We start from the raw sequence: 123,196 nt of genomic DNA, 5'->3' as shown, positions 1-123,196 counted from the left end.
AAGTAAATGGCTCAGTAGAATAGAATAAATTTTTTTAGCATAAGTATAATACAGGAAGGCACAATTTAAAGTACAATATTTACACATGTATCAGGGAAGGGGGGATTGGAGGGCAAGTGCAGTATTAAATTAAATTGTGCAGTATTGGCTACCTGGCACAAAGTCACTGAATGATGGCAATCAACCGTGATTGCTGGTTACAGGGGCTCAGTGAATGTGTTCTGGAATGTGTAGAGATGGGTCAGTGTGCCAGAGAATACACTGTAGAAAGACAGAATGCCAGCTACCCAGTCCAGATACTCTTACTCTGTTGGAGCTGGGGTAGAGTTCTGGGATGTGAGCGTACTTGTTGTTGTGCCTGACAGTAACTGTTGTAAATACTAGTCAGAGACCAGGAGTTGTCATTGTTTCCAAGCACAGCATAATTTTGCCATCCCCACCGGCTGATTCCTTTATATCAAATCAAATTTTATTGGTCACATACACATATTTTGCAGATGTTATTGCGGGTATAGCGAAATGTTTGTGTTCCTAGCTCCAACAGTGCAGTAGTATCTAACAATTCACAACAATACACAAATCTAAAAGTAAAAGAAGGGAATTAAGAAATATATAAATATTAGGATGAGCAACGTCGGAGTGGCATTGACTAAAATACAGTAGAATAGAATACAGTATATACATATGGAGATGGGTAAAGCAGTATGTAAACATTATTAAAGTGGCCAGTGATTCCATGTCTATGTATATAGGGCAGCAGCCTCTAAGGTGCAGGGTTGAGTAGCCAGGTGGTAGCCGGCTAGTGATGGCTATTTAACAGTCTGATGGCCTTGAGATAGAAGCTGTTTTTCAGTCTCTCGGTCCCAGCTTTGATGCACCTGTACTGACCTCGCCTTCTGGATGATAGCGGGGTGAACAGGCCGTGGCTCGGGTGGTTGATGTCCTTGATGATATTTTTGGCCTTCCTGTAACATCGGGTGCTGTAGGTGTCCTGGAGGGCAGGAAGTGTGCCCCCCGGTGATGCTTTGGGCAGACCACACCACACTCTGGAGAGCCCTGCGGTTGTGGGCGGTGCAGTTGCCGTACTAGGCGGTGATACAGCCTGACAGGATGCTCTCAATTGTGCATCTGTAAAACTTTGAGGGTCTTAGGGGCCAAGCCACATTTCTTCAGCCTCCTGAGGTTGAAGAGGCGCTGTTGCACCTTCTTCACCACACTGTGTGTGGGTGGACCATTTCAGATTGTCAGTGATGTGTACGCCGAGGAACTTGAAGCTTTCCACCTTCTCCACTGCGGTCCCGTCGATGTGGATAGGGGCGTGCTCCCTCTGCTGTTTCCTGAAGTCCACAATCAGCTCCTTCGTTTTGTTGACGTTGAGAGGTTATTTTCCTGGTACCACTCCGACAGGGCCCTCAACTTTTCCCTGTAGGCCTACTACTGTTGTGTTGTCTGCAAACTTATGTCACTGCCACAGTACATCCTCCCTCACTCCACTCTGCCTCCCAGTAACATCGGCTCACACAGCACCTGTCTCTTGTGGGTAAACCTGTGACCATGACATGGATGTGTTCCGCTTCCCCCCCCCCATGCCACCTTGTTCCCCTCAGATAGACCGATCATAATACATTGTGTTTGGATCCAATGTGAGCTGACCGGCATCTGACGTGAGAGACAAAAAAGCCTTGCAATGATCACATTCTCTTTCAGCTGCCCTAGAAATCAGAAATAATTTCATTAACATTGAAAGCTATGAGCTTGTGTGTGTGTGTGTGTGTGCATGTCTGTGTACCTGCATCCATAAGTGTGAATATTAAATTACATTTTAGAAACTTTTGGGGGATCCTGGGCTTGTGTCTTTTCAGGAGATTTTCATTTGCTGGAGAGAGAGCGAGAGATACGGTGGTACATTACTCCCTTTCTTTTCATTCTTAACAGGTTTCTGGTCTTTATATGATTAATTATATGACCCTTCAGCAGATACCGTTATACAAAGCAATTTATATTTACCACACACAAAATCAGAATTATCTAGAATTGAACCCTTAACAACTAGTATTGCTAGCATCACGACCCTGTAGCTTACCACCAAAGCATTTATTGGTCAGGGGTGACTGTACTTCAGGTGTCAGGAAGGAAACCTCACTGGCTTTGCTAAACTAGCTTCCAAGACTTCATGTCATTGGCTACCCTAGAACCATCTGTATCGAACAAGAAAATACTCACATTTACTCAGTAGACCCTGGACTTCCTCCTCTGTGGACATAAAGACAAGTCATCACACACTAGTGTCAACACGAGAGCCACGATCAGTAGGGCAACTTAACCCTACCTTTTTTTTTTCTCTACACTGTTTTAGATATCTTCTCCAGTTATTCCTTGCAGACAACCTCCAGTTGTCTCAGCTCAGATAGAGATTTCGTTACATACTTTACACAACACACTCATAGAGCAATGTCCTGAGTTTCGTTTCCCTGGAGCTGTTGTTTTCCCGTTTTAACATATATTCATTGAATATCAATAGATTTTTGGATATCAATCAGACGTTTTTATATAATAAAATGATTTAGCGATATTTTTGTAAATCAAAAATGTAATTGTTGATATAAAAATATCATAGGCTTCAATGGAGAAACCAATTTGATATAGACAATTCAATTTTTGTATCAATAATTTGAATGTTTTATATATAAAATGTAATTATTGATATCAATAATTTGAATTATCTATATCAAAAACGGTCATATCAAAAATGTGATTTGTTTATATAGATAATTACATTTATATAAAAAATAATTGTTTATCAATTGTTGAATTCCACAGAAATTAGCATATATTTAGCATTATTAACACTTAAACCAAACAGCTACAAGTGCCTTGAATGTCAATGAAGAGGGTGGAGAGAGACCAAAACATTTATTAAATTAGACTACCTACTCCACAGTTCTAAAGTGAAAGATTTAATTTTTTAATCCTATATAATTAAGAAAAAAAAAATTGTTTGATTGCATACTACCTAGCCCCATTTATACCTGGTTCTAACATGCGTCCATTGTCCTGAAGTTGTCCACATTCTGATTGTGTCCACATTTCTCGACAGTTGTAGACAATCAAAAGTCACATTGTGATCTGATTGTGATGAGATCTTCCTGAAAACTTCCAGAGGTAGTCGAAGACGCATCGTGTATGGATATCCTTGAAATGTAAACAAATCCAAATGAGAGAAAAAGGGTTCTCCCTGTTCCCAAGTCCAATGCCAGCGCAAAATAGAATATTTGAAAACATAAACTCAGCAAAAAAAGAAACGTCCCTTTTTCAGGACCCTGTCTTTCAAAGATAATTTGTAAAAATCCAAATAACTTCACAGATCTTCATTGTAAAGGGTTTAAACACTGTTTCCCATGCTTGTTCAATGAACCATAAACAATTAATGAACATGCACCTGTGGAACGGTTGTTAAGACACTAACAGCTTACAGACGGTAGGCAATTAAGGTCACAGTTATGAAAACTTAGGACACTAAAGAGGTCTTTCTACTGACTCTGAAAAACACCAAAAGAAAGATGCCCAGGGTCCCTGCTCATCTGCATGAATGTACCTTAGGCATGCTGCAAGGAGGCATGAGGAATGCAGATGTGGCCAGGGCATTAAATTGCAATGTCCGTACTGTGAGACGCCTAAGACAGCGCTACAGGGACACAGGACAGACAGCTGATCGTCCTCGCAGTGGCAGACCACGTGTAAAACCACCTGCACAGGATCGGTACATCCAAACATCACACCTGCGGGACAGATACAGGATGGCAACAACAACTGCCCGAGTTACACCAGGAACGCACAATCCCTCCATCAGTGCTGACTGTCTGCAATAGGCTGAGAGAGGCTGGACTGAGGGCTTGTAGGCCTGTTGTAAGACAGGTCCTCACCAGACATCACCGGCAACAACGTCGCCTATGGGCACAAACCCACCGTCGCTGGACCAGACAGGACTGGCAAAAAGTGCTCTTCACTGACGAGTCGCAGTTTTATCTCACCAGGGGTGATGGTCGGATTCACGTTCATCGTCGAAGGAATGAGCATTACACCGAGTCCTGTACTCTGGAGCGGGATCGATTTGTAGGTGGAGGGTCCGTCATGGTCTGGGGCGGTGTGTCATAGCATCATCGGACTGAGCTTGTTGTCATTGCAGGCAATCTCAACGCTGTGCATTACAGGGAAGACATCCTCCTCCCTCATGTGGTACCCTTCCTGCAGGCTCATCCTGACATGACCCTCCAGCATGACAATGCCACCAGCCATACTGCTCGTTCTGTGCAAGATTTCCTGCAAGAAAGGAATGTCAGTGTTCTGCCATGGCCAGCGAAGAGCCCGGATCTCAATCCCATTGAGCATGTCTGGGACCTGTTGGATCGATGGCTAGGGCCATTCACCCCAGAAATGTCTGGGAACTTGCAGGTGCCTTGGTGGAAGAGTGGGGTAACATCTCACAGCAAGAACTGGCAAATCTGGTGCAGTCCATGAGGAGGAGATGCACTGCAGTACTTAATGCAGCTGGTGGCCACACCAGATACTGACTGTTACTTTTGATTTTGACCCCCCCTTTGTTCAGGGACACATTATTCAATTTCTGTTAGTCACATGTCTGTGGAACTTTTTCAGTTTAGGTCTGTTGTTGAATCGTATGTTCATACAAATATTTACACATGTTAAGTTTGCTGAAAATAAACGCAATTGACAGTGAGAGGACGTTTCTTTTTTTGCTGAGTTTAGTAGGCTACAGAAAGGCCATGGACTGTAATAGCAGAATTTAAACTACAAATGTATTGGCGATGCATGCAGGGAAGGACTATGATGGAGTTGCAGCAGAAGAACGCAGTGTATGGCAAGGCATAATGTGTAGGCCTAATTTTCCACCTCTAGCCAGAATGAACGGTGGTCTATTCACGGTGAATAGTCTATTTCAATTGCTATATCAGATAAGAAAATAACACATTGGTATTATAATGCAATCCTTTTCGATTTTATTCTATTATATTCTGTGAATCTTTGTGCATTTTCCAGCTATCAATAAAGTGCAGAAGATCAGTCCAAACTGGCGCATAGCTTTCTGTAAGCATGACGAAGCTACTGTCAATAAAGGCTAATGTAGGCTTCAATACAAATTACTCTTTAGGCTACTTTTAGATTGACACTTTCTTCCTTTATAAAGCCATTTGCTTTACCTGCGTGCTCCTTTGCACTAGTTTTTTTTATTTTTATCGATTGTCGCTTTTATCCATGCATTTTCATAATTTGACCACGCGTCTTGCTATAGGTTATCATATTGATTTTCTGTTAGCGAATTATCACTGATCAATGGTTTGGAGGAAACTAAACCACGGTCTTTCTCCCAGCATGTCGCCTTTTTCCCATTGGTACGGTTTAGGCCTACAGTGCAGTTGCAAAGTTTTCAGACCCCTTACTTTTTCCACTTTTTGTTATGTTACAGCCTTATTCCATAATGTTTATTCCATTAAATTATGAATCTACACACAATACCCGATAATGACAAAGCAAAAACATTTTTTTTGTGCTAATTTATTAAAAATAAAAAACTGAAATATGACATTTACATAAATATTCAGACCCTTTACACAGTACTTTGTTGAAGCACCTTTGGCAGCGATTACAGCCTTGAGTCTTCTTGCGTATGACGCTACAAGCTTGGCACACCTGTATTTGGGGAGTTTATCCCATTCTTCTCTGCAGATCCTCTCAAGCTCTGTCAGGTTGGATGGGAAGTGTCGCTGCACAGCTATTTTCAGGTCTCTCCAGAGATGTTCGATCGGGTTCAAGTCCGGGCTCTGGCTGGGCCACTCAAGGACATTCAGAGACTTGTCCCGAAGCCACTCCTGCGTTGTCTTGGCTGTGTGCTTAGGGTCATTGTCCTGTTGGAAGGTGAACCTTCCCCCCAGTCTGAGGTCCTGAGCGCTCTGGAGCAGGTTTCCATCAAGGAACTCTCTGTACTTTGCTCTGTTCATCTTTCCCTCGATCCTGACTAGTCTCCAGTCCCTGCCGATGAAAAACATCCCCAAAGCATGATGCTGCTACCACCATGCTTCACCGTAGGGATGGTGCCAGGTTTCCTCCAGACGTGACGCTTGGCATTCAGGCCAAAGAGTTCAATCTTGGTTTCATCAGACCAGAGAATCTTGTTTCTCTTGGTCTGAGTCATTTAGGTGCGTTTTGGCAAACTCCAAGCGGGCTGTCATGTGCCTTTTACTGAGTAGTGGCTTCCGTCTGGCCACTCCACCGTAAAGGCCTGATTGGTGGAGTGCTGCAGAGATGTTTGTCCTTCTGGAAGGTTCTTCCATCTCCACAGAGGAACTCTGGAGCTGTCAGAGGGACAATCGGGTTCTTGGTCACCTCCCTGACCAAGGCCCTTCTCCCCCGATTGCTCAGTTTGGCCGGGCGGCCAGCTCTAGGAGAGTCTTGGTGGTTCCAAACTTCTTCCATTTAAGACTGATGGAGGCCACTGTGTTCTTGGGGACCTTCAATGCTGCAGACATTTTTTGGTACCCTTCCCAAGATCTGTGCCTCGACACAATCCTGTCTCGGAGCTCTACGGACAATTCCTTCGACCTCATGGCTTGGTTTTTGCTCTGACATGCACTGTCAACTGTGGGACCTTACATAGACAGGTGTGTGCGTTAGCAAATCATGTCCAATCAATTGAATTTACCACAGGTGGACTCCATATCAAGTTGTTGAAACATCTAAAGGATGATCAATGGAAACAGGATGCACCTGAGCTCAATGTCAAGTCTCATAGCAAAGGATCTGAATACTCATGTAAATAAGGTATTTCTGTTTATTATTTGTAATAAATTTGCAGCTGCAGGACGCCCTTATGTAGGCCGGGGACCAATTTATTTTTTTGTTACTCAGTCGGGGTCTCAACTAACTGTTGAGAGTTAGAATAATAGAATACACGAGGTGCAATTTCGAAATGTGGTTGTGCATCAGCAGTCACTCAACTAGTCCATGTCAGCAAAAACAAATTTGATTGACAAGTTAGCTGGCCACTAGACTAACTAAACGTATAGTTAGCAGGGTCGAATTACCGACCAGGGTGGTGCCCATTGATCATCAATTATCTTATTAAAAACTGCAAACATTTGCCTCCACCCTATGGCAAAATGTGTAGAATTGCAGGAAATTAGCTGTAAAACTTAGTTTTTTTTGGCCCCCACTGATATAGAAATTAAAATATATACAGGTTAAAAGTAATGACTAAATGTTCCACCCTTAAATATAGTTGTGAAATGTTCTTGTTTTAAGTATGATTAGTACTTTCTTAGTAGTGACTAATTATTACACTCCGAAACTGTGTGAGATGTGTTAGAATCTACTACCTGGTAATGTGTGAGTGTAGGACCAGTAAAGATTATGACATTGTGTTACTATTTAGCAATGTGAGTAGGAGTTAGACCGGACGGCGAAGAAGAAGGAGAACTGTTAAACATGGTGCAGAATATTGTGAGAACGGCGATAACTGAGGAATTTAGGGAGGAGAGAGACTATGATGAGAATGTGTGTGTGTGTGTGTGTGTGTGTGTGTGTGTGTGAACTGATGGTCTGGAGAGCAGTTTTAAAGTGGAAAACTACAGCCCGCCTACAGAGGGGTGGGATTTTCGTATGACGTGTGCGTATAAAAATATTGTACGACCATTTTGTGGCAGAATTCTCAATGAATAAACATCTCTGACTATGCAGACCAGGACTCTGTCCGTTTCTTGATCCAAAAGCATTACAACCTTTTGGGAGACGAACAGAGACACTGAAATAGTTTGTTAAATAATTCTCATAACACCCACCCCCATCAAAGTTGTCCATCCCTGGTGAAGTACCATCTAAACCGCTGTGAAATATATTTTCCATAACCAAAAATATTGTATTTTCAGCTGTTTGAAGCTGGGGTACAAAACCGAAACGTAAGTACGGTAAGCATAGAAAGTGCACATAGAACAGCTCTACCACTTCTTAGATTTGCTTTCAATGAGAATCAGATCTATAACTCACAGTTCTATGTGAATTTGGTCAGGTTGAACAATAAGTTACATATTGCAGCTTTAATGTTCACAATATGTAACTTTTTGGGCGACCCAACCAAATTCACATAGAAATAGATCTGTCATTCTCATTGAAAGACAAAATTATGACACTAGCTTGCAAAAAAATATATATAGATGACATTGATTTTAGCGTTGGCAATTTGGCTTAGTCTCATAATGAGGAGCCTATAAAACGTAGCTAGCTTCACAAACATATTTTGGGGAATTCTGAAATAAATACATGGAATAAATTACCAAACTATAAAACTAGCTAGCCAGCTATGGGTAACTGTAGCTAGCTAGCTACATGACAGGAGTGCTAGCTAGCTACGTTAGCTTGCTAGGTACATTAATTGCTTTAGGTTGGTTGTTTTTAAGCTCAACTTCAAGATTTCCACCAAGGATGTTGCCGCTCCCTCTTCTTCTTCTTCAGTGGGGTTTATCGGCGGTTGGCATCCAACATTATGGTGCATTACCGCCACCTACCGTACTGGAATGTGGGCCAGAGACGGGAAGAAACTAAATCCTACCTGCCAACCCCGTTTCTCTTAAAAAATATAACAAAATATTTGAGACTATATCTAATGACGTTTTGCTCAATATACTCTTTACACTAATTTCCTGTATCCCCTTCTCCCGCATACTAAATCTCATCCTCTCTCTTTCCCTCTGATACTGCCCACACTGTAGCAATACATGCTCCACAGTCTCTATTTCCTGACAATAATCACACTTTCCTGTTGGATGCTTTCCTATCACGTTTAACGTCTTATTCAACTGGCTGTGTCCCACCCTTAATCTTGTAAAAATAGCCTCCTCTCTTCTGTCCCTCCCTGCCGTCCTCCCCTCCCCGACTTTCCTCTGTACCTGAAATAAATGCCTTCCCGTTTTATTTATATTACACTGCTCCTGCCATCTCTGCACCATCACTGTATATATCAGTCTTTTTGCCTCTGCCTTGCTCATTGACACTTCAACATCAACATCCCCACTACTAAGTGCTTGTTTAGCCTGTTCATCTACAACCTCGTTCCCCTCCACCCCCACATGGGCTGGAACCCAAGTAAATCTTATCTGAATACCCATCTGTTTAATCCTGCCATGGGTTTGTAGCACCTCATAAAGCAGGTCTTGTCTGCTACGTGAGCTAAAGGACTGGAGGCTCAATAACACTGCACTTGAGTCAGAGTAAATAACTATTCTATCTGGCTTAACTTCCTCCACCCACTGCAAGGCCAACAGTATGGCCATCAGCTCTGGCGTATATACAGCCAGATGATCTGTAATACGTTTCCTGACTTCCACCCCACATTCCTGCACTACAAATGCTGATCCAGTACGTCCTGTCCTTGGATCTTTTGAACCATCTGTGTAAATGGCCACAAATCCTGATACACAGTTTCCAGACGTCTCTTAAAGAAATCAGCTGGATCAACCCCCTCCCTATCTTTCTGTAGTCTCTCCAACACTTCTAAATCAACTACTGGAGGCGGGAGTAGCCATGGTGGATTTACAGGAATAACTACCGTTGGACTAAACTCCCTTCCATACAGTCCCATCTCCTTCGCCTGGATATTACCCACCCACCCAAAGCTCGTGTTCGGTCTTCGCTCATGTTCCCAGCATGCCTGTAAAATCCCTTTCGCAGGATGAGACACCCCATGTCCTTGTAGGTTGACCCAATAATTCATTGCCAGCTGCTGTCTCCTAATCTGCAATGGCATATCCCCCATCTCCACCTGTAATGCAGCCACTGGGGACGTCCGAAACGCCCCACTACATATTCTGAGTCCTTGCCCCTGTATGACATCTAGCCTTTCCAGTGAGGTCCGGGCTGCCAAACCATATGCTATACTTCCATAATCTATTACAGATCGGATCAATGCAACATACATGGTCTTCAATGAGGAACGCCCAGCCCCCCACTCCTTCCCCGTCAGACAGAGCATCACATTTAGCACCTTCTTACACTTTCCCACCACTCTCTCAATGTGTTCTGCCCAGGTCAGTCTAGTATCAAAGTATACCCCAAGGAACCTGAAGGCCCCCACCCTCTCCAAGTTTCTCCCATATAACCTCAAGCATACCTCATCTCCCACCTTCCTAATGGTAAAGAACACTGTTTGAGTTTTCTCTACAGAGAACCTGAATCCCCACATTAATGCCCACCGCTCTACCTCATCAATTGCTTCCTGTACCTTCCTGACTATGTATGGCACATTTCTTCCCCTCTTCCATAAGGCACCATCATCTGCAAATAACGACCTGTACCTGAGAGTAAACATCATTGATCATGATCGAGAACAACAGAGGACTAATCACGCTCCCCTGCGGTGTACCATTATCCACCAAGTAGCTGCCTGATATAGACTTCCCCACCCTCACCTGGATAGACCTTCCAAACAGGAAGTCCTTTATCCAGTTGTACATTCTTCCTCCTACCCCCATAATATCAAGCTTGATTAACAACCCCTCCTTCCACAACATATCATACGCCTTCTCCACATCAAAAAAGACAGCTACAACAGTTTCCTTGTTCACCTGAGCCTTCCTGACCTCTGCTTCTAAGCAGAGCACTGGATCCATAGTTCCCCTACCCTTCCTGAACCCACTCTGATATGCAGTTACTAGCCCTCTGCTCTCCAGGAAGTAAGTTAGCCTCTCCGTAATCATACGTTCCATAATCTTACAAACATGTGATGTTAAAGCCATTGGCCGATAGCTTGTTGGCTTCGTTGAATCCTTCCCGGGCTTCCGGATTGGTACCACTACTACCTCCTTCCAACTGCCTGGTAGTTTCCCCTCCTCCCTGCCTCTCCCTCGCTTGGGCAAGGGACACTTAAGGTACACTCGGATGTGACGATGTAAAACGTCATTCAAGGGCTGAATATTTAGGGCCGAGGGCTGTCTACTTTGAGTTTGGACTGCAGCCATGATTGATCGCACACTCCAGAACAGTAGGTGGCGCCATGCACCTTAAACGTTTGTTTGCGGACCGCCATTATATCATAGAAGAAGAAGAATAAGGAAGTAGCTATTTTTTTCAGCGGTAAGTAGCCAGCCAGTTAGTTAGTTAGCTAGCTAGCTAGAGAAACTGACAACTGTAACGTTAGGTACTAAAACATAACAACATGGCACAGGTTTCGTTATGGAAAGTCTCTCATAAAAGATCTCATCACCTGCATGTCTAACAAATGCCAATGAGATTACGTTTAGTTAGCTAAATAGCTAGCTGCCTAGTTTTGCTGACATGAATGAATAGCTAGCTTGTGAAGTTGTCTCTAGCTGTTCCAACGACAGAAAATCCAAATAAATGCTTTGTCAGCAAATAACATACATAATTATCCGTAGCTAGCAGACAAACATCTGGATGGCTAGCTAGATAACTAACGTTAGCTAATGTTTGTGTCGCCTGTCGTGTCAGTCAGGTAACACTCATCATGAGAATAAACGAAGATACCTTACTGGAGGGGAAACACGTCGTACTGGTGCCTTACAACGCAGATCATGTACCCAGGTAGGAAATAAATAGGAATTATATCAATTCACTGTCATTGATTGTCCCGCTGTAATTGCTTATTCTTATCGTGAAATCACGTATTCATTGTGTGTTTGTTTTGTTGCAGCCTATAAAAAGATTACGTTCTGTTGTTGCAGACTGTAGTAATTAGCAGTAGTTTATTGTATAGGCTTGCACTTATACAGTATTTACCTGCGTCTGTTTTTCACCATTTACCTTTTATCTACCGGTTCTCACCTGTCCCCTGTCTGTGTGGTTGCAGGTACTACCCGTGGATCAGCTCTCCTGAGCTGACCACATCTGTACCTGTCTGTATCTACCTGTCCCTTTCTCCACCCGTGACCTGTGCATGTATCTATCTACCTCTCCATGACAGGTACCACCAGTGGATGGGCTGTCCTGAGCTGCAGCAGCTGACTGCATCTGAGCCGCTGACTCTGGAGCAGGAGTATGACATGCAGAGGAGCTGGAGGGAGGATGATGACAGTGAGCCTTCGTCATACACATACACACACACACACACACACACACGGTGGTGTTTCAAGGGGCTCTTTAGGATGGTCTCTACACTTTAACACCTTCATTGTGGTCTCGCTCGCTCGCTCTCTCTCATGAATGTTTCATGTCATGTAGGGTCTTGACCCAATAAAGGGGATTTTAAAATACAATTCTTTAGTTTCTTGTCTTTCTGTTTTGATTCCCAAACTCTGTTTTTCAGAGTGCACCTTCATCATCCTGGATAAACAACGGTGGGCGGACCCTGCTGTACAGGAAGAGCAGTGCATGGTGGGAGATGTCAACATCTTCCTGACGGACCCCAGTGACTCCTCCCTCGCCGAGCTGGAGATCATGATTGCAGGTCACACACACCTAAAACACCTAGAATAAATGTGTAATAAACATGCTACACAATTCCACTCATTCCTTGTTGGTACTCAGTTGGTCAATTAATGTCATTGGTCAGACACTCCTGGTTTTCTATCAGTCACACAGCTTTTGCATGTCCTCTGTAGAGCCCAGTTACAGAGGCAAAGGCCTGGGAAAAGAGGTCACACGGATGATGATCTGCTACGGTACGTACAGAGATATTTCACTATGACAGAAATTTAGATTAATATTGAGATTTTAAAACGTTGGGAATTTAGAATCAGGGTTTTAGAACACTGTGATCGTGCTGCCATAGTAACAGCTGTGCTGTGTTTCATTGTCAGGGGTGACCAAACTGGGGATCCGGAAGTTTGAGGCGAAGATCGGTCTGGACAACAAAGTCAGCATCGCCATGTTCAAAAGGTTCCACTTCCACGAGGTAAGCAGGGTTTTATATGTGGTGTTAATCACATCCCTTACTAGGGGAAACCTTTATAAACGACTGCAATATGTTGGTCATCCTTACTTTAGTTATTTAAAGAGGGATTATTATTGCTCTGTATTTCAGTTCAGTTTCCCCAACTCAAAGGCTACGTTGAACACTGAAATTGTTCGTGTATTTATTGTATATGCAGTCAGAATACCTAATTTCACTAGGTCTTTTCCAAAGTATGATACTCTTGTAGTTGTATATTCACCCTAACCCCTAGCCCTTGACTCCTGCAGCTGTCAGTGAGCGAGGTGTTCAGGGAGGTGACCCTGGGCATGACGGTGGACCAGGCGGTGCGGACCCGGCTGCTGGGGGACATGGCCTTCATGCAGGAGAGAGAGTACAGGAAGGACCGGGACAGCCGGCAGGAAGTGACATCGTCACACGCCGCCCTGTGAAACACTGCTGCTACCGATTCGCTACCCTCCTCCTTCCCGAAGTGTGCGTTCATTCACTCCCCCCTCATGCATTTAGAAAGCATTGGATGGGTGTAATCATGGGCTAGACTAGAGGGACTTTAACACATTTCTTACGTCTGTCCATTCCTTTTAAATCCATAGGGGGTAGGGGCAGTGTATGGGTGCACACTTCGAGGAGAAGGGGGAGATACAGAATTGGGCTTTGGTAGAAGTTGCATTTAGGCACAGATCTAGGATCAGCACCCCCTCCCCCAATCTTAACCCTAACCATTAGGGAGGGAATGTAAGACTGACCCTAGATCAGCGTTTAGGGGCAACTTCCTCCTGTCAGAGCAAGGCATTCTGGGTACAGTCGAATACCTGGAACGGAGAGTTTAATTGGGCGAAGGACCCCATGGCCTGTGGCTGCTATAGGCTACCGTTGAACGGAACTCTACTGTGTTGTTTATACATGGCTGGGGAAAACTCCAGGCCTCAAATTTATTAACCCTAATAATAGTTCATGGCTACTCAGTGTGTCTACAAAGGATTCCCTGAACTCTATTGACGCTTGCTATCTAGACTCCACACAGCACAGTCGATTTTCGGATGGTGATACGCCCTGTCAGAAACATGGACTGTTCATAGAAGTACAGTTTTCACCCATATAATGGGACAAAGTTATTTGTATTTTGCTTGGATGATCTGTATTGTAGAGCTTATGTAGTCAGTCATCTACCTATTCCAATCATGTGTCAAGTGTCTTACGTCTTTTTTTTTTTTACAGAAACAGAAATGTATATTTGCCGTCAAGGTTGTTTGTCAGTGTTTTGTAACTCTACAAATGTACTATGTAGATATTAAAATTGCCAAAGTGGTAAGGTTTTTTCCCCAATTATATTTATGGGTTTTCCATTGATTCAATCAACTGAGGCATGCCATGATGCTCCATTCTCATGTACACGTCTCTATGCAAAAACTTTACAAAGACAATTCTCAAGCTTATAGCCATTTATTGTTGACAGTCCATGAGCAGAGATTACGCATTACAAAAACAAGTGTAGCCAATTTACCCCAGATGTAAAATGCACAGGATTACTCCATATTCACAGCCCCAACCAAACACAGATACATACTGTTTATAACATGATCTGATTGGCTCAAATGCTGGCCTATACCTGGCTCTGATTTGCAGTTGGACTCAAGATTTCAATGCAGCACAGACGGGGCCAGTCACTATTGCCCAATTCCAAATCAACCCCTACCTTTTACGCCCTGTGCACCTGCGTAGTTCTGAAAGGAATAGGACAGGTATAAGCCGTATATAGTAGCTTCATCTTGCCCTCTATTAGGCAAGTGAATTTCCATAATATTGAATGCCGGTACACCTATCCAGACCTTTCAGATCTACAGTGGCTGGGGGTTGACTTGGGAGTGTGCATGTGTCACAGGGCAAGTCTCCGATCACACCCTATTCCCTTTTTAATAGTGCTTTGGACTAGAGTCACATACTGTAGGGAACCAGGATGTTAGTGAATTTTGACGCAGACAGCCACTGGTTAAAAACAGAGCGCATACAAAGAGGGGAAACCAGGAGCGACGACAGGACAATTCCATAGGAATTTAAGCTGATCGTCCATCTTTCTTTCTCGTCAGTCCATCCTTCAGTTTTCTACCGTTTCCACGGGTTCCGTTGCCATAGGTACGACTCCGAGCGGCTCCAGGAGTTTCTGCAGCAGCTCTCTGGCTCTGATATCCACTTCCTGTACCAGGTCGCGGACCCTCACATCTACTTCCTGTTCCCGGACCCAGGATAGGCCGTCATCCACGGCAACGTTGATTGGCGCGCAGACTGCCTCCTCCTTTAGCCCGGTCAGTTGACACACCCCCACGACGCCAGCCAATCCCAGCAGCAGCAGCAGGAGGAGCTTGAACAGCAGGCCAATAAGAGAGCGTCTTCGGGCTTTGGGGGTGGATTCAGCTGCTGCTTTCTTATCTGGAGAGAGAAAGAGATGTGAGTCAGTGACGTGCGCTGCACGACTACATTAAAGACAACCTGGAATGCGCCCATTGCATACCTGCTGCTATCTGTCCATTCCGCTTTTTCTTCTCCTCTTTTCTCTTATTCTTCTGTTCCTGGACGGCCAAGGCAGCCATATGAGCGTTGTACTCCTTCCTCTTCCTCTCCTTCTCCTCTGCCTTGTCTCGTTTACGAGCCTCCCTCTCTTTCGCCTCCCTCTCCCTCTGCTTCGTCTCTTTCTTCTTCTCCAGTTCTAATGCGATGGAGGGACGGACGAAAGAAAACAGATTAACAGTTACAAATGTGTCATAATCAGTTTATATCCCCAACCCAAACTAATGAATTTAAAACCTCATAAGCTTTGATGTTCACTTTCTATCACGTTCGATGTACTCTGAGTGTACAAAACATTAAGAACACTTTCCTAATATTGAGTTGCACCCCTTTTTGCCCGCAGAACAGCCTCAGTTCATCGGGGCATGGACTCTACAAGGTGTCGAAAGCGTTCCACAGGGAAGCTGGCCCATGTTGACTCCAATGCTTGTGTCAAGTTGACTGGATGTCCTTTGGGTGGTGGACCATTCTTGATACACACGGGAAACTATTGAGCATGAAAAACCCAACAGCGTTGCAGTTCTTGACACACTCAAACTGGTGCGCCTGGTACCTACTACCATACCCTGGAAATGGCAGCCTATTCCCTACATAGTGCACTACTTTTGACCAGAGCCCTATGCTTTGGTCAAAAGTACTGCACTACATAAGGAATTGGGTGCCATTTTGGACGCAGAACTAGGTTGACGGGTGGAGCCCGTTGACTGACCACTGGCACCTGCATTGTAGTACCCACCTTTGTCCTTTAGGAAGCGCCGCTCCCTCTCTTTGTCCACCTCGTCCTGAAGGATCCTCATGTGCTGGAGAACCTACAATCATATTGTAATCGAAATGATATTGCACCATGCTGGAACCAAACAACCCTCTAGTCTATACCAACATTTCCTTCCTCCCCCATTCTCCCTTCATTTCTCCATCCCTACCTACCTCTTTTATTCACTCCCTCAGTCCATCTTTTCTTCCCTACCTCCCTCTGCTTCTTTTAACAATGAATAAGCTTTATTATCAACTTCCATTGTCCTCCAAGAGTTGCGGAATCTCCTCTACTTCCCTCTGCCTACCTTCCCACCCCCCCTCCCCTCCCTCCCTCCCAGTCTTACCCTGGCAGCACATTGTTTACACTGTTTCTCATCCAGACAGTCTCCTGCAGCCTTCGCCAGGTTGATTTCCAGAGGGTTGTCCTTTAGATCCAGCCACTTCAGGTTCTACACACACACACACACACACACACACACACACACAAATAAGCCTGTTGAGACTGTGTGAATTGTTTTCTGTCTTCAACCTTCGTCCATATGCCACTGTGGTCATGTTGGAGTTCACTAAGTTTACCCAGCTCAAAGATAGCTGGCTTATTCTTATTGTAGAGTTTACTGTATAGTCTTGGATATGAAAGGGATGTATGACTCACTGTTTTAAACCTGTTAGTAACGAACTAACAATATCATTTTCTGATTATTGTAAAATGTTATGGATAGGTTGATTACAGTTAGCCTTTCCTACTGTTGATGGTCAGATTCAAAGTTTATTCCCAGCTAATTCACAGGGCTTTACACATTTTTCTGATGAATATCTGTGTCTGCCAAAAAGTAATTAAGTACCTGTAAATATGACTATATATTATAGAATTAAGCATAGATTACCATACTAATGATGATGTTAATGAATAATAGTGGTGAAAATGCCAGGAGAATAATGGGACTTTAGGGACGCGGGGTGAATACGGTTTTCATACCAGCGCACCACTTGAAGCTTGTATTGCTTCTCGGAACATAGGAACACTATGCCCCTCTTGCTCGAGACATTACCACAATCAAATGGTTGCATAAGCAGGTTCTCTGGGCTGTCTGTACACTGATGTTTGGGTCTATTTTTCCTCTATTATATACATGAGAAATGTGAGTCATCACCAACTCATTTTGCCAAGTCAGCAGCATTTACACATACACAAATTATGCCCACTTAGTTGGGACTGGTAATTGCTTTGAATAAATTCTCTCTAGTTCTTAGTCCAACTTATTTCCAGCAGAATGGCATCAATGAACATGGGCCTTGTATTGTGCTGCAGTTTGCCTGCTATAATTATTGCTCTAGAAGAGCTTGGTGATGATGGGAACTAGCTACTACACCCGGGCAGATATATACACTACCGGTCAAAAGTTTTAGAACACCTACTCATTCAAGGGTTTTTCTTAATTTTTACTATTTTCTACATTGTAGAATAACTATGGAATAACACATATGGAATCATGTAGTAACCAAAAAAGTGTTAAACAAATCAATTCTTCAAATAGCCACCCTTTGCCTTGATGACAGCTTTGCACACTCTTTGCATTCTCTCAACCAGCTTCATGAGGTAGTCACCTGGAATGCATTTCAATTAACAGGTGTGCCTTCTTAAAAGTTAATTGTGGAATTTCTTTCCTTCTTAATGCATTTGAGCCAAACAGTTGTGTTGTGACAAGGTATACAGAAGATAGCCCTATTTGGTAAAAGACCAAGTCCATATTATGGCAAGAACAGCTCAAATAAGCAAAGAGAAACGACAGTCCATCATTACTTTAAGACATGAAGGTCAGTCAATACGGAAGACTTCAAGAACTTTGAAAGTTTCTTCAAGTGCAGTCGCAAAAACCATCAAGCACTATGATGAAACTGGCTCTCATGAGGACCGCCACAGGAATGGAAGACCCAGAGTTACCTCTGCTGCAGAGGAAAAGTTCATTAGAGTTACCAGCCTCAGAAATTGCAGCCCAAATAAATGCTTCACAGAGTTCAAGTAACAGACACATCTCAACATCAACTGTTCAGAGGAGACTGAGTGAATCAGGCCTTCATGGTCGAATTGCTGCAAAAGAAACCACTACTAAAAATATAAATAAAATGTATGCACTAACTGTAAGTCGCTCTGGATAAGAGCGTCTGCTAAATGACTAAAATGTAAAAAATTTAAATGTAAAGGACACCAATAACTAGAAGAGACTTGCTTGGGCCAAGAAACACAAGCAATGGACATTAGACCGGTGGAAATGTGTACTTTGGTCTGGAGTCCAAATTGGAAATGTTTGGTTCCAACAGCCGTGTCTTTGTGAGACGCGGTGTGGGTGAATGGATGATGTCCGCATGTGTAGTTCCCACCGTAAAGCATGGAGGAGGTGGTGTTATGGTGCTTTGATGGTGACACTGTCTGTGATTTATTTAGAATTCAAGGCACACTTAACCAGCATGGCTACCACAGCATTCTGCAGCGATACGCCATCCCATCTGGTTTGGGCTTGGTGGGACTACCATTTGTTTTTAAACAGGACAATGACCCAACACACCTCCAGGCTGTGTAAGGGCTATTTTACCAAGAAGGAGAGGGATGGAGTGCTGCATCAGATGACCTGACCTCCACAATCCCCCGACCTCAACCCAATTGAGATGGTTTGGGATGAGTTGGACGGCAGAGTGAAGGAAAAGCAGTCAACAAGTGCTAAGCATTTGTGGGAACTCCTTCAAGACTTTTGGAAAAGCATTCCAGGTGAAGTTGGTTGAGAGAATGCCAAGAGTGTGCAAAGCTGTCATCAAGGCAAAGGGTGGCTATTTGAAGTGTTTAAAACTTTCTTGGATACTACATGATTCCATATGTGTTCTTTCATTGTTTTAATGTCTTCACTATTATTCTACAATGTAGAAAATAGTAAAAATAAAGAAAAACCCTTGAATGAGTAGGTGTTCTAAAACTTTTCACCGGTAGTGTATGTTTCATTATCTGTGTCTTTCTGTAACATGGGTACCAATGGGGAAACATGCTTCCCCTTTTAAAACATGCTAACTTCAGCGATTAGATACGGATAAGTATCGTGAGGTCCCTGGCAATTCCCAGTCCTAATGTGTGTGTGTGTGTGTTTGTTACCCACCTTGAGCTGTGAGAAGCTGACAGGCAGAATGGTCAGCTTGTTGTTGTACAGGTCCAGGTGTTGCAGGTTGCCAAGGCGACCCAGATCGTCAGGTAGAACAGTCATCTGGTTCTTACTAAGGTCCACCTTGACCAAGTGACTCAGGCTGCAGAACTCCAGCTGGACACACACACACTGTTATGTACAGTCTGTAATAATAATCTCTCTCCACTCCTATTGCAACGTTCCACCATGGCGCCTATGATCCACAGACAGGAGACAGTGGAATGTCTGCACAAGTTCAACACTCAGAGGAAACTCAAGGTACACTACTTCTGCTAACCCCTACGCCTCTCCTGCTCTACCCATACACCTCTCCTCCTCCACTTCCTTATAGTACAACTCCTTGACAATCCGGCTGGGTAGGCTACCATACATTAGTCAGTGACATTAGCCAGTTGTCTTCAGCGGAGAGTAACAGGGTGAGCAGGCTTCAGTTCCAGCCCAGCACTAACACAACTGACTGAAGGAAGGCACAAAAAATGGTCAAAGACTCCAGTCACCCAAGTCATAGACTGTTCTCTCTGCTACCGCACAGCAAGCAGACTATTTACATTGACCCCCCCCTTTGATTTTACACTGCTGCTACTCGTTGTTTATTATCTATGCATAGTCACTTTACCCCTACCTACATGTCCAAATTACCTCCACTAACCTGTACCCCCACACATTGACTCAGTACCGGTACCCCCTGTATATAGCCTCGGTATTGTTATTTTATTTGTGTTACTTTTTATTTATTTTTTTACTTTGGTTTATTTAGCAAATATTCTCTTAACTCTATTTCTTGAACTGCATTGTTGGTTAAGGGCTTGTAAGTAAGTATTGCACGGTAAGGTCTACACCTGTTGTATTCGGCGCATGTGACAAATAAAATTAGAATTTGGAATTTGAACTGAAGGTTGTGGTGACAAGTGTTTGGCTTTGGGGCTGGGTTCATTCTTCTCTAATAAATAAGACTATCGTTTCCATCCAATTGGCGACAGATTTTCATGCAAATATTCTAAACTCTGAATAAAGAAAATATGCGAATTTTCCCAACAATGGTGTGTTTCCACCAAACTGACTTGTTGTGGATAAAAATCAGTGCGTGATGACGTAGTGCACAAAATGTACTTTTTCACTTAAGTTTTCATGTACCGAATAAAAATACAAAGTTCAATATGTTTCCATCGCATTTTCAACTCTACCGATAGTTGTCACAAAAACTGTTGCGTTAAATAGCAAATGTGCCCATTCTGTTGTTGGCTGTGCCCATAGCCAACAGCTCGCAGATACAGTACTGGTAGGCTAGCCTACATGATGAGATTATAATGGATGAGAGAGATCATTTTTTATTTGTCAAACGGCTGCCAAGGATCGATCATCGTGTCACCAGAATAAGACCCTCGATATTTATTGGAAAGGAGCAGCCTTCCAGGTCTCCTAATTGGTCATTTTGTAAATATATATTATTCTCTGAAACTACTACATGTGCCCATCTCATTGATATCAAATGATTAGAGATGCACAAACTGCTTTTGCACCCACCATGTGTCATGCGAGTACTCAGTTTGTTTGACCTGACGAAGATCTGTTTCGGATGGAAACGTTGTCAATAAGGCAGTGAATTGGAAACTTTAACAGTGTGCGGGCCTTCTTGTTCTTTACTAGTATTCTTTATTAGCCCAGCACCTATGTTTTTAAGGATTTGCATCTGACCACAAACTTTTCTAAAGGAACAACAAACTCATCAACGTGCACTTTCACCACCCTGTGAAGTTCATCATTACATATTTAATCTGTAGCCTAATAAACTGCATGCTTTCCCAAGTCGTAGTGGTAGGACCACACAAATATCTTAGAATGACTCCAAGTTTATTTCTATATGATGGTTATTATATCAATATTTGCACATTAAGGCGTTTCCACCGCCATTTCTTACATAATAAATTTTACAGACAAAAAGATCACACCTCGTCTAGCGTATTTTGTTTGGTTGACATTTGGAAAGTTTACCGACAAATTAGCTGTTTTCATCAGGCCTGTCATGACATTCTTTATCCGACATGTCCTTTACATGGATAAAAAGGTTGGATGGAAACTTGGTTGGTGATACCAATTATTGGTATACAGTCAAACAAAGCACTGCAAAAACGTAAAGTTTTCTTACAAGCCAGAATGTTGAATAAAATTACATTTGAATTTACTCTACCGGTTGTCTGTGCAGTTGGTCCTAAACTGGTCTAAATTTTTGACAAAATATCCACAGGAAAGTATTATTTACCTGACTTTGTAGAGCGCCGGTACTGCCGTTGAAATTTCTATCACCTGGCACATGTGCAAAACCATGTAAACACCTGCAAGACTTCAGTTAGTATGCATGCATCGTGTGCATGTACTTCCGTCTTGTGCATGTGCCTTGGTCATGATCAAACATATTGATTGCCACACACACAGACCAGCATTTTGAAATGGGTTTAATAATACTTTCCTGTGGATATTTTGTCTCAAATTTCAACCCGCTGAAAGACCAACCCGACGGACAATCGACACAGTAAGTTCAAATATAATTGTATTCAACATTTGTGACAGACAAGGGACGTTTACTTTTTTCTTCTATGTAAATGTGTGTGGCTATGCTATACACAACGGAATGCATCACCACATTTGGGACTAGGTTCATTCAAGGTTACTCACAGGCAGGGAGGTGATATTGTTGCAGGACATGTCCAGGACTGTGACTTTAGGGAAGGCAGCCTGAAAACACACACATAAGGGTATGACAACATGACTATTGCCTACCAGTGGCAGCTGGTGGGAGCAGCTATAGGAGGACGGGCTCATTGTAATGGCTGGAACGGAATTTATGGAACGGTCTCAAACAAATCAAACATATGGAAACCACATGTTTGACTCCGTTCCATTTATTCTATTCCAGCCATTATATAATGTGCCTGTCCTCCTATAGCTCCTCCCACCAGCCTCCACTGTTGCCTACAATACATGGCTTTATAAAGGTGATGTGTGTGTGTCGTTGTGGGCCTACCAGTTCTTTAACAGGAACTTCAGTGAGGTTACAGAGACTCAGATCCATCTCGTTGCCATCGATTTTGTCCTTCAGATTCAACACCTTGTTTTTACTCATCCTGAGTTTTGGGTGGGGAGCTGGGGGAGAATACAAGTTATTTTGAAAACAGAAACGTTCAAACATAACTAATAGAATAGCTAACTGACATGTTGACTATGGTTTGCTAGCTGCTGTAGCTTATCTAGCCAACAAGCTAGTTAACGTAAGCTACGTTGTTGCAATGTTATTATTTTACTGTCGTTGCAATCACTTCTTAGCTAAGCTGACTAGTTAGCTACAAAGTTACACTTTCTTTTCTTGCTCGCTACAGTGTCATTGACAGCGCAGCAAAGTAACCTTTTCCTGGTAACGTTAATCAAAGGACTCACCTGTTTCACTGAGAAATCACAACCGTTTTCAAGCGTCTCAGATCTTCTATTCCTACTAATAAATACTACAACAATCTCTACTTTAAAGACAGTTGGCAAAATATTCGTACAGTGCAAGTAAATCGCTGACAAATATAATTTGTGTGTGGCTTTAGCCAGGCTGCAGTTAGTTGTGACAATGAAAATCCACGTCATTGATTGAATTCGCAGTCCAGTTGGCGGTGGGGCAATTACGCGACATTTCAGAGCATTATCGCCACCTACAGCTTGGAGGAGCAACTGGCAAGTCTCTCTCTCTCTCACACACACACAGGAAGGTTATTTATTTATTGTTGTTCAGCATAGTCTACAATACAATTATTTAGTTGAAAAATGACATGAAAAGCACACAGTTTATTATAACCAGGAACAAAGTTGGGTAACATAAGTACTCTTTCTATAGTGTTTGAATATGCTAACCTCTGCACACACATTGATATTTTATTCATTTGTATTTATTTAGCCAGGATAGTCCACTCAGTAACAATTGCCACTGTTTTCCAGGAAGTCCTGGGTTCCATAGAATCAATGAAAACACACCATACACAGAAGCATATACAGCACAGAAGGTTGGTGGCACCTTCATTGGGGAGTTTCTTCAAGTGCAGTCGCAAAAACCATCAAGTGCTATGATGAAACTGGCTCTCATGAGGACCGCCACAGGAAGACCCAGAGTTATCAGCCTCCACTGATCTAGATACAGTGAGGGAACAAAGTATATGATCCCCTGATGATTTTGTACATTTGCCCACTGACAAAGACATGATCAGTCTATAATTTTAATGGTAGGTTTATTTGAACAGTGAGAGACAGAATAACAACAACAAAAATCCAGAAAAACGCATGTCAAAAGTTATAAATTGATTTGCATTTTAATGAGGGAAATAAGTATTTGACCCCTCTGCAAAACATTACTTAGTACTTGGTGGCAAAACCCTTGTTGGCAATCACAGAGGTCAGACGTTTCTTGTAGTTGGCCACAAGGTTTGCACACATCTCAGGAGGGATTTTGTTCCACTCCTCTTTGCAGATCTTCTCCAAGTCATTAAGGTTTCGAGGCTGACGTTTGGCAACTCGAACCTTCAGCTCCCTCCACAGATTTTCTATGGGATTAAGGTCTGGAGACTGGCTAGGCCACTCCAGGACCTTAATGTGCTTCTTCTTGAGCCACTCCTTTGTTGCCTTGGCCGTGTGTTTTGGGTCATTGTCATGCTAGAATACCCATCCACGACCCATTTTCGATGCCCTGGCTGAGGGAAGGAGGTTCTCAGCCAAGATTTGACGGTACATGGCCCCGTCCATCGTCCCTTTGATGTGGTGAAGTTGTCCTGTCCCCTTAGCAGAAAAACACCCCCAAAGCATAATGTTTCCACCTCCATGTTTGACGGTGGAGATGGTGTTCTTGGGGTCATAGGCAGCATTCCTCCTCCTCCAAACACGGCGAGTTGAGTTGATGCCAAAGAGCTCGATTTTGGTCTCATCTGACCACAACACTTTCACCCAGTTCTCCTCTGAATCATTCAGATGTTCATTGGCAAATTTCAGACGGGCCTGTATATGTGCTTTCTTGAGCAGGGGGACCTTGCGGGCGCTGCAGGATTTCAGTCCTTCACGGCGTAGTGTGTTACCAATTGTTTTCTTGGTGACTATGGTCCCAGCTGCCTTGAGATCATTGACAAGATCCTCCCGTGTAGTTCTGGGCTGATTCCTCACCGTTCTCATGATCATTGCATTGAGATCTTGCATGGAGCCCCAGGCCGAGGGAGATTGACAGGTCTTTTGTGTTTCTTCCATTTGCGAATAATCGCACCAACTGTTGTCACCTTCTCACCAAGCTGCTTGGCAATGGTCTTGTAGCCCATTCCAGCCTTGTGTAGGTTTACAATCTTGTCCCTGACATCCTTGGAGAGCTCTTTGGTCTTGGCCATGGTGGAGAGTTTGGAATCTGATTGATTGATTGCTTCTGTGGACAGGTGTCTTTTATACAGGTAACAAACTGAGATTAGGAGCACTCCCTTTAAGAGTGTGCTCCTAATCTCAGCTCGTTACCTGTATAAAAGACACAGAGCCAGAAATCTCTCTGATTGAGAGGGGGTCAAATACTTATTTCCCTCATTAAAATGCAAATAAATGTATAACATTTTTTACATGCTTTTTTCTGGATTATTTTGTTGTTATTCTGTCTCTCACTGCTCAAATAAACCTACCATTAAAATGATAGACTGATCATTTCTTTGTCAGTGGGCAAACGTACAAAATCAGCAGGGGATCAAATACTTTTTTCCCTCACTGTATGTGTACAGCTCTTTTGAAGGTGGACATGCTGGCTAGCTGTCATGTGGATAAGTACAGCTTGTTCCAGCGCAATGTTTCAAAGAACTGCAGGCTGCCTTGGAAGGTCATGTTTTTCGCTGATGGTTGTGTCAGTAGGTGTCGGTCCCACTGGTCAAAGGCTTTGGCTGCTGCTCATGTGTGCCCCACGGAGGATGGGTGGAGACTCCCACCTGAACAGATCTGATGTGAAGTTTTTGTGTGAATTTTTATTAGGATCCCCGTTAGCTAACGCCGTAACATTAGCTAATCTTCCTGGGGTCCAACACCAATTAATAAAACGTTACAAACAATTACAAAGTAAGACTTTACAAACATTTAACAAGTAGACAATACAGACAATTAAAATACCTGACAAGTAACACATGTAACATTCAGTTGATGCTTTCTATTTCCTGTACAGTCATATGGTCTATCGCATTAGATGTTCTTTTACTTTTTTTCTTGAAGGTGGATTTACTTTTTGCCTGAGAAATATGGATTGGTAAAGAGTTCCATTCAGCTATGGCTGTATATAAAACTGTAGATGTAAGGCGATTTGTCCTTGGCTTGGGTTGTCTGAGATGCCCTGAATTTACCTGTCTGGTTTGGTGGTTATACGTGTTGCTAGTATATACTAACTGGTCTGAAAAATACTGTGTTTAAAAAATATATATATAACATTCCTAAAGAAAATCAGAAGACTGGATAGTAATTTGTTTTCAACGTGAAGCCATGAGAGATTCTAATGCATTTGGATAATATTCATACAGATAGAGCAATGAAGAGCTAATCTGGCAGCCCTGTTTTGAGTGATTTTGAGCTTTTTTATATCTTTCTTTGCTGCAGATGACCATATAACTGGACAGTACTCTAGGTGTGATACGACCATGGATTGAATCACCTGATTCAGAGTGCTAGATCTTACATACTCTGAAAATGTTCTTGTAACAGCAAGCATATATCTTCAACCAAATACAATACATTTAGTTTTAGAAATGGTCAACACCAATTTGTTCATATCAACCCACTCAGACACCATTCTTAGTTCACTACATTCTGATGCTGCGCTTTACATTGTAGAGTCATCAGCATACATTACCACTCTTGCTTTGTTCATTACTGAAGGTAAATCATTAGTAAAGATAGAGTAGAGAAGTGGGCCTAGGCAGCTTCCTTGAGGAACACCACGGTGTTATATCTTTAGTGTTTGAAAAGCTACCTATTAAAGAACACTTTTATCAGACCATTACATAAGAAATAATCCTTGATTTGTACAGATATAATTTACTTAACACCGGCAGCAAGCTTATAGGATGACTATTAGGACTAGTGAATGCAGATTATTTTATCCTTAGGTAGCGGAATAACCTTTGACTCTTTCCAAACTTCTGGGCACACCCCTTACATCAAGCACGTATTAAAAATATGAGATTGGGGTAGATATTCAGGCAGTTTGTGCTGTGTGGCCTTGAAAACAGTCACTAGGGTGTTGTAATGGATCCTGTCCGTCAGTGGTTGGATTCCAGCTTTTTGCAGAAGAACCTCTGTTTATATGTGTTCCCTCCGTGAATGCCCGGTCTTGATACGAGCAGCCCTGTTGACGATACGCTGTAGCTGGTTAAGACCTGTCTTATTGCACTGATGTAGGGACACCATACTGTGGCACAGTCACAGGAGGTTGGTGGCACCTTAACTGTGGTGATCGGGCTCGTGGTAATGACTGGAGCGTAGTGGGCGGGATGGTTACAAATACATCAAACACATGGTTTCCAGATTTGGCCCTCGAGCCAAAATTATTTCCCACGCCTGTTCTATGTGGTGATGCAAATACCTAATGAAGGGCACTTACTAGTGAAGGGCACTTCAAGTATTTTCAGTTAGCCTTTTCATTCGTTCACCTAAAAGAGCCGGCTCCGAAAATCTCTTTGTTCAGTAGCCATGATTGTGTTAATTAGAATGGCCTCTGCCAAGGGCTTCCAAATCACTAAATCCGCCACTGCTTGTCCACTAGCGCATCATCAGGCAAATTATGTTTATGCCAAATTATACACTTAGTGGCCATCTTGTGCCGGGTTGGATCCCCCCTTTGCCTCTAGAACAGCCTGAATTCTTCAGGGCATGGAAACGTTGCTCAATTACATCACCACTACCAGCCTGTACCGTTGACACCGTCATGCTGCTTGTCCACTAGCGCATTATCAGGCAAATTATCTTTATGCCAAAATATACACTTAGTGGCCAGTTTATTAGGTACACATTTCATGGGATGTTGCAAGAACATTAATGTGTCTAGTTTTCTGAGGGTTAGGAGAATATTCCATCAACGTCACGCCAAACATACATGGAGCATGGTTGACATGTTCTCAGAATATAAGAATGTTCTAGACACATTTCATGGGAACGTTGCAAGAACATTTGTGCCCAGTGTTCTGAGAGTTAGGAGAATATTTCATCAACATCACACCAAACATACACACCCCTTGTTACTGTTGCTGAGCCCATCAAGACCCTGATTAGTGAACAACTGATCAATTCACAGCTCTTTGTCTGTTGGCAAGGTTAGGGACACCCACAAACAGTGCTTTTAACATAAAATATTTTCAATTTACATATTTGACAGACATGATTTCATTGTGTATGTTTATTTATACAGTAATTATTATTCAACATGTCTTCATCTGGGATTCAAACTCACCACCTCTTGGATCACAGCATAACAATCTTCCTGCTGTGCCACCATGTCTGTCAATTATCAGTTAATCTGACTATTCTCTCATCATTTATTTTATTTACTTATTTCAGCAATTTTAGGGTTTTCTGTATAGTTGTCTGATGTTGGTGGGGCATATTACTCCTTAATCACTATGATAAATAAAATAGTTTTCTTGAGTGTACTTATAACAGAGCTGAGATTTACTTCAAAGTGTAGCAATGCAGGTGAAATCATTCATTGACATAGACATGGTGGTGTAACAGGAAGATTGGAATGCTGTGAACCAAGAGGTTGTGAGTTCAAATCCCAGGTGAGTACATGTTGAATAATAATTACTGTATAAATGAACCAGCCCAATGTAATCATGTATGTCAAAGTGTGTCAAATAAGTTGAAAGCACTGTTTGTGGGTGTACCTAACTTTGACAACAGACAAAGGGCTGTGAATGGATCAATGGTTCACCAATCAGGACCTTGATGGGCTTGGCAACAGTAACAAAGGGTGATGTGTAATGAGAAGGGGGGCGTCTCTTGGGGACCATCACGGACAACTAACCCTAGCTCATTACCCTAACCCTTAACGTAATTCTAACCCTAACACGAATTCTAACCTTAACCCTAAACCCCCTAGAAATAGCATTTGACCTTGTGGGGACAAACAAAATGTCCACAGTTGGTAAAACATTTTTTGTTTACTATTCTTGTGGGGACTTCAGGTCCCCACAAGAATAGTTAAACACGTCCACATTAACGTAGTGTGGGAAGAAAGATGACATATATCATTAATTTGAAGTTGTACGTTTCCCATGAAACAGATAGCACCTCTGGTTCCACAAAAGAGAGTTTTGTGTGTGAAAAGAGTATTAGAACCATGAGGAGAAATGACCAGTCAACATTCTGTCGCCACCATATAAGTCTGCATTCCGGAATGTAAGCATGGCTTTTCTGTTCTGTTCTTGAACCCTGATCAAGCTCATTCACAATCTCAGTGCATGAGACATTGCTCCCTTCACAAATCAATCTCAGAGCACTATATAGGGAATAGGGTTACATTTTGGACGCATCCAACATTTTTTCTTAAGTCACAACCTCTTGCTGATCCTGTCAGACACTGACACGATGCAAGAAGTAATCTGATGTACACAAATGACACATTTACACATAGGTCAAATGTCCCAGCCTATAGCTGTGACCTCATGTCCTTATCTGCTTTTGTCTCAGTTTTCTCATTCACTGGATGTAAACAATACATGGTAAAGGACTTTGGTTTTTTTTAAACGATTGTTTTACAAAAGTGAACCATGGCCCAGTATACTGTAGGTGAGAGGGATACAGGTAGGGGTGTATGAGCTGACAGTGTGTGAACACCAGCTAACTGAGAGCTGTTGCCAGCCTGTAGTTGAGGATAAGGAAGAGGGCATCTATAGTGTGTCTTATTGACAATCTATGCATCTCAAATGGCACCATAATCCCCATATGGCTTACTACCTTTACTTAAAGGGGAATAGGGCTCTGGTCAAATGTAGTGCACTATATGGGGAATAGGGCTCTGGTCAAATGTAGTGCACTATATGGGGAATAGGGCTCTGGTCAAATGTAGTGCACAATATGGGGAATAGGGCTCTGGTCAAATGTAGTGCACAATATGGGGAATAGGGCTCTGGTCAAATGTAGTGCACTATATGGGGAATAGGGCTCTGGTCAAATGTAGTGCACTATATGGGGAATAGGGCTCTGGTCAAATGTAGTGCACTATATGGGGAATAGGGCTCTGGTCAAATGTAGTGCACTAAATGGGGAATAGGGCTCTGGTCAAATGTAGTGCACTATATGGGGGAATAGGGCTCTGGTCAAATGTAGTGCACTATATGGGGAATAGGGCTCTGGTCAAATGTAGTGCACTATATGGGGAATAGGGCTCTGGTCAAATGTAGTGCACTATATGGGGAATAGGGCTCTGGTCAAATGTAGTGCACTATATGGGGAATAGGGCTCTGGTCAAATGTAGTGCACAATATGGGGAATAGGGCTCTGGTCAAATGTAGTGCACAATATGGGGAATAGGGTGTCATTTGGAGACAACGGGAAGATCTCAATTGCATACTCCTCGCTTCCTCTCTCCTCGTTTCCTCCTCAAAACCCATTGGATGAGAAAGCCAGAGGTCCCTCCACTCTGACTTTCTCCTCCAAGAGGTTTTTGAGAAGGAGACAAGGCGAGAGGAGAGAGGACACAAGGAGTATGCAATTGAGATCGTCCCATAATGACAATACAGAAAGGTCAGAGGTGTGTACCACTGTGGGTACTCTACAGGGGTGTTGAGCCTGACCTAGACTTTCATGTTTTACTCTACAATCGCCTCATGCACCGCAAAGTGTGTTGCCTAGGTAACAGCTAGAAGTGCATTTAGTGTTGTGTCATCATCCCTTTTTTCTCAAAACCATTATTCATTTAATATATAATCATCCACATAATAAACAACACATTTTTGTTTAAACAAATAAAACACCAAACGTGACGAATTTACCAGGAGAGCTTTACACCAAAAACAATATCAATTAAACAAAATAAAGGTTTTCACTAAATGAGGAGAAGGTTCAGGTTTGTCTATCGAACAGCACATGTGTTTTTGTAGGGTGGTGTGTGTGTTGGGAAAGGTGTGCAAGGAGTACAGGGGGTAGTTCAAAGTTCAGAGGTCATTCTTCTATAGTTAATAACCCCAAAACAAATCATTACATTACATTCCCCTCTCAGAGTTACACATACTGCATCAGCATCGTACATTCTCCCCTCTGTCTCCTTTACAGTTCAGTATCTACCACCATTTTGGAGCAAATCAAGTCCTCCATTTTGGGGGCAAATCTGACATTTTGGATCAAATCCTCCATTCACCACCACATACAGCAAGTCCAGTTTCTTAGCTAACAAGGATAGTCCCATTCAGACAAGGTAGTTGTGAGAGGACAGACTGTTGAGTACAGTAGGGCTGATTGGAGACATCAGAGCGCTGCATGCAAAACCACGGCCAGAGATTACTGGTTCATGGAACGGAGTACACTGACCCCTGACTGGTTGGTTGTTAGAGGCAAGGGGAGGCATCCCAAAGGACAAATCAATGACACAAAACACAAGAAAGCCATTATGACACGTTGAGGGGGGGAGTGGTCTAACTCTAGAAGTCTCCTTCTGGACTGTGGATTGGTTAAATCCTCTTCTTCAAGACTTCCCTGTTAGATTTAGCAACTGCGATAAAAGCTCCTCCTCTTTAGTCCAGAGTGAAGAGAAGTGTAGGATGGTTGAGTGAGGACACTGCCTCAGGATGGATGAAGGACATGGGCGTTGGTTAATCAGGTGAGTAGATGCAGCAGGGAAGGTCTACTGCGTAATGATGAGGTTGTGTAAAATTGATAAAATATCAATATGTGCTGTTATAGCAATGAGGTTGAAATTTGACGTGCGTGTGTGTTGAAAAATGAGTGGTCAGCGGCGTGGTGTGCGAGGTGTGTGTTTGGGACGCTGGCTGTCCCTAGTCTCCGCCCCCTGCTTCTCCAGGTTGATATTACTGGTGGGGCAGGGGCTCCAACACTGGCCTATAGCCTCCCAGATACATCAGACCTGAGAGAGAGAGAGAGAGAGAGAGAGAGAGAGAGAGAGAGAGAGAGAGAGAGAGAAGAGAGAGAGGCAGGCAGGCAGGCAGGCAGGCAGGCAGGCAGGCAGACAGACAGGCAGACAGACAGACAGACAGACAGACAGACAGACAGACAGACAGACAGACAGACAGACAGACAGAGACACACACAGAGAGAGACAGAGAGAGAGAGACACACACACAGAGAGAGACAGAGAGAGAGACAGACACAGAGAGAGACAGAGAGAGACAGAGAGAGAGACAGAGACAGACACCGAGAGAGACACAGAGAGAGACACAGAGACAGAGAGAGAGACACAGAGAGAGACAGCGAGAGAGACAGCGAGAGAGAGACAGAGACAGACACAGAGAGAAAAATAGATATAGAGAGAGAAAAATAAAGGATGTAAGATAATAACAACATGCAAGACCCTTGTGTTGAGGACTGTGCTCGCTGGTCTATCTCCATCTAGTGGGTGATAATGGTAGTGTCTAAAGTCTGTGGCTGGCCAGTCTAACTGGTCATAGAGATGGGGGGTTAAAGTGAGGCCTGCTGGGCTGGATGCACATTCAATAAGGGACCGATCCCAACTTCAGAAACGTGCACAAAACACTTTTGCTAGACGTGTTTCTCAAGTTGGGATTCGTCCCTGAAAAACAGGAGAGCTACGGTAGCTACATGCAGGGTTTTGTACCAGCCCAACACTGACTGCACCTGATTGAACTAATCAAGGTCTTCTTGAGGATTAGTCAAAGATGGGTGATTGAGTGCTGGGCTGCAACTAATATAAACTCTGCACACCGTTTGGCTCTCCAGGACGAAGGTAATAGTTCACTGCTCTACATCATGCTATACTGCTACTAGTGGTTAATAACAGGTAGTGCAGTCTACAGAAAGTCAATAGCGTGAAGAATCTGTGGTTTTAGTTTAGAGAACAACCTCTAACCTACCAGTTAGCCACAGCTATAGCCATATCTATTCCTCAATGTGCACAAGGCACGAGTCCGCATCTGTCCATCCGAAAGAGAGAGAGAGAGAGAGAGAGAGAGAGAGAGAGAGAGAGAGAGAGAGAGAGAGTAACTCTGAAAACCGTCGACGGGCGAATGATACATTCGTAAATAGAAAGTCCTGCCCTTTGACATTAAGGGTTAAGACAGGCCAGAGGACACCTGATTAATGACAGAGATGGTGACGGAATCCAAACCTACATTGAATCTCGGCTGCAAGGATAAGGTCAGTAGTCTTTATTCATTAACTGGGGCAGTCTGGGATTGCTCAGGCTGGGTCCGTAACGATTCACGGTAATAGGCCATTACCAAAAGAAACTACCCTGCATTCAGAGAACCTGTAGTAGATTATAGAAACTGTTAGGCTTGGAAGAGTGCATGTGTGTGTGTGTGTGTGTACTGATGGTCAGGAGAGCAGTTTTAAAGTGGAAAACTACAGCCCGCCTATAGAGAGGAGGGATTTTTGTATGACGTGTGAGTATACATTTTTATTTTTTGGTCATTTAGCAGACGCTCTTATCCAGAGCGACTTACATGAGCAATTAGGGTTAAGTGCCTTGCTCAAGGGCACATCGACAGATTTTTCACCTAGTCGGCTCGGGGATTAGAACCAGCGACCTTTCGGTTACTGGCACAACGCTCTTAACCACTAAGCTACCTGCCGCCCTATAAAAGATGGACTCTGAAATTGTGATGGCCGAATTCTCAATGAATAAATCTCTGACTATGCAGACCGGGACTCTGTCCGTTTCTTAAATCCAAAAGACTTACAACCTTTTGGGAGACTCACAGAGACACTGAAATAGTTTGTTAAATAATTCACATAACAATGATGGATAAAGGAGAGAAACAGAGAGAGAGAATAGAACACATTTACATCACAGAGAATTCATCAGACGACAACCACAAAGAGTAGGGGAGGGGGAGGGGGGTACAAGGGGCCCGAGGGGGAGCGAGGTGAGGGGGGGGGGAGAGAGGTGAGGGGGGGGAGAGGGGGCAATATGTTGGGAGTTACAGGAATGGGAGTAGCTAAGGCTTTGTCAGCAATTATATATATATTTCTTTTTTTTACGCAGATTCCTTAAAGATTGACTTCCTTTAAGACACCTTTTTGAAAGTTAAAGACGTGGTACCTGATCTCTTCATTGATAGAACAGACATCCGTTAAAATAGGGACTGCTCTCAAGTAGCCAGACGTCTAAATCTCTGCGTTCGCTCTGCGGCCTGAGCTTTGTAATGAAAAGGCCGGAAAATAGGGACAAGTAGTTTGAGAGTTGGTGGCCGCAGAAACTACAGACTTAGAGAAACAAAGCTAAAGGCCCGTTTTTACACCTGTTTTTGGATACTAGTTGTTATTGCCAAAACCAGCACCTGGATCTTGACACACTGCTGTGCAATAGGTTTTCTCTTGCTCTTTTACATAGAGAAACAAAGCCTTTCACTCCCCTTCTCTCACTGTAACCTGCTTCAGCACAGCAGAGAGGGGATCTCTAGCCAGCGACTGAGAAGCAAAGGAGAGGGAGAGATGGAGGGAGGGAGGGATGGAGAGATGGAGGGAGGGAGGGAGGGAGGGAGGGAGGGATGAGTCGCGGACGATGATCAAAGCGGCTCGGAGCTGGCAGACACTGAACATGGAACTCTGGGATGGAGCGGCGAGAACAAACACACACATGGTCTCACACAGATACGCTCTCACACAGATACGCTCTCACACAGATACGCTCTCACACAGATACGCTCTCACACAGATACGCTCTCACACACACGCTCTCACACAGACACACTCTCACACAGATACGCTCTCACACAGATATGCTCTCACACAGATACGCTCTCTCACACAGATACGCTCTCACACAGATACGCTCTCACACAGATACGCTCTCACACACACGCTCTCACACAGATATGCTCTCACACAGATACGCTCTCACACACACTCTCACACACGCTCTCACACAGATACGCTCTCACACAGATACGCTCTCACACACACGCTCTCACACAGATACGCTCTCACACAGATACGCTCTCACACACACGCTCTCACACAGATACGCTCTCACACAGATACGCTCTCACACAGATACGCTCTCACACACACGCTCTCACACAGATACGCTCTCACACAGATGCTCTCACACAGATACGCTCACACAAACACGCTCTCAACAGATACGCTCTCACACAGCTACGCTCTCACACACAGATACGCTCTCACACACAGATACGCTCTCACACAGACACGCTCTCACACACAGATACGCTCTCACACACAGATACGCTCTCACACACAGATACGCTCTCACACACAGATACGCTCTCACACACAGATACGCTCTCACACACAGATACGCTCTCACACACAGATACGCTCTCACACACAGATACGCTCTCACACACAGATACGCTCTCACACACAGATACGCTCTCACACACAGATACGCTCTCACACAGATACGATGATCAAAGCGGCTCGGAGCTGGCAGACACTGAACATGGAACTCTGGGATGGAGCGGCGAGAACAAACACACACATGGTCTCACACAGATACGCTCTCACACAGATACGCTCTCACACAGATACGCTCTCACACAGATACGCTCTCACACAGATACGCTCTCACACAGATACGCTCTCACACACACGCTCTCACACAGACACACTCTCACACAGATACGCTCTCACACAGATATGCTCTCACACAGATACGCTCTCACACAGATACGCTCTCACACAGATACGCTCTCACACAGATACGCTCTCACACACACGCTCTCACACAGATATGCTCTCACACAGATACGCTCTCACACACACTCTCACACACGCTCTCACACAGATACGCTCTCACACAGATACGCTCTCACACACACGCTCTCACACAGATACGCTCTCACACAGATACGCTCTCACACACACGCTCTCACACAGATACGCTCTCACACAGATACGCTCTCACACAGATACGCTCTCACACACGCTCTCACACAGATACGCTCTCACACAGATGCTCTCACACAGATACGCTCACACAAACACGCTCTCAACAGATACGCTCTCACACAGCTACGCTCTCACACACAGATACGCTCTCACACACAGATACGCTCTCACACAGACACGCTCTCACACACAGATACGCTCTCACACACAGATACGCTCTCACACACAGATACGCTCTCACACACAGATACGCTCTCACACACAGATACGCTCTCACACACAGATACGCTCTCACACACAGATACGCTCTCACACACAGATACGCTCTCACACACAGATACGCTCTCACACACAGATACGCTCTCACACAGATACGCTCTCACACACACACAAATCCACTACTCTCCACTCTTCACTTCCTCCATTTATAGTAATTAAAATCTCAGCTAGAAACATGGGAACCTCAGTTTTGACTTAAATCTCTGTCTCCCTCTCTCTCCACCGTCTCCATTGTCTCTCCCCTCTCTACCCTGACTTCTGTTCCACTTTCTCCTCTCCTCCATGATGCCTCGCTCACTTCTTATTTCCTTTCACTGACATCCCCCTCTCTCCCCTCTCTCTCCCCCGCCCCTCAGCTCTGATTGGTCCATGTTCAGTAAGTTGCCACTCACCGGCGAATCGGCTGTCGAGAACCTGCTCATTGTCCAGCCCCCCCAAACAGGTCGTGTCGCAGAGGGCGTGATTGTTATTGGCCAACTCTAGACACCTGCTCCACCCACCTGCAAGCGGGGGCAAAGATCAAACAACAGCAGCCAGGCACAGCGGGAGGGGGGAGGGGGGGTGTAGATGGGGCTCAGTAGCTTTTAGATGACTATGCTAGAGTGTGTGTGTGGGTGTGAGTGTGTGTGTGTGTGTGTGCACGCGTGAGTGAGTGCGTGCGTGCGTGCGTGTGTGTGTGTGTGTAAAAGAGGGCATGGGTGAGATCATGTGATGATGGTGATGATGAGTAGCATGTGGCTCAGCAGGCTCAGAGGATGCACACGGAATCTGGCACACGGAGAAGCAGGGACAGACGCACACGCGTGCAAACATACATCACATGCACATTAACATCTAGAGAAATTGGATTCCTTTGGTTTCCTTATTGACTAATTTATTAATTGTTTGTTTATTCTTTATTTAATACCCAGAGCCAATAGCACCATTCCATACTAGTACACACACACACAGATCCACTACGACTGGACTGGAGATATAAATATAAAGAAGTTGTATACTAGTCAGAACATGCATGGTGATTAAGATAATGTCACAAACACACACAATCACGCAGACATACAAGCATTTACACACACATTCATAAATAACACACACACACATTGACACACACTCAAACTCTGGACAAACACACACACATTCACACACACTCAAACTCTGGGGACACTGAGAGGCAGGGTTAGAGATTTAAGCCCAATTTATCTGACTTTGGAGAGGAGGAATAAAGGAGGAGGGAAAGCAGAGGAGAAGGAGGATAGGAGTAGAAGGAGGAGAGGAGGAGAAGGAGGAGAGGAGGATGAGGAGGAGCGGAGGATGTGGAGGAGAGGAGGAGGAGGAGAAGTAGAAGGAGGATGAGGAGGAGGAGAGGAGGGGGAGGAGGAGGAGAGGAGGAGGAGTAGAAGGAGGATGAGGAGGAGGAGAGGAGGAGGAGAGGAAGAGAGGAGGAGAAGGAATATGACTCCAAACATATACGCACAAAGAGAGAGAGAGGGAGAGACACACATACACAGATATACTGTACACACAACTGCATATCAGGGTGTGGAATCTAAGCAGTGCATGCAGAGCACAGCAGGCAAACACATACACAAGCGTGGGAAAACCAACGACATACACACACACACACACACACACACACACAGACAGACACACACAGAGCAAACTGAGCCAAATGCACATGTGCAAACGGATGATTAGTGATGGTTTCACCGATGGTCAGTGTTGTAACACTTTTTTTTGATAGTCCATCTGTAGATGCTCTACAGACTATCAGTAACATTTCGACTAACTATCTACTAACCCTACAGTGCCTTGCAAAAGTATTCATCCCCCTTGGCGTTTTTCCTATTTTGTTGCATTACAACCTGTAATTTAAATGGGTTTTTATTTCGATTTCATTGAATGGACATACACAAAATAGTCCAAATTGGTGAAGTGGAATGAAAAAAAAAGTGGTACGTGCATATGTATTCATCCCCTTTGCTATGAAGCCCCTAAATAAGATCTGGTGCAACCAATTACCTTCAGAAGTCACATAATTAGTTAAATAAAGTCCACCTGTGTGCAATTTAAGTGTCACATGATCTGTCACATGATTTCAGTATATACACACCTGTTCTGAAAGGCCCCAGAGTCTGCAACACCACTAAGCAAGGGGCACCACCCAGCAAGTGGCACCATGAAGACCAAGGAGCTCTCCAAACAGGTCAGTGACAAAGTTGTGGAGAAGTACAGATCAGAGTTGGGTTATAAAAAAATATCAGAAACTTTGAACATCCCACGGAGCACCATTAAATCCATTATTAAAAAATGGAAAGAATATGGCACCACAACAAACCTGCCAAGAAAGGGCCGCAGACCAAAACTCACAGACCAGGCAAGGAGGGCATTAATCAGAGAGGCGACAAAATGACCAAAGACAACCCTGAAGGAGCTGCAAAGCTCCACAGCGGAGATTGGAGTATCTGTCCATAGGACCACTTTAAGCCATAAACTCCACAGAGCTGAGCTTTACGGAAGAGTGGCTAGAAAAAAGCCATTGCTTAAAGAAAGAAATAAGCAAACACGTTTGGTGTTTGCCAAAAGGCATGTGGGAGACTCCCCAAGCATATGGAAGAAGGTACTCTGGTCAGATTAGACTAAAATTGAGCTTTTTGGCCATCAAGGAAAACGCTATGTCTGGCGCAAACCCAACACCTCTCATCACCCCGAGAACACCATCCCCACAGTGAAGCATGGTGGTGGCAGCATCATGCTGTGGGGATGTTTTTCATCGGCAGGGACTGGGAAACTGGTCAGAATTGAAGGAATGATGGATGGCACTAAATACAGGGAAATTCTTGAGGGAAACCTGTTTCAGTCTTCCACAGATTTGAGACTGGGACGGAGGTTCACCTTCCAGCAGGGCAATGACCCTAAGCATACTGCTAAAGCAACACTCAAGTGATTTAAGGGGAAACATTTAAATGTCTTGGAATGGCCTAGTCAAAGCCCAGATCTCAATCCAATTGAGAATCTGTGGTATGACTTAAAGATTTCTGGACACCAGCGGAACCCATCCAACTTGAAGGAGATGGAGCAGTTTTGCCTTGAAGAATAGGGAAAAATCCTAGTGGCTAGATGTGCCAAGATGCCAAAAATATTTTGCATCTTCAAAGTGGTAGGCATGTTGTGTAAATCAAATGATACAAACCCCCAGAAAATCCATTTAAATTCCAGGTTGTAAGGCAACAAAATAGGAAAAATGCCAAGGGGGGTGAATACTTTCGCAAGCCACTGTAGTTAACCAAACAGCTACCCAGACTATCCGCACTGACCCTTTGTGCACTACATATTTTGACTCATCACATACGCTGCTGCTACTGTTTATTATCTGGCACTTTATTCCTAGTTGTATGTACATATCTACCTCAATTACCTCGTACTCCAGCACATCGACTCGGTACTGGTACCTGGTGTATGTAGCCAAGTTATCGTTACTCATTGTGGATTTATTATTACGTGTTTTACTTTTCTATTCCTTTTTACTTTTCTTTATCTCTGCAGTGTTGGGAAGTGCCCGTAAGTACGCATTTCACTGTTAGTCTACACCTGTTGTTTACGAAGCATGACAAATATAATTTGATTTGATTACTCAAAACTTTTTAGGAAACCTGTTGCACCTAATATATCTGAATACATTTGCTTAAAGTGATTTTGTAGTCATTACTCAAACCCTGTAGGGGGCTCCAGATTTGAGTTGTATCAGCTTGACATCTTTGAGTAATGCCCCCACTAAGCCACGCCTCCAATATAATTTCCCATTGTGCCTTGCCTTTTTTAGTGAATTGTGGAGTTTTTGTTAGTGACAGAGACATGGTTGTTGAATTCGTTCATTATCAGTCCTGTGGCCTTCACCAAGTGAGTTCCTAGGTGAATATTATAATTATACTCTTTATGACAATACATTACATATCTCATAAGGCCTTATTTTGAGTCCTAGCTTTACCTTAATACAGTGGCCTGAAACTCATGGTTTACAGGCCACATCAGTAAAAAAAAAAAGAAGAAGATAATTGTGTAGCATAAGATTAATCAATCACTAAATGTACATGCAAAAACACAGATATTTAAAAAAAATCAAAAAAATCAACCTGCAGTAGAGCATGCTGGTAAAAAGTTAATTTATCATCATAACTTAAACTTCTTTAGTTGATGTGACTTCTCATTTAGTTTTGAGTCAGTACCACAAGTAATAATTACTTTTCATTGACTTTGAGTTCAATTTACTAGAAGTATTTAAGTTAAAAATGCCTTGGGGTTTACACGCTCATCAATTCGTACAATATTTCCGCTTTTGATCTTTCTAACATGGCTTTTAGTGACTGACTACCCTGTTACAGTACCTTATACTGTAAACTACCATAGAAAGCTTATTATTAGTGAGATGGCAGGGTGTTTTAAGGGGTGCCATGCTACATTCTCGCTACTGTAAATTATAATATGTGCTAAAATACTGGTCACACTTAATTTGGATAGTCCAGACTTTCCATCTGTAGATGCTCAAACAATGGTCATACTATCATCAAATTATCTGTTGATACGCAACTGCTTGCTAAGGCTACGGTTAGGGTTAGAATAAGGGTAAGGGTTAAGGTTAGGGTTAGGGCTAGGGTTAGGATAAGGGTTAGAGCTAGGGTTACAGTGGCTTGTGAAAGTATTCACCCCCCTTGGCATTTTTCCTATTTTGTTGCCTTACAACCTGGAATTAAAATATATTTTTTGGGGGGGTTTACACAACATGCCTACCACTTTGAAGATGCAAAATATATTTTATTGTGAAACAAACAAGAAATAAGACAAAAAAACAGAAAACTTGAGCGTGTATAACTATTCACCCCCCCCAAAGTCAACACTTTGTAGAGCAACCTTTTGCAGCAATTACAGCTGCAAGGCTCTTGGGGTATGTCTCTATAAGCTTGGCACATCTAGCCACTGGGATTTTTGCCCATTCTTCAAGGCAAAACTGCTCCATCTCCTTCAAGTTGGATGGGTTCCGCTGGTGTCCAACAAATCTTTTCAGATTCTCAATTGGATTGAGGTCTGGGCTTTGACTAGGCCATTCCAAGACATTTAAATGTTTTACCTTAAACCACTCGAGTGTTGCTTTAGCAGTATGCTCAGGGTCATTGTCCTGCTGGAAGGTGAACCTCCGTCCCAGTCTCAAATCTGTGGAAGACTGAAACAGGTATCCCTCAAGAATTTCCCTGTATTTAGTGCCACCCATCCTTCCTTAAATTCTGACCAGTTTCCCAGTCCCTGTCGATAAAAAACATCCTCACAGCATGATGCTGCCACAACCATGCTTCACTGTGGGGATGGTGTTCTCGGGGTGATGAGAGGTGTTGGGTTTGCGCCAGACATAACGTTTTCCTCTATGGCCAAAAAGCTCAATTGTAGTCTAATCTGACCAGAGTACCTTCTTCCATATGTTTGGGGAGTCTCCCACGTGCCTTTTGGCAAACACCAAACGTGTTTGCTTATTTTTTTCTTTAAGCAATGGCTTTTTTCTGGCCACTCTTCCGTAAAGCCCAGCTCTGTGGAGTGTACGGCTTAAAGTGGTCCTATGGACAGATACTCCAATCTCCGCTGTGGAGCTTTGCAGCTCCTTCAGGGTTATCTTTGGTCTCTTTGTTGCCTCTCTGATTAATGCCCTCCTTGCCTGGTCCGTGAGTTTTGGTGGGCGGCCCTCTCTTGGCAGGTTTGTTGTGGTGCCATATTCTTTACATTTTTTAATAATGGATTTAATGGTGCTCCGTGGGATGTTCAAAGTTTCTGATATTTATTTATAACCCAACCCTGATCTGTACTTCTCTACAACTTTGTCCCTGACCTGTTTGGAGAGCTCTTTGGTCTTCATGGTGCCGCTTGTTTGGTGGTGCCCCTTGCTTAGTGGTGTTGCAGACTCTGGGTGTCAAGGCGTCAGTGTAATGCGGTAGGACGAAGTCAGGCGCAGGACACAGAGCTGATCGAAAAACATACTTTACTCGTAGGTATCTCAATGAACATACCTCCACGCAGGGAGGAACAAACCCGCTCACATACGACAACCAAAACATGGACAAACACGCACAACACACAGTGTGAGCCAGAGGGTTAAATAGGGAAGACATAATAACATGATGGGAAACAGGTGAGACCAATACAGACAAAACAAGTCGAACATAGAAACATGGATCGGTAGCAGCTAGTGCTCCGGTGACGACGAACGCCAAAGCCTGCCCGAGCAAGGAGGAGGGGCAGCCTCGTCTGAATTCGTGACACTGGGGCCTTTCAGAATAGGTGTATATATACTGAAATCATGTGACAGATCATGTGACACTTAGATTGCACACAGGTGGACTTTATTTAACTAATTATGTGACTTCTGAAGGTAATTGGTTGCACCAGATCTTATTTAGGGGCTTCATAGCAAAGGGGGTGAATACATATGCACGCACCACTTTTCCGTTATTTATTTTTTAGATTTTTTTTTAAACAAGTTATTTTTTTCATTCCACTTCACCAATTTATACTATTTTGTGTATGTCCATTACATGAAATCCAAATAAAAATCAATTTAAATTACAGGTTGTAATGCAATAAAATAGGAAAAACGCCAAGGGGGATAAATACTTTTGCAAGGCACTGTATTTAACTAACTATTTAGCAGTCTTATGGCTTGGGCTTGATGACAGCACATTGGGCTTTACAGTGCAGTGTACAGGTGATATTTGTTCCCCGATGTAGGGCTAAGGTAAGGAGTTAGTTAGGGTGAGGCTTTAAATTAGGATTAGTGGGTAACATTGTATTAGTGCTTAGACTGCCCCGTACGTCTGTCCTTTCCAGCATGGCCAGATAGTGAGGGTGGTAAAGCAGAGAGGGGTCAGAGGTGAGAGGTCAATGAGCGGTCACATTTACCCTGCTTGTGGGAAGGGGAGGGGCAGTGTTCCTCTGTGACATCATTTCCCTGTGAGAAGGAGAGAGACAGATTCATATTTTATTGTATATTTTAAACTTTTTTAAAAAATCTATAGCCATTCCCATAGTTTAGGTACTATACAGTATATTTACCTCTGAATCCTGCTCTTCTGACAAAGCGACTGAGAAGTTATGTTCTTTTGGCTCCATGGGTAGTTCCTTCACTATGAGGAAACACTAAAACAGTACAGAAATACACTAAGAAAAAAGAAGGAACAGCATGTCAGAAAACAGCTCAATGTGAATGAAGAACCCATAGAATCAAATCATTTCTGGGAAAATTGGAACACAAACAACAACACGAACAGCTACATATCCAAAATGGAGATGTATGGATAAAACACTTCTCCAACCTTTTCGGCCATATAACAAAGAACCAAGAACAGAAATGTATACATGATCATTTACAAAACTTAGAATCAGTTATTAAAGACTACCAGAACCCATTGGATTCTCCAATTACAATGGATAAGCTACAGGACTAAATACAAACCCTCCAACCCAAAAAGGCCTGTGGTGTTGATGGTATACTGAATGAAATGATAAAATATACAGACCATAAATTCAAATAGGCTATTCTTAAACTCTTCAACATTATCCTCAGCTCTGGCATTTTCCCAATATTTGGAACCAAGGTCTGGTCATCCCAATCCACAAAAGTGGAGACATATTTGACCCCAATAATTACAGTGGAATCTGCGTCAACAGTAATCTCTGAAAAATCTTCTGCAGGATCATCAATAGCAGTGAAAACAATGTCCCGAGACAATGTCAAATTGGCTTCTTACCAAAATACCGTACGACAGACCACGTATACAACCTAAACACTCTTATTGACAAACAAACAAAACAAAAGCAAAGTATTCTCATTTTGTTTATTTAAAAAAGGTTTTGACTCAATTTGGCATGAGAGTCTGCTGTACAAATTGATGGAAAGCGGTGTTGGAGGAAAAACATATGACATTATAAAATCAATGTAAACAAACAACAAGTGTGCAGTTAAAATTGACAATAAACACACAGATTTCTTTCCTCAGGGCCGTGAGGTGAGACCGGGATGCAGCTTGAGCCCCAACCTCTTCAACATTTATATCAATGAATTGGCGAGGGCACTAGAACAGTCTGCAGCACCCGGCCTCACCCTACTCGATTCGGAAATCAAATGTCTAATGTTTGCTGATGATCTGGTGCTTCTGTCCCCAACCAAGGATGGCCTATAGCAGCACCTACAGTGCTGTGAAAAAGTATTTGCCCCCTTTCTGATTTTCACTATTTTTGCATATTTTGTATACTGAATGTTCAACCAAAACCTAATATTAGATAAAAGGAGTTTACAAATAACAAAACAAGACATATGCTTATTTGGATGAGATGGGTCCCATTATGTCTGGTGAAAACCAAACACTGCACTCCACAGTAAGAACCTCATCCCAACGGTCAAGCATGGTGGTGGTAGTGTGATGGTTTGGGGATGCTTTGCTGCCTCAGGATCTGGACGACTTGCCTTAATAAAAGGAACCATGAATTCTGCTCTGTATCAGAGAATTCTACAGGAGAATGTCAGGCCATCCGTCTGTGAGCTGATGCTGAAGCACAGCTGGGTCATGCAGCAAGACAATGATCCAAAACACACAATTAATTCTACATGAAAATGGTTAAAAAGCAACACATTTAAAGTTTTGGAATGGCCTAGTCAATGTCCAGACATAATCCCAATTGAGATGTTGTGGCAGGACTTGAAACGAGCAGTTCATGCTTGAAAACCCACAAATGTCGCTGAGTTAAAGCAGTTCTGCATGCCAGAGTGGGCCAAAATTCCTCCACAGCGATGTGAGAGACTGATCAACAACTACAGGAAGTACTTACTTCAATCAGTTATAGAATCCATTGCCCTTTATGGTTGTGAGGTCTTGGGTCCACTCGCCAACCAATAATTCACAAAATGGGACAAACACCCAAATGAGACTCTGCATGCAGAATTCTGCAAAAATATACTTTGTGTACAACGCAAAACCCAAAACAATGCATGCAGAGCAGAATTAGGACTATACCCGCTAGTTATCAAAATCCAGAAAAGAGCTGTTAAATTCTACAACCACCTAAAAGGAAGCGATGCCCACACATTCCACCGCAAAGCCCTCATCTACAGAGACATGAACCTAGACAAGTCCCCTCAGCCAGCTGGTTCTGGGGCTCTATTCACAAACACAAACAGAACCCACACAGCCCCAGGCCAGCAACACAATTAGACCAAACCAAATTATGAGAAAGCAAAAAGATAACTATTTGACACACTGGAAAGAATCAACCAAAAAACAGAGCAAATTAGAATGCTATCTGGCCCTAAATAGAGAGTACACACCGTGACTGACCCAAATGTAAGAAAATCCTTGACTATGTACAGACTCAGTGAGCAGAGCCTTGCTATTGAGAGAGGTCGCCATAGTCAGACCTGGCTCTGAAGAGAAGACAGGATATGTGCCCACTGTCCACAAAATGAGGTGGAAACTGAGCTGCACTTCCTAACCTCCTGCCAAATGTATAACCACATTAGAGAAACATATTTCCCACAGATCACACAGACCCACAAAGAATTTGAAAACAAATCCAACATTGATAAACTCCCACATCTGTTAGGCGAAATACCACAATGTGCCATCACAGCAGTAAGATTTGTGGCCCGTTGCCATGAGAGAAGGGCAACCACCAATATTTATCTGTTTATTTATCTTCCCCCACTATTCGTACTACAACTATTTGAACATTGCTAAAACACTGTACATGGCTGATAATATAACACTTGAAATGTCTTTATCTTTTTGAAACCTTTTTGGGTGCAATGTTTACTGGTAATTTCTAATCGTTTTTTGTTTATGTTTAAATGTGTTTCTTCTCACTTGTGTTTGTTTATTTCACTTGCTTTGGCAATGTAAACATACAGTGCATTTGGAAAGTATTCAGACCCCTTGACTTTTTCCACATTTTGTTATGTTACAGCCTTATTCTAAAATTGATTAAATTGTTTTTCCCCTAATCAATCTACACACAATACCCCATAATGACAAAGCAAAAACAGGTTTGTCCCCAGTCCGCCTGGCCTTGCTGCTATTCCAGTTTCAACTGTTCTGCCTGCGGCTACGAAACCCCTACCTGTCCCAGACCTGCTGTTTTCAACTCTAAATGATCGGCTATGAAAAGCCAACTGAGAGACCTGAGCCCTAGGACCATACGTCGGGACTACCGGCCGTGGTGACTCCTTGCTGTCCCCAGTCCGCCTGGCCTTGCTGCTATTCCAGTTTAAACTGTTCTGCCTGCGGTTATGGAACCCCTACCTGTCCCAGACCTGCTGTTTTAAACTCTAATGATCGGCTATGAAAAGCCAACTGAGATTTATTCCTGATTATTATTTGACCATGCTTGTCACTTATGAACATTTTTGAACATCTTGGCATGGTTCTGTTATAATCTCCACCCGGCACAGCCAGAAGAGGACTGGCCACCCCTCATAGCCTGGTTCCTCTCTAGGTTTCTTCCTAGGTTTTGCCTTTCTAGGGAGTTTTTCCTAGCCACCGTGCTTCTACACCTGCATTACTAGCTGTTTGGGGTTTTAGGCTGGGTTTCTGTACAGCACTTCGAGATATTAGCTGATGTAAGAAGGGCTATATAAAATAAAATTGATTGATTGATTGGTTTGTAGATTTTTTTGCATAAAAATAAAAAAAATTGAATAGCACATTTACGTAAGTATTCAGACCCTTTACTCAGTACTTTGTTGAAGCACCTTTGGCAGCGATTACAGCCTTGAGTCTTCTTGGGTATGACGCTACAACCTTGGCACACCTGTATTTGGGGGAGTTTCTCCCATTCTTCTCTGCAGATCCTCTCAAGCTCTGTCAGGTTGGATGGGGAGCATTGCTGCACAGCTATTTTCAGATCTCTCCAGAGATGTTCGATCAGGTTCAAGTCCGGGCTCTGGCTGGGAAACTCAAGGACATTCAGAGACCCGAAGCCACTCCTGTGTTGTATTGTCTGTGTGCTTTTTTTATTTATTTTATTTTTAGGGTCGATGTCCTGATGGAAGGTGAACCTTCACCCCAGTCTGAGGTCCTGAGCGCTCTGGAGCAGGTTTTCATCAAGGATCTCTCTGTACTTTGCACCGTTCATCTTTGCCTCGATCCTGACTAGTCTCCCAGTCCCTGCCGCTGAAAAACATCCCCAGAGCATTATGCTGCCATCACCATGCTTTACCATAGGGATGGTGCCAGGTTTCCTCCAGACGTGACGCTTGGCATTCAGGCCAAAGAGTTCAATCTTGGTTTCATCAGACCAGAGAATCTTGTTTCTCATGGTCTGAGAGTCTTTAGGTGCCTTTTGGCAAATTCCAAGTGGGCTGTTATGTGCCTTTTACTGAGGAGTGGCTTCCGTCTGGCCACTCTACCATAAAGGCCTGATTGGTGAAGTGCTGCAGAGATTGTTGTCCTTCTGGAAGGTTCTCCCATCTCCACAGAGGAAATCTAGAGCTCTGTCAGAGTGACCATCGTGTTTTTGGTCACCTCCCTGACCAAGGTCCTTCTCCTCCGATTGCTCAGTTTGGCCGGGCGGCCAGCTCTCGAAAGAGATTTGGTGGTTCCAAACTTCTTCCATTTAAGAATGATGGAGGCCACTGTGTTCTTGGGGACCTTCAATGCTGCAGAAATGTTTTGGTACCCTTCCCCAGATCTGTGCCTCGACACAATTCTGTCTTGGAGCTCTTCGGACAAGTCCTTTTGCTCTGACATGCACTTTCAACTGTGGGACCTTATATAGACAGGTGTGCCTTTCCAAATCATGTCCAATCAATTTAATTTACCACAGGTGGACTCCAATCAAGTTGTAGAAACATCTCAACGCTGATCAATGGAAACAGGAAGCACCTGAGCTCAATTTTGAAGTCTCATAGCAAAGGGTCTGAATACTTATGTAAATAAGGTATTTCTGTTTTTATTTTTAATAGATTTGCAAAAATATCTAAAAACCTGTTTTCACTTTGTCATTATGGGGTATTGTGTGTAGATTGCTGAGGATTATTATTTATTTAATCCATTTTAGAATAAGGCTGTAATGTAACAAAATGTGGAAAAAGTCAAGGGGTCTGAATACTTTCCGAAGGCACTGTATGTTTCCAATGCCAATACAGCCCCATTGAATTGAATTGAGAGAGCGAGAGACACAGAGAGAGAGACAGAGAGAGAGAGAGGAGGGGGGGGGGGTATTCTCTATATCACAACAAGCCATTTTTCTAGGAGTACCCAACTCTCTCCTCTCTCATCCTCCTGTTCCCCCTCATGTTTCTCACCTCCCCGTCCTGCTGTGAGGGTCCCCGGCTCTCCATGGGTGCGTCCTGGATCTTCTCCCCCTCTGCGTCTCCCCCCTCCACCTCTCCCTCCGGCCCGGCCAAGTAGGAACCGGACATGGAGGACAGGGTGTCAGTGCTGATCTGAGAGTGCTGGCTGTGGGACAAAGCCATGGACATGACTGACTGGGCCAGGCTACTGCTCACGGGGTCTGTGTGTGAGAGAGAGAGCGAGAGAGCGCGAGAGAGAGAGAGAGCGAGAGAGAGCGAGAGAGAGAGGAGAGAGAGAGGAGAGAGAGAGAGGAGGAGACAATTAACTGTGTTTTATAATTTGACACATTGGACACATTTTCCATTGCCCACTGCCCACCCCCTGACAGCCCCAGCAGGACTACCTTCAGGGGAGGTGATGGTGGAGGAGAAAGGTGTCCCAGTACAGGAGGACTGGTCTATGGCTCCAGACGAGGATAGAGTCAGGTTCTCACTCTCTGGAGTTACACCACTCTGGAACAGAGAGCGTAAGGTCAAACACATACACCAGACACAGACAAACACGCGCGCGCACACACGCACACACAAACTGTGTCAGAATGTCAGTGTACCTCCGGTTGTTGTTTCCGGTGGCAGGCCTGAACCTCTGATTCACTGTGATCTGACTTCTGTCCCTGCTCCACTGGCAGCACCGAAGAATTCTGGGAGAGAGACCTGACACATCCCACAATGCAAAAGTCAGAATCATAAACACCACAACAAACACTCTCACAACACACTGTCCGGACGTAAATACACTACATTACCAAAAGTCTGTGGACACCTGCTCGTCGAACATCTCATTCCAAAATCATGGGCATTAATATGGAGTTGGTCCCCCCTTTGCTGCTATAACAGCCTCCACTCTTCTGGTAGGGCTTTCCACTAGATGTTGGAATATTGCTGCGGGGACTTGCTTCCATTCAGCCACAAGAGCATTAGTGATGTCGGGCACTGATGTTGGGCGATTAGGCCTGGCTCGCGGTCGGCGTTCCAATTCATCCCAAAGGTGTTCGATGGGGTTGAGATCAGGGCTCTGTGCAGGCCAGTCAAGTTCTTCCACAGATTAGTCCGTTGGACTGCCAGATGGTGAAGCGTGATTTATCACTCCAGAGAGCGCTTTTCCACTGCTCCAGAGTCCAATGGCGGCGAGCTTTAAACCACTCCAGCCGACGCTTGTCATTGCGCCTGGTGATCTTAGGCTTGTGTGCGGCTGCTCAGCCTTGGAAACCCATTTCATGAAGCTCCCGACTAACAGTTCTTGTGCTGACATTGCTTCCACAGGCAGTTTGGAACTCGGTAGTGAGTGTTGCAACTGAGGACAGATGATTTTTACACGCTATGCGTTTCAGCACTTGGTGGTCCTGTTCGGTGAGCTTGTGTGGCCTACCACTTCGTGGCTGAGCCGTTGTTGCTTATAGACATTCCCCCTTCACAATAACAGCCCTTACAGTTGACCGGGGCAGCTCTAGCAGGGTAGAAATTTGACAAACTGACTTGTTAGAAAGGTGGCATCCTATGACGGTGCCACGTTGAAAGTCACTGAGCTCTTCAGTAAGGCCATTCTACTGCCAATGTTTGTCTATGGAGATTGCATGGCTGTGTGCTCGATTTTATACACCTGTCAGCAATGTGTGTGGCTAAAATAGACTGAATTCACAAATTTGAAGGGGTGTCCACATACTTTTGTATATATAGTGTATATTATATTAGCTAAACCTTTAAAAGTCCTAGGAAATTAATTCCTATTCAAATGTACAGTATGTTCGTATGTGTTTCTGCGTCCCAAATGGCACCCTATACCCCATGTAGTGCACACCTTTTGAACAGACCTCGGGTCAAAACTATTGCACTTCATAGGGAATATGGTGCCATTTGGGACACAGCCTGTGTCTCCAAGTGTTTGCGCCACTCACTTGGAGCCACTCTTCTTCAGTTTGAGTCCCTGGCTAGACTTGGAGTGGTCCAGGGGGGACATGGAGCGTGCCGGGGTTGGGTGGGTCTCACTGCTGTAGGGGGGCAGGGTGCCTGAGACGTGGCCCCCAGAGAGGTCCTGCAGAGGGGGGGCAGAGGGAGACACGCTCAGGGGCCCGTTCAGAGCCTCCAGAAGAGACACGACCTCAAAACCTGGGGGAATGTGATCCGACGCCTGGGGGAGGGAGGGGGAAGGAGAGAGAGGAAGATGGGACAGGGGTAGAGAGTACGAAAAAAAGAGATGAGATGCTATACGCTAGCGGTCACCAACCGGTCGATCACGACTGGTCGATCTTCAAGGAATTTCTTGTTGATCACAAAACATTTCTATAGAAAAGCCAACGATAAAGGATTGTGCTCCGTTTTTGATTTTTTCATGTTGCTCTGTTGGCGGTAAGTGCACTTGATTCAGAAGCCCTGCGCACCGAGTAGGCAAAGTGTTTTGAACCATTTTATTTGCCTGAAAATACAAACTGTGCCTACCCGGTAGACCGGGAGATCTGTGGCTAAATCGAGTGCACCTACTGCGCTGGCCAATCGGATAGCTCAAATCACCATGCCTACAGCTTCCACGACCCCGGCCACAGCAAAGTTACTGTCCTACTGTTACTGTGATACTATCCTACGTAAGATTTCATAACTTTTAAAGCCTTGACCAGAGAGACTGTCAAAGAATAAAGCAAAGAGCTGTTGTTTTTATGAGTGAGTTCATGAGTTCATACGTTTTTATTATTATTATTAGCAGCTCATCATGTCAATTTTATTATTGAGGAATATTTCACTTTCTCTGGTAATAGGAACAACATGAATTTGCGGTGCGACTCGAGTTTCACCATCAGGTGGAAGACTGTGTCCCCTCTCTCTGGTTCAGTCTCACCAGAGGAAAGAAAGGAGAGAGCAGGGACCGTGAGATGTGGACCCTCTGCTGCTCTCTCCCTCCCTCCGCTGAGACTAATGCTGTGTTCAAAACAACTGGGAACTCGGAAATCTCAGACTTCCAAATTCGGTGCGTTCAAGACAACTGGGACCTCGGGAAAAAATAAGATCAGACTGGGAAAAATCATTCTGAACGTCATCCAACTTGGATTTCCAAGGCGGAAAATCGGGCATCTTTCTAGAGCTCCGACTTTCCGACCTGAATATCACTGACGTCATGATTTGACCTCGTTTTTTTTCCAGAGTTCCCAGTTGTCGTGAAAGCACCATGACCATCAGATGCAGGTACCATCAGTCCAGTAAAATAAAAAAGCGAATTATTTGCAATTGTTTTCAATTTATGCTCAGCTGTGCCTCGCAAGTGCTACATTGTAGGCCAGGCATATAGCCAATATGCTGTGATAATGTATTAGGCTGATTACACAAACCTATTTTTTATTAGGTTAATGTTACATTTTTTAAGTCATGTTAAAAAATAAAAATCTGAGTGGTAGATCTCGGCTTGCTTTTGACTGCGAAAGTGATCTTGACTCAGAAAAGGTTGATGACCACTGCTATATGCTGTATATATACAGTACCAGTCAAAAGTTTGGACACCTACTCATTCCAGGGTTTTTCTTTATTTGTACTATTTTCTACATTGTAGAATAATAGTGAAGACATCAAAACTATGAAATAACACATATGGAATCATGTAGTAACCAAAAATATTATTCAAAGTAGCCACCCTTTGCCTTGATGACAGCTTTTCACACTCTTGGCATTCTCTCAACCAGCTTCATGAGGTAGTCACCTGGAATGCATTTCAATTAACAGGTGTGCCTTGTTAAAAGTTAATTTGTGGAATTTCTTTCCTTCTTAACGCATTTGAGCCAATCAGTTGTGTTGTGACAAGGTAGGGGTGGTATACAGAAGATGGCCCTATTTGGCAAAAGACCAAGTCCATATTATGGCAAGAACAGCTCAAATAAGCAAAGAGAAACGACAGTCCATCATTACTTTAAGACATGAAGTTCAGTCAATACGGAACATTTCAATAACTTTGAAAGGTTCTTCAAGTGCAGTCGCAAAAACCATCAAGCGCTATGATGAAACTGGGTCTCATGAGGACCGCCATAGGAAAGGAAGACCCAGAGTTACTTCTGCTGCAGAGGATAAGTTCATTAGAGTTAACTGCACCTCAGATTGCAGCCCAAATACATACTTCACAAAGTTCAAGTAACAGACATATCTCAACATCAACTGTTCAGAGGAGATTGCGTGAATCAGGCCTTCATGGTTGAATTGCTGCAAAGAAACCACTACTAAAGGACACCAATAAGAAGAAGAGACTTGCTTGGGCCAAGAAACACGAGCAATGGACATTAGACCGGTGGAAATCTGTCCTTTGGTCTGATGAGTCCAAATTAGAGATTTTTGGTTCCAACCGCCGTGTCTTTTTGAGACGCAGAGTAGCTGAACGGATGATCTCCGCATGTGTGGTTCCCACCGTGAAGCATGGAGGAGGAGGTGTGATGGTGTGGGGGTGCTTTGCTGGTGACACTGTCTGTGATTTATTTAGAATTCACACACTTAACCAGCATGGCTATCACAGCATTCTGCAGCAATACGCCATCCCATCTGGTTTGTGCTTAGTGGGACTATCCTTTGTTTTTCAACAGGACAATGACCCAAAACACACCTCCAGGCTGTGTAAGGGCTATTTGACCAAGAAGGAGAGAGATGGAGTGCTGCATCAGATGACCTGGCCTCCACAATCACCCGACCTCAACCCAATTGAGATGGTTTGGGATGAGTTGGACCGCAGAGTGAAGGAAAAGCAGCCAACAAGTGCTCAGAATATGTGGGAACTCCTTCAAGACCATTGGAAAAGCATTCCTCATGAAGCTGGTTGAGAGGATGCTAAGAGTGTGCAAAGCTGTCATCAAGGCAAATGGTGGCTACTTTGAAGAATCTAAAATCTAAAATATATTTTGATTTGTTTAACACTTTTTGGGTTCCTACATGATTCCATATGTGTTATTTCATAGTTTTGATGTCTTTACTATTATTCTACAATGTAGAAAATAGTAAAAATGAAGAAAAACCCTTGAATGAGTAAGTGTGTCCAACCTTTTGATATATTTTGTGTGTGTATGTGTATATCTTACCGAGTGTTCCTCTGAGTCAGAGGTCTGGGAGGTGATGACTGGGTTAAACCTGGCAGGAGAGAGATGACTCAGCTTCTTCCTCATGGCTCGGATCTGCAGCAGGGCCCGGAACGCTGAAGATGCATTATAACATGCTTAAGTATTGATGTGAAGGTCTTATGTAGCATTATAGACTCACACAGTCTGCAGATGGGAAAGCAGTTAGCCTGCTAACTGAGCATGTATTAGGTATTGCTATGAAGGTCCTGAGCATCTATTAAGTATTGCTATGAAGGTCTTACGAATGCCAATGTATGGCTTACAAAGGTCTTATATAGCATCATAGACATAGACTCACGCAGTCTGCAGATGGGGCAGCAGTTGGCCTGGTAGCGGAGTGTGTCGGCGCAGGCATTGCAGAGACACAGGTGTCTGCAGGGCAGGATGAGTGTGTCGCGGACATCCGACAGACACACCACACACTCCGCACTGTTATCACTGATCTCATCATCCGCAACCTGGGGCCAACATAATCAATCAATTAATCAAAACATAAATCAATCAATACGTCACTACATCAAAACATAATTTACATTCACAGAGCAGTATGGTAGCTTGAGCAAACAATACTGTAAAAATGATTGCATGTCTTTGCATATTCATAGGTTGCACCTCCGTCACTCGGTCGAGTCATGCCATCGTTATGAACGTTCTCAAGCCACCCTCTACCGGCGGCTCCATAGTGGTGCCCTAAAGTGGTGATAAACCCAGTCATTCTGGAAGGAGGCTAACTATTGTTTTGTCTAAATTACACTATAGTGCCTGGAAATAAGATGACATTGCTAAAGTAGTCAAATATTTAGTAGGAAACAACTTTGCCAGCATTATCATGTTGTCAAATAGACATGGAAATGTCATTAGCTAGCAAAGTTAGTCGAAAATAGCTAGCAATGCTAACGTTAGCTGGCTAAAATCCAATGGCCTCAGCTCAATCTTAGCTAGCTAGCTAACGTTATACTGCATCTAAAGTCAATCTGGCGACATCAAAATGATGACAAAAGGTTTTCCTACTAGTTATTTGCCTCCTTTTGAATGTCATTGTATTTCCAAGCCACTGTAATGCGCTTTTTATGAAACCTTCATCAGCGCTCATTGACGATGCATTGAGTAGAACGCTCAGTCGGGCATCAGTCCAAAACGAAGGTTCAAAACAATATTATGACAAAACATGCAATCATGAATACTCTAACCAGTTCTACAGAGAGTGATTTGGAAAGTTTTTTAACAAAAAGCGTTGTGGTCACTAAAAACGTTAAATTATACAGTAATTTTGGGTATAATCAACAGTAAAATACTAAAACTTTGTCACGCCCTGACTCAGGGGACTCTTATATGTTGAGTCAGGGTGTGAATATTCTATGTTGTGTAAAGCTATGTGAATGATCTAGTATGTGTAGATCTATGTTGGCCGGTGTGGTTGCCAATCAGAGGCAGTTGTCGCTCGTTGTCTCTGATTGGGGATCATACTTAGGCAGCCTATTGGCACTCGTTAGTTGTGGGATCTTGTTCCGTGTATAGGTTTGTTGTGTGTTCTACCTTAGGACTTCACGTTTCGTTTGTTTATTGTTTTGTCGTGTGTTTATTCAGTTTAATAAACATGTACGCATTTCACGCTGCGCCTTGGTCTGACCCGTCCTTAAACGAACATGACAAACTTTTACTGAAGCATACTGTAAATTAAGAGCTATATTTGTTGCACCCGTGAGTGAGGATACTGTACCAATTTAACTCCCATGTGGTTATAGTGCCCCATCTATTTGTATAGGGAGAAGAGTTACAGGGTGTGTTGAGTGGTGGTGTCCTGTCCTCCCAGGCTGTTGGTCTGGTGTAGGACCACATAGGGTTAATTTAGTGGAATAGGGTGGTGGGTTTTTAATGAGGGTAGTGTTAGATGGTAGGGTACGTTTTTTCCTTATTTTGTGTCACAAAGTATAATGGATTTATACACAAGTCAACCGCCATAGAATAAGAAAAATTTGTATAGGGCAGGGGTTCCCAAACTTTTTCACTCAGGCCCCCCTTCCAGCATTGGGGAATATCCCGTGCCCCCACGTGCGCGTGTGTGCCACGTCTATGGGCACAAGCACTATTCATGACTCAAACTGTTCACACCCCTCTTGTTGACGGAGAGAAAGGTTTAAATCTTATTTGCAGGTTCAAAGCTTATTTTCTGCAATTCTACAAATTTTTCTCATGGGGTGCAGAATTTCTTTTGTAGTTTTAAAGCAAATTTTCTTGTAATTCTATACATTTTGCCATGTCTAATGTGTATTCATGTGATATTTGAGTGACAAGAACATTACTACAAAATCTATGGCCTACAAAAACTAGCTAAAAAACGTTAGCTGACATGGGCTAGTTGATCGGGACATTTCTGATGTGTTATAAATAGCTCTCTAAGGTATGCAATGACTGACATGACAAGAGGAAAACTGATGATGCACTACTCAAGAGTAAGAACTAACTGTAAGTCGCTCTGGATAAGAGCGTCTGCTAAATGACTAAAATGTAAAATGTAAGAACAAAAACTATATTTTTGGGGGTGGAGGGGGACCTTTGCACACCCGCACCCCCCTGCCGACCCCTCCGCCCCCCAGGGGGCGCACCCCACAGTTTGGAAACCACTTGTATAGGGGACAGATTGGAATGGCAACAAGTCTTAAACCTTAAATGGTTGAGAATTTTGCCATGTCCTTTTGGTCTTTTTGCCCTGTAATCACAGCCAGTTTGGAAGCCTTTGTGAAGGCCTCTAGAAGTACAAGTGATATAAACACCAAATATTCATTAATAAACCTACTGTAATGTGTAAACACTTTACCTAGCAGCCAACCTGCTTGCACCAATCTCTTGTAACTACAGTAAAATACAGTGAAATACAAACCCCTCCCCTCAATAAATGTCATTAATTCATTCATTTATTCCGATTTACTTTTTAACAGTAAGATAAGGTCATAACACAGTACTTGCTTTGATACCGTATTTATATTACAGTAGGTGTACTGTAATATGAAATACATCATTTTACTTGCCACTGAGCTGCCTGTAAGCTACTGTCAAATTCACAGTAACCCCTTTACAGTGTAGTCCCTAAACAACCAAATGATCAGCTGTGTACCTTTGATTCTTGGCTGTTGTACTTGTTCTCAATGCCGTAGATCTCCTGAAGAAGGTAACTCACTCCATCTACCTGGAGAGGAGAGGAAACATGTTGGTGATGAGAGAGAAGGTTTCAGTATAAAACATACCAGGAAGGATAGTGAAAGGAGGAGCGAGAGACTGGAAGAGAGAGAGGGAAAAGAGAGGTAAGCAAGGCAGGAAAATGGGAGGGTAAGGTACAGTTCAGAGTGAGATGAGAGCAGGAGGAGAGAGAGAGAAGAGGAGGACTTGGTGGAAACAAACTCACCACTTGCTTCTGCTTCAGAGGTTTGACACAGTAGCTTCCGTCCATGTGCTGTGGAACAAACAGTAGATACTTAGCCAATGCTAGTCCCACTGGACACAGACATCAGTTCAATATCTAGTTTTGATTTACAATTGATTGGGTTGTCAACTAAGGTGAAATCAACAAAACATTTAACCACGTCATTGGATTGTAAAAGTTGGATGAAAAAAAGGCAAACATTCCCCAAATTCCTTTACGTTGATGACTCCAATCAGTTTTCCACCTTGATTCAACGTCATCATATTTTATTTTTGTGTTGAAATGGCATGGAAACAACGTTCATTCAACCAGTTTGTGCCCAGTGGGATACTTTTACATTTACATTTAAGTCATTTAGCAGACGCTCTTATCCAGAGCGACTTACAGTTAGTGAGCGCATACATTTATTTATTTATTTTTTTCATACTGGAATCGAACCCACAACCCTGGCGTTGCAAATGCCATGCTCTACCAACTGAGCTACATCCCTACCGGCCATTCCCTCCCCTACCCTGGACGACGCTGGGCCAATTGTGCGCCGCCCCATGGGTCTCCCTTTTAAATCCAGAGTCAACCACATCTCAAAACATGATAGACAAACTTTAAATAAATTGAACACTTGACTTACAATGCTACAGCACATCAGACTACAAGCTCCTTACCCTTTCAAAGGTGGCCAGGAGGACATGGGAGTGACCCATTTGATCATCCTCCTCGTCTACTATCGCATGAACGACCATGGGAAACACATCCTTATCCATGTCAAACAGCAACTAGAAAGAGGGAAAGAGAGAGAGAGAGAGAGATAAAAAGAGGTTATACACTACTGAAACACACACACTTCCTACTAATATGAATAAACACACACTCACACACACACAGCCCATACCTCCTCATCGGCCCACTCTGACAGGTTGACGGAGTGCGAGGGCAGACAGAACTGCTGACAGACTCCTCTCTTAAAGTGCACCATTTCTGACTGGAGAGAGCTGTCCTGGGGAAGGTAACTACAGGAGAGATACACACTCTTAGAAAAATAAGGTGATATCTAGAATCTTAAAGGGTTCTTCAGCTGTCCCTATTGAAGAACCCTTTGAAGAACCCTTTTTGGTTGCAGGTAGAATCCTTTTGGTTCCAGGTAGCACACTTTTGGGTTCCATGTAGAACACTTTCTACAGAGGGTTCTATATGTTACCCAAAAGGGTTCTACCTGGAACCAAAAAGGGTTCTCCTATGGGGACAGAGGAAGAACCCTTTTGGAAGCCTTTTTTCTAAGAGTGCAGAGAGATAAACACACAAGCACAGACTTACATTGGCACTCCGTTGTGGAACTCCTCTATAGCTTGATAGTAGATGGTGATGGCCACCTGTGTGTCAGCGTCGAAGGTAAACTCTATGTTGTAACAGGCTTTGCTTTTCCCTGCCACGTCCTCCCCTGGCAGCTTCAGGTCCTCACTACACCTGCCATACCACACCGAAACACAGCTAGCATCATCTACACGTCTTTACAATTAACAATGTGAGAGTAAAGGGAGTAATCACGGGAACATTTTTACATTTACATTTTAGTCATTTAGCAGACGCTCTTATCCAGAGCGACTTACAGTTATTTTTATTTTTTCATACTGGCCCCCCTGGAATCGAACCCACAACCCTGGCGTTGCAAACGCCATGCTCTACCAACTGAGCTACATCCCTGCCGGCCATTCCCTCCCCTACCCTGGACGACGCTGGGCCAATTGTGCGCCGTCGCATGGGTCTCCCGGTCGCGGCCGGCTACGACAGAGCCTGGATTCGAACCAGGATCTCTAGTGGCACAGCTAGCACTGCGATGCAGTGCCTTAGACCACTGCGCCACTCGGGAGACCCAGAACCAATGAGCAAAATCCTCCGGCCAGCTACTCGAATTTGGTTCTGGGGGGAGAAGTGGAGATGTTGGCTAATAATACACAGACTAAGTGAAATAATAATAAAAGGGATATAAACTATAAATAAATAAATAAATAAATGGTGTGTTGTGTGAGAGACACTCACCGTACGAGCCTCAGTGTATCCTTACGGATGTTTATAAGGCTTCGTAGAGTCTTCACTGGCTCCTGAGGAGGCGGGGCTGCATAGGGGAACTGTAAAGGAACCAATCACAAAAGGTCACATCAACAACAACAACAACAAAAGGGTCACATGATCTGATCAACTAATCACCAAGCCCTTGATCAGTTGAATCAGGTGTGTTAGTGCAGTTGAAGGTTTAACGTGTAGTGATCTTGATCTGTGGTTGTTATACTGTACCTATTTTAGATTAATGCACTTACTGTGAACTTAAGTCATTCTGGATAAGAGTCTGCTAAATGAATGAATGCACTGTAAAAATGTGTATAGAATAACCTTTGAAACCCTATGGAACATGCAGTCCAGTAGGAAGGGAGGATGTGGTTAGATACCTCTACACCCCTCTTCTGGGGCTAAGGGGAAGTGTGTGTGTGTGTGTGTGTGTTTGTGTGTGTGTGTTTGTGTGTGTGAGTGTTTGTTTGTGTTAATGCGTGTGTGCGGTTTACAGGAAAGGCTCCTGCTGGGCCCAGATGTGTTTTAATACTGAATAATGTGCCATTCATTAAAACACACACACAGCATGAAAATTCTGCTATGGGATCTGTACAGTAGGAATGACAAGGCTGTTTTGCAGTACAGGGAAGACGCATGCACACACGCACACACACACACTTCCCTCTCTCTTTGCAGTCTGAATGTGACTTTATTACAGCAGTAAGCTGTTGTCTAAATCTCCAACATCACCGGCCTGTGTGCTTATAGAGAAAGCTGTCGAGGTCCAGCCATACACACGGACACACACACACAATATAGGCTATACATATCCAGTGTAGGGGGACTAGACCTGTGCTGCAGATCACAGTTAACAACTCAGGGAGAGAGGAGAGATGGAGAGACATGTAGTGAGTGGGGTAGAGAGATGTGGTTCTGCATTGCCATCTGCTTAGAGAGGGCAGTATGCCTCACATAACAGGATATGAGAGAGAGAGAGAGAGAGAGAGAGAGAGAGAGAGAGGAGAGAGCGTTTGAACCGCTTTAAGCTGTTATGACCCCATTCCTGAAAGCTAAGACTCTCTGGAGCATGGATGTGCTTTCTGTTCCCCCCATAAGAATATAGTTGAATAGCCCTGTCATAGCCCTTCTAAGGATAGCCTTTCCACTCCCTATTTAATCTGGTTCGAAACAGGTTTCCTGATTGTCACAAGACTGTTTTAGCCCACTGTGTTAGCCCATAGCGATTAGTTCAGGAAGCTAACACAAGTCTTCAAGTCTCCAGCAAGGTTAATCGAACCACCTCGGTTACATTTCACCTCCCTTTGACCTCATACTCAGAGATCACGGCACCAATATAAGGCACCAATATAACAGAACGGTTTTGATATCAGGTCTACTGCACAACAACACTTTGTGGCAAACAGAAGCAGACAGTTCTGTGTACCCCATTTAATGAGAGTGCAACAGAGGTGGTTTGATGATCCATTCATGTGATGAGTAGCCACATAATTACCAGACTTATTACCGCGTGTAGCGAACCATTCATGTAAGCTCGCGGGATCAGGCCGAGTCTATGTGATGAACAACCTTGGCTGAGACATGAAGACGTGTTAGTTTGACTGATGGGGTTCTACCCCAGGTCTCCTGTGCACCAGACAAGGCAACTTTTCAGATCTCAGACAAGTTACTCAGGTAAGCAAGGCAGGAAAAGGTGTGGTCACCGAACCACCTGTGTTACACTTCACCACCCTTTAACCTCCTCCTTGAAGAGACCCAACCAAGTCACAGGGTTAGGGTTTTAGCTCAACAGGCTAACTCATTCTTAAGCCAGTCAGTCACATGTTAACCTTATAATGACTACAATAAATCAGCCCTGGCATTTCTAACACACCGGCCCATTCTTTACCTTGAGGCCCCCACACCCAACCATTATTTTCCTCCAGGCCCCCACACCCAACCATTATTTTCCTCCAGGTCCCCACACCCAACCATTATTTTCCTCCAGGCCCCCACACCCAACCATTATTTTCCTCCAGGCCCCCACACCCAACCATTATTTTCCTCCAGGTCCCCACACCCAACCGTTATTTTCCTCCAGGCCCCCACACCTAACCATTATTTTCCTCCAGGCCCCCACACCCAACCATTATTTTCCTCCAGGCCCCCACACCCAACCATTATTTTCCTCCAGGTCCCCACACCCAACCGTTATTTTCCTCCAGGTCCCCACACCCAACCGTTATTTTCCTCCAGGCCCCCACACCCAACCATTATTTTCCTTCAGGCCCCCACACCCAACCATTTATTATCCTCCAGGCCCCCACACCCAACCATTTATTATCCTCCAGGCCCCCACACCCAACCATTATTTTCCTTCAGGCCCCCACACTGGCCCATTATTTTCCTTGAGGCCCCCACTATTAGCCAGATAATGATACTTTTGCACAAAAACAAGTTAGACAGGCCCACTGGGCTAAAAATGGACCAGCCTATCTGGCATTTTTTTTGCATTTGCCCGAAATGCCAGATAGGCTGGTCCATTTTTAGCCCAGTGGGCCTGTCTAACTTGTTGTTTTTTGCACGAAATTATCATTATCTGGCTAATAGTGGGGGCCTCAAAACTAGACTGTGTAACACAAACGAACACGTTTTCAGGTCTCAGGCAAGGTTCTCATCACATAAGCATGGATCACCAAACCACGTGATTAACCTTGCTGGATCTTGAAGACTTGCATTATAGTAGCAGATGGGGATCCGTGAAACTCACTCCTCAGCCTGAAGTGTCGCCCCTTACGCAATTGAAAAATGTATTTTTTAATAGCAGGATGGGTTGGAATGCTTCAGGAGGGCGGTCAGTGTGTTTTTGAGGCAGAAGTCCTGAGTTCGAGTATGTGTTGAATAACGGGGAAGCGGTACTTGTTAAGCAAGCAGCATGTCGTCCTTTACATGAACTTCCTGAACTTATCCCTCCCTATAAGCTTTAGCTAAGTGGGCTAACACAGTCTTGTGACATGCAGGAGACTTGGTTCGAACCCAGTCAGTCACAAGAGCAAAATTAAATAGGGAGTGGAAAGGCTATCATTAGAACGGCTATGACAGGGCATTTCAACTATATATTTATGGGGTTCATATTTTGTTTTTTTGTGACACTCCCTTTTAATGCAGCCTGCAATCATCATAGAGGGAAACAGAAGGCACGTCCATGCTCCGGAGAGTCTTAGTTTTCAGGAATGGGGTCATAGTAGCTCGTAGCCAAAACAGTTTAAATGCTAGAGCCAAATTCATTGGAAGAAAATAAATTAAACATGCCACATTGGCTTCAGAAACCGCCATAAGTTTCTGTTTACCAAAGGGAGCATTTGATTCTATCTGTTCTCCTCTACCTTTCCTGGCTGGCAAAGTACCAGGATGTTGTTTCTGGTTTTGAATCTGAATTTAGAGAACTGAATTTGAAAACTGAATCTGAATGCATCTGAGAAATTGAATATATGAAACTTTGATCAACTTGAAATTATAGTTTGTAAACTTGATACACAGACAATTAATGCAATATCTACCATTTTGAAACTGAACATGCCTATATAAATATTGAATTTGAATATTCAATTGAATTTAAATATAATTTTTAAATGAATGCAATATTCATTCAATTCCACTTCAATTCATGAAATACAGGTTCAATTTACGAATTCAATGATTCAATTTGGGCATTACAAATATCCTAATACAAATTCAAAATGATTAAATTCAAATACAATTTCTGTTGGCACTGAAATCGCTCCATACCACACCCTCAGTCACAGGATTCTATGGTATTCCCCTCGTCCATACAACAGAGATGATGAGAATTGGGATCGGAGGTATTTGGAACAAATCAAGCCTGCCGCCCAAATGGTACCATATTCCCTATATTGTGCAATACTTTTAAACAGGGCCCATAGGGCTCTGGTCAAAAGTTGTGCACTATAGTGAACGAGGTGCCATTTGGGACCCATTTCAACTCTTCCCTTATGAGTGTTTGACACACAGTGGAGTGAGTTTATATAGCAAATGGATGTTTCCCCTCTAGTATGTGCTGTGCTCTCTAGACCTGGAACTCAGACTGTTCTGAGCGTCATAGCCAGGTCATAATGTAGACTCCCCCCTCTGGAGGACATAAAGCTGAGCTGCATTCATCATCATCATCATCATCATCATCATTATCATCGTCATCATCAACAAGCATGTCTTAAGAATTAGACAGACGATAATGTAGCTGGAGAGTTAGAAGGTAGTGTAGTGTAGTGTGGTGTGGTGTGGTGTGGTGTGGTGTAGTGTAATGTAGTGTAGTTTAGTGTATTGTATGGTAGTGTAGTGTGGGGCAGTGTAGTGTAGTGTAGTATAGTATAGTATAGTATAGTATAGTTTAGTGTAGTGTATGGTAGTGTAGGGTAGTGTATGGTAGTATAGTGTAGTTTAGTGTAGTATATGGTAGTGCATGGTAGTGTAATGTAGGGTAGTGTAGTGTAGTATAGTGTAGTATAGTGTAGTATAGTGTAGTATAGTGTAGTATAGTGTAGTGTATGGTAGTGTAGTATAGTGTGGTTTAGGGTAGTGTAGTATAGTGTAGTTTAGTGTAGTGTATGGTAGTGTAGTATAGTTTAGTTTAGTGTATGGTAGTGTAGTATAGGGAAGTGTAGTTTAGTGTATGGTAGTGTAGTGTATGGTAGTGTATGGTAGTGTAGTTTAGTGTAGTGTAGTGTATGGTAGTGTAGTGTAGTTTAGTGTAGTGTATGGTAGTGTAGTGTAGGGTAGTATAGGGTAGTATAGTGTAGTTTAGTGTAGTGTATGGTAGGGTAGGGTAGGGTAGTATAGTGTAGTTTAGTGTATGGTAGTGTAGTATAGTGTAGTATAGTGTAGTGTAGTGTATGGTAGTGTAGTGTAGGGTAGTGTAGTGTATGGTAGTATAGTGTAGTTTAGTGTAGTGTAGTGTATGGCAGTGTAATGTAGTGTAGTATAGTATAGTTTAGTGTAGTGTAGTGTAGTGTAGTGTAGTGTAGTGTAGTGTAGTTTAGTTTAGTGTAGTGTATGGTAGTGTAGTGTAGTGTATGGTAGTGTATGGTAGTGTAGTGTAGTGTATGGTAGTGTAGTGTAGTTGAGTGTAATGTATGGTAGTGTAGGGTAGTGTAGTGTAGTTTAGTGTAGTGTATGGTAGTGTACTGCAGGGTAGTTTAGTGTAGTGTATGGTGGTGTAGTGTAGGGTAGTATAGGGTATATAGTAGTGTAGTGCTCTCCTGAGTGGCGCAGTGGTCTAAGGCACTGCATCGCAGTGCTAACTGTGCCACTAGAGATCCTGGTTCGAATCCAGGCTCTGTCGCAGCCGGCCGCGACCGGGAGACTCATGGGCGGCGCACAATTGGCCCAGCGTCGTCCAGGGTAGGGGAGGGAATGGCCGGCAGGGATGTAGCTCAGTTGATAGAGCATGGCGTTTGCAACGCCAGGGGTGTGGGTTCGTTTCCCACGGGGGGCCAGTAAAAAATAAAAAAATATATATGTATATGTATTCACTAACTGTAAGTCGCTCTGGATAAGAGCGTCTGCTAAATGACAAAAAAAATAAAAAATAAATAAAAAATGGTATAGTGTAGTTTAGTGTAGTGTATGGTAGTTTAGTATAGTATAGTTTAGTGTAGTGTAGTGTATGGTAGTGTAGTGTAGTGTATGGTAGTGTAGTGTAGTGTAGTTTAGTGTAGTGTATGGTAGTGTAGTATAGTATAGTTTAATGTAGTGTATGGTAGTGTAGTATAGTGTAGTGTAGTGTATTGTAGTTTAGTGTAGTGTATGGTAGTGTAGTATAGTGTAGGGTAGGGTAGTGTAGTGTAGTGTAGTGTATGGTAGTATAGTGTAGGGTAGTATCGTGTAGTATAGTATAGTTTAGTGTAGTGTAGTGTATGGTAGTGTAGTGTAGTGTATGGTAGTGTAGTTTAGTGTAGTGTATGGTAGTGTAGTGTATGGTAGTATAGGGTAGTATAGTGTAGTATAGTGTAGTTTAGCGTAGTGTATGGTAGTGTAGTGTAGTGTAGTGTATGGTAGTGTAGTATAGTGTAGGGTAGTATAGTGTAGTTTAGTGTAGTGTATGATAGTGTAGTGTAGGGTAGTGTAGTTTAGTGTAGTGTATGGTAGTGTAGGGTAGTGTAGTGTAGTTTAGTGTAGTGTATGGTAGTGCAGTGTAGGGTAGTGTAGTGTATGGTAGTGCAGTGTAGGGTAGTGTAGTGTATGGTAGTGTAGTGTATGGTAGTATAGTGTAGGGTAGTATAGTGTAGTGTAGTGTATGGTAGTGTATGGTAGTGTAGTGTAGTGTAGTTTAGTGTAGGGTAGTGTAGTTTAGTGTAGTGTATGGTAGTGTAGTATAGTGTAGTGTAGTGTAGTGTAGTGTATGGTAGTGTATTGTAGGGTAGGGTAGTGTAGTGTAGTGTATGGTAGTATAGTGTAGGGTAGTATCGTGTAGTTTAGTGTAGTGTGTGGCAGTGTAGTGTAGTATAGTATAGTATAGTATAGTTTAGTGTAGTGTAGTTTAGTGTAGTGTATGGTAGTGTAGTGTAGTGTATGGTAGTGTAGTGTAGTTTAGTGTAGTTTAGTGTAGTGTATGGTAGTGTAGTGTAGTGTATGGTAGTGTAGTGTAGTTTAGTGTAGTTTAGTGTAGTGTATGGTAGTGTAGTAAAGGGTAGTATAGGGTAGTATAGTGTAGTATAGTGTAGTGTAGTGTAGTGTAGTGTAGTGTATGGTAGTGTAGTGTATGGTAGTGTAGTGTAGTATAGTGTAGCGTAGTGTAGTGTATGGTAGTATAGTGTAGGGTAGAGTAGTGTATGGTAGTATAGTGTAGGGTAGTATAGTGTAGTTTAGTGTAGTGTATGGCAGTGTAATGTAGTGTAGTATAGTATAGTTTAGTGTAGTGTAGTTTAGTGTAGTGTATGGTAGTGTAGTGTAGTGTATGGTAGTGTAGTGTAATGTATGGTAGGGTAGTGTAGTGTAGTTTAGTGTAGTGTATGGTAGTGTAGTATAGTGTAGTTTAGTGTAGTGTATGGTAGTGTAGTGTAGGGTAGTATAGTGTAGTTTAGTGTAGTGTATGGTAGTGCAGTGTAGGGTAGTGTAGTGTATGGTAGTGCAGTGTAGGGTAGTGTAGTGTATGGTAGTGTAGTGTATGGTAGTATAGTGTAGGGTAGTATCGTGTAGTTTAGTGTAGTGTATGGCAGTGTAGTGTAGTATAGTATAGTATAGTTTAGTGTAATGTAGTTTAGTGTAGTGTATGTTAGTGTAGTGTAGTGTATGGTAGTGTAGGGTAGTGTAGTGTAGTTTAGTGTAGTGTATGGTAGTGTAGTGTAGGGTAGTATAGGGTAGTATAGTGTAGTATAGTGTAGTTTAGTGTAGTGTATGGTAGTGTAGTGTAGTGTAGTGTAGTATAGTGTAGTGTAGTGTATGGTAGTGTAGTGTAGTGTAGTATAGTGTAGTGTAGTGTAGTGTAGTGTATGGTAGTATAGTGTAGGGTAGTGTAGTGTATGGTAGTATAGTGTAGGGTAGTATAGTGTAGTTTAGTGTAGTGTATGGCAGTGTAATGTAGTGTAGTATAGTATAGTATAGTTTAGTGTAGTGTAGTTTAGTGTAGTGTATGGTAGTGTAGTGTAGTGTCGTGTATGGTAGTGTAGTGTAATGTGTGGTAGTGTAGGGTAGTGTAGTGTAGTTTAGTGTAGTGTATGGTAGTGTAGTATAGTGTAGTTTAGTGTAGTGTAGGGTAGTATAGTGTAGTTTAGTGTAGTGTATGATAGTGTAGTGTAGGGTAGTGTAGTTTAGTGTAGTGTATGGTAGTGTAGGGTAGTGTAGTGTAGTTTAGTGTAGTGTATGGTAGTGCAGTGTAGGGTAGTGTAGTGTATGGTAGTGCAGTGTAGGGTAGTGTAGTGTATGGTAGTGTAGTGTATGGTAGTATAGTGTAGGGTAGTATAGTGTAGTGTAGTGTAGTTTAGTGTAGGGTAGTGTAGTTTAGTGTAGTGTATGGTAGTGTAGTATAGTGTAGTGTAGTGTATGGTAGTATAGTGTAGGGTAGTATAGTGTAGTTTAGTGTAGTGTATGGTAGTGTAGTATAGTGTAGTGTAGTGTATGGTAGTGTATTGTAGGGTAGGGTAGTGTAGTGTAGTGTATGGTAGTATAGTGTAGGGTAGTATCGTGTAGTTTAGTGTAGTGTATGGCAGTGTAGTGTAGTGTAGTGTAGTGTAGTATAGTATAGTATAGTTTAGTTTAGTTTAGTGTAGTGTAGTTTAGTGTAGTGTATGGTAGTGTAGTGTAGTGTATGGTAGTGTAGTGTAGTTTAGTGTAGTGCATGGTAGTGTAGTATAGGGTAGTATAGTGTAGTATAGTGTAGTGTAGTGTAGTGTAGTGTAGTGTAGTGTATGGTAGTGTAGTGTAGTATAGTGTAGCGTAGTGTAGTGTATGGTAGTATAGTGTAGGGTAGTGTAGTGTATGGTAGTATAGTGTAGGGTAGTATAGTGTAGTTTAGTGTAGTGTATGGCAGTGTAATGTAGTGTAGTATAGTATAGTTTAGTGTAGTGTAGTTTAGTGTAGTGTAGTGTAGTGTAGTGTATGGTAGTGTAGTGTAATGTATGGTAGGGTAGTGTAGTGTAGTTTAGTGTAGTGTATGGTAGTGTAGTATAGTGTAGTTTAGTGTAGTGTATGGTAGTGTAGTGTAGGGTAGTATAGTGTAGTTTAGTGTAGTGTATGGTAGTGCAGTGTAGTGTAGTGTAGTGTATGGTAGTGCAGTGTAGGGTAGTGTAGTGTATGGTAGTGTAGTGTATGGTAGTATAGTGTAGGGTAGTATAGTGTAGTGTAGTGTAGTGTAGTGTATGGTAGTGTAGTGTAGTTTAGTGTAGGGTAGTGTAGTGTATGGTAGTGTAGTGTATGGTAGTGTAGTGTAGGGTAGTGTAGTGTATGGTAGTGTAGTGTAGTGTAGTGTAGAGTAGTGTAGTGTAGTGTAGTGTAGTGTAGTGTAGTGTATGGTAGTGTAGTGTATGGTAGTGTAGTGTAGGGTAGTGTGAGAATCCATACCACCACTGGTCTGGTTCCCAGGAAGTTGAGGTCAGTGTTCTCTCCGAACAGGTATCCCTCTGGGTGGGTGGAGTCAAACCTCTCCCCGCCCATGATGAAGTGGCTGGCAAAGTAACTTCCTGTGGGGAACAGGAAGAGGAAGTGAGCAAACCTGATCCCAAAGATTCCACCTCCTCATATACACAGTAGCCCAATTCTGTTTCTCCCCTTTTACATGAACAGAGGACAGTTACAGGAGCTCACTGAGCTAGGTCAAGGTGTTCCAACCCTGGCTCTAGGGAATAGGTACAGTAGATCAGAAATGTCTTGTAATTAGGGTTTGAGGTAAGGTTATCTGATCCTAGATCTGTGTTTAGGGGGCAACTTCTACCTCAAGCTTCTCTCTACACAGTAAAGTCATCTGTCTGGTAGCATGCAGATTAGGGTCATCTGGTCTGAATCAACATGGCTGTTCTGGCTGTTCTCCAACCCCCCTTTGCTGTTCTCCAACTCCCCCTCTGCTGCTCTCTAACTCCCCTCTGGTCTTATCACAGGGACAAAGGTTTTTAAACTCAAACAAAAAAAGTATTATATGGTACTGATCAGGAAATGCCTTTTGTGACACTTCCTGGTGGGGAAACAATGAGAGTTTATGTTTTGAAAGGGTCATAGAAGGGCAGACAGCCAGATACCATTCAAATTATAATCAGCTGTGGGCTACCTGAATGTAGGCCTACCAACTGTCCTTGAATGCCCACTATATATATATCTGCACACACACACACACACACACACACATACGCACAAACGCAAACATGCACACACACACAAATACACACACACACACACACACATACAGTAATGATGGATATGGAGTGTAAATAGTATGTACAGGTTGCCTAGTTGGCCTTATTTACACCTGAAGTGACAGGTGAGCCCTGTGAGTCAGGTAATTAGGTGACACCAGTTCTTAGAGAGAAGAAACTAAGGCTGAGAGATCCAGGTAGAGATCCCAGGCCATAGCTACTCAGTGTAAAAGCTCAGACACACCGGTAGGATTGTCAAACGTTTCCCTGTTGACAGTACTTAGCACCACTGAACAGTGTCGGCAGTCAGTCTCTTTTGTGTTCACACAGCAAAGACCTTGGAAGTCGTCAGCCACTCAGCCTGGTTAATATACTCCAAACCAGAAGGTGGCAGTAGCATTGTTAGGTAATGCATATCCATGCGTATTGTTTATGGTCTAATTCAAAGCTATCTGCGCTAATGTTGCTATTTTGTAGAAAGCCCTTGTTGATACTAGCCAGATGGCCACAGCTAGATAACTACCTAGGAAGATGACGAAGAAACAATTTAATTCACTCTCCATAATCCCATACTGCCAGTGCCAGCCCATAGCCAAATGTTTAGCTAGCTAGCTAACGTTAGCATATTCGCTAGCTAGCACAACATGGCTATCTAGCTAGCTAAGGACACTGCTCTAACTTGGCAGCTAACACAGGCAGCTGTTTCACGGAAACTAGCTAATCCATTGTGATTGAATTATAATGTCAATACTAGCTACAGTGGTAGCTTGGAGGAAGTATTTAGTGTTGTGTGCATTGCGTCTGTGCACTTAGCTAGCTACATCCCATAGCCTACATTGCATATGAAGTGTGACTGGCTCATCCGTGGATGTACGGATAAAATGCCCTCTTTTTTCCTTTTTATTTGTTGGTTCCCCGATTGGCTCGTGCTCTCTGATTCGCTCAAAGTCAAGTTGTTGGCCAGTGACGAGCATTGCGATTCTACAAGTAGAATCGATAGGTTAGTCGCTACTGGGTCGGTACACAGCAGGTAGGCCTACCGCTTTTGTTCTAGCAAGAGAAGGAACCACCTCCAAATGTGATAAGTACCTATCGGCAATCTATCAGCAGTGAGATTCTCTGTGTGTTTCATGCTTAACAGTGATGGAAGTGGTTTGGTGATGAGTAACCTTGCCTTAGACCTGAAGACTTATGTTAGCTCCCCAGGCTAATTCCTACGCTTTAGCTCAGCTGATCTGATCTGTCATGACTGGATAGGTGAAAGCATGCGTATGTGAATCCAAACTGACTGCAGAGAATTTGGGAGTTATGGGTTGTAGCAGGGTTCTCTATCCTTGCCCTCTATTCCTGCCCTATGAGGATAGCCAGACACAGAGATTGAGTCTGGAATGGCACCCTATTCCCTAGTGCACTATGCTGCTTTTTGACTGTAACACCAGTATTACACTAGTGCAGGGGTGTCAAACGTCCGGCCCGCGGGCCGGATCAGGCCCGCAAACGGGTTTAATCCGGCCCGCGAGATGATTTTGTAAAGTATAAAAATGAGCTGCAATTTTTCAATAAAAGAAACTGCTGTTCCAATTGTGTCCACTGGATGGCGCAATAGCAATTGTGTTAAGCAAGCAAACTGTTTATACCGGGGCAGAGCAAATAGGTCAAGCAAGTGCAGCCAGTCCGGATGAGCTACTTTGTTTTGCCCGCGATATTTATTACGGCTTCTACTTTTAACATTATGTGCTTTGGCACCCTCATTGCCCCAATATGTCTCTGTCAAAAAAGAGAAAAGTGGACGCAGAGTGCAGAGTGTTCCAAGAAAAATTGTCATCCTTCTATTTATTCACGGAATTGAATGGGAAAGCTGTATGTTTGGTGTGTTCACAGCATGTTGCAGTGCTGAAAGAATATAACCTTCAGTCGCCACTATGTGAGTCTTCATGCCGACAAATATGACAACTTTCAAGGACAGCGGAGAAGAGAGAAGGTGAATGAACTGTTGGTGGGTCTGAAGAAACAGCAGTCTGTGTTTACTCACAGCCGAGACATCAGTGACGCTGCAGTGAAAGCTAGCTACCTCATTGCTAATGAAATCGCAGTGGCTTCAAAACCATTTAGTGAGGGTGAATTTGTAAAAACATGCATGATGAAGGCAGCAGAGATTGTGTGCCCTGAAAAGCACCAGGCTTTTGCAAATATCAGCTTGACAAGAAACACAGTTGCAGACAGGATTTCCGATCTTTCAGTGGATTTGGACAGCCAGTTGAAGCAAAAAGTAAAGTCATTTATTGCGTTTTCGGTTGCAATTGATGAAAGCACGGACATTACAGATGTTGCACAACTGGCCATTTTCATCCGCGGAGTTGATGACACATTGACCGTCACAGAGGAGTTCGTGGAGTTGGTGCCGATGACAGATACAACGACAGCAGCTGATATTTTCACTGCACTCGTCGGCGCGCTGGACAGGGTCGGAGTGGACTGGTCCCGCGCTGTCAGCCTGGCTACAGATGGTGCGCCCTCAATTATCGGGAAAAAAGCAGGCGTTGTGACAAAGTTCAGAGAGAAAGTGCAATCTGCAAATGGAGGACGTGATTTTTGGACTTTTCACTGTATTTTGCACCAGGAGGCTTTGTGTTGCAAGTCATTAAAGATGGATAACGTCATGAATAAAACAAAGCTGCGCTCAAGGCTCACGCACAAGCACTTGAATCACATCCTGAAGTTGGCTGCCACTCAGGATGTGACGCCTGATATTGATGCGCTGGTGAAAGCTAAAAGATGCCAGGTATCAGGAGTCAAATAAACTATGCAACCCCACTTAAAGTGCTGCATGAGACACCCTGATATAGTTCTGTGATCTGTGATATACTTCTGTGAATCACTGAGGCATTGTGTGTTTGTGTGTTGTTTGTCCTCAGAATTTCAAATATCTTGAGGTAATTTATGATTAATAGTGATGTTGTGCTTTTGGACACACTGTCCTCAGGCTCCAGCTTTATGTTTATATGTTTTTATGTTGATGTGCTATTGTTTTTAATTGATTTTATTTTATTTGTATATTTAACCTATTCTTGACTCTGTGGTTCTTGCACTTGTTTGGGGAACAGGATTTCATTATTTGTATCTACATTTCTGCCTGAGAAATGACACCCGGATATAGTTCTGTGATCTGTGAAACAGTTATGTGAATCACTGAGGCATTGTGTGTTTGTGTGTTCTTTTCAAATAAACTTCAGGTGTTTTATGATTAATAGTGATGTTGTGCTTGTACTATTTTGGACACACTGTCCTCAGGCTCCAGCTTTATGTTTTATGTTGATAGTATTAAAACAAAGAAAACAATCTGAAGTTGTTGTTTTTAAGTTATATATACCATGATTTTACCGGTCCGGCCCACTTGGGAATAGATTTTCCTCCATGTGGCCCCTGAGCTAAAATGAGTTTGACACCCCTGCACTAGTGTATACACCATGATGTTATACTAGGGAAATTGTGTTTCCATAGCTAGGGCTGACAGTGCAGACTTGTGAAGAGCAGAATCAACAACCTCTGCATAATCAAAACAGTTTTGCTTTGTGATAAGGTGTTAACCATAAAGGTGTAAACCCATGTTCACAGTTAGCCATTGTTATGTAATGCAGCCTGAAAAGCCCCAGCGGCCTTGCCTTTGCCCCAAGTCTGAGCAGGCCCTGTGTCTCTATGTCCTTTGATATCAACCCTCCTCCCCACACACATCCGCTCCGCTCCCACTGATATTATAATCTAGGGCCTATAAGAACAGGGTATACGGGCTAGGTTGCATCTTCAACCTAGCATAGGGTTCGATTTACAGAGCCATAATAAAAAACTGATTTTAAATCCGAGGCAATTTGAAATATGAATGTGGGCACATGATATAGATTCCGTAGGTGTTGAGGATATTAACATTGGGCACATCTAAAACTAAGTCAATGTATTCCTGTTTCCACACTTATTACTGATATCTCTATTACCATAGTCATGATGGTAATCTCTGGGTAACTGGTGTAGTGCTGTAGTGTAGTTGGTTACTGCTGCTGATCATAGCCTCTTCGCTCCGGGAGACCTGTACTCATTGGGCTCCCGTCGCTGAAGGCTACATCCCGTACCCCCGAAAACATACCCACATAAACAAAATAGTATGGTATACTATGGTATAAATACTATAGTATTCACTATAGTGTTTTTGTGGACTAAAGTCCGTAATATTTACTGTAGTATACTGTATTATTTACAGTTAACTACAGCAAAAATACTGTAGTAAAAGAAAATTGCAGTATATTCTATAGTAAAATATTCTATAGTGTTTTTGCGTATTGTAGTATACTGTAGTATTTACTGTAATGTTTTTGCAGACTGTACTATATTGTAGTATTTACTGTAGAGTTTTTGCAGACTTTAATATACTGTAGTATTTACTGTAGTATTTTTGCGGACATTACTGTAGTATTTACATTTGATACTGGATTTCCGAGGCATGGGTCGAAATCGCTAAGCAGTGTACTTCAAAGCAGTGTGCCGATGTCTGTATCACTTTATCAGAAGTACGTGATCAATGATGTCCGAAGCTTTGCTTCGTCGAACAACCACCTGATTGGTTTGGTATTGGTTTCGGTAGAAAACATTAAAGGCTACGCTGCGCACACGCTACAGAGTGTGGGACGTCATCTATAATAATTTGTCTGCTCTAAATTATTTTGACCAACAGGTGCCACTAGTGTACACTGTGCTGATCAAAGTCTGGACTAATGAACCTATTTAAGACACAATTCAATTCAAATCAAATCGAATTTTATTTGTCACATGCGCCGAATACAACAGGTGTAGACCTTACAGTGAAATGCTTACTTACAAGCCCTAAACCAACAATGAACTTTTAAGAAAGAATACAAAAAGTCCTGTGTAGCTCTGTTGGTAGAGCATGACGCTTGCAACGCCAGGGTTGTAGGTTCGATTCCCACGGGGTATGAAAATTTATGCACTCGCTAACTGTAAGTCGCTCTGGATAAGAGCGTCGGCTAAATGACAAAAATTTTCTTAAAAAATACAATATAATACAAAATAAAAGTAACAAATAATTAAAGAGCAGCAGTAAAAATAACAATATTGAGGCTATATACAGGGGGTACCGGTACCAAGTCAATGTGCGGGGGCACCGGTTAGTTGAGGTAATATGTATGTAGAATTATTAAAGTGCCTATGCGTAGATAATAAACAGAGAGTAGCAGCAGCGTAAAAGTAGGGGGGGCAATGCAAATAGTCTGGGTAGCCATTTGATTAGATGTTCAGGAGTCTTATGGCTTGGTAGAAGCTGTTTAGAAGCCTCTGGGACCTAGACTTGGCGCTCCGGTACCGCTTGCCGTGCTGTAGCAGAGAGAACAGTCTATGACTAGGGTGGCTGGAGTCTGACAATTTTTAGGGCCTTCCTCTGACACCGCCTGGTATAGAGGTCCTGGATGGCAGGAAGCTTGGCCCCAGTGATGTACTGGGCTGTACGCACTACCCTCTGAAGTGCCTTGCGGTCGGAGGCCGAGCAGTTGCCATACTAGGCAGTCAGGATGCTCTCGATGGTGCAGCTGTAGAACCTTTTGAAGATCTGAGGACCCATGCCAAATATTTTCAGTCTCCTTAGGGGGAATAGGTTTTGTTGTGCCCTCTTCACGACTGTCTTGGTGTGCTTGGACCATGTTAGTTTGTTGGTGATGTGGACACCAAGGAACTTGAAGCTCTCAACCTGCTCCACTACAGCCCCGTCGATGAGAATGGGGGTGTGCTCGGTCCTCTTCTTTTTCCTGTAGTCCACAATCATCTCCTTTGTCTTGATCACGTTGAGGGAGAGGTTGTTGTCCTGGCACCACACGGTGCCAGGACCTCCTCCCTAGAGGCTGTCTCGTCATTATCGGTGATCAGGCCTACCACTGTTGTGTCATCTGCAAACTTAATGATGGTGTTGGAGTCGTGCCTGGCCATGCAGTAATGAGTGAACAGGGAGTACAGGAGGTGACTGAGCACGCACCCCTGAGGGGCCCCCGTGTTGAGGATCAGCGTGGCGGATGTGTTGTTACCTACCCTTACCACCTGGGGGCGGCCAGTCAGGAAGTCCAGGATCCAGTTGCAGAGGGAGGTGTTTAGTCCCAGGGTCCTTAGCTTAGTGATGAGCTTTGAGAAAAATTCAAAAAAACACACAAAATAGCACGGTTGGTTAAGAGTCCATAAAACGGCAGCCATCCCCTCCGGCGCCAACTTCAACAATTGGCTGGAAAGCCTCGATGCTTCAGGAAGCTTAATTTCCCCATCACTAGTATTTACTGTAGCATTTTTGTTCTATTATCTATGAGATAGAAGTGGAGGCTTTCTCTTTGAGAAAACCTATTTAGGAGCAAATTTTCCATAACCGGTATGTATGTATGTATGTATGTATGTATGTATGTATGTATGTATGTATGTATGTATGTATGTATGTATGTATGTATGTATGTATGTATGTATGTATGTATGTATGTATGACTGGGTTTCTGAATGAATAGTTCAGAGCTTCTGCTCTTTCTGTAACCTGTAGGAAACACAATATATGGTTTATAATTGGCATGTAGGTTTCTCACTTATGGGTGGGACAAATTGGGATATGGGGGAGGGGAATGGGCAGGGTATATGCAAATTAAATACTGTAGTATTTACTATAGTTAAAAAATGTAGTGTTTTTGCAGACTGTAGTGTTTTTGCTGTGTTATTTACTACAGTGTTTTGTGGATAATACTGTAGTATTTACTATAATATTCTACAGTATACTACAGTTTACTATAGAATTCTAAAGTAAGTACTGTAGTATTCTATAGTAAACTGTAATATTTTTTCATGTGGGTATCTACCAGCCCTCTGGTTTACCTATTTCCGATAAACTTTTCCCGTCACCGAAGTCAAAATCTATAATCCGGAATGAATTACTAGTTGGTACGGGTCATGAAATGTGTGAAAATAAACATTTATATCCAACTTTTCCATAGTTTATTGAATTCACTCCATATCTCCCTAAAGGTGCACTGCTGTCTGGGATCACGAGGTAATCTGGCGTGGCAACTACTACAGAGTATGGGGACTTGGGAGTGAGCTTGGGAAATTGGGATTTAAACGTTCCCATGCTTTTAAATTAACGGTTCTGTTCCGGAACAGTATAGATGTCTTTCGTTCCTGGTTCTGATTCTGTTCCTCAAAAAAAAAAACATCTGGTTATCTGTTCTGTTCACTGAACCGGTTCCAACCCCTGGTACCGACAGATGTAGCCTATTGAATATCATTTTAGAATATGCATATAATGCATCCTCCAAATGCAATGTCTGCCTACGCCCACACATATTGTCTCAATAATTATTATTATTTTATTCCCTCAAACACTAAATTAGGCATAGCTAATTTCAAAAGGACATCTGTCAATAGTGAAAAATAATTATTCATATTCTAAAAACGGTGAAATGTCCAAACTGCATCAGCATACCAATAATTTGATCTCAGTTTCATGGGAATATGCATTTAGATCTTCTTGAATTATCTCAGCCTACAGTGTAGGCCTAACCAGTAGCGGCCGCTGAATGGCTGAATACCCGGGGTATGGGGGGTGGTGGTGGATGGAGATGTCAACAAAGCAGCAGGACAGAAATATGATGCTGTCGCGAGTAGTCAGTGTAATGCGGTGGATCGAAGTCAGGCACAGGACACAGAACTCTAAGAGACGTACTTTACTGAAATAAGTAAAGAATACAACACAGAATACCTCCACACAGGGAGGAACTAACCCGCTCACCAACGACACACGAAACAACAAACAACCACGCACAAAACACATTGGGAGCCACTGGGTTATATAGGGAAGGAGTGATCACAATAATGGGCAACAGGTGTGTGACAATAGACAACAGGTGCAACATAGAACATAGATCGGCAGCAGCTAGTATTCCGGTGACGACTAACGTCGAAGCCTGCCGGAGCAAGGAGGAGGGGCAGCCTCGGCAGAATCCGTGACAGTACCCCCCCCTCCCGCCCCCGACGCGCGGCTCCAGCCGTGCGTCGACACCGGCCTCGGGGACGGCCAGGAGGACGCGGCGTGGGGCGAGTTGGATGACTACGGTGGAAATCCCTCAACATGGAGGGATCGAGGATGTCCCTCCTAAGGACCCAGCACCGCTCCTCCGGACCGTACCCCTCCCACTCCACGAGATACTGCAGGCCTCCCACCCGACGTCTCGAATCTACAGTGAGGGAAAAAAGTATTTGATCCCCTGCTGATTTTGTACGTTTGCCCACTGACAAAGAAATTATCAGTCTATAATTGTAATGTCAAAAAAATGCATGTCAAAAATGTTATAAATTGATTTGCATTTTAATGAGGGAAAGTATTTGACCCCCTCTCAATCAGAAAGATTCCTGGCTCCCAGGTGTCTTTTATACGGGTAACGAGCTGAGATTAGGAGCACACTCTTAAATGGAGTGCTCCTAATTCAGCTAGTTACCTGTATAAAAGACACCTGTCCACAGAAGCAATCAATCAGATTCCAAACTCTCCACCATGGCCAAGACCAAAGAGCTCTCCAAGGATGTTAGGGACAAGATTGTAGACCTACAAGACCATCGGCAAGCAGCTTGGTGAGAAGGTGATAACAGTTGGTGCTATTATTCGCAAATGGAAGAAACACAAAATAACTGTCAATCTCCCTCAGCCTGGGGCTCCATGCAAGATCTCACCTCGTGGAGTTGCAATGATCATGAGAACGGTGAGGAATCAGCCCAGAACTACACTACGCCGTGAAGGACTGAAAATCCTGCAGCGCCCGGATTGCTCAAGAAAGCACATATACAGGGCCGTCTGAAGTTTGCCAATGAACATCTGAATGATTCAGAGGAGAACTGGGTGAAAGTGTTGTGGTCAGATGAGACCAAAATGGAGCTCTTTGGCATCAACTCAACGTGTTTGGAGGAGGAATGCTGCCTATGACCCCAAGAACACCATCCCCACCGTCAAACATGGAGTTGGAAACATTATGCTTTGGGGGTGTTTTTCTGCTAAGGGGACATGACAACTTCACCGCATCAAAGGGATGATGGACGGGGCCATGTACCGTCAAATCTTGGGTGAGAACCTCCTTCCCTCAGCCAGGGCATTGAAAATGGGTTGTGGGTGGGTATTCCAGCATGACAATGACCCAAAACACACGGCCAAGGCAACAAAGTGGCGGCTCAAGAAGAAGCACATTAAGGTCCTGGAGTGGCCTTGCCAGTCTCCAGACCTTAATCCCATAAAAAATCTGTGGAGGGAGCTGAAGGTTTGAGTTGCCAAACATCAGCCTCGAAACCTTAATGACTTGGAGAAGATCTGCAAAGAGGAGTGGAACAAAATCCCTCCTGAGATGTGTGCAAACCTGGTGGCCAACTAAAAGAAATGTCTGACCTCTGTGATTGCCAGCAAGGGTTTTGCCACCAAGTACTAAGTCATGTTTTGCAGAGTGGTCAAATACTTATTTCCCTCATTAAAATGCAAATCAATCTATAACATTTTTGACATGCGTTTTTCTGGATTTTTTTGTTGTTATTCTGTCTCTCACTGTTCAAATAAACCTACCATTAAAATTATAGACTGATCATGTCTTTGTCAGTGGGCAAACGTACAAAATCAGCAGGGGATCAAATACTTTTTTCCCTCACTGTAAGATGGAACGGACCAAGTACGCCGGTGCCCCCTCGATGTCCAGTGGGGGTGGAGGAACCTCCCGTATCTTAGACTCCTGGAGTGGACCAGCTACCACCGGCCTGAGGAGAGACACATGGAACGAGGGGTTAATACGATACTCAGGAGGAAGCTGTAACCTATAACATACCTCGTTCAATCTCCTCAGGACTTTGAATGGCCCCACAAACCACCGACCCAGCTTCCGGCAGGGCAGGCGAAGAGGCAGGTTTCGGGTCGAGAGCCAGACCCGGTCCCCCGGTGCATACACCGGAGCCTCACTGCGGTGGCGGTCGGCGCTCGCCTTCTGCCGCCCGATGGCCCGCTGCAGGCGCACATGGGCAGCGTTCCAGGTCTCCAGCGAGCGCCGAAACCATTCATCCACCGCAGGTGCCTCGATCTGGCTCTGATGCCAAGGTGCCAGAACCGGCTGATAACCTAATACACACTGGAATGGAGTAAGGTTAGTGGAGGAGTGGCGGAGTGAGTTTTGGGCCATCTCTGCCCAGGGGAGGAAAACCGAACACTCCCCCGGCCGGTCCTGGCATTACGACCTCAGAAACCTACCCACCTCCTGGTTGACTCTCTCCACCTGCCCGTTACTTTCGGGGTGAAACCCTGAGGTCAGGCTGACCGAGACTCCCAGACATTCCATGAACGCCCTCCAAACCCTCGAGGTGAACTGAGAACCCCGATCAGACACTATATCCTCAGGTATCCCATAGTGCCGGAAGACGTGTGTAAATAGGGCCTCAGCAGTCTGTAGGGCCGTAGGGAGACCGGGCAGAGGAATGAGGCAGCAGGACTTAGAAAACCGATCCACAACGACCAGGATCGTGGTATTCCCTTGTGAGGGGGGAAGGTCCGTCACGAAATCCACTGATAGGTGGGACCACGTCGTTGTGGAACGGGTAGGGGTTGCAATTTCCCTCTGGGCAGGTGTCTAGGAGCCTTACACTGGGCGCACACCGAGCAGGAGGAAACATAAACCCTCACGTCCTTAGCTAAGGTGGGCCACCAGTACTTCCCACTAAGACTAACTAAGACTAATGCACTGTCCGACCGATACCAGGATGACCAGAGGAGGGTGACGTGTGAGCCCAATAGATCAAACGATTGCGGACCTCCAGCGGGACGTACACACGACCCTCTGGACACTGGGGAGGAGTGGGTTCGTTACGCAACGCCCGCTCAATGTCCGCGTCCACCTCCCACACCACCGGTGCCACCAGACACGATGCCGGAAGTATGGGAGTGGGCTCCACGGAACTCTCCTCCGTGTCATACAGTAGGGACAGAGCATCTGCCTTAGCATTCTGGGAACCTGGCCTGTACGAAAGGGTGAAACAAAAACGGGTGAGAAACATTGACCACCTTGCCTGGCGAGGGTTTAATCTCTTCGCCGCAGACGCAGACACCTGGATAGCAAGTTGATGCTTTGTGCTGTTCTGCCTTTGTCATAGCCTGGCCCGCTCTCACTATTTGATTCCCACCAGCCCTCCGTAGTGCTTGTGTCTGTGTAGGTGTGCGTACAAATAATTATGATTTGTACTTTATTATTATTTTCTCTTAGCATTTTAGTATTATGTATGTGTATATTTTAAATTAGTATAGATTATTATTCTGGGGTATGAATGTTTGTGTATGTAGATGTGTGTATGGATGTATGTATGTGTATGCGTGTGTACGTATCGGTATATATTTAAGAATATTTATTTTATATTTTTTTGTATGTGTATGTATACATGTGTATGTAGGTGTGTGTGTGTGTGTATGTGCACGTGTGTGTATATGGGTGTGTGCGTATATATACAGTGGGGGAAAAAAGTATTTAGTCAGCCACCAATTGTGCAAGTTCTCCCACTTAAAAAGATGAGAGAGGCCTGTAATTTTCATCATAGGTACACGTCAACTATGACAGACAAATTGAGAGAAAAAAATCCAAAAAAACACATTGTAGGATCTTTAATGAATTTATTTGCAAATTATGGTGGAAAATAAGTATTTGGTCACCTACAAACAAGCAAGATTTCTGGCTCTCACAGACCTGTAACTTCTTCTTTAAGAGGCTCCTCTGTCCTCCACTCGTTACCTGTATTAATGGCACCTGTTTCAACTTGTTATCAGTATAAAAGACACCTGTCCACAACCTCAAACAGTCACACTCCAAACTCCACTATGGCAAAGACCAAAGAGCTGTCAAAGGACACCAGAAACAAAATTGTAGACCTGCACCAGGCTGGGAAGACTGAATCTGCAATAGGTAAGCAGCTTGGTTTGAAGAAATCAACTGTGGGAACAATTATTAGGAAATGGAAGACATACAAGACCACTGATAATCTCCCTCGATCTGGGGCTCCACGCAAGATCTCACCCCGTGGGGTCAGAATGATCACAAGAACGGTGAGCAAAATTCCCAGAACCACACAGGGGGACCTAGTGAATGACCTGCAGAGAGCTGGGACCAAAGTAACAAAGCCTACCATCAGTAACACACTACGCCGCCAGGGACTCAAATCCTGCAGTGCCAGACGTGTCCCCCTGCTTAAGCCAGTACATGTCCAGGCCCGTCTGAAGTTTGCTAGAGTGCATTTGGATGATCCAGAAGAGGATTGTGTCACTAAACCGATGTGGATGTGGTGAAGGAGTCAGGCGCAGGACACTGAGGTTAAGTCCAACAGTATTTAATAGTCCAAAGTATAATAGGAAAACCTCCGACCTCAAAATAAACAAAGAGGCGAGGGAGAATTACGCACACGCGTAAACACTAAAACACAAAACAAACAGGGAGCAAAGACGTAGCTCCGACACTGTGGCAGTAAATAACAACACACAATAATACTAGAACAAAACAAGGAACTTATAAGACACGCAATCAACACACAAATGGACACAGGATACAGACAGACAAAAGCAATCGAATGACGAAACATAGAGCGGTGGCAGCTAGTACTCCGGGGACGGCGATCGCCGAAGCCTGCCCGAACCAGGAGGAGGAGCAGTCTCGGCCGAAACCGTGACAGTACCCCCCCCCTTGACGCGCGGCTCCAGCCGTGCGCCGACCCCAGCCTCGGGGACGGCCAGGAGGACGCGGACCCGGGCGCGTGGGATGCCCATGGTGAAACTCAGTCAGGAGGGATGGATCGAGTATGTCCCTCCTGGGCACCCAGCACCGCTCCTCCGGACCGTACCCCTCCCACTCCACGAGATACTGGAGACCACTCATCCGGCGCCTCGAGTCCAAGATGGTCCGGACCCTGTACGCCGGGGCCCCCTCGATGTCCAAAGGGGGCGGAGGGGTCTCTCCTATCTCATCTTCTTGGAGTGGGCCAGCTACCACCGGCCTGAGAAGAGACACATGGAACGAGGGGTTAATATTTTTATACTCTATAGGCAGTTGTAACCTGTAACACACCTCGTTCAATCTTCTCAGGACTTTGAAGGGCCCCACAAACCGCCGACCCAGCTTCCGGCAGGGCAGGTGGAGGGGCAGGTTTCGAGTCGAGAGCCAGACTCGATCTCCCGGTGCGTACACCGGTCCCTCACTGCGGTGGCGGTCGGCGCTCGCCTTTTGTTGACGGATGGCACGCTGCAGATGGACATGGGCAGCGTCCCACGTCTCCTCCGAGCGCCGAATCCACTCGTCCACCGCAGGGGCCTCGATCTGGCTCTCGTGCCATGGTGCCAGGACTGGCTGATAACCTAAAACACACTGGAAAGGTGTTAAATTGGTGGAGGAGTGGCGGAGAGAGTTCTGGGCCATCTCTGCCCAGGGGATGAACCTAGACCACTCCTCCGGCCGGTCCCGGCAATAGGACCTCAAAACCTACCCACATCCTGGTTGACACGTTCCACCTGCCCATTGCTCTCTGGGTGGTACCCGAGGTAAGGCTTACCGAGACCCCCAACCGTTCCATGAACGCCCCCAAACTCTGGAGGTGAACTGGGGACCTCGGTCAGACACTATATCCTCGGGGACCCCATAGTGCCGGAAAACATGGGTAAATAGGGCCTCAGCGGTTTGTAGGGCAGTAGGGAGACCCGGCATGGGAAGGAGACGACAGGCCTTGGAAAACCGATCCACAACGACCAAAATGGTGGTATTCCCCTGGGAGGGGGAAGATCGGTTACGAAATCCACCGATAGGTGGGACCATGGTCGTTGTGGAACGGGCAGGGGATGTAGCTTACCCCTGGGCAAATGTCTAGGCGCCTTACACTGTGCACACACCCGAGCAGGAGGAGACATAAACCCTCACATCCCTAGCTAACGTTGGCCACCAGTATTTCATGCTAAGACAGTGCAGTCCGGCCAATACCTGGATGTCCAGAGGAGGGTGATGTATGAGCCCAATAAATCAATCGATCACGAATCTCGAGCGGAACGTCGTCCGCCCCACAGGACACTCGGGGGAGTAGGGTCGGTACGCAGTGCCCGCTCGATTTCGCATCGACCTCCCATATCACCGGAGCCACCAAACAAGACTCCGGCAATATGGAAGTAGGCTCGTTGGACCTCTCCTCTGTGTCATACCGCCGGGACAGGGCGTCTGCCTTACCATTCTGGGACCCAGGGATGTATGTGATCTTAAAACGAACCGGGTTAGGAACATGTTCCACCTAGCCTGACGAGGGTTCAATCTCCTAGCTGCCCGGATGTACTCCAGGTTACGGTGATCAGTCAGAATGAGGAAAGGGTGTTGAGCCCCCTCAAGCCAATGCCTCCACACCTTTAGGGCCTGGACTACGGCTAACAGCTCCCTGTCCCCAACATCATAGTTACGCTCCGCCGAGCTGAGCTTCTTGGAGTAGAACGCACAGGGGCGGAGTTTAGGTGGCATGCCGGACCGTTGTGACAGAACTGCCCCAATACCGGTCTCGGACGCGTCTACCTCTACTTGGAATGGTAAAGAGGGATCCGGATGCGCCAGCACAGGAGCCGAGGTGAACAGGTTCTTTAGTTTGACAAATGCCCTGTCCGCCTCAGCCGACCACTGCAAACGAACCGGACCCCCTTTAGCAGGGACGTAATGGGAGCTGCAACCTGTCCAAAACCCCGAATAAACCTCCGGTAGTAATTAGCAAAACCCAAGAACTGCTGCACCTCTTTTACAGTGGTTGGAGTTTGCCAATTACGCACGGCCGATACCCGGTCTACCTCAATCTCCACTCCAGACGCGGACAACCGATAACCCAAAAAGGAGACGGACTCCTGGAAGAACAGGCATTTCTCTGCCTTGACATACAAGTCATGCTCCAACAGTCTTCTCAACACTCGGCGCACCTGGGCTACATGCTCAGCTCGTGTAGAAGAATACACTAGGATGTCGTCGATGTAAACTACTACACCCCTGCCCATGCATGTCCCGGAAAATCTCGTCAACAAAGGATTGGAAGACTGAAGGAGCATTCATTAACCCGTATGGCATGACGAGATACCGTAATGACCCGAGGTGGTGCTAAATGCTGTTTTCCATTCATCCCCCCTCCCTAATGCGCACCAGATTGTACGCGCTCCTGAGATCCAACTTTGTGAAGAACCGCGCTCCGCGTAATGACTCCGTCATCGTCGCAATCAGTGGAAGTGGGTAACTGTATTTAACTGTGATCTGATTGAGACTACGGTAATCAATACACGGGCGCAATCCCCCCGTCCCTTCTTCTTCACAAAGAAGAAACTCGAGGAGACCGGGGAAGTGGAGGACCGTATGTATCCCTGTGCCAAGGACACGGCTATGTAAGTCTCCATAGCCGCTGTTTCCTCTTGAGACAGGGGATACACACGACTCCGGGGAAGAGCTGCTCCTGTCTGGAGATTTATCGCACAGTCCCCTTGTCTATGAGGAGGTAGCTGTGTTGCCCTCGATTTGCTAAACACGAGTGCTAAATCCTCATACTCAGGGGGAATGCGCAGTGCGGGCACTTGGTTCGGACTCTCTACCGAGGTCGCCCCTACGGAAACACCTAGACATCTCCCTACACACTGGGCAGACCACTCCATAAGAGCCCTCTGTTGCCACGCTATGGTAGGATCATGGGTGCTTAACCAGGAAGGCCCAACACCACGGGGTACGCAGGGAGAGTCAATCAGATAAAACTGAATGATCTCCTCATGACCCCCCTGCGTCGTCATCGTCAGTGGTGCTGTGACATCCCTGATCAGACCCGACCCCAACGGCCGGCTGTCTAATGCATGGACAGGAAATGGAGCTTCTACCGGCCGAAGGGGAATTCCTAACCTACCACAAAATGCCCGAACAATAAAGTTCCCAGCTGCGCCTGAATCTACTAGCGCCTTATGCTGGGAATGAGGTGCCACCTGTGGAAATCTCACAGGAATACTCATGTGACCAACAGAAAGCTCTGGGTAAGTGGGGCGCCTACTCACCTGAAATGACTCCCCAGTGCGTGGCCTGTTGTCACCTCTCCCAGGAGACCCTCCCCAGCACCTGGCCGCGGTGTGTCCTCCACGACCACAGGTGGTGCAGGGGATGGCCCCCCTCGGGTTCCCTCTCCTCCTCTCTCTAGCGCCAGCACCCCGAGCTCCATGGGAATCGGCTCGGAGGTGCTGGAGGGTGGAATGGACGACCCCCACTCGGGACGTCCCGCGGGTAGCCAGCAGGGTGTCTAGACGGATGGAAATGTCCACCAACTGGTCGAACTACAGGTTGGTGTCCCTGCAGGCCAGCTCACGACCGAACGTCCTCTCGTAGGCTACACCGGTAGTGGTCGATGAGGGCCCTCTCATTCCACCCCGCATCCGCCGCTAGTGTCCGGAACTCCAGTGCGAACTCCTGTGCGCTCCTCTTCCCCCTGTCGGAGGTGGAATAGACGCTCTCCCGCCGCTTTCCCCTCAGGTGGATGATCGAAGACAGCCCTGAAGCGGCGGGGAGAACTCCCGCGTAGGTGATGGTTGCGGGCGTCTATTCCCCTCCATTCGGCGTTGGCCCACTCCAATGCCTTGCCGGATAGACAGGAGATGAGGGCGGAGACGCTTCGTATCCCGAGGGCGCCGGGTGTATGGTGGCAAGGTAAAGTTCCACCTGCAGGAGGAATCCCTGACACCCGGCTGCAGAACCGTCATATGCCCTTGGGAGCGAGAGCCGAATGCCACTGGGTTCCGGTGCTGAGAGAGGAGGACTGGCCGTTGGTGATGGGATGTTGTAAGAGTGCGTGGGCACCTCTCGATTCACCAATCGGCGCAGAGTGTTGGACACCTCGTCCATGGCGGCCCCGAGTTGCCGGATCATGGTGTCCTGGTAGTTGATCCGGTCCTCCAGGGATTCGGGTGCCGCCGCTGTTCCTGCTGACTCCATGGTGGTGTGTTGTTCTGTCACTAAACCGATGTGGATGTGGTGAAGGAGTCAGGCGCAGGACACTGAGGTTAAGTCCAACAGTATTTAATAGTCCAAAGTATAATAGGAAAACCTCCGACCTCAAAATAAACAAAGAGGCGAGGGAGAATTACGCACACGCGTAAACACTAAAACACAAAACAAACAGGGAGCAAAGACGTAGCTCCGACACTGTGGCAGTAAATAACAACACACAATAATACTAGAACAAAACAAGGAACTTATAAGACACGCAATCAACACACAAATGGACACAGGATACAGACAGACAAAAGCAATCGAATGACGAAACATAGAGCGGTGGCAGCTAGTACTCCGGGGACGGCGATCGCCGAAGCCTGCCCGAACCAGGAGGAGGAGCAGTCTCGGCCGAAACCGTGACAGATTGGGAGAATGTCATATGGTCAGATGAAACCAAAATATAACTTTTTGGCAAAAACTCAACTCGTCGTGTTTGGAGGACAAAGAATGCTGAGTTGCATCCAAAGAACACCATACCTACTGTGAAGCATGGGGGTGGAAACATCATGCTTTGGGGCTGTTTTTCTGCAAAGGGACCAGGACGACTGATCCGTGTAAAGGAAAGAATGGGGCCATGTATCGTGAGATTTTGAGTGAAAACCTCCTTCCATCAGCAAGGGCATTGAAGATGAAACGTGGCTGGGACTTTCAGCATGACAATGATCCCAAACACACCGCCCAGGCAACGAAGGAGTGGCTTCGTAAGAAGCATTTCAAGGTCCTGGAGTGGCCTAGCCAGTCTCCAGATCTCAACCCCATAGAAAATATGTGGAGGGAGTTGAAAGTCCGTGTTGCCCAGCGACAGCCCCAAAACATCACTGCTCTAGAGGAGATCTGCATGGAGGAATGGGCCAAAATACCAGCAACAGTGTGTGAAAACCTTGTGAAGACTTACAGAAAACGTTTGACCTGTGTCATTGCCAACAAAGGGTATATAACAAAGTATTGAGAAACTTTTGTTATTGACCAAATACTTATTTTCCACCATAATTTGCAAATAAATCCTACAATGTGATTTTCTGGATTAGTTTTTCTCATTTTGTCTGTCATAGTTGACGTGTACCTATGATGAAAATTACAGGCCTCTCTCATCTTTTTAAGTGGGAGAACTTGCACAATTGGTGGCTGACTAAATACTTTTTTCCCCATGTGTGTGTGTGTGTGTGTGTGTGTGTGTATGCATGTGTGTGTGGATGTGTATGTGTGCACATATGTATATATACAGTGAGGGAAAAAAGTATTTGATCCCCTGCTAATTTTGTATGTTTGCCCACTGACAAAGAAATTATCAGTCTATAATTTTTATGGTAGGTTTATTTGAACAGTGAGAGACAGAATAACAACAAAAAAATCCAGTAAAACGCATGTCATAAATGTTATAAATTGATTTGCATTTTAATGAGGGAAATAAGTATTTGACCCCCTCTCAATCAGAAAGATTTCTGGCTCCCAGGTGTCTTTTATACAGGTATCGAGCTCAGATTAGGAGCACACTCTTAAAGGGAGTGCTCCTAATCTCAGTTTGTTACCTGTATAAAAGACACCTGTCCACAGAAGCAATCAATCAATCAGATTCCAAACTCTCCACCATGGCCAAGACCAAAGAGCTCTCCAAGGATGTCAGGGACAAGATTGTAGACCTACACAAGGCTGGAATGGGCTACAAGACCATCGCCAAGCAGCTTGGTGAGAAGGTGACAACAGTTGGTGCGATTATTCACAAATGGAAGAAACACAAAATAACTGTCAATCTCTCTCAGCCTGGGGCTCCATGCAAGATCTCACCTCGTGGAGTTGCAATGATCATGAGAACGGTGAGGAATCAGCCCAGAACTACACGGGAGGATCTTGTCAATGATCTTAAGGCAGCTGGGACCATAGTCACCAAGAAAACAATTGGTAACACACTACGCCGTGAAGGACTGAAATCCTGCAGCGCCCGCAAGGTCCCCCTGCTCAAGAAAGAACATATACAGGCCCGTCTGAAGTTTGCCAATGAACATCTGAATGATTCAGAGGAGAACTGGGTGAAAGTGTTGTGGTCTGATGAGACCAAAATCGAGCTCTTTGGCATCAACTCAACTCGCCGTGTTTGGAGGAGGAGGAATGCTGCCTATGACCCCAAGAACACCATCCCCACCGTCAAACATGGAGGTGGAAATATTATGCTTTGGGGGTGTTTTTCTGCTAAGGGGACAGGACAACTTCACCGCATCAAAGGGACGATGGACGGGGCCATGTACCGTCAAATCTTGGGTGAGAACCTCCTTCCCTCAGCCAGGGCATTGAAAAAGGGTCTTGGATGGGTATTCCAGCATGACAATGACCCAAAACACACGGCCAAGGCGTTCAAAGGAGTGGCGGCTCAAGAAGAAGCACATTAAGGTCCTGGAGTGGCCTAGCCAGTCTCCAGACCTTAATCCCATAGAAAATCTGTGGAGGAAGCTGAAGGTTCGAGTTGCCAAACGTCAGCCTCGAAACCTTAATGACTTGGAGAAGATCTGCAAAGAGGAGTGGGACAAAACTCCCTCCTGAGATGTGTGCAAACCTGGTGGCCAACTACAAGAAACGTCTGACCTCTGTGATTGCCAACAAGGGTTTTGCCACCAAGTACTAAATCCTGTTTTGCAGAGGGGTCAAATACTTATTTCCCTCATTAAAATGCAAATCAATTTATAACATTTTTGACATGCGTTTTTCTGGATTTTTTTTTTGTTATTCTGTCTCTCACTGTTCAAATAAACCTACCATTAAAATTATAGACTGATCATGTCTTTGTCAGTGGGCAAACGTACAAAATCAGCAGGGGATCAAATACTTTTTTCCCTCACTGTAAATCACTATTTTTAAAAATTATTTTCAGACTGCCAGGAGTAGGCAAAACAGAAGAAAATTGTTAGAACTGGAGGGACAAATTCACTTACTGGATAGGGAGAATGCTAGACATCCATCTATGGAGAAACATAAAAAAATTATGTCTTTAAAATTTAAATACAATCAGTTCCTCTCGGCTGGAGAAGGAAACACTGACACCCGGCTGGTGTGCCGTCATATGCCCTCGGGAGCGAGAGCCGAATCCCACTGGGCCCAGGTGGCGAAGGGGTGGACTGTGGTATGGGTGGTAGAGTGGTTGGAGGAGGTGTAGGAAGGCCACCTCTCTCCCAACGGTCCATAGTATTCATCACCCTCTCCATGGCGGTGCCGAGAGCCTGGATGATACTCTCCTGTCGTTGAAATCGTTCCTCCATCGATTCGGACTGACTGGCTGTACCTGCTGACTCCATAAATGGTGCGTGGTTCTGTCACGAGTGTCAGTGTAATGCGGTGGATCGAAGTCAGGCGCAGGACACAGAACTCTAAGAAACGTACTTTACTGAAATAAGTAAAGAATACAATACAGAATACCTCCACACAGGGAGGAACTAACCCGCTCACCAACGACACACGAAACAACAAACAACCACGCACAAAACACATTGGGAGCCACTGGGTTATATAGGGAAGGAGTGATCACAATCATGGGCAACAGGTGTGTAACAATAGACAACAGGTGCAACATAGAAACATAGAACATAGATCGGCAGCAGCTAGTATTCCGGTGATGACTAATGCAGGCGGAGCAAGGAGGAGGGGCAGCCTCGGCAGAATCCGTGACAGATGCCAAGTTTTCAAACTACCAATAGTTTATTTGAGAAGATATATAAAGCAATCTGTGCATTTGAACAGCAGCATAAATAAACCTATTTTACTTTTGGATGTCAAAAACCGAATGACCACTGCTGCAGATGCTGCCACTGTTTTCAACAGATTAGAGTATACTTGTCACACTCTGGCTCCGGGACTTTGTATTTGAGCCAGGGTGTATTCGTTTTGTTGGGTTTGGTTTGGTTATGTTGGGTATTTGGGTGTGCTTGGTTTTGGTTGTTCTTGTTAGTCATATGACTCCCAATCGGAGGTAACGAGTGTCAGCTGTCGGCTCGTTATCTCTGATTGGGAGCCATATTTAAACTGTGTGTCTTCACCTTGTGTTTGTGGGTTTTTGTTCCATGTTCAGTCATTGTCACTGTTGGACTTCACTATCGTCATTTTGTTTTGTTGTTTCGTGGTTGCTTTAATATAATAAAGTCAACATGTTCGCTCAACACGCTGCGCCTTGGTCCGCTTCCTTAGACGATCGTGACAGAAAAACCCACCATCAAAGGACCAAGCAGCGTGTCCAGGAATCGGCAGCCTGGACGTGGGAGCAGCGTCGGAGGGACGAGAGGCAACCCCAAGAATTTTTTAGGGGGGGGCACAGGGCATGGACGACGGGGCTGACGGAGGCAGAGAAGGGGCGAATTCAAAAGGCCACCAGGTTACGGGGGCTACTGGTCAAAGTAGGGAAAGGAGGTTTAGAGGCACGGCGAGAGGTACTGGGGTGTGTTACCAGTCCGGTCCGGCCCGTTCCAGTTCCCGGAGTAGAGCCAGTGGTGTGGGTCCCCAGTACGGTCCGGCCAGTTACGGCCCCTCGCACCAAATGGACGGTGCGCGTCTCCAGCCCATCCCAGCCGGTCCCTGCTCCACGTACGAAGCCTACGGTGTGCGTCACCAGCCCAGCCCGGCCTGTTCCTGCTCCACGCACCAAGCCTACGGGGTGCGTCGCCAGCCCAGCCCGGCCTGTTCCTGCTCCACGCACCAAGCCTACGGGGTGCGTCGCCAGCCCAGCCCGGCCTGTTCCTGCACCACGCACTAGGCCTTATGTGCGTCCCCAGGGTCCAGCATGCCCTGTTCCTTCTCCCCGCACTAGCCCTGAGATGCGTGTCCTCAGCCCGGTACCTCCAGTTCCGGCACCACGCACCAGGCCTATAGTGCGTCTCGGCCGGCCAGAGTCTGCCGTCTGCCCAACGGCGCCTGAACTGCCCGTCTGCCCAACGGCGCCTGAACTGCCCGTCTGCCCAACGGCGCCTGAACTACCCGTCTGCCCAACGCCGTCTGAACTGTCCGTCTGCCAAGCGCTGCATGAAATGCCCGTCTGTACTGAGCCTGCAAAGCCGCCCGTCTGCCATGAGCCTTCAGAGCCGTCCGCTAGACCGGAGCCGCTAGAGCCTTCCGCCAGACAGGAGCCGCTAGAGCCTTCCGCCAGACAGGAGCAGCCGAAGCCTTCCGCCAGACAGGAGCAGCCAGAGCCTTCCGCCAGACGGGATCAGCCAGAGCCTTCCGCCAGACAGGATCAGCCAGAGCCTTCCGCCAGACAGGATCAGCCAGAGCCTTCCGCCAGACAGGATCAGCCAGAGCCTTCCGCCAGACAGGATCAGCCAGAGCCTTCCGCCAGCCATGAGCAGCCAGATCCGTCAGCCAGCCATGAGCAGCCAGATCCGTCAGCCAGCCATGAGCAGCCAGATCCGTCAGCCAGCCATGAGCAGCCAGATCCGTCAGCCAGCCATGAGCAGCCAGATCCGTCAGCCAGCCATGAGCAGCCAGATCCGTCAGCCAGCCATGAGCAGCCAGATCCGTCAGCCAGCCATGAGCCGTCCAGCCAGGATCCGCCAGAGCCGTCCAGCCAGGATCCGCCAGCCAGCCAGGATCCGCCAGAGCCAGCCAGCCAGGATCCGCCATTCAGTCCGGTGCTGCCCCTTAGTCCGGTGCTGCCCCTTAGTCCGGTGCTGCCTCTTAGTCCGGTGCTGCCCCTTAATCCAGTGGGGTTAAATTGGAGGGTGGTCATTGGGAGGAGGCTACGTAGCGGGTAGTGACTATGGTGGGGGTGGGGACCACGACCTGTGCCAGAGCCGCCACCGTGGACAGACGCCCTCCCAGACCCTCCCCTAGACTTTATGCTGGTGCGCCCGGAGTTCGCACCTTAAGGGGGGGGTTATGTCACACTCTGGCTCCGGGACTTTGTATTTGAGCCAGGGTGTATTCGTTTTGTTGGGTTTGGTTTGGTTATGTTGGGTATTTGGGTGTGCTTGGTTTTGGTTGTTCTTGTTAGTCATATGACTCCCAATCGGAGGTAACGAGTGTCAGCTGTCGGCTCGTTATCTCTGATTGGGAGCCATATTTAAACTGTGTGTCTTCACCTTGTGTTTGTGGGTTTTTGTTCCATGTTCAGTCATTGTCACTGTTGGACTTCACTATCGTCATTTTGTTTTGTTGTTTCGTGGTTGCTTTAATATAATAAAGTCAACATGTTCGCTCAACACGCTGCGCCTTGGTCCGCTTCCTTAGACGATCGTGACAATACTATTTAGAATGAGCAGCCAGCTCATGAACGCATGCAGATGCAATAAGTGAAAACACATTATCTAACTGTGAATAGCTAACATAATGTCACAAAGCATGATGCGCTAGCCAGTTAACTTTCATTCTGAAATAACTTCATATTTCCCAGTTAGAAAGATATTAGTTTAGATAGACTTGAAATTGGCATGGGAGCTAGCTGCTTATCAACGGTAGATAACTAGTTAATTTGACCCCAAAAATGTACCTAACTACTTCTCAATGTTTCTCAAAACTAATGCAGCTAGCTAATGCAGCTTTGTGATACACCCGGTTTTATGCTGTTTTAATCCACACAACATGTCCCCTGTCACCTACAGTAGAACCTGATGAACACCATGGCATTGGGGAAACAATCAAATTGGCCAGCCAGTCATGCTTTTTTGTCCTACCAGATCAGCATTGAGAAGGTTCTAGCTAGTGTCCTTCAACTCTTGTTGGATGGAGATGTCTGGTTTATCAGGTCCCAGGCTCCCATGACTGTTATGATTATTTATTTACAAGTTAATTACAATTCGGTTTTTGCTTTAGCGTCATCTGTACCTGATAGAGCAGATCTAGTTTAATGTACGGAAGTAAGCCGTCTGGCGCGAGTGACTCATTGGGCGAGAGACTAGAGCAGACCCAGAAGTTTTCATTGAGCACACATTTGAGCGCCCCAGTACTGTCCATTTACTTTGTGCTGTTAAAATGTATGCTATGAAACCATTGTGAGAAGTAACTGAGCGACGCTTTGGTGCGCTCCGGGAGCACTACACTCCTGCATACTGCAATCTTCAGTTTGCTCCTTTTTCCTATTTTTATTGGATGTATGTGGTATAATGCTTTTCAGCGTCATTTTGCTCAATGGGAGGCTAGTGGTCAGGCTGATACTGCCTCGACCACAATCACATAGGCCTAGTGCTTTTCCATGTGTGTTTCAAACATGACGATTATATTATTGGCACCCACTGTCTGGTAGAGCATTTTTTTCATGAATGCTCTACATTTTTATGTTTTCTATCCACAGTTAGCCACCCTAGCACTGAGGCCTATGGGTGCGGACAGGATGCAGGGCATATTCCATATCTGACACCTTGTCCTTTGATTTAATGATTGTGACTCCTCTTTATATTTAAATAATAGATCATACGAATAAGTCATAGGCCTATAATTAGCCTAATATTAATAAATAGGCCTCATAATATCCTAATAATATAGACCTATGTCTTTTTTCCCCAAACCGAGATGGCAGATATAGGCTGTCCTGGAATAGGCTGTGGGTTGAATGGGTTCTCTCCTATTAGGCTGTCGTCAATGGGGAACAGTCACCTACCAGATTTCGGTGGATAGCTGTACACCGAGGTGGACGGTATATCGACCTCTTCCACTCCTGCGTTCTGTCTGCTGGTCAAAGCTCCCATTTCCACAGAAAATAAAAGCTCAAATTAACGAACATACCAAGAAAACATTCGCTATTCTATAAAACCCCTCTACTCATTTAATCCAGTTCGTGCTGCCATTTCCATTTTTTATTCTCGGTTTATGTCCTTGGTTCCCTGCTGCTATAGTCTAGTTGTGCTCGTTCGGGGATTAGTTGTTGTTCTTGTCTGCTTTATCCAAAACCCAGTGGGGTTGGTGCTGTCGCCAAGACCGATCGATGGTTTGTTTTCCGGCAGAAAAGCAACAGCATGCATCCCTTTAATAGCAAAGCAATTTATCCATTCACTTCGCGACGCATTCTTGGCTCCAATGCAGCGCGTTTCGTGGATGAAAACGAGGTCTCTCACCATGTAGCACTGTCAGGGCCGGCCCTTGCCTTTGGGGGGCCCTAGGGGCCCTCACCTCGCAGACAAAACATTTTAGTGACCCCCTCTTGACAGCTGAGATAAATAATTGAAGTTTTAGAGTATATTTCCTGCAATTCAAAAAATAATAATCCATGGTGCGTAGAGACATTTCTGCAGTTTTTAAGCTAATTTATTTTACAGTACAGCTACTGTAGGGAAGAGCCGGGACGAAAGTAACGTGGGACGGAAGTAAGATTTGACGTAATGACGCATGAACCTGCCTAATGCAGAAGACGACCTCCCTGCAAGATATCAGCACGCTGCGACAATGTTTGAAGGAGTCATCAACAAAAGTTGTTTTAAGCGAGGTTAAGTACAAAGAATGACCCGGAAGTGTTTTTTTGTTGTAGAGTTGTGTTTATTTTTTTAAGGTTCCAAACACATGTTATTTTCTTAACCCATCTAGTGACTACATGACAGCATAGGTTTGAAGTATCTTGCTAGCTAGTCTTGGATGCTAGCAGGGAGATGTTACAGGAGAGAGGGGTGGGGCGGAAGTAACAGAACGTTACTTTTGCCCCGCAATAACTTAGAATGTGTTTTCACTTGTTTATTGACAGAATATTGACAGGACATGCCCAGAAATAGGGTCAAAACAACAGACAGAGGTTTCATCCAGAGACCTATGAAAGAGCTTCCCAGATGTGCTGGTAGGAGGCCAGTCAGTCAGGGGTGCAGCAAAGGCACTGTAGGAGGGTGAAGGATAGCCCTAACGCCCGAATGCCAGCCTACAGAGCCTACAACTAAGTATTTAGTGAGGAGCAGGAGAGGAGTCTGAAGGAGTATCTGTTAAGGGCTGCAGATATTTACTTAAAGAGGTAGGCTTACACAATATAAATGCCCGAAAAGTGCAAACTCACAATTAAAAACATTTTAAAATTATGTTAAAAAGGTTGTTTTCTTTAAAGTAAATGTTGTGTTTGTTTTTTTCAGGTAAGGACATTTGCATATCAGCTTGACCAACGCTACTGCTTCATTAAAAAAATACAGAACTAACAGATATAGCCCCTGGTTCTCCTCAGACTTGACTGCCCTTGACCAGCACAAAAACATCCTGTGGCGTACTGCATTAGCATCGAATAGCCCCCGCGATATGCAACTTTTCAGGGAAGTTAGGAACCAATATACACAAGCAGTTAGGAAAGCAAAGGCTAGCTTTTTCAAACAGAAATGTGCATCCTGTAGCACTAACTCCAAAAAGTTTTGGGACACTGTAAAGTCCATGGAGAATAAGAGCACCTCCTCCCAGCTGTCCACTGCACTGAGGCTAGGAAACACTATCACCACCGATAAATCTACAATAATCGAGAATTTCAACAAGCATTTTGCTACGGCTGGCCATGCTTTCCACCTGGCTACCACTACCCCGGCCACCAGCTCTGCACCCTCCGCTGCAACTTGCCCATGTCCCCCCCACTTCTCCTTCACACAAATTCAGACAGCTGATGTTCTGACAGAGCTGCAAAATCTGGACCCCTACAAATCATCTGGGCTAGACAATCTGGACCCTTTCTTTCTAAAATTAGCCGCCGAAATTGTCGCAACCTCTATTACTAGCCTGTTCAACCTCTCTTTCGTAACGTCTGAGATCCCCAGAGATTGGAAAGCTCCCGTGGTCATCCCCCTCTTCAAAGGGGGTGACACTCTAGATCCAAACTGTTACAGACCTATATCCATCCTGCCCTGCCTTTCGAAAGTTTTTGAAAGCCAAGTCAACAAACAGATCACCGACCATTTCGAATCCCAACGTACCTTCTCCGCTATGCAATCTGGTTTCCGAGCTGGTCATGGGTGCACCTCAGCCACGCTCAAGGTCCTAAACGATATTAGAACCGCGATTGATAAAAGACAGTACTGCGCAGCCGTCTTCATCGACCTGGCAAAGGCTTTAGACTCTGTCAACCACCGTATTCTTATTGGCAGACTAAATAGCCTTGGTTTCTCAAATGACTGCCTCGCCTGGTTCACCAACTACTTCTCAGATAGAGTTCAATGTGTCAAATCGGAGGGCCTGTTGTCTTGACCTATGGCAGTCTCTATGGGGGTACCACAGGGTTCAATTTTTGGGCCGACTCTTTTCTCTGTGTATATCAATGATGTCGCTCTTGCTGCTGGTGACTCTCAGATCCACCTCTACGCAGACGACACCATTTTGTATACATCTGGCCCTTCATTGGACACTGTGTTAACAAACCTCCAAACGAGCTTCAATGCCATACAACACTCCTTCAGTAGCCTCCAACTGCTCTTAAACACTAGTAAAACTAAATGCATGCTCTTCAATCGAACGCTGCTGGCACCCGCCCACCCGACTAGAATCACTACTCTCGAGGGGTCTGACCTAGAGTATGTGGACAACTACAAATACCTAGGTGTCTGGTTAGACTGTAAACTCTCCTTCCAGAATCACATTAAGCATCTCCAATCCAAAGTTAAATCTAGAATCGGCTTCCTATTTCGCAACAAAGCCTCCTTCACTCATGCTGCCAAACATGCCCTCGTAAAACGGACTATCCTACCGATCCTTAACTTCGGCGATGTCATTTACAAAATAGCCTCCAACACTCTACTCAGCAAATTGGATGTAGTCTATCACAGTGCCATCCGTTTTGTCACCAAAGCCCCATATACTACCCACCACTGTGACCTGTACGCTCTTGTTGGCTGGTCCTCACTACATATTCGTCGCCAAACCCACTGGCTCCAGGCCATCTATAAATCACTGCTAGGCAAATCCCCGCCTTATCTTAGCTCATTGATCACCATAGCAACACCCATCCGTAGTATGCGCTCCAGCAGGTATATCTCACTGGTCATCCCCAAAGCCAACACCTCCTTTGGCCGCCATTCCTTCCAGTTCTCTGCTGCCAATGACTGGAACGATTTGCAAAATTCTCTGAAGCTGGAGACTCTTATCTCCCTCACTAACTTTAAGCATCAGTTGTCAGAGCACCTTACCGATCACTGCACCTGTACACAGCCCATCTGTAATTAGCCCACCCAACTACCTCATCCCCATATTGTTATTTATTTTGCTCTTTTGCACCCCAGTATCTCTATTTGCACATCATCTCTTGCACATCTATCATTCCAGTGTTAATACTAATTGTAATTATTTTGCACTATGGCCTATTTATTGCCTTACCTCCATAACTTGCTACATTTGCACACACTGTATATATATTTTCTGTTGTATTTTTGACTTTATGTTTTGTTTTACCCCATATGTAACTCTGTGTTGTTGTTTTTATCACACTGCTTTGCTTTATCTTGGCCAGGTCGCAGTTGTAAATGAGAACTTGTTCTCAACTGGCTTACCTGGTTAAATAAAGGTTAAATATATATATATATATTTTAATACCCTGAGGCCTGGGACACCAAGGAGATATCCGGGAAGGATTGGTTCACCTCCTTCCGCCAAAGGCACTCCAGCTTCTTCATCCGCCAGCCTCAAGCCACAAGTCTGTCAAGGGCAACTAGTTTCAACCCAACAAACCTCCCCCAGTTCTTTTCCTATCCATCCACCATTCTGTGGCACCACATTTTCAAGGCTAAAGATGTGTGGAACATGGACGAAACTGGCACCACAACAGTTTGGGTGCTGGATAAAATCATCGCCAGTAGGGGGAAGAAGCAGTTTGGGGCAATGACGTCTGCCAAGAGAGGGACATTGGTCACCTTGGCAGCAGTAGTTGTCAATGCCCAAGGTAACAGTATCCCACTGCACTGTGTTCACCCGCAAAAAGTACTTTGACCACTTTGTGGTAGACTAATAGCTGCCATAGCTAGGTTATGTAGTGTATGGAGATTATGACTTTGCTAATGTTTTCAAGTGGAACCTGAGAGGATGTTTATTCAGTTTCAGAGGTAGTTGTTTTAGAGTGACACCCCATAGAACAGAAGGAGTCTGTGTGTTGTAGACAGGGGATTGGACAGTAGAGGGAGCCACCCATATTTTGGGAAAGATTATAAGTATGGGCTAGCAACAAAGAAGATTAGAGCAGACATATTCTTTTGGGACTCTGTTCTCCGGGTGATCATGACATCTGTAAACTTATGCTGAAATCTTGTGATATGAATAAAACTCATGATCAAAGTTCAGTATAAGCGGACTCCTTTGTTTAACAGCATAATTAGCAACATTGACTCTACACTACAAATGGCGACGAGGATGGGATGGTCTGCGTCTCTGCAGTGTTTCATTCATGAGCAACGACGTGACTCTCGCTCAAGACGCCGGCTTAAGGTGAGATTTCTCACGGTCTTGTGCGTGTTTCCTTCGTCTGCTTTTGGGTGTGTGCGCTGGGGAGATGTACCGTAAGGGACCGGTGTGTGCTGCTGTTGCTTTTATTGCTGCGAACGAGGGGTCTGGCCTAACCATTCTAAATTTGTTTGCACTGGTAAACAGCGCAAAAAGGGGGGAGTGTCTATAGAGTGTCTATAGAGATATTTTGCTTGAATAAGAGTTCAAGAACAATCAATTGAGAGGAATAAGGCCTAGGCATATGTATGTAACTTAGAACCGCTGTGGATCAACGGAAGCCCTTTTCGTAAAGGCGATCTCTAGGATGGGCCAAAAATCCTAATAACGCGTTAGGTGTAATTAGGTGAGTCCTGGGGACTGGAGGCCGTGGTATATTGTGATTGTATGTTACCGCTCAGCTGGTGGTTGACGAATCGTTTGTTTGATGTGACCGCTCCTTACAATTCCGGAGGGACCTCGTGGAAATTTTACGGCACGGCGGAGGGAGAAATGCTAAATGTAGCCTGCTAATAATGCTTCATGCTACATGCTAATGCTACATGCTAAATGCTAATTTATTCTTGCTACATGCCAAATTTGATGCGGGTTATGTTCGATTTTTTTCCTTGGTGGTCCATTGGAATGGGTCGAGCCACCAATATTGTGTTTAGATAGTTTGGGCTTGGTGCCTGATGTTTTGTGAGCTCTGTTAAGTGTTATTGTTTTAGGCTGGGTTTCTGTACAGCACTTCGAGATATTAGCTGATGTAAGAAGGGCTATATAAAATAAAAAATTGATTGGTCTATAAGGGTAAAAGAGAGGAGGTAAAGCGGGAATGCTAACGTTCTGTTGTCTGGAGTGAAGAGAGCTGAGAGAGAACTCCTTCCACTGTGAAATCATAGTGATGAATGTACTGCGCATGCGTGTGATTTTACGACACTAGAGTGACGTAGGGGTAAATAGGTCACTCCTCTGCTATACTCTTCTGTGGGGAGGCGCAGACGAACGAAGGAACAAAGAATTAGACATTTAGAGTCTAATGGTGAATTCTGGTTGTTACATCGGCTGCTGAGAGAGAGATGTTGACGGATTAAAAATAAAAATAATTAAATAAATAAATAAAATAAAAATGTTATTGAGCTATTTATACGATTCCTGAGTTATTTCTTAGCGCGAATGTGACTGGAGGAATATTGAATGGTTGAAGTAACTCAGTGACTGCATAAACTGCTAGATTCTTGTCTGTTTCTTTGTTCTTTTGTCATATGAGAGACGATAAGAGGAACGAGGAGAGAGAGAGAGAGAGTGGAAGTGCTGACGCGTACATCATGTGACAGGGTGTGACGCGACAAGAGGCTGCTGCGACAGGATCAAGTCAAAAGAGAATCAGGCTAGTGCTGTTCTGTTTACAAAACCTTCCCCTACAGGATATTTGATGTTATGACAATTTGACAAGGACTTGGCAAAAGACTGATCATTTGATGAAAATAAAAATTGCATTTTGGAGTTTTTGTGCATGAGTGGGTTTGATTAGAGTTGTGTTGGGAATCGAGTACTGACATTATTCTGTAAAATTAAGATAATTGGGTGCTTATTAAATAATTGGTTTATGAGTACTGTAGTGTTGCTGGATTATAGGTATTTTCTTTTTGGATTGCTCTGAAGTTGTCTACTTTCCTGTACTTTTCCTGATTGAAGGTGGTAAGTTAGTCACTAATTGATAAATTAGTAAAATAAAATAAAAAATTATTTTTGAATATTCATATTTTTATTGATTAATTTTTATTATTTAGAAGAAAAAAAGAAGAAAAAGTTTATATTAATAATTAAAGGGAGGACACTATAAGCTATATATTCTAAAATAATAAAATAATTCACAATAAAGGAATATAAAAGAGTTGTTACAATGGGGAAAAAGGATATCAGGACTATGAAGGTAATTACACCTGTTGATATAGTACAAAATAGTAATCATTTAGTTAATGGTATTGCTAGGTTATCCGGCAAATGGAACAAACGTTGGCCTGACATTGAACAACCATGGCCAGTGGAAGGGACTCTTAACCCTGATGTAATCAACATAATGAAAGTGCTTCTGTCAATTCATAAAGCAGTTCAAAAGAAAGGAAAACAAAGGGAACAACGTAAAGAAAAGAGACAAAGAGAGCTGGGTGTTCTTAAGCTGTTTGAGAATGAAGGACAAAAACTGATAAAAGATGCCAGCGATAAAATAAACAAAGGTATAGAGAAAATGGTGAAACAAGGAAAGGCGACAGAAAAAGTAATGGCAGAAGTCAGTACACCTTTCTCACATACGGATTCAGCAAAAAGACCCCCACCTTATGAGGAAGAAGTAGAGCTTAAGGACGTCTATCCTCAGCTTCCGGTGATCGTTCAGGAGGGTGATTATTGCATCAGAGATGAAGATGAACGAATAATAGAGAGAGGACAAGCAGAAACGACCATAAAAATGACTCCAAACTCCAGAAGTAAGAAAAAACCGAGATGTCTGGAAACTAAGGGTAGAATGAGGTTCAGGAGAATGGAACTTGATGAAGATGATGATGATGATGATGATGATCAGAGTGATTCAGAAGAGATCATGGGTGGATATGACCCTGTGATCAGACGGAGGTTGGCCAGAGCGGAAAGAAGGGGTGATGGATGTTTGAAGAAGAAGAATACAAGAGATTCGAGTTCTGATAAAAGCAAAGATGAAGACAGCGATAAAGAGTGGGAGAGTAAAGGTGCTTCATATTCAAGGGGATTTTATCCAACAATGACTAGCACAGAAGAAATAGAAAGAGATATAGACCGATGCGTATCATGCCTGGATAAAGCGAATGATTTAGGAGAAGTAAAAGAACTGGAGGAACAACTCAAGAAGCTGGAGATACAGAAGAAGAAACTGCTGAGAAAAGAATCCCAAGAATTTGAGAAAAAATATACATTGAGGCCAAGGAAAGAGGGCACTAGTAAGAAAATGATGCCAGTGATCATTCGAGGTCAAAACTTAGAATATAAGCCTTTGCAAAGTACCGATATGTCAGATATACTTGAGAAGCTGCCTACTCTTCAAGATGGAGCCTATCCTTGGATTTCAAAATTGGAAGAAATTACGGTGGGAACACAGTCTACTATAGGAGACATTAAGAGACTTTTGGCTAATCTCCTGGGGATTCCAGGTATGGAAGAAATTTTTCAGAGAGCGGGACTGAATAGATATGTGGGGACTGCAGTGAACGACCCTGAATTGTTGGCTGCAAGTAGGAATCGTCTGTGGAGAGCATTGAAAGATACATTTCCAACAAATGTGCATCCTGATAACATTCTGATTGACCCACTAGGACAACAAGAAAATCCGAGAGCCTATGTGTCAAGAGTTCATCAAGTGTGGAGAAATATTACTGGAAATGATCCAGATGTGAGTCAAATTGAGCAGTCAATTTTGAGAGCTAAATTGCAGATGGGACTGCCCTCACCAGTAAGGAGTAAACTGGCAGAGGTGGTTGGACTTGGAAGCATGACAAAAGGTGTCTATACAGATCATATAGCCCATCAAGTGGATTTGTACAGAAAAAAGGAACACAACCAGAAAGAACAGGACCAAGAAACTCTCTCAGAAAACTCAATCAAATACAGCTGGTGGAGAATAAGAAGGAGAAGAAACAAGCTTTGGTTATGCAGAATCAGGGTGCACCGAATCAACAATCACTGCCACAGCTTCAACAGGACCAGTTCCAACCGCAATTGTATCAGCCACCAATAGCGGTTCCAGTTGTTCCATATCCACAGCCAGTTTCTGGACAGACACAGAATTGGAGAGGAAAAGGACGAGAAGGCTTAGAAGGAGGAGGAAGGTTTCAGCCACACTTCCAGCAACTTTCAGAAGCGTGTTATAATTGTGGACAGGTTGGTCACTTTGCCTGTGAGTGCAATGCGCCAGGAGGAAACAACAGAGGGGATTTCTGAGGAAGATAAAGGAGCAAGTGAAGATCATCTGGAGGACAGGTGAACCCTTAAAGGAGCAAGGATTCTAGAGTGCCTAGAAGATCCGAAGGGGGTTGTCAGCTGATAGCACCGATTAGGGAGAAAAGAAATATCCAACAATTGAAGTGAAAATAAAAGGACTAGGAGAAGTGATAGTGGAAAAGCTTTTATCTGTGTTGAGCCTGATGAGGTTACACATCTCACTATGTAAAATTAACTAATTAGGATAGGGATTTGAGGGAGTAAAACAGCTGATTACTCTTAAGGAACCAATTGAGCTCTGCTATAAAAATCAAAGAGAAATTAAAATACCCATACTGGTATCAGAACATATACCTATTGCATTGTTGGGAAGAGATGCATTGTGTAAATTGAACTGTACAATAAGATGTACACTAGACGGCTGTCTGGTAGAAGATTTTAAAAGAGTAGGGTTTTGGGGAATCATATTTGCTTGAAAAGATAATATCATAGGAAGGAGGACAATCTATTAGACTGCCTATTAGACAATCTGTCTGAAAAATAAAGTTAAAAGGGGTGACTGTTATTCTTGGTTACATTCCTACACCAAGAGATTTCAAACTAGGCTAAAAGATGTTCAATGGTTTGCCAAGTCTGTGTGTAAAGAAGTCAGAAGCAGGTGGGGATTACCCGATCACATATTCAAAAAATTGGTGGTAAAGGGATTTTGTGAATAAATCAGTGGAATGGTTTTTTAAAAGTTAGGAGAAAAGATTAGATTAAAAAAGTTAGGAAAACTAGGGTTGAAGGAACTCTAGGACAGTAAGCTAAGTTTCAATGTTAGTTAGTAGTAAGAGAGAGAGAACAGTGGTGAAGGAAATATTTAGAGTCAGTGGGAAGATGGATATGGTAGGAGTTTAAATCTGTTAGGAGCAGTGGCATTGAGAAAGTATGCGTTGCTGAATGATGAGAGAAGAATGAAAATTGAGGGTGATTGCGGTATCTATATTTACAATTCCCAGCAGGAAGATCAAGGTGATTATAAGTGTATTTTTATAATCAACAGATTGAAAGTGAGGGATTAGAGTTAGGACTGAGAGTGAATGTAGTGACACTAGTGGTGATAGATGGAAATACAAGTCAGGAGTTCAAAGTCTTAGGGAGAATGGATGAAGTAACAACAAGGACATCAACACTTCAGCCTATTATAACAACAGTGAGAAGCAATTTAACTCTTTCAACATTGATAGTTATTAAAGCCATAAATATATCGCATTTGATTACAAGGGAGCAGATAGCTCCAGCACCAATTTTAGAGGAATTTCATAGTCTGGGAAGCCTACCATTGGAGGATAAGTCTAAGAGGGGACTGGGACTTTTTCCATGGTATGGTGTAACATTTTTGGCAGATCATATTGATAATATTACCTATACTTTGCAGGGTTTTGCAAATGAAACGATAAGAGGGTTTAACCTTCTGTCGAATACTCAAAGAAGTCACAGACTGACGCTGTTGAAACATGATATGGCTCTTGACTATATTCTAGCAAAACAAGGTGGCTTGTTTCGCCTGAGTGGCGCAGTGGTCTAAGGCGCTGCATCGCAGTGCTAACTGTGCCACTAGAGATCCTGGTTCGAATCCAGGCTCTGTCGTAGCCGGCCGCGACCAGGAGACCCATGGGGCGGCGCACAATTGGTCCAGGGTAGGGGAGGGAATGGCCGGCAGGGATGTAGCTCAGTTGATAGAGCATGGCGTTTGCAACGCCAGGGTTGTGGGTTCGATTCCCACGGGGGGCCAGTATAAAAAAATATGTATTCACTAACTGTAAGTCGCTCTGGATAAGAGCGTCTGCTAAATGACTAAAATGTAATGTAAATGTAATGTAATGCTTATGTTTGGCTATGAATTTGACGGGGGATGATTGTTATACTTTGATTCCAGATAGTTCAGATAATATCAGTAGTGTTATAGATGCATTGAAGAATATAAGGGATGCATTTGGTAGATCTGAAGGAGCTGGAAGGTCAGCGAAGACTTGGTTACAAGATCAGTTAGGCCCAGTGGGAGCAGTGATGGTTCAGATTTTAGTAGCAGCTTTGATAGCACTGTGTGTGATGTTTTGCTTTTGTACTTTGTTACTGACCTTTGCGAAAGCTATGATATTGAGATGGGTTGGAGTTGTGACGCCTGGAGACAACACTCAGATGCCGTTGTTGACTGTTTCTGATCTGGATGAAGATGGACAAGTGGGACTGGATGGAGTATTGATGGATAAATATCCTTTTTGATTATTTGATTATTTTTCAAATGTTTTTCAATATTAGTGTGATTTTAGTATTTTGTTATGAATCAAAGGGGGGAAATAGAATAATGTGATTCATTCATATATCATTTTATATCATTTTTTATATTCTTAGTTGATATTGATGTTTTAATTTGAATGTGTTGTTTTGCAAAAGATACTGTTTGGTCTTTTCTTTTCTTCCAGAAGCATTTGGGGGAATATGTAGAGATTGAAATACTCAAACAAGGACAATATGAAAGGACAATATGAAAGGAGAATATGAAGGGAAAGGAGGAGATGGAACAAGGAAGGTGTGGAAATGTTCCAATTCCATCATCGAAGATGCATTGGAAGTCGACACTGCTGAGGAGATGAAGTGTAGTGGACTACATTCCAGTGTCTGCAATGAAATATAGACATATTTGCATGTGTAATACATAATTTGTGTCATATTCTTTCTGTATTAATTTTTGTAGAATGATATTTGATGTTATTGGATACATGTGGGGATCTTAGATGTTTTTGTTTATTTCGTGGAAGCTTAGGGACATGGAGTATAGGCAGGGATAGAGATAATCCACCGTAGGGTCCGATGGGTCGACCAGCCTGAGAGTGGACATTTTGGATAGTATTTTGTTTGCTGGGGCTTTCATGTGTATTTAATGGCATCATAGTTTCTAATGCATTGATAAAGATTTATGAATTGATCTGGAGTACCTAGGTGGTTGCCTGGGGCAGAGGGGCCGTGAGAGAATTTTACTGTCTTGATTGATGGATGGATATTTGGAAAGAAGGCTGCCAGACAGGTTTTTCGCTCTCACACTCCATAAAGATTTGTTCATATTTCATAGTAATGTATTCACACTTCATAAAGATTTGTTCATATTTCATAGAAAGGTATTTACACTCCAGAGAAAAGTGTTTTGGGTTTATTGTTAAAGATACTCAATAAGAGAGATTGTTACTTGTCATAATCCTATTCTTTTTGTTTTCGAGACTTTTAGTTAGTCTCGAAGGGGGGAAATATGTAGTGTATGGAGATTATGACTTTGCTAATGTTTTCAAGTGGAACCTGAGAGGATGTTTATTCAGTTTCAGAGGGAGTTGTTTTAGAGTGACACCCCATAGAACAGAGGGAGTCTGTGTGTTGTAGACAGGGGATTGGACAGTAGAGGGAGCCACCCATATTTTGGGAAAGATTATAAGTATGGGCTAGCAACAATGAAGATTAGAGCAGACATATTCTTTTGGGACTCTGTTCTCCGGGTGATCATGACATCTGTAAACTTATGCTGAAATCTTGTGATATGAATAAAACGTATGATCAAAGTTCAGTATAAGCGGACTCCTTTGTTTAACAGCATAATTAGCAACATTGACTCGACACTACAGTTATCTATCATCAAATATGATTACGTTGTAGCTGTCTTGACAGCATCAGATTGGGAGAAGCTGATTAAGCTAGCTAACGTTAGCTAGCTAGGCTAACTGAGGCTGCAATGCATGCGCTTTCTCATCCTACAGTTAAAAATAACAACAACTCCATTCAGAATATTAAGTATCAGCATACCTGTTGGCTCTTGGTCGTTGTAGCCCATCCTTCCCCTTTAACTTTTAATTACATCTTCCACTGATTAGATATCTCCTAACTTTTGCCACACACGGAGCGAGGCTCTATGACTGTAGCCTATTGCCGCTTTGATGACTTATGATTGGCCAACAACAAGCTACACGCACCACGCTCCACTCTCGTGAAAAGCAAGAGAAGCAGCATCAATTATAAAATGTCTCTCTCTACTGCAGCAGTTTCGTTCAGATCTGTGTGGACCCTTCCAGACAAGTCAGTTAAAATTACACTAACCCTGTAAGGTTCTGTATTTATTTTCTTAGTCAACCTTGTGTTCTTGAACGTAGCCCTGTTCCTTTGTGTTCTTGAACGTAGCCCTGTCTTTCATTTTTGTTAATTGATTTCACATGTGTTAGTTACTCACCTGGTCTTATAAGCTCCTTATTTAGTTCAGTTCATTCTGTTTGTGCCTTGTGAGGTATTATTTGTTTTGACTCTACTAAGCCTTTTCCTAGCTTGTTTGTGAGAACCAGTTTTAGCCTTCAGTCCTAGTTTTGATTCACCTCCCTGTTTGCCTACCGGTGTATGACCATCGCCTGCTTGTGACCACGATTCCTGCCTTCTGAAAAGGCAAAATAAACACCTGCCGCGCTCTGCGCGTGAATCTACTCCTTTTTCTCCCTGAGCATTCATTACAGAATACCTCACCAAAAAACTGAATGGATTCAGCGGAGCTAGAGCAGCGCCTAACCCAGCAAGAGGAGCATATGGAGGAAATCTGCCATCTTCTCCGCCACCCTATCCCTACTCCTCCGATGCCAGGTATTGAAACCCATAGCCCTCCTTCATTCATATCAATGCCTGGAAAATATGACGGTTCACCTGGGAAATGTCAGGGACTTCTGATAAAATGTAGCATATACATTGAGCACAACCCCACTAACTTCGCCACCAACAAGAGCAGGGTGGATTTTGTTGTGTCTCTACTCACAGGCAAAGCCCTGGATTGGGCCACCGCCATATGGACTGCCTACAGCACAGAACTCAGATCCGAGACCCATTTCCACACCCTCTTCAAAGAGGTATTCGATCACTCTCCTTCCGGTCGTCCTATAGGAGCCCTCCTCATAGAACTTCAACAAGGACGCAATTCAGCTGCCGAGTATGCCCTCGAGTTCCGCACCATGGCTGCTTTAGTGAGTGAGGCTGCTTTACTTAGCGTCTACCGAAGAGTGATCAACAGGGAACTTCAGGAGGAGCTGGCCTGTAGAGGTGACCTTCAGGATTTAAATCAATACATTCATATGTCCATCTCCATCGACCACCTCATCGCCGACCGCCGAAGAACTCTGCCACCCAGGAACCCGTAACCTTCTCTTTCTGTCACGACTTCCTCCGAAGCTGCCTCCTATCCTTGTTTGGGCAGGCTTCAGCGTTCGTCGTCACCGGTCTTCTAGCCACTGCCGCTCCTCATGTCATCATTCCATTTGTTTTGTCTTGTTTATTACACACACCTGGTTTCAATTCCCCTCACCAGTACCTGTATAAGTGTTCCCTCTGCCCCCTTCTCTGTGTGTGATTGTTTATTATGGAGAGTCGTTTAGCTCGGTGGAGCTCTTGTATGTTGTATCGCCGGGATATTCACCCATGTGCCTTGTTGTTTCCAGTGCTCTGTATATTTCCGCACTGGAGTGTTTGATGCATTGCTGCGTTCCGCTGTGTCAACGGAATAAACCTGTTATTCTGTGATTTATCCTCCTGCGCCTGACTCCTACAAATCACAACACCACAGAATCACACACCTTCCATGGAGTCAGCAGGAGAAGAGCCCATGCCTGGAGTCGTGGCACGGGTCCACGAGCATTCCAGGATGCTAGCCAGCTTGGGAGAAGCGATGGATCGGGTTCTCCAGGTCGTCCAACGCCTGGAGAGGAGAGGACCCGACCCGTCGGGACGAGCTGAGCGACCGGATCCGGCCACCCACCCACACTCCAGCACCCCAAGGGATGGAGACATACGTCTCCGAGTCCCTGCGCCAGGGGCTCATATGTCCCTCCACTTCGCCCGCCTCCTCAAGTTTATTTTTTGTGAAGAAGAAAGACGGAGGTCTGCGCCCGTGCATTGATTACCGATCATTGAACAAGGGAACAATACGTTTTAGTTATCCTCTGCCCCTCATCCCATCTGTGATCGAGTCAATGCAAGGGGCGAGCTTTTCCACAAAATTAGATCTCCGGAGTGAGTATAACCTGGTGCGTGTCCGAGAGGGGGACGAATGGAAGACAGCTTTCAGCACAACCACAGGGCATTACGAATACCTGGTGATGCCGTACGGTTTGATGAATGCTTCATCCGTTTTCCAGTCCTTTGTGAACGAGGTGTTTCGGGACATGCTTGGTCACGGTGTAGTGGTCTACATCGACGACATTCAGATGTATTCCACTACACGTGCCGAGCATGTGTCCCTGGTTCGCAAAGTGCTGGGCCGACTGTTGGAAAATGACCTTTATGCCAAGCCAGAGAAGTGTCTGTTTTTCCAGCAGTCCGTCTCCTTCCTCGGATACCGCATTACCACCTCAGGTGTGGAGATGGAGGGAGATCGCATTTCAGCCGTGCGTAATTGGCTGACTCCAACCACGGTAAAGGAGGTGCAGCGCTTTATTGGCTTTGCGAACTACTATCGGAGGTTTATCCGGGGCTTTGGCAAGGTCGCAGCTCCCATCACATCTCTGTTGAAGGGTGGGCCGTCCTGGCTCCGCTGGTCTGCTGAGGCTGACAGGGCCTTCAGTAACCTGAGGGTTCTGTTCACCTCAGCCCCGGTACTGGCCCATCCCGATCCATCACAACCATTCGTAGTGGAGGTGGATGCGTCCGAGGTAGGGATAGGAGCTGTCCTGTCTCAACGCTCGGGCACGCCACCCAAGCTCCGCCCCTGTGCCTTCTTCTCCAAGAAGCTCAGCCCGGCGGAGCAGAACTACGACGTTGGTGATCGGGAGCTGTTGGCTGTAGTCAGAGCCCTGACAGTGTGGAGGCACTGGCTCGAGGGGGCTAAACACCCTTTCCTTGTCTGGACGGACCACCGTAACCTGGAGTACATCCAGGCAGCGAGGAGGCTGAACCCTTGCCAGGCCAGGTGGGCCATATTATTCACCCAGTTTGAGTTTATTCTGTCATACATCCCAGGTACGAAGAACGTGAAGGCAGACGCGCTGTCACGACTGTACGACACAGAGGAGAGGCCCATAGACAACACCCCCATACTCCCGGCCACCTGCATTGTGGCCACGGTAGTATGGGCGATGGACGCGGACATAGAGCGGGCGGTACGCACAGAGCCATCTCCACCTCAGTGTCCAGCTGGGCTGCAGTACGTGCCATCTCTTGTCCGTGGCCATCTGATCTATTGGGCCCACACGTCTCCATCCTCTGGTCACCCAGGTATCGGTCATACAGTGTGCTGCCTGACCGGAAAGTACTGGTGGCCTACCTTGGACAAGGACGTGAGGGTGTATGTCTCCTCCTGCTCGGTGTGCGCCCAGAGTAAGGCACCTAGGCACCTCCCAGCAGGTAAGTTACAGCCCTTACCAGTTCCACAACGGCCATGGTCCCACCTGTGTATTGACTTTCTAACTGATCTTCCCCTCTCTCAGCATAACACCACCATCCTGGCCATTGTGGACCGCTTTTCAAAAGCCTGCCGCCTCCTTCCTCTGCCCGGTCTCCCCACGGCCTTGTAGATGGCGCAGGCACTATGGGGTGCCAGAGGACATAGTGTCTGACCGGGTTCCCCAGTTCACATCCAGAGTCTGGAAGGCGTTCATGGAACGTCTGGGGGTCTCGGTCAGCCTGACCTCTGGGTTTCACCCCAGTCTAATGGTAAGGTGGAACGGGTGAATCAAGATGTGGGTAGGTTCCTGCGGTCCTACTGCCAGGACGGGCCGGGGGAGTGGTCAGTGTTCTTGCCATGGGCCGAATATGCCCAGAACTCTCTCCGCCACTCCTCCACTAACCTAACTCCCTTTCAATGTGTCTTAGGTTATCAGCCGGTTCTGGCACATTTACATTTAAGTCATTTAGCAGACGCTCTTATCCAGAGTGACTTACAAATTGGTGCATTCAATTTAGGATAGACGGTGGGACAACCACCCCCTTTTATTTTTTTTATTTTTTTTAATGGGGGGTGGGGGAGGAGGGAGGTAGAAGGATTACTGTTATACTATTCCAGGTATTCCTTAAAGAGGTAGGGTTTCAAGTGTCTCTGGAAGGTGGTCAGTGACTCCGCTGTCCTGGCATCGTGGGGGAGCTTGTTCCACCATTGGGGTGCCAGAGCAGCGAATAGCTTTGACTGGGCTGAGCGGGAACTGTGCTTACGTAGAGGTAGGGGGGCTAGCAGACCAGAGGTGGATGAACGTAGTGCCCTCGTTTGGGTGTAGGATCAGAGCCTGAAGGTAAGGAGGTGCTGTTCCCCTCAGAGCTCCGTAGGCAAGCACCATGGTTTTGTAGTAGATGCGAGCTTCAACTGGAAGCCAGTGGAGTGTGCGGAAGAACGGGGAGACATGAGAGAACTTGGGAAGGTTGAACACCAGATGGGCTGCAGCGTTCTGGATAAATTGTAGGGGATTAATGGCACAGGCAGGGAGCCCAGCCAACAGCGAGTTGCAGTAATCCTGACGGGAGATGACAAGTGCCTGGATTAGGACCTGTGCCGCTTTCTGTGTAAGGTAGGTTCGTACTCTGCGAATGTTGTAGAGCATGAACCTGCAGGATCGGGTCACCGCTTTGATGTTAGCGGAGAACGACAGGGTGTTGTCCAGGGTCACGCCAAGGTTCTTTGCACTCTGGGAGGAGGACACAATGGAGTTGTCAACCGTGATGGCGAGATCATGGAGCGGGCAGTCCTTCCCCGGGAGGAAGAGCAGCTCTGTCTTGCCGAGGTTCAGCTTGAGGTGGTGATCCGACATCCACATTGATATGTCTGCCAGACATGCAGAGATGCGATTCGCCACCTGGTTATGAGAAGGGGGAAAGGAGAAGATGAATTGTGTGTCGTCTGCGTAGCAATGATAGGAGAGACCATGTGAGGATATGACAGAGCCAAGTGACTTGGTGTATAGAGAGAATAGGAGAAGGCCTAGAACTGAGCCCTGGGGGACACCAGTGGTGAGAGCACGTTTGTGCGGAGCCAGATTCTCGCCACGGCACTTGTTAGGAGTGACCGGTCAGGTAGGACGCAATCCAAGAGTGAGCAGTGCCGGAGATGCCCAACTCGGAGAGGGTGGAGAGGAGGATCTGATGGTTCACAGTATCAAAGGCAGCAGATAGGTATAGAAGGATAAGAGCAGAGGAGAGAGAGTTAGCTTTAGCAGTGCGGAGAGCCTCCGTGACACAGAGAAGAGCAGACTCAGTTGAATGACCAGTCTTGAAACCTGACTGGTTTGGATCAAGAAGGTCATTCTGAGAGATAGCAGGGATAGCACGGCACGCTCAAGAGTTTTGGAGAGAAAAGAAAGGGATACTGGTCTGTAGTTGTTGACATCGGAGGGATCGAGTGTAGACCACCAGATTAGAGTGGCAGCAGCCACACGGTGTGAAGCGTTTGTATGGCCTGTGTAGAGAGGAGAGAACAGGGATAGACAGACACATAGTTGACAGGCTACAGAAAAGGCTACAATAATGCAAAAGAGATCGGAATAAAATGAACTAAACATCTGGGGAAGCGAGAGAGCGGGGCCTCCCTCACTTACCTTTCACTGAAACATTCAAATATTCAACTTCCACTTTAGAAATTATATAATTGGTGTAAACTACAGCGGTTAAATGTTTTCTAGGAATAGACTCTAACTTAGTTTATTCAGCTAGCTAACTTGGTACAGTATTCTTCCGTGAAAACCGCCCAGGGCACCGTATCCTATAACGCCATAGCTAACTAGCATGCTAGCTTCCAATAACACACGGTTTAGCACCAATACTCGGTTACAACAAACTACCAATAGTGTGTTAACACACTAAACAGATCATTCGTGTCCGTGTCTAACGTTGTGTAAAGTCTTGGGTTAGTTATGACAGTTTGAGTGAGTACGTCGTCAACTTATTCAGCCAGTTAGTTAGCTTATTAGCTAGCCATCGCTCTCTGTCAACGAACCAACCCCTCCTCCCACGGTATGAAACACACAGAGAAAGCCAAGCTAACGTTAACTAGTCACCCATGTCTTGAATTCCTTTTAAATGACTCTGGTTACCAGTATGTAAAAATAAAATAAAAAATAAGTGTAGGTTATAAACTTACCCTTAGTAGCTACTGTTAGCTAGTTAAGTGTAAAGCTAGCTACTGAATCAATTTAGCTAGTTCGCGTCTGTCCCAACGGAGAGAAAGCGTCTCCAAATGCAGAAGCCCGGCTAATACAAATATATCTTACCAAGCCAACTAGCTAGTTAGTTATCTATAATTGTTTTAGATTAATTCCAAATTAGGACCAACTGTTCTATTGGTCATCTAGTAGCCAGCTTGTGGGGATAACGTTACTTGTAAACGTTAGAGCTAGGTCGTTCCAGCTGTTGTTTAGTTAGCTATCCAGGTAGCATCAAGCTAGCTACATTTCGAGTACAGTAGCTACTAACTACCTAAAGTTAACGCTTCAGATAATGAGGTTAGAAAAACAGCTGAACGGTAGGTAGCTAGCTAGCATAATTACAGGTACTCTTAAGCATTAACTATGAAACCATACATTACCTCCGATGAATCAGCACTGAAAATAGTGGGCACCAGTCTACCTGGCCGCCGTGGCATCCGTGGCATCCGAGCCAGACCGAAGCTCCTGCGGTGGATGACTGGTTTCGGCGTGCGGAGGAGACGTGGAACACTGCTCACGTTTACCTCCAGCGCGCCGTGCGTCGCCAGAAAGCCAACGCTGATCGCCACCGCAGTGAGGCCCTGGTTTTTGTACCAGGTGATCGGGTCTGGCTCTCGACCCGGAATCTGCCCCTCCGCCTGCCCTGCCGGAAGCTGAGCCTGCGGGGCCGTTCAAAGTCCCGAGGAGAATCAACGAGGTTACATATAGATTACTACTCCCTCCCGATTACCGTATTAACTCCTCGTTTATGTGTCTCTCCTCAGGCCGGTGGTGGCTTGTCCGCTCCAGGAGTCTGAGGTGCGGGAGGTCCCGCCGCCCCCTCTGGACATTGAGGGGGCCCCGGCGTACTCCGTCTGTTCCATCTTGGATTCGAGGCATCGGGTGGGGGGCCTTCAGTAACTCGTGGAGTGGGAGGGGTACGGTCCGGATGAGTGGTGTTGGGTCCCGGTGAGGGATATCCTCGATCCCTCCCTGTTGCGGGATTTCCACCGTCGCCATCCGGCTCGCCCTGCTCCGCGTCCTTCTGGCCGTCCCCGAGGCCGATGTCGGCACGCTGCTGGAGCTGTGCGTCAAGGGGAGAGTACTGTCACGACTTCCTCCGAAGCTGCCTCCTCTCCTTGTTCGTGTAGGCTTCGGCATTTGTCGTCACCGGTCTTCTAGCCACTGCCGCTCCTCATCTCATCATTCCATTTGTTTTGTCTTGTTTATTACACACACCTAGTTTCAATTCCCCTCATCAGTGCCTGTATAAGTGTTCCCTCTGCCCCCTTGTCTTTGTGTGTGATTGTTTATTGTGGAGGTTAGTTTAGCTCGGTGGAGCTCTTGTATTTTGTATCGCCGGGATATTCACCCATGTGCCTTGTTGTTTCCAGTGCGCTGTATATTTCCACACTGGAGTGTTTGATGCATTGCTGAGTACTGCTGTGTCAACGGAATAAACCTGTTATTCTGTGATTTATCCTTCTGCGCCTGACTCCTTCAAATCACAACACCACACTTTCCATGATACAGTCATCCCGTCCGAGTGTTCCAGAGCCCATGCAGTTGGGTCATGCTCCTCTCCCGTGTATCGGATGTCAAAGGCGGATCCAAGAAGGGCTCTGCCTATACTGTGGAGGGAAAGATCATCTACTCAGCCATTGCCCTGTTCGCCCCCCACAGAGAGATGAGAAGGGTTCCTCCACTGCCATGCAGGTAGGTGTGTCCTTAGTGCTAAATATCTCCCAGAAACAATTCTCCATCCCAGTATTGATAACCGTGAAGGGGGTTACTAAGTACGTAGAGGGCTTGATAGATTTGGGAGCAGCAGGTAATTTTATCGATCACCAGCTAGTACAAGAGCTTGACATTGATCTAACACCTGTTACCCCTCCTTTAAGGATGAACACCCTGGACGGGCAGCCATTGGGCTCGGGCTTCATTACGCACCTGACACAGAGCGTCACCCTCCAGATTGGAGTCTTCCACACCGAAACCATTCAACTCATGGAACTCTCATCCCCCAAACATCCACTCATCCTCGGACACCCCTGGCTTTGTCGTTACGACCCTGCCATCTCGTGGCGACAAGGTGACCTGGTCTTCTACCTGCTTCACCAGTTGTATCAGCCTACCCTGCAGAGCCACCACCATTGAGGACTCTGCCTCTGCAGTGCCACCCACCATACCATCTGAATACGCCCAGTACAGCAAAGGCCTCCACTCTGCCACCACATTGCCCAGGGGACTGTGCTATTGACTTACTCCCTGGAGTGTCCCCAACGAAGGGCCGTGTTTACCCCCTATCTATCCCGGAAAATGAGGCAATGGAAAACTACATTGATGAAGCACTCGAAAATGGTTTAATTCGTCCTTCTTCTTCCCCGGCTGTGTCCAGCTTATTTTTTGTTGGAAAAAAGGATGGTGGTCTCCGTCCATGTATTGATTACCGTTCCCTGAATGATGTCACAGTCAAGAACTGTTTCCCTCTTCCTCTGATCCCAGCGATAACGCCCCCACCATCTTCCAATCCTTTATGAATGAGATTTTCCAGGATATGATCAACCGCTTTCTCATCGTCTACATTGATGACATCCTGATTTACTCCCACTCCCTGAAGGAACACATACCGCATGTACAAAGGGTTCTTCAACGGCTCCTTGACCATAACCTTTATGTGAAGACTGAAAAGAGCACCTTCCATGTAACCTCAGTAAACTGCCTAGGTTTCGTACTGACACCTGGAGGGGTCAGCATGGATGAGAAAACAAAGTCACCGCCATCAGTAACTGGCCCAAATCCACCACCGTTAAGGTTCTTCTATCGACGGTTCATTCGGAACTTCAGTTCTACTGCCGCTCCCCTCACTGCCCTTACCAGCCAAAAGACCCGGACCCTTCAATGGACCGATACCGCCCTGACTGCTTTCAACAACTTGACATGCCTCTTCACCTCAGCTCCTGTCCTTCGCCAACCTGATCCGACCCTTCCTTTCATCCTGGAGGTGGATACCTCCGAAGTAGGTGTAGGAGCCATACTCTCTCAGCGGGTGGGAACACCTCCAAAATCACATCCCTGTGCCTTCTTCTCCAGGAAGTTATCCTCCGCTGAGAGGAATTACAATGTGGGGAACAGAGAACTCCTCGCCATCAAGCTGGCCCTCGAGGAGTGGCGCCACTGGTTGGAGGGTGCACAACATCCCTTTCTCGTCCTAACAGATCATCGTAATCTGGAATATATCAGAGGGGCCAAGAGGTTAAACTCCAGGCAAGCCCGCTGGGCTCTCTTCTTCACACGCTTCCATTTTCATGTTACTTACATCCCTGGAAAGATCAACGTAAAAGCTGATGCTCTCTCCCGCCAGTTTGACCTTCCGACCAGTAACTCAGACCCTACACCCATTCTTCCTTCCTCTTGCATTATGGGACCGGTACTGTGGGAGGTTCACTCTGCCATACAAGAAGCCCTAACCTCAGACCCAGCTCCTCCTGAGACACCAGCTGGGAAGAGTTACGTACCAGCAGCTGTTAGACCCCAACTGATGCAATGGTGTCACACGTCCTTGGGGTCAGGACATCCGGGCATTACACGAACCACTGAACTTCTAGCCTGTAAGTTCTGGTGGTCCTCACTGGCATCCGACGTAAGGGATTATGTACTCTCCTGTCCAATCTGCGCCCAAACCAAAAGCCCTCGTTATCTCCCTTCCGGTAAGCTTCAACCTTCGACCTTCCTGGATCCTCTGGTAACACCACCATCCTTGTCATAGTAGACCGTTTTTCAAAAATGTATCGTCTGGTTCCTCTTCCTCATTTACCTAACGCCATGGAATTGGCTGAGTGTATGTTCCAGCAGGTGTTCCATCTGTATGGGATTACGGAGGACATCGTCTCTGACCGCGGGGCTCCAGTTTGTCTCCCAGGTGTGGCGAGCCTTCTGTGACCGACTGGGGGTCGCCCTCAGCCTCTCCTCCGGGTACCATCCCCAGACCAATGGGCAGATGGAACGCCTGAACCAAGAAATAGGGAAGTACCTCCGCTAACAATGTTCTGCCTCTCCACATGACTGGATTCGGTTTATGGTCTGTGTCCCTTGGTCTGTCTTTGTGAGATGCGGTGTGGGTGAACGGATGATCTCTGCATGTGTATTTCCCACCGTAAAGCATGGAGGAGGAGGTGTTATGGTGTGGGGGTGCTTTGCTGGTGACACTGTCTGTGATTTATTTAGAATTCAAGGCACACTTATCAAGCATGGCTGTGTTACTCCTGCCCCGCCGGCAGGTACAAAGGTAACGTTGCGGTAGTTCCGTTCTCTGTCTATTTAATTTCAACTCATTTAACTTAGAAATTAAATTATAGTTGCTAATAGTAGAGGACATATATACTGTACGTTGTTTTTCATAAAATATGGTAGCTCTATCAAACTCTGAGTAAATAGGAAAGATCTAAAAGTGTTACTTCCGTCCCGGCTCTACCCTAATCCATTTTTACCGTACCAAAAATGTTACTGAAATCTAATTTACAGTTCTAATTGCAATTACAGCATATTACTGTAATTACCAAATGGCATATTACCCAATTGAATGTTTTAATTACATTGACATTTTGGTTATTTAGCGGGCGCTCTTGTCCTTAGCAACTTGCAGTTGGTGCATTCAACCAAGGTTGATTCAAAATACATGCCACAGTCATAGCAAGTAAAACGTCTCTGTATAACCGTTACTGAAAATGTTGCTTTAGTTAAGGGTAGACTGGTCTTCAAAATAATTTGAAGGTATGTGTTGAAATTGCTAAGCAGTGTACTTCAAAGCCGTGTGCCAAAGCCTGTTTCACTTTATCAGAAGCACGTGATCAATGACATCTGAAGCTTTGTTCATCGAACAACCACCTGATTGGTTTGGTATTGGTTTCGGCAGAAGACAAAAAGGCTACGCTGTGCACTTGCTATGGAGTGTGGGACATGCAGGTGCCACTAGTGTACACTTTGTTACAAGCTATAGGCCGATAGGGTTGACATCTCATGTATGTAAACTTATGGAAAGGATGATAACGGAAAGGCTGACGTACTTTCTGGAGAGTAGAGGACTAATGTCACCAGATCAAAGTGGATTCAGGAAAGGCAGGGGAACGATGGATCCTGTACTGTGCCTTGAGTAAGTCATACGGAAGGCACAGGCAAATAAGGAGGTGGTGGTAGCCGTTTCTTTGATGTAGAGAAGGCTTATGATATGATGTGGAAGGAAGGCCTACTTATCAAGCTGGATAACATGGGGGTTGGAGGAAGGGTTTTCAACTGGATGAAGGATTTTCATTTTGGGCGATCAATAATAATAATAATATGCCATTTAGCAGACGCTTTTATCCGAAGCGACTTACAGTCATGTGTGCATACATTTTTACATATGGGTGGTCCCGGGGATCGAACCCACTACCCTGGCGTTACAAGCGCCATGCTCTACCAATTGAGCTACAGAGGACCACAATACAAGTGAGGGTGGGGAGATCTATGTCAGAAAGCTATGAGGTGGATAATGGTACCCCCCAGGGAAGTGTCATTAGTCCTTTGTTGTTCTCCATTATGATTGATGATGTATTCTCTCAGGTGAGACCTGATATTGGGAGGTCATTGTTTGTGGATGATGGAGCGCTGTGGAAGAGAGGGAGAAATATGACCCATACAGCCAGAAGAGTTCAAGAAGCGATTAGTGAAGTAGAGCAGTGGTCCCTCAGGTGGGGCTTCAAGTTTTCAGTTGAGAAAACACAGACTGTGTTTTTTTCTAGAAGGAAGGTTGTGGAGGAAATATACTTGAAGTTGTATGGAAGGAATCTAGAGAGGTTGGGAGGGTTTAGGTTCCTGGGGGTCTGGTTTGACACTCGAATAACATGGGCGGAGCATATTAACAGAGTAGTTGTCAAAGGAAAGAAAATATTGAATGTGATGCGTTGCTTGTCAGGAATGGAGTGGGGGGCAGATAGAATGGCGTTGAAAATGATATATATAGCGCTGTTAAGGTCATCAATGGATTATGGAAGTATAGCATATGGATCAGCAGCTCAGACATCTTTAAAAAAGCTAGATGTTATCCAGGCCCAAGCCCTAAGAATATGTTGTGGAGCACTCAGGACCTCCCCAGTGGCAGCGATGCAGGTAGAGTTGGGAGAGATGCTGTTAAAGTTAAGAAGACAACAGCTAGCCATGACATATTGGTTAAATCTACAAGGACAAAAGGTTACACATCCTACAAAAAAGGTGCTCCTAAAGTGCTGGGAACATGAACACAATCTGAATACAAGCTTTGGGTGGATAGGCAATTCCATGGTGAGAGAGATGGGGTTGTTTGAGAGGGAGTTTAGCCCCTCTGTGGTTCTTCCTGCTATCCCACCTTGGTTTCTCCCTCAACCAGTGATAGATCTAAGGTTGCTTGAGAGGGTAAGAGATGTTGAGGAAGGAGTAGATTCAGTTGTAAGTGAACATTTAAGAACACAATACTATGCTTTCTTGAATATATTCACAGTTGGATCTAAGGACCCTAAAACAGGGAGGACAGGAGCAGCTTTTAGTGTTCCTGAGTTTAAGGTGGCAGTGACAAAAAGAGCAACAGATCATTTATCTGTTTACTCAATGGAGTTGTTGGCCATACTATTGGCTGCAGAGTGGGTGGAGGAGGTGTGGCCAGACAGGGTAGTCATCTGCTCTGACTCCAGTGCTGATGAGCTTAAATTCAAGTGTGTCTCAGAGCAGACAGGATGTATTGTAAGAGGTTTTGCAGTGTTTGTATGGGGTGAAACAGATTGGGGTATTTGTGATGTTCCTCTGGGTACCAGCTCATGTGGGAGTAGAGGGGAATGAGGAAGTGGATATTATTGCCAAGCAGGCTCTTAAACATCCTAATGTTGAGATGGAATTGTCAGTAAAGCAGAAGCCAAGGGATTAATAAGAACAGTGGTTAAAAATAAGTGGCAAGAGTTGTGGAACAGGGAGAGTAAGGGAAGACACCTGTATAAGATCCAGGAAAAAGTGGGGGCAGGGAGGTCCTCAGGCTGAGAGAGGTGGGAGGAAAGTGTAGTCACTCTGCTGAGACTGGGACACACAAGGCTAAATACTACATTGAAAGTGGTGGGGAAACATCCAACTGGGAGATGTGATCATTGTCAGGAGGAGATGGAGACAGTGGAACATGTTCTATTTCAGTGCCAGAAATATGTGAGAGAAAGGGAGCGATTGTTATTAGATTTGAGGAGTAATGGGGTTGAAGAGCCAGGATTAACTGCTGGGGAAATCTTCAGGGGATGTGGTATTTAATTATGTATTTCGTTTCCTTAGGGAGATTATTGGGTAGGATTTAGACCTTCACTGTTTTTGGTTCACACTCCAGTCCAGTTTGTGGCGGTAATGCACCTTAAAGTTGGTTGCCAACCGCCATTTAAAATCCACAGAAGAAGAAGAAGAAGAAGAAGAAGAAAAAGAAGCTCCAGAGCCGCCATTTCATATACGAGCAGCTGAGAGAACGGGGTGAGGTGGGCCTAGAAATTGGCAAAACAAAAACAAATCTAAAATAACGATTTTGATCTTCGTCTGGTTGTCTCATTTTGAGGAGCAAAGATGAGCTACGGAAGGCCTCCGCCCGATGTCGAGGGTATGTCCTCGCTCAAAGTGGACAATCTCACGTACCGGACCTCGCCTGAGACCCTACGCCGAGTTTTCGAGAAGTATGGCCGGGTGGGAGACGTGTACATCCCACGTGATCGGTACACCAAGGAGAGCCGCGGTTTCGCCTTTGTGCGGTTCCACGATAAGCGCGACGCTGAAGACGCGATGGACGCCATGGATGGGGCCTTGCTCGACGGGCGGGAACTGCGAGTACAGATGGCGCGCTATGGCCGGCCACCAGACTCTCACTTCGGGCGCCGAGGCGGCGGTGGACCCCCAAGGAGGCATGGAGGCTACGGTCGCAGGAGCAGAAGGTAAGCTCAGGGACCAGTTTAAATCAATAAAAAACATTGTAGTTAGCCAAGTGTACCTAGCGATTGTAACATTGTTGTAACTTCAATGTACTGGCCAATTTCAGCCAAATTTGCAATGGTTTTTAATTTACCTAGCTAGTATAATTAGTAGCCCAAACGCCGGCAGATGGCGATAATTAGTTATTTAATCTTACCTTCCAAAGGCAATGTATTCAGCCAGCTATACACTCATATCCCCGAGTTTGTACATAAAACATTCTCAATTCAGGCTGCAAAGGTGTTGATTTCCTCCTTAACTCTATTTAATGGCGAGAAGGCGGGTAAGGAGGAAATAAAAACCTTTGTAGCCTGAATGGAAATTGTTTTATTTACAAACCGGTCCATGGGGGATATGAGCATGTAGCCGGCTACATAAATTCCCATTGGACTGTAAGATGAAGCAACTCAATATCGTCATTTGCCGGCCTTTGGGCTAGTTAGCTAGCTACCACGTTATCAGTTGAGTTTGCAAGTTGCAATGACGATATTGTAATTAGTTAATCAAAAACACATTTATCTAGCTAAACATTTCTACATTTTCCTCCTAACCCCCCCCCAGTCGTTCGGCCAGCCCCCGCCGGCGCAGAAGCAGTCGTTCCCGAAGCAGGAGCCGCAGCCGTGGCCGTGACTACAGCCGCTCCCGGTCTCGTTCCTCCTCTAGATCCCGTTCCAAGTCCCGCACACCCCGCAAGAGCAAGTCCCCGTCCCGATCGAGGTCCCGCAGCCGCACCCCGGCTTCCAACAGAGGGTCAAGGTCGAGGTCCAAGAGCATGCCCAAATCCACCGAGGACAACGGAATCGAGTCTTAGTAACAACAGTTCCAACCCGGACCCAGTAAGACGGTACACAGGGGAGGGGAGAATGGGGGTGACCATCGGACAGCCACAGATATGTTTGAGTCATGGAGATAGTTATAGGATGCAACATTGCATATGTCCTGTTTTGAAGTAGTACATCTTCTACTACTTCTGAGTTGGTAAACAAACTGAAAGGTTGACGATTTACTGCCACCTGCAGTTATGGAATGTTTTCTCACTAGTATAATTAATTTGCTGATCCATCCAGATGACCTGGATGAAATTATGTGATCCTTCCTTAACCCATAGGAAGTCCCACCCAGTTGACTACTTCAAAGTGATAAAAGTCCTCAATGGCGATGCTAAAACGTATTTTGGGCACTAGTCTCTATGGTTTGCTGAATGTAGGACACATAATTACATAAGGAACAATTATAGGAACTCTATGGTAGGACACTACAGTGTTCTGCAACCTTAATAGTCTCTTGAATATTTGGGTTTAGTCACCAGCGTTGCAGTGTACCAGTCAAAACTGCAGAATCATGACCCTGGCGTTTCACTTGGTGTTGTAGAGGAAACTGGAAACTTAAGTAGTGTACAGAACAAACATTAAGTAATGTGTAGAACGTGCAAGCTACAAAAAGTAAAGTCAGGAAATAGAGATGGATACCTGCACTGCACACTGAATGTGCCCACAGATTTATTCAACAGTGTGTGGGTGTCTACCAATGTTTTAAACCCAACCAAACTGTCACATGAGCCAACATTGGTTTGGGGTGGATGTTATCTACAGAGCAGGTCAGGGGTATAGTTGGCTAAAATTGTTATTTATAAAATGGGCCAGGGCTTATAATTTTTTTGAGATGGGGTGTATTTATTGCGGGGTGCTGAAATCAAACCTAAATGTGGAATTCTCTCCTCCAAGCTGCGGTGTCCTGTTGTCAAACCGAGAGGATGTGGGGGTGTGGCAGATGGCAGTGTAAGAGCAGTTAGTGTGTTGTGACGCGACCTGCCTAAGGCTGTTGGTGGGGGGATGGCGGTTGCTATGGAGCAGGTCGTCAATGGTGGTGCGTGCTGTCAGTTGGTGAGATACTGTATGTTCACAGGACCACAGACAGAATGCTGCTGGCTGTACCGCTGTGTGTGTCTGGTCTCACTGGTGCAGGAGGGAGGACCCCAAGGTTTGTTGTCCAATAAATGCCTGAGTAAAAATAAGATTAAAATTGAGTTGGGGGGGGGGGGCCTTGTAGTGTGAAGACCACCAACGCTGTTAGGAACTCTGTTCTTTGCCAGTAACATGGACAACTGACATGTTAGATCACCATTTAAAAACAAACTGACGAGCCCTCGATGGAATGGCTGAGAAAGGGGTTTTTCTATCTGACTTTAGATTAACACAACTAGACAATCAACTGTTCTCAAATAAGCAGCCTACCCTTTTGACCTCCACCAACACAGCTTGTCTTGTTTTCTTTCCAGATGTCAGACGATTGAGACATCTTCTCTGTGGATGTCGACCAGAGCATAAGTCTGCCAGTGGACACCTTTCTATGCCCAACAGAATACTGACCAAAAGGTTGTGACTTGGTCTAAAATGTTTTAAATGCTTCATTTTGGTTTGTTGCCCTGAAAGACTCTGTACTATATATTTACCAATGCGTGTAATGCCGTTGACTAGAGTCAAGGACATGTTTAAAGGTTTTGTGAGGTGAAGTGGTTTTTGTCTCATTGTTAGTGCTGGTTTGTTGCATATGAATTTGATTTCAACTTCTTGTTAATACATTATTTATGGTGATGTCGCTACACTTTTTTTCTTTTTAATTTAGTAGTATTTTATTCTCTACAGAAGGATTCCCCTATTGAGTTACTGCTGTTATTCTTTTTTGCAGAGTTGAATTTAGCAAAGACAGTGACCCTAAAGAAAATGTTTTCCATTATTTTCTAAGCAAAACTAGCAACATGTAGAGGGAAACCATATAAGCCAAGATTGTATAAAAAAATATCTAACATTGTGTGATTTGCTAACCTACCTAGCAGTGCAGATACTATGTTTTTTGTTTTATGCATGTATGTACACTGAGTACACAACATTAGGAACACCTTCCTGATATTGAGTTGCACCTCCCCCTTTGCCCTCAGAACAACCTCATTTTGTCGGGGCATGGACTCTACAAGGTGTCGAAAGCGTTCCACAGGGATGCTGGCCCATGTTGACTCCAATGCTTGCCACAGTTGTCAAGTTGGCTGGATGCCCT

At 44.8% G+C, this 123,196-nt stretch overlaps 4 protein-coding genes across 11 annotated transcripts in view; 2 read left to right on the top strand and 2 right to left on the bottom strand.

Moving 5' to 3' along the window:
* The first annotated feature begins 11,098 nt into the window (after positions 1 to 11,098).
* nat9 (N-acetyltransferase 9 (GCN5-related, putative)) lies at positions 11,099 to 14,265 on the top strand. Of its 2 annotated transcripts, none has more exons than XM_041888755.2 (7): positions 11,099 to 11,139; positions 11,515 to 11,607; positions 11,987 to 12,096; positions 12,329 to 12,469; positions 12,624 to 12,683; positions 12,822 to 12,916; positions 13,204 to 14,265. In XM_041888755.2, the coding sequence occupies exons 2-7, from the start codon at positions 11,531 to 11,533 to the stop codon at positions 13,363 to 13,365; spliced, it is 645 nt and encodes a 214-aa protein (XP_041744689.1). In that variant the 5' UTR covers positions 11,099 to 11,139; positions 11,515 to 11,530; the 3' UTR covers positions 13,366 to 14,265. The 2 variants fall into 2 exon arrangements, with proteins under 2 accessions (XP_041744689.1, XP_041744699.1); XM_041888765.2 differs by having other exon boundaries at positions 11,121 to 11,139; positions 11,519 to 11,607.
* Positions 14,266 to 14,361: 96 nt separating this feature from the next.
* On the bottom strand, positions 14,362 to 23,088 carry LOC121575559 (leucine-rich repeat-containing protein 59). The gene is made up of 8 exons (XM_041888736.1): positions 22,879 to 23,088; positions 22,469 to 22,587; positions 22,120 to 22,179; positions 19,402 to 19,560; positions 16,600 to 16,704; positions 16,236 to 16,308; positions 15,444 to 15,638; positions 14,362 to 15,361 (listed from the first exon to the last, which is right to left on the bottom strand). Exons 2-8 carry the CDS (start codon positions 22,565 to 22,567, stop codon positions 15,030 to 15,032), a joined length of 1,023 nt encoding a protein of 340 aa, XP_041744670.1. The 5' UTR covers positions 22,568 to 22,587; positions 22,879 to 23,088; the 3' UTR covers positions 14,362 to 15,029.
* A 7,010-nt stretch (positions 23,089 to 30,098) lies between these two features.
* On the bottom strand, positions 30,099 to 93,710 carry LOC121575530 (E3 ubiquitin ligase RNF157). 5 transcript variants are annotated; one of them, XM_041888701.1, is made up of 19 exons: positions 93,253 to 93,710; positions 67,796 to 67,914; positions 58,715 to 58,803; positions 57,992 to 58,141; positions 57,570 to 57,687; positions 57,343 to 57,453; positions 56,663 to 56,710; positions 56,375 to 56,446; positions 53,558 to 53,717; positions 53,221 to 53,333; positions 50,077 to 50,309; positions 48,733 to 48,835; positions 48,526 to 48,634; positions 48,134 to 48,342; positions 42,892 to 42,975; positions 42,739 to 42,787; positions 36,195 to 36,302; positions 32,520 to 32,579; positions 30,099 to 31,555 (listed from the first exon to the last, which is right to left on the bottom strand). In XM_041888701.1, the coding sequence occupies exons 1-18, from the start codon at positions 93,338 to 93,340 to the stop codon at positions 32,545 to 32,547; spliced, it is 1,998 nt and encodes a 665-aa protein (XP_041744635.1). In that variant the 5' UTR covers positions 93,341 to 93,710; the 3' UTR covers positions 30,099 to 31,555; positions 32,520 to 32,544. The 5 variants fall into 5 exon arrangements, with proteins under 5 accessions (XP_041744635.1, XP_041744628.1, XP_041744652.1 ...); XM_041888694.1 differs by lacking the exon at positions 32,520 to 32,579; XM_041888718.1 differs by lacking the exon at positions 36,195 to 36,302.
* Positions 93,711 to 119,600: 25,890 nt separating this feature from the next.
* LOC121575514 (serine/arginine-rich splicing factor 2) overlaps positions 119,601 to 123,196 on the top strand; it is a 4,875-nt gene continuing 1,279 nt past the window's right edge. The window contains exons 1-3 of one of the 3 annotated variants that reach the window (XR_006002349.2): positions 119,601 to 120,105; positions 120,704 to 120,986; positions 122,421 to 122,517. Coding sequence is in view for 2 of the 3 variants with exons in the window: in XM_041888677.2 (XP_041744611.1) it covers positions 119,744 to 120,105; positions 120,704 to 120,953 (612 nt within the window). In the remaining variant the exon portion in view is untranslated. Of the gene's footprint in view, positions 120,106 to 120,703; positions 120,987 to 122,420; positions 122,737 to 123,196 lie in introns of those variants that run through there. The other 2 variants (XM_041888677.2, XM_041888670.2) reach the window with 2 other exon arrangements.

This window comes from Coregonus clupeaformis, chromosome 1 (assembly GCF_020615455.1).
Source record: "Coregonus clupeaformis isolate EN_2021a chromosome 1, ASM2061545v1, whole genome shotgun sequence".
Classification (NCBI taxonomy): Eukaryota; Metazoa; Chordata; class Actinopteri; order Salmoniformes; family Salmonidae; genus Coregonus; species Coregonus clupeaformis.
The sequence above is the reverse complement of the archived record's forward strand: the minus strand, read 5'-3'. Positions and strand labels throughout refer to the sequence as shown.

What these genes read in the sequence shown, in the direction of transcription:
- LOC121575559 (XM_041888736.1), bottom strand. Translation starts at nt 22,567, where the DNA reads ATGAGTAAAAACAAGGTGTTGAATCTGAAGGACAAAATCGATGGCAAC. An exon ending in AAGTTCCTGTTAAAGAACTG is followed by an intron (nt 22,180 to 22,468) that starts GTAGGCCCACAA and finishes GTGTGTTTTCAG; the next exon opens with GCTGCCTTCCCTAAAGTCAC. An exon ending in TCAGCTTCTCACAGCTCAAG is followed by an intron (nt 16,705 to 19,401) that starts GTGGGTAACAAA and finishes GTGTGTGTGTAG; the next exon opens with AACCTGAAGTGGCTGGATCT.
- LOC121575530 (XM_041888694.1), bottom strand. Translation starts at nt 93,340, where the DNA reads ATGGGAGCTTTGACCAGCAGACAGAACGCAGGAGTGGAAGAGGTCGAT. An exon ending in CAGCTATCCACCGAAATCTG is followed by an intron (nt 67,915 to 93,252) that starts GTAGGTGACTGT and finishes TGTTCCCCACAG; the next exon opens with GAAGTTACTTTGCCAGCCAC. An exon ending in ACCGGAAACAACAACCGGAG is followed by an intron (nt 48,635 to 48,732) that starts GTACACTGACAT and finishes TCTCTGTTCCAG; the next exon opens with AGTGGTGTAACTCCAGAGAG.
- nat9 (XM_041888755.2), top strand. Translation starts at nt 11,531, where the DNA reads ATGAGAATAAACGAAGATACCTTACTGGAGGGGAAACACGTCGTACTG. An exon ending in AACGCAGATCATGTACCCAG is followed by an intron (nt 11,608 to 11,986) that starts GTAGGAAATAAA and finishes TCTCCATGACAG; the next exon opens with GTACCACCAGTGGATGGGCT. An exon ending in ACGGATGATGATCTGCTACG is followed by an intron (nt 12,684 to 12,821) that starts GTACGTACAGAG and finishes TTTCATTGTCAG; the next exon opens with GGGTGACCAAACTGGGGATC.